Here is a 117,855-nt window from a genome sequence, read left to right as displayed (position 1 = left end):
CACTAGATGGCAGCAGTGTTTGAAAAGTGCTGAGAAAATCAACTTCACTCATGCCATGTTTAGAACAGCTCACTTGTCTACTATTGAGCATACAGTATAAGTAGTACACAGCATGTGTGCTCAGTAGTAGGCGAATTAGCTGTTTGGGACACGGCCTGAGTCTTGCTCTACTGAAATGGGGGTGTAACTATGTAAAAGCTTCTCGCTGAAGGAAATTACAAATGGATCTTTTACTTTTATAAATAAGGTTATTATCATATAATACATAGCAGCGTTCAGGCAATACAATATTGAAAAACAAAAAAAATAGAAATTGAACATGTTTGAAGGTGCGGGGCGAGTGAGTCTAACTCACTTCTTCATATGAGCTAAGCTCATAGACTGTAGAAAACAAGCTGAAGGACTCCAGGGAGAACGGAGTATTTCTTGGAGGAGGACCACCACCGGATGGTGCTATGGCAGCAGAGCAAGGAGAAGACAAGTAGACATTTATTCCCAAAAGACAGCAACCCTGTACATTGTAGTAATGGTCAATTCTAAAAACAAAATAAAGATTGAAAGCAAATATGACCATGCATTAAATTGCTGGGAGAAGTACGGCATCCATTGAAAGTACACCGAGAACAAAAAGAGTTCAAAAGAAAGATTACTTCAAAGCAAATGATGCATCTCTCAGAGTTGGGAAAAGTAATCAAAGTCTTATGGTTTAAATCACTCTTTTTTTCTGACAAGGAGCATAACTCACATCCTCTTCAACTTCAAAAGACTGAAACTAATAACATCAATGAGAAGAAAAACAGATTTGTCATTCAAAGGTTAGTCAAATGCCTGTGAGGAACAAACCACTGTAGCCAAGTATGAATCACAACCTGGAGCAACTACTACCCTGCAGAAGCCTTGGAAAAATCCACAAGCAGACAACAAGGGTAAGTTTATTTAAAGATGTAAATATCCCCTGTTTCACACATACACACACACACAAACTCACTAACATCTGTCTCCAGTTACCAGAAAGCACCGGCCAGTTCTTCAGATTAAATGTTATTAAGGAAAGCCAAGAGATGCAAAGTAGGCATATCTTTTCAAGATGTCTATAGTGAAATTTGTCCATCCGTGAGCCTGTGTCCACATATTTTGATGATGTTCTCAAGCGACATTGGTCCATTCATGGACATCATAAGACCGCCTGTCAAAATGAAGAAGACCCATGGGTCTGGCTCTGGGTTTACTGGAAGAGAACAATGTCTGCTGCACAATTCCCGAAGTTTCACTCTGTTCTTCCAATAAAGCATAGCACTCAATCAACAAAATTGCCTGTATTTCAAACAATGAGGCAATAACCTACTCAAATTTTACACAATGTACCCTTTTTTGAGACTGCAAAAACTGATGTAGATACAAGGGAAATGGTTCTGAGTACAGTCTCAAATCCCATTGTGAAGTCTCACTTCCCCATTGTAAATCATGAGTAGACTCCTGCATCCCATTGTAAATACTGAGCAGTCTCACATCCTGTTGTGACATAAAGGCTGAGTACAGTCTCGCCTCCCAATGTGAAGCCAGAGTGGACTAAACATCTGCTGTAAATTAAAGTCTTAATTACAGTCTCACCTCCAAGACTGAGTTGAATTTGTGACTGGGTTCCTTTTGTTTTACTATATTTGGACTGGGTACTTATTATGGCTTAATTTGTGACTGGGTTCTTTCTGTGACTTAATTTGTGACTGGGTTCTTTTTGTGACTGTTAATTTGAGACTAGGTTCTTTCTGTGACTGATAATTTGAGATTGGGTTTTTTTGTGACTGTTAATTCATGACTGGGTTCTTTTTGTGACTTAATTTGTGACTGGGTTCTTTCTGTGACTGTTAATTTGTGACTGGGTTCTTTCTGTGACTTAATTTGAGACTGGGTTCTTTCTGTGACTGTTAATTTGTGACTGGGTTCTTTCTGTGACTGTTCATTTGTGAATGGGTTGTTTTTGCGACTGTTATTTTGTGACTGGGTTCTTTCTGTAACCCGGTGGCTCTTCCAGTTTCCCATTAGGCCAGTCAAGCTCCTCATGATCCAGCAACACTGGGTCTCCAGATCGGTCTCAAAAAGGGGGTTAAGCAAGTATTACCTGGGCTGATCTGGCAGGGCGACCTGTAAAAACCATTGTGCATGGGACCCTTAATCTGGACCACACTCTCTGGGTGAGTGTTACCAGTCACTGCTGATAGCGGACGTAGGCTAGTGTTGTTGTTAGAGTGAACTGCACTTAAAAGTGGAGTGTGAGGCTGATCACTGTGGTCCCAGAGCCAGCTGAGCTCTCGGACCATCCAGGCCTCCCCTGCTGCGTTTGGGCTGCACCCACGGGGTCATTTCGGGACAGAACTGCCCCGGGCTGAGTCATCGGCCCAAACGCTAACGCAGCGACGGAATGAGTCACATCCACGGAATACAGTGAGCCCCTGCATCTCACACGGGACCGAACAGCAGACCTGCGTCACATGCATATTTCATTTATTTGACATACTTCTGAATGTGGAGTCGCAAAGTATTTGTTGCAAATAGTTTTTGAAAATGCAGAAAAGCATTTTCAAATGTCAGCCAAACATGGAAAGTATTGAAAATATTTCAAATACTTCACATTTTTTAAAGGTAGAAGAAATTCCTATTTTATATGTACTTTGTATGTAATTATTTGAGTAATTTGAGTTTAATTATTAAGTATTTGAAAAGTTCTCATTAAAAAAGAAAGAAAAATGTTTTTAAGTACACTCTTAAAACAAATGAGTCTACTTAGAGCAGAATAAATTTCTGTTTAATTTCATATGTTGCCAGCTGTTCGCCTTGCTTCTTAATCATTATCAGATCTTTTTTTGTAGAACTTCTTTGGAGGTTCCTTAAAATATTAGCAGAACTACAAAGAACCTTAGAACCTATATTATTCTATGAGTACAGTTTAATTTCAAATACCAGAGGTTTCAGGTTTACAAGTTTCTTTTTTTTTTCCTTAAGTAACCCTATTACATTGCACTTTGAAAATAGTATTTGAAGTTTTAAATTGATTTATTATTTCAAAGAGTATTGGAATGTATTCTAAATAATCAAATGCAATGTATTTGATCTTTTCCAAATAGCATTTGGAATTTTTCAAATACAAGCATTTTATTTTATTTTAGATGAAAATATTTAAAAAACACAGATTAGCATTTCCAAATAAAAATATTTAAATACTCATTGTAATTGGCCCAGGTCTGGCAAACATGTAGGACTGTGGTGTTTCATAAACCAATATAAAATATTGCTTTATCATAAAAAATCCAAGAACATACAGACTTCAAATACAGGTGTTACAAGGCAGGTTGATGACTTCATAGCTAGACTGACTACATGTTGTTATACTGTTCTCATTCTAGGAGAGGTTTTATATGTATTACAGCATGTGGCATTAATATTAATACAACAGGGCAAGATCACATCTAGCCAATTTTTCTGATGTATTGACTGTATTAACAGAACACAGACTTGCTTGTAACAACAGATGGTACAATTAATATACAGCGGTCTGACATTTTTTAGGGAGAATTCCTTAGTAGTCTAACGGTAGCCAGACAAGCACTTGATGCAAAAGCACTTTTTGACACACAAAACAGAATAATTTTTGATACATCTATAGTTAGGAGTTTGTTAACCAGCCTACGTCTTGCTACGGTATTGTCTGACTACCCTCAACTTATTTCATCCACTAGGAGGTGATAATGTGCTACACTGCTACTAATGGTTCACATTCATGCTTATACTTCCTCTCGATTAGACTATTGCAGCGCTCTGTAATCTAGTTTAAGCAGACATGCAGTGTGTCAACTCCTGCTAGTTCAGAATTCAGCAGCAAGACAACATAATACACACATTCAAGGACACCCATTATCCAAATCCTGGCTTTATTGCGTAGGCTTCATGTTGCTTTTAGAATGTGAATTAAAAATTTTATGAATCACTTTTAAAAGTCTGCATGGCCATTCTCTGGCCTGTAACTCTGAACTTTTAGGGCTTTCAGCACGGGGACAGAACTCAGGTCCTCACAGAGAGATTTTGCCATCCCGAGCTCCAAGCCAAAAATGAAGTGATAGATGTTTCTCTGAGAGGGCCTCCCAGTTCTGGAATGATTCCTCCTTAAACATTAGAAAAGCACAGTCATTTTTCAGTTTTAAAGCTTTTTTAAACACAATATTTTGTTATCTTTAGGTTTTTATTGAATAATAATCATAATAATAATAATAATAATAAAAATCGTTTAAAAAAAAAAATAGTTTTATCCTTTTAAATGACCACATCCTTCCTTGTCCGTTGCCATGCCAATTTGATCTTCCTGTGTTCTTTTGTTCATTTTATCTCACTTTGAAAATGGAATGTTGTTGTTGTTGTAATTTCACTTTTGTTTTTAGCTGTATTGTGTCTTTGGGTGATCTTTCAAAACTAGCTGCAACACTAAATGTAAGAAAAACATTCTGTTCTGAATAAAAACAACCAAGACAAAAAACATTTTGTGCGCCAACCTTTTGATGATTCATTATTTTTGCTTTTTTTAAATTACATAACCTCATGACTAGCACCTCTAAATCTTGTCAAATGAAAGGCTTAAACAACAGGTGAGTACATGGAATAGGTGGCACATTATCTGTTAGGGACATAAAGATAATTTAGCTGCTAATGCATTTCCTGGGACCGCTTTTCATTATCAAACATTCCAAGCTCCTGAGTTCAACCAAAACTGTGTTTAAGTAAATCTAAATCTATTATTTCCTCCCTGTAGCCTTTTATCAGTGGTTCTCCACCATCATCATGGACAGTCTTGTGGCCTGCTTGTTTTTCGTTTCACCATAGAACAAGCAACCATCATTCACACTTACTAGACTGGTGTAGCCCTTCTTCTGTGGGAACAAAATGTTACTGACAAGCTGCTTCTCCAGAACCAATACCAGGCCTGTACAAAATAAATAAATAAAATTCTCAGTTGCAGAATAATATTCCAGAAAATACTGGAATAAAATCCCCACCTCAAAGTCAAATGTCCAAGACGACAGATCAGCAAGAATGAAGAAAAATGCTTGTCGAAAAAGAACAAGAGGGTCGGCGGAGAACATGCTGCGGCTTATCTGGGAGTGATTAACGGGCCTGGGTTCCGGTATCGGGGGAAACAGATCCCTCCTTTACTTCTGTCCAGCTACCATCACCACTCTAAGCTTTATGAAACTTGAACACCTTACGGCAGTAGATGAAGAAAGTTACCTGTAAAGATAAGAGAACGCTTTGTGTTTAGAATGAACCGGTAGCATTCTGTAAGAAGTGAAATTGCCTTTCAGTCAGTCCTGCACAATGCATTTATCTGTCATAGATAAATGTAAATGTTCATCTTTACGCAAGCATAGTCATGTCTACTGACTGCACTTGACAAAATATCAGATATAATTTAAGCAAAATGTAATAAGAGGATGTATGGATCTAGCATATATAATCATTATGAATTCATCCTTCTACTTGCTAAAAACAAATGACTGCTTCTTTCAGAATCAGATTTTGTCAGCATTAAACACATGATTAGCTTTACTGTAATGATTGACTTCAATAGACCAAAGTGTAAATGTGATATATATTTGGTGATCCAGGATGTACAGCATGATGATCATAACCATAATGTAATCAGATTCCGAGGTTGTAGGTTCAGTTTTTAGGATGGACGCCGACATGGTTTTGACGTCAAAACATTCACTTCAAGTAAATTTCTTGATGTCATTTCCTGTTTGAGCTTAATTTGGCGGTGTACTTTACTGTGTTCTTTGCATAGTTTTTTTGTGAAAAATAACAATTTTCTACAATATTTTTTATTTTCTAAAATATTTTAATCATTTTCTATAATATTTAAATATACAAGCACAGTACATTGACTACTTCAATATTGCAGATATGTTGTACTTCACCAAGTTTAGTGACAACAACATCCAGAACAATGTCAACAAACAATTGTTTGGAATATCCATCCTGTAAGTAATCTGGGTTGGATTGCTGTAATGCCTTATTATCTGATTGCAATAATTCAGCCTTGAAAAGTTGTGAAACTTACAGAATGTGGCAGCGGGGGCACTTGCAAGAACACAGAAATGTGAACAGATTAGTCCGTTGCACACATGCCTGTTAAATTTAGGACTGACAAGATTGTTCTCCTACGTATAAATCTGGTTTGGCTCCAGAGTATCCTGGAGAGTTACTCCAAGATGGACTCATTCACAAGTGCTGGCTAATTGAAAATCCCAAGTATATCTAAAATAATAATGGGAGGCAGAGTCTTCTCTCACAGAGGTCCTGTCTGATGGAACAATCTCCCTATTCATGTTCAGGCTTCAGACGCACTCTATCTTTAAGTGTAGGCTCAAAACCTACCTCTTTAGTCAGTCCCATAGTTAAAGATGTATGGGAAGGGTAAATCAGAACCGTAGAGTTGTTATGTGCCTTGAGCTGTGTGGTTGCTCTGCCCCTGCATGTGAATGCTCAGGCTTTCTGTTCTGTGCCGTGTTGAGGTACTGCCAGTCCAGGATCACTCTCGTGGTCATGTGCACCCCTCTCTTCACATATTTTAGACGTGCTGCCATAGCATAGTGCTCTGGGGCTTTCCATATTACAAATCTGACTCAGCAATTGTTGCTCTCCTAATTTCTACAGTGTCTAAACTTCTACATCTCTGTTTTTTTCCCCTGGGGCTTCGGCCCTCCCCTAGCCACGAGTTTGAGGTCTGCTCCAGCCCTGACCTTCCTCCCTGGCATGATGTTTGCCATCTTTTGACCTTTTGTGTGAACAAAGACCAAATAAAATAAATCAAAATGAAACAATTTTGGTAAGCTTGTTTGTACATTATCCACTCGAATGCCATGCTTTTGGAAAGATGCATGGACCACACATTTTGTTTTGTCAAGGATCTCAGCACAGAAGGTCTCAATCATTTTAGAAGTGGAATGAAAGAGTGAAATGCTCTCATTCTTCATCACCTCTTCTGTTAAAACCCACAAGTGCCTTGAATAAATTTTGGAATCTGGTTACCCATTCCCCGTAAACTGTAATGCCCTCATGCGCTATGGTGCCTGGTGTTTGTGCAGTGCCACTGTGCCCAACCTCATTTCCATTTTCAATTTGGGGCTGAATAATTCTCCTCCAGTGACACTTCCTTTAAATTTAAGGACTTTCGCCGTAAAATCATTTTACGACCATCAATAATCTTTTTTTTTTTTTGTTCTACCCTGAGTTGGCGTATCTCACATTTTTGAAGGGGTTGTTCCTGTTGCTACTATGCGTATGCAGGTGTTTACCCGTTTAATTTATATTGTTTCATCCTCACATATCCGTCCACTGGAATACGTTTCTTGATGAATGCGCTTACGGAGTGTGCACACTGAAATCTATACGAAAGCGAGGACGACTGGGCCAGTTCATACGCAGGCAACCAACGGAGGGAGCTGCATTCTCGCAATATACTGACGATGTCAGTCCACCTTAAAAAGTCCCATTTATGCAAATAGGTTCCTGTAAAAGTTTTGTACCAATAGCGATCGCCAAATCTTACCTGCAGCGAGAGCAGCACTGTTATACTTCCCCGGATTGGTTTGAGCGGAGGGAAACCAGGCCTCAAAGATATCGAGTAGGGTTAGTTTTCAGGCAGTAAGAAAGTGACAGCTAAAAGAAGAAAGGAAGAAGTGAACACAAGTTCTCGTCTGTCCGCTGCTCTGGATTTACGCTTGCAGTGACCAGGGCAATTCTGAGAGTGTGGATATGACAGATCCTCGCTATAAGGGGATCTGCATGTAGCTCACTCACGGTCTTCGTGGATTCTATCATATCTGGGTTTACTGCGTACAGTTTCTCCGAAAGTCGCTTGCCAGGAAGCAAAGGCGAGCTCGGTAGACAGACCTTTTAAGACTTTTAAAAGCGAAGGTCATCATGTCGGGTAACGCTGGGATCTACGCGGTTAAGAAACGGAAGAAGCCCGTTCAGAAAATGTAAGTTTTCAGTCGCGAAGGTGACTGATTTATACCGCCCATATGTCCTGTATGTCCATCTGATGGCTCTCTTTATTGGTCGAACGCAGTGTAAAGAACGTGTATATTGAACAGAACTATTGCAACAATTTGCTTATATTTACAGAATATCATTTGCAGGGCATTTTGAGGTTTTGTGTATATATCTAGTTGAAGACAAGGGCAATATCACTATTTATAAAGCCATTCCAATCCAGTTTATTTTAGTTCTCTAAAGCGTTTTGTTAATTTTGAACTTGCATGCAACATATTTTTCCTAATGAATTTCTGTTCTACGCATAGCTTCTGTGCATTGTAGCTTTTCTAAGCCGGAAACCGGACCAATGATTCTATATTTCTAAAGGCTAGTTAGGCCTACTATAAACCTAAAATTGTTGCAGTCGGACTTATTCAAATCACTGATTTAAAAGTATATATTTAATTGGAAAGACTGGTTTGAGAATATCGTATAATACACAATGTGTCTACACTCGTGGACACACGCACACTGTAAACACACCGACAGTGTAATATGCCGATTTCTTTAATATGGCCTGTATGTGAGTAACTGCAAGAGATGTGCTTTCTCCAGTTTGTCGGGTTACCTTAAGAGGCAACCGTGGTGTGTGGCTTGGGTCTGGGAGTGGAAATAGTAGGCTACTCTTGCATTAATCATAATCAAGTTGAGAGTCGGTGGTGCTCTCACGCGATGCTTACAGGAGGGAGGGGGGAGCGGGGGTACTGGCCAGAAGTATGTTATTGTAATCTGATACACGGTTTCTTCTCATTGTGAGAACACCCTTTTTCCTTCTTTTTTTTTTTAAATTAACTTTTTTTTAGTCACGCAAACAAGTTATGCAATGCTGGCCATAAAATGGCCGTTCTAGTTTTTTTTGTAAGTGCTTTATTTTTGTTGTGTTTTGTCTCGCAGACTTTAGATTAAGCTGTCCATACTGGGAATTTCTGGTATAAAAATGGTAGTTTGGTAGTGCGTTGATTTCATTTCTAATGTGGGGTACCATGATAGGTAATAGTTTTTTAGATATGGTTGCTTGTGTGGTGTTATTAGATGTTACCCTGGTTTGTTTTTGCACACGCACTGAAGTTTAAATTGAAGATTGCCTGGATAATGAAAGTTAAGAACGGACTGTTGTCTGGATGTTTGGGAACGCGTGTCAGGTTAGTCAAGGTTGTAAACACCTGCGCTATCCCGAAACCGGTCCACTATTGTAGTTTTATATCTGGCCTTTGATCTTTATTTATTCAACAGCATTCCACAGAGGTTACAGCATTGCTGTACATATTATAGAGCAATGCAGGAAAAAGTATAACATTTATACACACACACAAATGCACACTCCCTCTCTCTCACTCACACATGTCTCAAACAGACTGTGGTGTGTTATTGTTGTTTTTTGAATCAAGCAGGCTGACAGATTCAACAGACTTCTTGTAAAATGCATTGAGCAGACTTGTTGACAGAAAATATTCCTATTTTTTCTATTCCCCCAAAGAACAAAAGAAAACTGACTTTTAATAGGTTGTCTTTAAGGCGCTGAGTTTGTAAAGATGAATGAATTTCTGCATGCACTTTTGGGCCAAGCTCACTGCTAGCTGAGTGGGGCCTATAGGTTTAGTGACATTCCAACCATTTTTCTTTTTCAAATTGACGGAATGACATTTGATCGCTGGACTGTACAGTAGACAGTAGCTCTTAACAACTACCAAGTTTAAATTGAATCACATTCTGGGCTCCTTGTCCAACTACATGTTTTTTTTTTTGGGGGGGGGGGGGGGTTCCATAATTTACAGTACCCTTTTTAGATTATGTAACCAAAAAATTAAAATGTGGTTAAAGTGCTGATTCTCAGCTTTTATTACTGGGCATTTTATACATTTTCATTTCATCATGCTGAAAGTACAGTATTTTCTATAAATAGCCCCCCCATTTCAGGACACCATAATGTGTGGGACATATGGCTTCACAGGAATTTCTGATTAGTCAGGTGTGTTTATTCGATTCTTCTGTGCAGGTATAAGAGAGTTTTCAGTGTCTAGTCTTGATTCTAGGCTTTTTATTGCCTTTGGAGTCTGCTATTGGTGTTCGTAAACATGAGGACCAGAGCTGTGCCAGTGAAAGTCAAGGCCCCTGCTTGATAATGTGCTGCCACAGTGGTACTCGTGAGGAAGGCTGAGTGTGCCAGCGGGGAGCTGAGATTGCTGGGTCTGGTGTCTGCATGTGGAACACAAAGAGAGCATTCACACTCCCAAGCGGAGTCTGTATAAAGGGATTTGGAAGCAAGCACACTTCCCTGCCCTTCTCTCCCTCTCGCGCACACAGAGAGACATCAGGCTCGCTTAAGACTTAGTGAACGGTTGCTCAGCTGGGTTTCTGTTGGGCCAAAATGTTTTGAGGTATTTTAGAGAAGGTTCGGCTGACGGCATATAGCCTATTGGTTTTTAAGAGAAGTGTGCAATATGTAGGGAAGACAGTGTTGTGTAGAGATTAGAGAAGTGTGTTGTACATAGAGGTGTGTAGCCTGTAGAGAAGTGTTTAGTGTGTGGAGTAGCATGTAGTGCGTAAAGAAGTGTATAACATAGGGAAGTGTGTAGCATGTAGAGAATTGCGTAGCATGTAGAGAAGTGTGCAGCACCTCGCATGGCAGTGAGGACAGTAGAGTTGTTGTCCGTCTTCCAACGCAGACTGAAGACCCCCCTCTTTAGACTGTACCTTGCCCCTCCACCCCAACCCTCTCAAGCACTTTTACCAGCCATAGCGGGTGATTACGTGCAACTTCTCTGTTTTGTTGCATACAGAGCCTGTGATTATTTGCTGCTGTCCACTTACTGCATGCTGATCCTTGATATTTGCACTTATGTTTGTATTGTATGTTGCTCTGAGTAACAGCCTCTGCTAAACAGAATAGAGTATAGCATGTAGAGAGGTGTGTAACATGTAGAGACATGTATAGCGTGTAGTATATGACGTTTGTGGCGAAGTGTGTAACGTATAGAAAAGTGTGTATTGTGTAGAATGTAGAAGTGAGTAGTGTAGAAAGGTGTGTAGTCTGTAGAGAAGTGTGTAGTTTCTTAAAAAAAAAAATCCAACTCTCTGTGGCAAAGCTGAAAAAGTCCAAAGTGTTTCTTTCAGGTTAGCAATACTGAAACATGATACGTCAGGGTATTTAGAAGAAGTTGATTCATTTATTATGCATGGGAAATTAATTCAAGCAAATCATCTGCTCAGCCCTATTCAGTAACTTATTGTTCTCACTTAGTAGTGTGCAACACACAACCGACTAGCTTGTGAGCAAAGCACTGTCTATCAGTATTTTGGTAATATTATTAGGCTTTGCTAAATCCAATTAAAACAGCCGGAGTGTTTGTCAGTTACATGCTCAATATATTGACACATTCTGACCAGAGCAGTGCTTCAGACAGACACAACCACATGATATTAACATGCATAAATTTCAATAATGGAGCCTTCTTATTTCTCTGAGAGACCCATATACGTTTTGTCAGAAAACAGCAATCTACACTACAGCACTGGTTTAAAAATGTGATCCTTTATTAAATATGAAAATGCACCTTGTGGATGCTCACTAAATTGAATAGACTAAATATTGCACATATTCATACCAAGCTGCTTAGCAAGCTCAGTGTTGATGTAACTAAGATATTTGATGTAACGCAACTAGTCTTCATCATGCATTTCCGCTTCTGGTATCACAAGTTGATATTGTATCAACAGTAGCCAACATATGAATTTATAGCCGTGGACTTGCCACTCCTAAATTTAACCTCAACACCCTTTCACCAGCCCGTGCATGGTTTTCTAGAAAGGGCACTGCTCAGAAGGTTAATATCTACAGGTAGTAGCTAACTCCAGACCTGGTGTAGCCTAATTGAAAACAATGGCCTGTCCCAGTAGCAACCTACTCTCCAGTTAAGACTCTCTTGCTCTTTTCTTGAAGTAAATTAAGGCCCCGGCCATTATTGGAGGGTTCACAATAGGTTGACACTTGAGAGCTGATCAAGGAACATATTTTCCATGTCCACATCCAGACCAATTCTGCCCTCGGTATCCTCAATTAAAATATTACTAATGTATTTATACCGGTAAGGTGACTGTGCCTAGCAGTTAAGCTACACTGTAGCTTCGTTCTAATCACACTGGAAAAATTGTCTCAGATACACTGTTTATAAACGTCATCGGTCTCATTTTGATTGTGTCCATATTCTGTGGTGTGACCTCAGCTATTTCCAGTTCAGTCAGGTCGTGCTGTGGGACGGAAAAAAAAGCGTGTGTTTGTGTGCGTGGGGGGAGGGGGGGGGGTGTTTGGAGTTAAATGAGGTTAACAACCTGGAAGGCATCAATTTTTGTCAATAAACACTGACCTGTTATCTGATTCTACAGTATCCCTGCATTTATGTCTGAGTGCAGCATGCAGTATCCTTACCACTGTGTCATCTGGCATCTGGGATCTTCTCAGTGCCACACTGACAGGCCCAAGTCACACACTTAGACACACACATTTGTTCAATACTCTCAGGCTGCATTAGTTCGTATCTTCATAATCCATGCTTCAGAACCTGGCAGTACCTCCATATACTGTCAACCAGTGGTTCTCAAACTCTGTCCTCGGAGACCCCTATGTATGCTGGTTTTCACTCCAACCTCAACAGCAATCCCAGAATTTTAACAAGCTGTTAATTTTTCTTAATTAGGTGCTTTTCATGTTTTAGAGCTGGGGTTCCAGAAAGAGCCAGTGTGGGTGCACACACCTGATTCTACTAATCAATCACTAGAGTCACTGCTAAGCACCTTGATTAGTAGAATCAGGATCAGGTGTGTGCACCCACACTGGCCCTTTCTGGATAAGACGGGGGGCCCCAGCTCTAAAACATAAAAAGCACCTAATTAAGAAAAATTAACAGCTTGTTAAAATTCTGGGATTGCTGTTGAGGTTGGAGTGAAAACCAGCATACACAGGGGTCACCCAGGACCGAGTTTGAGAACCACTGCTGTAAACTCTCCTGGCTTTTTTCATAGTTTTATTTGTGCCCCCCCCCATATGACATCACTTCTCCACACGCAGTAAAGTATATCACATTCATATCTTTCTTCTGTCAGGTTTAGTATTCGTTTTGGATATTAGACAGTACTTGAATAGTCGAGAGGGGTGAATATGTTCTTAGAATAATGCTTATGCACTGCAACATTTCCATGATGAAATTATCCTGTAGCGGGCTGTTGCAGGGAAAATTTTATAAGATGAAGACAAATCCATTTTAAAAAGAGCCTTAAACTGTCCTTGAATCCCAGTTATGGATTGGACAGATCGTGCAGTTGGAAGTGATTACAGTGTACTGAGGATTTATCAGGTACTGTGTGTACTGGTCCCTGGTCTACAGGACATTGACATTTACCAGGTCAGTCATCGTCCCTGGTGTCTGCAAGGCTTTGGCTTATGACCTTGAGACCAGCCAGTGCGGTAACCCCCCTCCCCTTCCTCACCATTTTTAAACAAAGGGGGTGTTCATACCCTCTTTCCCCCCTGCTGTATCATTCTCACCTCTCACGGGAGCCGTTCTCCCCTACTGAGGTAAGATCTTTTAGCAGAAAACCACCAAGCAGTCTTTTGTTTTAAGGTAGTCCGGGGCCAAGTACACACCGCGGTTCAGTACGGTTGTCACTCCTCATTGTTTAATCCACTTAAGGTCACCCACAGTATAGGTATAAAAGGGCGACAACCGTGTTTTACAATCACAGTCGCTACCTGAAATTTTCACCGATTTCTCTTTGGTTGCGGTTGTTCAGTAATGTTGTTAAGTAATGTAGGTGCTCGCTGACGTGATTTATTAGTATTTTTTGCAAACGCTGTCCAAAACACACCCCATATGAATGCATGACACTAGTGTAAACACGACAGTAGCACAGGTTAAGGCATAGGATTGTATATCATCATGTTTCACATGACGGTATCATGATTTATTTTATTTTTTTTAAACATTTTTTAAACATTGCCCAGCGCTAGTTAACTAAGGTAATTCACATTGGTAATCCTGTGTTAGGTATCAGCTAAAATAAACATCAGTGGTCAGCACTGTCCCAGAATGCACTGCCAAAAGCTCACTGTTGCAGAGTGCCCTGTCCCAGAACGCCCTGTCCCTGAAGGCCCCTTGGCATGTAATGAAATGTGTGATGCGTTATCAGGCGAAGTCAGGAAGTCATTCAACTTTTACTGGAAAACTCCGTTTACAAGGAAGCATTAGAAAGGGGGGGGGGAATTCAGTTAGAGAGGGAGAATTCAGAGAGTGAGGAGTTTCCCTGGCTCACCTGAGGACTGGCAATGAAGTGTGGGTGTAGGTAGGGGGGTTTCTGATAAAACACACGTACCGAGACTTAAAGAAAATGTCGTCAGCTTTCTGTAATTTCACTGTCGGGAAATGATGCGCTCCGTTTTATTGCATAAATATGCAGCCGTTCCTGCAATCGGTTGCGTAGCGCACGAGTGCTCTGCTGCAGTCCCCCGAATCTTCGTATTTTTGTGACCGGAGGCGAGAAGCGCGTGGCTCACGGTGCACGGCACTCTGGGAAAATGGGCTGGATTATGCTGAATGTATTATCAGCGGTTTATTGCAGCTGTTGTAGCCAATCAAATTCCGCCTGATTCTAGTAATTGGAAGATCAATGAGATCTCTAGCTGCTGAGTGAGGTGTGCTTTGTTAGGGTTGGAGTGCAAACCTACGGGACAGTAGATCTCTAGCAGGTGAGTGGGGGTGTGCTTTGTTAGGGTTGGAGTGAAAACCTACAGGACAGTAGATCTCTAGCTGCTGAGTGAGGTGTGCTTCGTTAGGGTTGGAGTGAAAACCTGCAGGACGGTAGATCTCTAGCTGCTGAGTGAGGTGTGCTTTGTTAGGGTTGGGGTGAAAACCCGCAGGACGGTAGATCTCCAGGAAGAGGACTCTGCAGCCCTGGCCCACGTTCTACCCGGATACCATGACCCACTCATGAGTTCTATTTTTAGGCTACCTAATGGCAGTTAATGCATGCAGCTTGCATGCAACTGTTATTTTATCTGCAGTCAGATGATTAAAATGAAAAGATCAATTCAAGTTGCGTTTGTTGTCATTCTTCTCGTAACAGACAGGTGCAAGAAACAGAGTGGAGTACAGCACCCCGGGATCACAGTGCAGTATGAGAACAGCCATAAACAATTAAAAACATAAATGAATGCAGAAATTGACATTATAAAAAAAGGAAATTATGCATTTTTCCTGCACGGGGGATTTATATCAAAGTAAAATTGGACTGCATATGATCTGAGAAACTGGTTGAATAGGTTATGATCACACTGCAACGACTGGGAAAGCCCCAAAGTTACCAACCGGGCGGCAACTTGCGCCTCGGCCTGATCTGAGCAGGCAGGCGGCGCAGGCGCGAATCGCAGACTACGCCGACACCAAAACTGAAGTGCGCTGCTTGATCTTCACTGACACGCCCGCGACAGCACCTCTCCTCCCACTTCAGAGCACGGCAAGTCCCCAAGTTACCAAACTGGGCCCTGTGCCGACCGGGACATGGAGCCCTCTGACTGTTCCTGTTTTGTAACATCGGTAGAGTCCAGAGCGCACGCAGTTATTAGGACGCGACTGCACACGGTGCGCAGTAACACTGCGTCATAGGGACCCACTGTCTCTTCTCACTTTACTGTGTGCACAGTAACACTGCGTCTTAGGGACCCACTGTCTCTTCTCACTTTACTGTGTGCACAGTAACACTGCGTCATAGGGACCCACTGTCTCTTCTCACTTCACTGTGTGCACAGTAACACTGCGTCTTAGGGACCCACTGTCTCTTCTCACTTTACTGTGTGCACAGTAACACTGCGTCATAGGGACCCACTGTCTCTTCTCACTTTACTGTGTGCACAGTAACACTGCGTCATAGGGACCCACTGTCTCTTCTCACTTCACTGTGTGCACAGTAACACTGCGTCATAGGGACCCACTGTCTCTTCTCACTTTACTGTGTGCACAGTAACACTGCGTCATAAGGACCCACTGTCTCTTCTCACTTTACTGTGTGCACAGTAACACTGCATCATAGGGACCCACTGTCTCTTCTCACTTCACTGTGTGCACAGTAACACTGCTTCATAGGGACCCACTGTCTCTTCTCACTTTACTGTGTGCACAGTAACACTGTGTCATAGGGACCCACTGTCTCTTCTCACTTTACTGTGTGCACAGTAACACTGCGTCATAGGGACCCACTGTCTCTTCTCACTTTACTGTGTGCACAGTAACACTGCGTCATAGGGACCCACTGTCTCTTCTCACTTTACTGTGTGCACAGTAACACTGCGTCATAGGGACCCACTGTCTCTTCTCACTTTACTGTGTGCACAGTAGCACTGCGTCATAGGGACCCACTGTCTCTTCTCACTTTACTGTGTGCACAGTAACACTGCGTCATAGGGACCCACTGTCTCTTCTCACTTTACTGTGTGCACAGTAACACTGCGTCATAGGGACCCACTGTCTCTTCTCACTTTACTGTGTGCACAGTAACACTGCGTCATAGGGACCCACTGTCTCTTCTCACTTTACTGTGTGCACAGTAGGTGTGTCAGTGCCAACATAAAGTAAAACAGTTTTATCAATAGCCCAAGTTACCGCAGTTGTTTTTGCAAATTGTCATCTATTTTTCAACTACAATAACAACAAATACATAAATAATAACAACCATGACTAATTAACATTTAGTTGTTGGTTATTAATAGTTTATTATTGTAATTAGACTTTATTCATAGAGGACCATCGCTTGGACATTGGTTAACTTTTGGTGCTGCTGTTTAGAGGATTTTTTTCCTTCGTATGTCTGAGTTTGAGCCTCAGAAGCAGGTTATTTCTGCGCTGAGTTGTTTTTTTTTTTTTGTGGGGTTTTTTTTGGCCTCACATCAGTCAGTTGTGTCGTCAGAACGGATCTTGATCTGATGCGTACATATAGGTAGTTTAGTACCACTGGAATTTTGACACTGCAGTATATCAGGCTTTATAATAATGGGGTGAGAAAACGTTCTGTGTTTAATCAGTTTATTTTCAGTAAGTTTAGAGTGATAAGCTGTGTTTGTTTTGGGGGGTGCAATCTTTTCTTTTTCCCCAGCAGTGTTTGGGTTGCAGATGTTGATTGATTGAAATCTCTGCTGAAGGCGTCATTGATGCTTAAAACTTTCATGCAGCCATGTTTATACTTCTTAAACGTGAAAAGTTTGTTAAAGTGAAGATTGCAGATCTCACTGCATGTACAGACCCGCACAGGGAGAGTATTTTACCCTCTGTAGCTGTACCATTTTATTCCCATCACCCTCCTCTGCCCCAAAATTCACATACATAAAGGCATGTATGCACATGCACTCACATAAACAGTTATAACAACCAGCGCCCCTTACCTTCTGGATGACTACTGGGTTATCACTAATGGGGACTTTTAAATATTGCTCTAATAAAATGAATGACTGCATGATAGAACGAATGCAAGATTTAGGGAATGAGCATAAGAATAAATGTAAATTACGGAATGAATGAACAAATATGAATAAAATGAATGAAGGGATGGATGAGGGAATGTGTGTAGAATAAAGAGTTGAACTTGAATCCTTGTTTCAGAAAACATAGACTGGAGATATATATATAGAAAAAAGCAGATATAATTTGGCTCATAAGAGACCTAGGTAATATTATACATAACGAGCTTGTAACTCGCACTCAAAACAGTCAGTGCGAAAGGCAGTAATTAATTACAGGCCGATTCCTGCAAATGCGTTCGAAAGAAACACGAAGAATCAGCATAAACTGCGCACAACAGCAATATAACATATTCTATATGCAGTACCAATGCCGCGTAATGCGTTGGTAAATTCGTGGAGGTGCGCTCATTGTCTAAAACAGTCCATGATTTAGCGCTCCCAGACATCGTAAATGACAAACTCTTTGTTATAGGCCTCAATAATAAAAAATAGAATAAAAATCAGACGCAGCCAAAGCAAAAAAATGATTGCAAGTCCTCCAAAAATAATCCACAGGAAGAGGAAAAAAAGCAATCTACAAAAACAAGGAAATTATTTCTTAATTGTATAGCCTACAACTCACCGCTTTGGAGATATGTAGGCTACGTCTTTTTCAATCCATGCATTCCGTGGGAATCCGTTAATCACCCGAACAAGTGATTCCAGTGTCCAATTCCAAACGAAGATTGTAATGGTTTCTTTAAAGCAATTGTATAAACGCGATGCTCCAGCTATTATTTCTATTTATTTTAACAACAGCACAGAGTACTCTTTCATATCCGGCTTGCCGCCGTATTTCGAAACGGAACAGGTGATCGATCACGGGCCTCTGCACACGCCTCCCGTAAAGATAGGACCATCCCCGACATCACCTCTCGTTTTATGAATCTCTTAAGGGGACAATACATACAGTTGAAACATAATAAAGAGTAAAATAGATATAGATACATGTGAATGAAGTTTTAGTGTACATGAATGATGACCAGTTTACCATTATACATTTCAGATGGCCAATATGGTAACATAGGAACATATTATCAACAGATAAGTGTTACATGTGTTTTGAGCAGATAATATAAAGAAATAATAAAGACAATTTATGTGGTGGTTTCACACTCTATATATAGATGCACCCACACACGCGTGCCATGCTTGTCGTCTTGTGCGGTTTAACTGGTAGCATACGGTGTACAAGCCTACTCCGGTATAGTTATTTCCATATCATCAATACCAGTATTTTGTAATTATAATTTTAAAATATAATTAGTATGAAAAAGAAATTCATTCATGTATACACACACACACACACACACACACACTGTAATTACATTGCAATTCTGTCAGAGAAATAATGGAAATAAGAATGTTTTGGACTTCTCACTGATTGATGTAGAACACAACTAATTTATTTTTATGAGTCATTTTTCCTCGGCTGGTTCATAAATCTTCCGGTCTCTGCGGCAGGTTTTCCTGTAGGATTTTCACAGGCCAGATGGAGCTGAGTTAGACCGTCCCGCACACCCCTCCCTCAAACTAAAGTACACAAACCAGTCCTATACAGCTAACCAGTACCAGTGTTATCTTTGGGAGTTCTTTCAGGTAGGAATGTGCTTTGGAAGGGAACAGCATGTATTGTATAGGACCATACCCTGCCTTTATAAATATAGTTAATGGAGTTGCTGGTGCTGCCAAAACAAAAAGTGGTGGTGGTCAAACTGTTCAAAGGACATGTGCAGTGATCCACCACCCACCTTGAGTAGGCCAAGATAATTCCCAGGGTACCTTTCTGCCGCGTAATTGGAGCTTGGCGATACGGAGTCCAAGAGAAGGGGCGTTTGGTTTTCCTGTTTTGGTGCTGTGAAATAAGAGCGTTTTTAAATTTGTGCGTGATGATGTAAGGGTGCTGCAGTGCCAGTGTTGACAGTATTGGTGTGTGAGAAGCTCACGGCCATAACGTGTCCCTCTGTCCCCTTCGGTCATGGTCTTTTGTTTCAGAGAACGCATAATTCAGGTCTGTTTCTGGGTCCAGTTACAGTTTAACTTGCCTCAGGCCTGTAGGTGGCTTCTACTAAAAGTTCAAGCGGGAAGGTTTGAGCTGGATCAGTTCTGTCAGGCTCTACAGTGGCAAGCAGCAGTTCTGGCACCCCTGGTGACATGGCAAGTGTTGCTGAATGAAATGTTGTTGAAATACTTTAACTTTAACCCTTGTTGCTTACTTACAGCAACCTCTGAGTTGAAAATAAAGATAATTGACTCTTGCATAGCAGGTGAAGGTTTTAAGAAGATATCAACGTGCTTCTAGCTTGGAAATTCCACTGTCGGAAACATAATTCAAATTCAAAGCCAAGGCTAGGTCTGGAAGACCAAGAAAAGTCTCTGATAGCACTGCTCTTGGACTGTTTGGGCATGCAAAGCAAAATCCACATATCACTTCAAAGGGCCTGCAAAAAGGTTTAGAGACACTCAAATAGCGTGCAGTGTTTCTTGCCCAAAACCTATCTGCATGGAAAAGTTGTCAGAAGGAAACTTTCTCTGCAATCTCATTGCAAAAGTCTGTGTCTGAAGTACTGTATGTAACAAAACACTTCAATAAGCCAGAGACATTTGGAACATAGTTTTGCAGACTGATGAAGCCAAAAATGTATTATTTTGGCCACAACCACCAAAGATACATATGGAGAAAAATGGGGAAGCATCTTGCTGGTCGTTAAGCATGTCCTAAGTGGCTCTATTAGTATTCTGGGCTGTGTGGCGGCCAGTGGTACAGTAATTTAACTAAATGTCAACAAATCATAGAAACTAATGTCTCAGAGTCAGTGAAGAAATTGATGCTTAAAAGTGGTTTGGCATTTCAGCAAGACAATGACAAAATATACCGCAAAATACTTCCACTAACTACTTAAAGGAAGAAAAGATTAGGTTTTTAGAATGGCCTTCACAGTCTTCAGACTTATAATAATATTGAAAATCTGTGGGGAGTTCTGAAACATGCAGTGCATGCAAGAAGGCCTAAAACTATTTTTGAACTAGAAGGATTCTGCAAGGAAGGAACATGCAGTTTGACCAGGGGTGCCCAAAAGCTTGCGTACCACTTTATGTGAACAAAGCAGAAAACTTGTGAAGCTTTCGTTTCAGAAATTTCTGGGTATTGACGCCCTAAAAACATATGATACACCTGGTTATATTTGTACAAAAATGGATCTGAATTCGTAACCTGTCATTTTTAGTATCTGTGGATGTATGTGTTTCGTCGTTATGTAGAGTTTTAACAGTCTATGAAGATCCTACACAGAAAACCTACATTCACCTCCTGGATTATTAGACACTGGCTTTGACCGCAGAGTTGGTCCCAGTGTTCATCTCATTGACTCTGGGGTGCTGTGGCCTGTGTTACAGAGAACAGTTAGGAGGAACTGCTTTGTTCCTGAGGAGAATGTTTGGAGGAGGTGCATGCTCTGGAGATGCACTTAGGAGGAGGTGCATGCTCTAGAGGTGCACTTAGGAGGAGGTGCATGTTCTGGAGGTGCACTTAGGAGGAGGTGCATGCTCGAGAGGAGCACGACTCCTCGTGACACCGTCGACAGCAGGATGACGCAGAAGCAGCCGCCTGGTCACCTTGGCAACCGGGACCGTGACATTGCTCTCGGAGTTTGCAGCAGGCTGGAACTTGACAAGCATCTGTGCCTAATTAGAAAATAATGACGTGTCTAGACTGAGATTTATACTCGAAACGTGGGCTTCGCCTGTCTACAGGGATGGCAGTCATCGCACTGCACTACATAATCCAAAAAGGGAACTAACGAAGTGAACTTGGAACAAACAATGGGAATGGCAGTGTTTTCAAAAACTAATGAAGTTTTAATATAGCACATAGGCCCATAACTTGATTTTGATTCAATGCTTTGAAATAAATCTGGAGTGCAGTACTGTATAAGAGGCACAATTGCATGATGACGTGATCTATGAATTCATTTCTTTAGGAGGCATATTGAAAGACGTATACAGGAAAAAAACCTTTGCAAAGCATTCTGGGTACATGCTATCTGAGCTCATCTGAAGGGAAGAAACATCCAAACCCTGCGCAAATGGATAAAAAAAACTTGAGACATATTGTCAATACATGCTGAGCTGAGCTCGTGTGTTTGGCCTGGCTGCGGCGGTGAGAACAGGAAGTGTCTGGCGCGTAGCTCAGCCGCGCTAGCCTCGGGCGCTGGCGGGAGCCGCGCGTGTGCGTACGCTCACCGCTGGAACGGGCTGCCCCGGGCGCTCCGTGAGCGCGCACGAGCAGCGCGTGAGGATCGGCCCTTCGCTCGGCTCGCGCGACTGACGACGGTCGCATTCCTCTCGTCGCATTCACGAGTCTGCGGTTTGCGTCCTCATTCACAAAACAAAGCTGTTCTCTCGCGCAAGCGTGCGAGAGTGCGCTCTTCATTGTTCCGGAGAAACGCAGTTATTGTCTGTGATTCAGCATACAGTTATTGCCTGTGATTGCCTGTCCATATTTGGCCTTGATTTTGTCTTGATAAGTACAGGTCTTCGTTTTTTTGAATTTGGGTTCTTTCCCTGATATGTCGGACCGTCCCCCCCGCCATGTTGTCTGGTTCTGGCATATTCTAAATCTGACAACCCTATGCGACGAACTCACGTGAACGTGTGTCTGCTTTTATCAAACGGCATTTTATTTCTTCTTTTTATATTCTCCATGTAATTGGATCTCAACTTATCACAAGGCCGGGGGAGGGGGGGGGGTAGCAGTGCATCGTGTTCCTCATTCCACATTCTTAAATGCAGAGTACTTTTTAAGGCACCCTTATCTCTCAGTGCTAATTTATGCTGCCACATGAGTCCCTGCTATTCCCTTCTCTATTACGTTTTGTTTGGATTAACATGTAGTTGCCCGTGGTAGAGCGACAGCTTGATTCATGGTGTGACTTGAAGCTAGACGGCAGCTGACTGACAGCTGAGAAGTTGACTAATGCAATATGGAGAAGGCAAATTGATCGTTCCTCAGTTCTCATTGGAGTTTCTGTCCCCGACTTGGCTGCTAGCCATATCTTCATGCATGAAGTTATTATGTACAGGAAGCTATCAAAAAAGTAACTGACAACCAGTCCAAACAGTCGTTCTGCTCTACAATGTTAAATATTTTAAATAGAAAAAAGGAAATGTTGACATTATTAGGGACAGCGATGGATGTCATACATATAAGCAACAAAATATTACTGTTAAACTAATCACTGTCAGGTGGTTTACTGTTGTTTCTTTAATGTATTGACAGTGATGTGTGAAAATCTGTCCATAAGAAGACTGTTTTGTTCCTGCATTTACCGACTGAGGAAGTGACCTCTAACCTTCCGTGTTAAAATGGGAAATATTTTTTTTAGTTCTATCTTGTATCAAAAGACATTTGAGCATTTTTTTTTTTTAAATATGCTTTTTTGTAACTTTCAAGTTGAGATTGACAGGCTTAAAATAGAATCAAGTGGAAGGTTTTCTACAACCAGGCTGCACAATTAAGAGTAAAAAAGTCCTGTCAGCCTTTAGAAGTGAGTGAAATGACTCACTGAACAGTAACGGTTGCATTATTCCACAAAAAGAGACTTTATCAGTTGTGCCTTGATCTGTTAAATGATATTAATATTGTTTTATGGTGGAATTCCCCTTTAAAACATGAATTACCTGGCAGGATTGATGGGAAATACGCTCAAGGGTGATAAATAAGGCTTAGATAAATATTAACCCTTTGCATTCTGTACAAATTCTGTAGTGATTATTTAATGTTTTTTTTTTTTTTTTTCCAAAGACAGTCACTTTGTGTCTCCGTTGGTGTCACTATTTGAATGTACGTGTGAAGCAGAAATGTCCCGGCCGGCTGTTCTGACCTCAGTTTCGGATCGCGGCGTTTCGCCGCTCGTCTCTTTCTCCGCAGGCCCAAGCCCCCGCCCCCCGAGGGCATCAAGTCGAACCCGTCCAAGCGGCACCGGGACCGGCTGAACGGGGAGCTGGACCGGCTGACCGGCCTGCTGCCCTTCTCGCAGGACGTGCGGTCACGGCTGGACAAGCTGTCCGTGCTGCGGCTGAGCGTCGGCTACCTGAAGGTCAAGAGCTTCTTCGGCGGTGAGTTCCGTCCCGTCCGCACGGACGCGCCCCCCCTCGGCGGGAACGCCGGAACCTCAGAGCGCAGACACGTATCTTTCATTTGAAAATGAAAGGGCTTGGGCGCTTGGGCGTCGGACACGCCCGTGTTCATGAGCGTGCTGGCTACGTGTACACGGGCCTAACGTGAGGCGGATGTTAGCCTAACGAGACGTGGACGTGCTGTCCGTCGCCGAAACGCTAGCTCCACCCGTCCTTCGCACCACAAGCCGCCCCACACGCCCCCCCGCTTGCGCTCGCGCCTGATTGGAGAGGTTTTCGTTTTGCGAGCCGCACGGAGGGGAGTTTTCCCCAGTTTCCTGTCTTTGTTTGAAATGAGTGGGATGTGGAATGTCTGCTCTACCTTACTGCAGGTGAACCCCCAACCCCGAGGTCTGTGTTTCTGGGGTGTCTGAGGGTGTAGCTGACTAGGTTGTGTTTAGTTTGTAGTTTGTGAATACCCACCAAACCTTGCCCATTAGTCGATCTGTCTGTTATTAATTCCATAAATGTTTAGTACAGTCAGAGCTTTTATGTTAGTAATTTTGCTGAACTATGATTCAGACCTTTTGGGTTGTTTGGTATTATAAAATTAAGCATTGTTCTCTGATACAATAATATTTTTCTTCATTGTTGAGTCCTAGCCCAAACAGCTGTTCACCCCCTGGTGTTTTTGGACCCAACGTATTTATGCAGTTTTCTCCTGTGCACTGTGATTGGCCAAACCCGAAAGAAGAGAGACCTTGACTGGAAAAAACGCCATTTTCTCAACAGTGGTCACATCTGATTCAGAACAACCACAGTCATCCAGAAATACACACACACATTTATCTGCTCAACCCCAAAGGGGAGTCTGTAAGTTGTTTGTACTCTTGTGTGAACGGGGGGGGGGGAAGAAAACCATTGTGTGGCTTACGCCAGGAATCTAACGTTGCGCAAGTGGTTCACCTTCAATTACATTACATTACAGGCATTTAGCAGACGCTCTTATCCAGAGCGACTTACACAACTTTTACATAGCATTTTACATTGTATCCATTTATACAGCTGGATATATACTGAAGCAATTCTGGTTAAGTACCTTGCTCAAGGGTACAACGGCAGTGTCCTTACCCGGGAATCGAACCTGCAACCTTTCGGTTACAAGCCCAGTTCCTTACCCACTGTGCTACACTCCAATCAGAGAAGCCACGCCGCATCTGAAACATATCTACAGAAAGGCCGCAAACTGAAGCCAGCAGGTGTTGCGTTGAGTGCATATCGCATTTTGTTGACCATGATCCTTTTGCCTGGGATTGGCAGACTCTGCCCCTCTCTACACCCCTGTCTTCAGGAAATGGGCCGTTCCAGACAAGAGAAGGTGAATGGAAGTGTGGGTGTTGAGAAGAGGAAGGAGACAGTCAAGCGGGGTTGGGGGGGGGGGGGAGTTTAGTGCCTGGTGCCCTGACCTGGTGTGGTCACACGGTCCGAATGAAACTTCCCTTTCCTCGCAGGAAGTTGGCACGCATTGTCCGGGCCTCTATTAAACCCCTCCGTTTGATGTTGTGGTCGTCTGAACCCCCCCAACGGTTAAAAATGGGGCCCCCCGTCCCACCGGGCCCCAGCCATAATTAGCCCGGCCGTGTGAGTTTGTCCGGGGGTCAGCCGTGCCAGCCGCTCTGCCCTCGAACCGGTTTCCTGATATTGTTCTCCGCGCGACCAAAATAGCAGCAATTACGAGCAGAAAGCTGATTTTGCCTCTGGCTGGGGCAAGCCGGCAGACCGTGACCAAAAAAAGAAGGCTGCTCTGAGATTCCAGAGGTCTCTGATGCAGTCCAAACTTGTTGTTTGTAGGAGGAGCATTCTCGCGACTGTGGGCCTAAGTGTTTTCCACCTGTTAGCCAGAAGTAGGAAGGTGCGCTAGTGGATATGGTAGGTAAGTCTGCTGTGTTGACGTTACCAGGGAAACACACACACAGAGTTTTATTTATGAGCTCCGTACTTTCAGCTGGGCAGGCATCATTGATTGCATTGCTGGTGCTTTGATGCCAAGCCCACGCTGAGCTAGATGTTAGGAGACCAGTCTCATGGAAGGTTCACGTTATGAGAGGTATGATTTGAGAATGAGCGCATGTCAGCAAAACCAAAAATGTGCGTAATTCCTGAAAAAAATGATAATAGGTGAATGACCTGTTAGGCTGGTGCATTCCTCTGGCCACTCCAAGTTCAGCCATTTTCAGGGAAGAGCCTTAGCATATCCTTTTGCAAGATGGATGCAAGTGAATAAGGCTGGAGCTTCAAAAGCCAGCAGAATACCTTTAGCGGGTCTTCATTTTCAGACACACACAGCCTTGTGACAGCCAGGGTACCTCCCTTTTTTCTGATGTTGCCACAGATGGTGAAATTCATCACCGCTGTTTCCTCTTTTAACCCTCCTGCCTCTTCCTGTCTCTGCCCCCCCCCCCTCCCCACTCCCCCCCCCCTCACCTCCCCCTTTCCGGTGTCAATGAAGGCCACGTTGACAATGAAAGTGCAGACTGGGGAGAGTCCCACTTTCACTGACGAGCCCGGCAGGATGTTGGTCGCTGTGGCTTCAGGGCGCCATCTTTGTTCTTTCCACAGGCCTCTGTTCGAGCCCGTAGCCTCGTATTCAGTTACTCGTGCAAGCCTCCCTGCTTGTGTAGACGCTGTGTGTACATACCACGTAAAAGCTGTGTGAGTTGCTCTGGATTAGCACGTCTTCTACATGCCTGTGATGTAATGTAATGTGTAGAATAATGTGAAGAGTTCACAAACTCCCCCTTTTGTGTATGAGGACATGAAAATGATGAACGGTGACATCCTGATAACATTCTGGTGCCAGAAATGGTGTCTTCGCAGACCTGGGTCAAAGACGTATTTGTTTAGGATTCAAATGCTTTTCTATCTTGTCTGGTGTATTGGAACCAATGAAATACTCTCAATAAGTGCAAACCCCGCCTTCTGGTCATATTGGCAGGCTCAGTTACACCAGGCAAGATCAACAGAGCACAGAAAAGTGTTGGAATCCAAAACAAATACGTGTTTGACCCAGGTCTGATTCTTCGTGAGCCGCTTGTCATTGCTCAGTATGTGATTGGAGCAGAGCTGGAGTGTGAGCGACTGTGATTGGCCTGGAGCGAGGGGCGAGGGGTGGAGCGTCGGCATGAGCGGCCTCACGATACTGCTCCAGACCGCTCGAGCGACGCGGTCCGCTCTGGCATGATGGGACACGATGCGAAAGTTCAAACACAGATAATTAGCCGGTGATGGGAGAAGGCTTGAACAGTGCATGATAGGAGTGGTGTCATTGTGAGAGAGTGAAGCATCTTGTCACCTGGTGAAATCTTTGGTTGTAAGAAAAGAGGACGTGGGACGGTGGAGGGGAGCGCTTTGTGACCTCAGCTCTCGGCGATGAGTCTGACCTCAGCTCGCGGTGTGGTCTCGCTCTGTGGTGCCTTCGTTTAAACGGGGAGGCTAACGGGGGCGGAGCGTGAGACCGCCCTCTCCTGGTGGAGCTGAGCGCTGCGTAACATGGTTCTGAACCGGAGTAAATAGGTTCCTTTAGCTGGAATCAGTTAAAAAGTTGTTTACCTACAGCAGGTTTGCGAGCATTTGTAGTGAATGGCACTGGCTGTTTTCAGATACACTTGAGGTTCCTTCCAACTGGTTGACTGACATTGGCGATCCCTTGTTTAAATTTGTCTTTTCTTGAAGCTTTTTTTGAATGAATGGCATTTAACATAAATACCTTTTCATAAAAATCACCAGAATGCAGGAAGTCCCTGAAAATAAGTTTTTTTTCCTGCGGGGCAAGACCTCCAGACCCCCCCAGCCTTTCTTTGGAGAACCTCCCTATTTCTGAGGTCCCCTGGTCGCCGAGTATGGAAATGGTTGTGCCTCTTGCTTCGCTAAAAGCTGTCCTGGTAGGGTGGCATGCGCTGGAGCATAAGCAGATGCTACCAGATACGCTTTCAAAAGGAAAACGCTGATCCCGGTCTCCTTATCCTCCTGATCCCAGTGTCTGCTCCAAATCTGCCCCTTTTTTCCCAGGGACAAGCTGTTTCAGATCTGCCCCCTTTTCCTGGGGACAAGCTGTTTCAAATCTGCTCCCTTTCTCCGTATCACCAGCTCTACTCCAAGATCTGCCTAACAGAAACAGACAGAGACTAATGCTTCTCGGAGGGGTAGATGCTTATCGCATGCGTGGAGGCAATAAACCGAGTTCGGCGGCCAAATCCGGGCCTAGACGCGGTATTTACGGCGCTTTAAAAATGCTTTTACTCTGTTTATCTGCGAAGACGGATACACTTCGCTGAAGACGCTCGTCATTCGCCCTGAGATTACCGCGAGGCTGAGAGTGCCCCGGGTGAGGTCACAGCCGCGAGAAGGCCGTGAGCGCGGACGGTCCGCGCGGCCCGCTCCGCGCCGGACGGGCGTTCGGCGAATCGCCGCGCCGAGAGGACGCGAGCTTTGACAAGCCCCTCCCCTCCGGCGGTCGGAGCGACCCGGGCGGCGTGCGCGGCGGCTGCAGGTAGCGTCTGGGCGTGCGCGGCGGCTGCAGGTAGCGCCTGGGCGTGCGCGGCGGCTGCAGGTAGCGCCTGAGCTAGCGCGGCGGAGGATCAGTCACTCTCCCCTGACAGCCGAGCGCTGACCCCGTCAAAGCAGAGCGCTTGCTGGGTAGCGGCCCGAGGGCAGAGCCGGGTTCTCCTTCGGTGTACTGTGATCGCCGCGGCACGTGTGTGGCTGGAATCCTGTGCTGCGAAGACAGACTGGAAGAAGCTCAGCATTATGAAACCAAGTCAGTGGGCGGGTAGTGACTGTGACGCATGGATCAAAAGGCCATTCAAGTACAATAACAGGTCAAGAATTGTTTAGTGTGTGAAAGTGTAGTACGTCCATTTTCTACAAAGCTTAACCAAGTGCAACAGGGTCTTGAGTCGAATCAAAAGAAAATCACATCCCTGGCTGTCTGCTAAGTGTTGCTTTTCACTGAATGGAACCTCTTCAGCACTGGCTCCATTGGAACTCCATATTGTATATTGCCAGCCTGATATATTGGATGTATGTACTGTATGTATGTAGGCTATTGCAATCAGCCAGTCAGCAGCAAGGCCTTGCAGGTTCCGTCTGATTGAACAAACGCGTCACATGATTTCATGGAAACTGTTGCTGCTGATTGGCAGCCAGATATCAGTGATGATTTGTTTTCTTGGAAGCTTTTCGCATAGCCTCTGACATTTGGGTGTTTACTCCCATCAGTTATGATTGGAGAAAAAAAGATGAGAGATTGCTGATACACCACGTGACAGCGATTTATTCTTATTGTGCTTTGAAGACCACAATTAGATTTCACTATGTAGAAATTACAGCACTTTATGTATATGAAAAGGGTCTTTGCTGCTCCCCATCATTGTGCCAGGGTTAGTTTAGCTTAGTGTGTGTGTGTTTGGTGTGTGTGTGTGTGTGTGTGTGTGTGAGTGACTGAGTGTGAGTGTGTGTGTGTATGTGTGAGTGACTGAGTGTGTGTGTGTGTGTTTGTGTGTGTGAATGTGTTAGTGAACAGGAATGCTTGGCATGTGTAGACTCTGGCCCTGGCATTTGGTCTTGCAGGACTGGAGGGCTCCAGAACTTAAGAGGGATTGACACGTCCACTTGATGCCCGTCACTGTGGCAGCAGGTGGCAGGGCTGGCAGGCCGGTTAGCTGGCCAAGAGGAGCCGTTATGCCCAGGACATTCCACACCAGCCCGGTCTCACACTTCACTCCGGAGTGTCTGCCATGCTGTGGGAAGTGCCCGGTTGCCAGGTCTGCCTGGTCGCCAGCTGTGGCAGATCAGTGACAGGGTCTACGGCAGACACGACAAACGCTGAGAAAATGTGCAGAGATCATTAAACTTGAGTGAAATTCAAGAAAATGTGTCACCCTAAAAGCTTTGTTCCAGGACTCACTGGTGCGAAGAGTGAGTTGTTTGGTTTCCTGTCAGGCTGTCCATTGCAGTCATGCAGCATGGAGTGGAGGTGTTCGCTGTATCTCAGGGTATCTGCTGGAACAGGTCATGTGCAGATAGAGCTGCGCGATGCGGCCCAAACACCGTCTCTGTGGTGAGGGGACACGGAACAGTGGCCTGCTGGCTAATTTAGTCAACAAAACTCACTGTGCCCTTATGTGACTTATGGCCTGTAGGGACACACAGTAACATTACATTACATTACAGGCATTTAGCAGACGCTCTTATACACAACTTTTTTACATAGCATTTTACATTGTATCCATTTATACAGCTGGATAATATGAGCAATTCGGGTATGTACCTTGCTCAAGGGTACAACGGCAGTGTCCTACCCGGGAATCGAACCTGCGACCTTTCGGTTACAAGTCCAGTTCCTTACCCACTGTGCTACACTCCTTCCTGATCATCATTGAGGACCACGACCCTTTGATGAGGAGAACAGACTTACTATCTTTGCTTGTCATGTTTTCTTCCAGTTTGCTGTGTGTACAAATTGAACTCCTTTTGTTTACTTATTTTTTTCTTTACCTTGTGTAACGGAGACTGACATTTACAGAATAATTATGAGGGGAACTGGGCTACGATGAATGAATGAATTAATCATCGCATTTATACACCGCACGCTCAAAGTGCTTTACAGTGACGAGTGGGGAACTCACCTAAGACGGCAGGCTTGTCGTGAGCCTCACCCTGCGCTCGGGGGGATCACAGGAGCCGAGCGCGGCTTTGCAGGACCCGCGAGGCCGCGGCCGACGGCCTCAATCAACCTCAGCTTCCCAGAACCCTCGGGTCGCAGTACGCGGAGCGCCCGTCTGTGTGAGGACGAGCCGGGCCGCCCGGTGAACGCAGAACGCACAGGAAACGACCGACGAGAGCGGCCGGCGGTAAAAAAATAGTGACGAAGGCTGAGCGAGAGCGGTTGGACGGATGTGGGAAAAAAAGTGCTTTAAAGGTGCAGCCGCTTTTTACGCGTCTTGACAGGAAGCGCGCAGAGGTGACTCAGAGCCGCCGTCCGTGCCAAAGAGCTTAGAGTACCGAGTATGTGACATCGCAAGGCAGAGCCTTGCTATTTTACTACGCTCTGGTCAGACGTGAGAGAGAGCGAAAAAAAAGGATTGACAACATCCCGCTCGTCTGTTGGCGGTTGTGGCTGATTTTGCGCGTGTCAGGTCGTAGCTCTCTGAGCACAAACCGCGGAAGGCTATAATTAATCATGCTGTGTGATACGTGCTGCGCACTCAACGGCATGCTGGATTTCTGTGCGTCTCTGTCACACCCCCCAACGCCTCCACCCCCCCCCCCCAACCCGACACACACAAGCGCACGCACACATGCATCACTTGGCAGATACGTTAAGTATTTTGTTTATTTCCATCGGTATTGTATTTTGATATGCAGTACAATGGGAATTTGGACAGTGACACAGTTTTTGTTTTAGCTCTATACTCCAGCACATTGGATTTGAAATTTTAAAAATGAATATGAGTTTAAAGTGCATACAGTCAACTTTAATTGGAGGGTATTTGCATCCATATTGGGTGATCAGTGTAGGAACTCCATTTTATACTAATTTTAGGGGAACGAAGGTAATTGGACGCAGTCTTAAATGTCGTCATATTTAGTACTTGGTTGGAAAGAAAGGAAAAGAGACTTGAGTGAAAGGGTAACTACTGGAACTGGCAGGTTGGAGATGTCCTCTTCACGGCTACGATTCGCAACATTTCACTTACTAAAACATGCGGTCACGTGACAAATCCTGGCCAACCACAGCCAGAGAGGACCTGCAGCCAGGTTAGGAGTTAGGAATGCCTGCAGTGCTTTCGTACATTTGATACAAGCGTGTGAGGTAGGAGCTGTAATGTGGTTACAGCTGAACCAGAAACTCTCTCTTAAACGCTTCTTCAAGCCACAACCTCAGCTAACCTCTCTAACATTAGCTAGCACCTCACTGGAACACAAAGCTTATGAATTTGAGAGACTTCATTATTATTTTCACTGTTGCTGGCGCAGGCTTGCTGGAGGTGGTGGGCCTCTGAGCTCGTGGTAGGAAAGGGGCCTCAGTGATGATGTTTCGTGCCTTCAGACCCTGGCCTTCATGTGACCAGGCTGTCCCTCTCTCTCCCTCCATAAAGAGGAACCCGAAAAACGCGAAGCTCGGCCCGCTTCTTGCGCAACAGGAAGACGTCTTTGTTCCGACAGAAGGGGTCTCATGATGTGAAGCTGCATGTAAATGCCTGTGGCGAGTCACCCCGCTGTCCCGAGGTCAGGGAGGGGGAAGTGGGGTGCCGGGGGGCCGGGGGGGGGGGGCGGTCCTGCGTGGGGGAGGGGGCGCTCCACGGCGAGCTGAGAGGGCGGGGCGATCCTTCGGTTTCGGTCAGAGGGGCGACCAAGTGGGGAACAGCCTTTAGTGTCTGGGCGGGGGGGGGGGGGGGGTGCTCAAAGACACCAGTAAACCAAGCGACCGAAGAAAGGAAAACAAAAAACAGGCGGCCGGTTGTGTGTCCGAGCCTTTCATCCGAAGCTTTAACGACGACTGGAAGCTTGAAAGAATTGCATGTGCTATTTTATACCCTTTCATGAGAGACATTTGGGTTCTTCTCTTTTATTTAGTCTTTCGTGCAATATCGCTGGCTCCAGATGAAATGCTGTCCTTTTTTGCAACAGCTATTTCCCCTGGATTCACTTAACGTTTGCCTTTAATAGTAAAACCACAAGCAAACCGAAGTGTTCACAAATGTCACGCTTGCGAACCTGTGTTGGTGAGTCAGAAATCGGGCTTGTTTGTGTTCAATTACGAGACAAAGTTCAGGAAAAACTGTCCGACGTCTGTTGGAAGCCCAAAAGCGAGGGGTTGGGCCGGACTGGGCTAACGGGTCCCAAAGCCCAAAGGCCACACCGTTAATTAACCACAGCGTGGAGAGCTGCAGATAGGGCCAGTGGGATTCTGGGTAATCTGTGGCTTTTCTGGCGGTTCTGTAGAGTCTTCTCTTTGGCACACGGCCGCACCGGGAGAAATACAGACCGGCAACGAAGCCGGAAAAAGGACAGTCCGCCACATCCTGGCCTGCTCCGATTTGAACACTTTTACACGAAAAACAAATCTTTCAGTGGCCTGCGGTCAGGCCTGATGTCACTTCTGTGCAAGCCTTCAGAAGTCACACGCTGACATCCACCTTCTCTGGCATGACAAGCCGCCTCTTTTATTCTCATTTCTGTCTCTTCCGCTCTCATTCTCACTCTTTTTAACCTTCTCTACACTTCCTTTCACCTCTTCTATTTACAGATTCCTTGATGCATTTCTTTAAATGACGAACTTAACAAGCGAAACAATTTTGTGTGTGTGTGCGTGTGTGTGTGTACTGTGAATATGTGTGGAGCACTGTATATGCACAAGTGCACAGGCAGGCGTACGTGCATGTGTGTAACTGCAAAGCACGCTTCCTCTTTGAGGAACCGTCGCACGTTGTCGGGTGTCGTGGTGACGCTGGAGGGCTGATGTCATCAGCTCGGTGACTGAGGGGGGAGCACCTGAGGCAGGTGTGTTTGCTTTTCCCTCTTTTCACTCAGCCTGAGGAGAAAGACTACAACAGCCAACTGAGATCTGACTGCATCTGTGCAGAAGTGTTGAAGTGTGTCGTGGTGTATAATGATGGGTGCGTTCTGGGTAGCATGGACGTGTCGGTTATTTTGAAGTTGTGCGGTTAACAATGCCGAGCTGATATGTAAAGCTTACCAGGTTAATAATGGCGAACCGTTGCGTGGAACTTATCGGGTTAATAATGGTGACCAACGCCAGTATCTCCATAGCGCACCAAGCGATTGGCGGTTGCGTCGCCTAGGTTACGGGAGCGAATCTGCATGACCGCTGGTCGACTGGGTGCTTGTGGTCTGCACGCCACAGCCGCATACAGTATTGCCCGGTCTTCATTCGACCCTATCTAGAAGAAGAGGCCAGAGAAGTCATTTTTTTAAGGACTGTATTTCCCTCAGAAACGGACGTTTCCCGCTTCACGGCCCGGGGACGTGCGGAAACGTAAACTTGAGGCGAAGACAAAAGGGAGGAATTCCAGGGGAGGAGGGTGTGAACCGAGCTCGAGGGGGGGGGACAAAAAAAAAAACAACAAAAAAAACAACACGACAAGAACAATATCTGCATTGTAAAGGAGAAAGCAGATAGGGCCCCGGAATGTTCTTTAGCGCTGGCTGGGAAGGACAGTTTGCTTTGGCCCCCGCGAGCTTTTCCTCTGCGGCCGAAATGGACACCCAGCGCCGCACGCTCTTCCTGTCTCCGCCCCCCCCCCCGCCCCCCCACTTCTCCTTTTCTCTCTCTCCGCCGTGTTTTCTCCCGTTCGGGGGGCTGCTTTTATCCGCGCTGCGAGGCACACAGGAAGAGATACGCTCTCCTTCCTCTCTGGCAGGGCCCGCTCCCCCGGGACGCCGGCCTCGCGTGAGAGCCGAGCGGCGGGGCCGTCGGCGAAGCGTGGCCGCTCCAGGGCCCCGGCGTCGGCGTGCCGATTCGCCCCCCCCGCTGCTCGCCGCGCCGCGTTTGGGCCGTCAGCGCGGCTTCTGGGTGTCGGAGTCCAGGGGCCTGTCGGCTGGCTCGTGAGCATGTCTGTGTTCCACAGACCCACGCTCACTTACAGTACAGCACAGACCGCACTCTCAGCGCCTCACTTACAGTACGCAGCTACGGCACGACCCAGCTCACTTACAGTACAGCTACGTCCAGCAGACGCCAGCTCACTTACAGTACAGCACAGACCCAGCTCACTTACAGTACAGCACGACCCAGCTCACTTACAGTACGCCCCATCAGACAGCACTAGACCCAGCTCACTTACAGTACAGCACAGACCCAGCTCACTTACAGTACAGCACTGACCCAGCTCACTTACAGTACACAGACTACTCAGAAGCCTGCAGGCTCACTTACAGTACAGCACAGACCCAGCTCACTTACAGTACAGCACAGACCCAGCTCACTTACAGTACAGCACAGACCCAGCTCACTTACAGTACAGCACTGACCCAGCTCACTTACAGTACAGCACTGCAGACCCAGCTCACTTACAGTACAGCACAGACCCAGCACAGACCCAGCTTACTTACAGTACAGCACAGACCAAGCTCACTTACAGTACAGCACAGACCCAGCTCACTTACAGTACAGCACTGACCCAGCTCACTTACAGTACAGCACAGACCCAACTTACTGCTACAGTACAGCACACGACCCACACTCACCAACCTTACAGTACAGCACAGACCCAGCTCACTTACAGTACAGCACTGACCCAGCTCACTTACAGTACAGCACTGACCCAGCTCACTTACAGTACAGCACAGACCCAGCTCACTTACAGTACAGCACAGACCCAGCTCACTTACAGTACAGCACAGACCCAGCTCACTTACAGTACAGCACAGACCCAGCTCACTTACAGTACAGCACAGACCCAGCTCACTTACAGTACAGCACTGACCCAGCTCACTTACAGTACAGCACTGCAGCGTGTTGTATTTCTACAATGTAGGTGCAATGTATATTTTAAAAAATGTAGGCTCTTAATGTGTACACACATCATGTTACACATCACTTGTCATGTTTTACTCTTCAGCTAATATGCAGTACTACTGTTTCAAGATGAAGTCACTGTTTCTTTCCTCATCATAGATCAACTCTCTCTTCCTTTACTCAGATATGTTACTGTCCATCTTTCCCGGTCCATTGTTCTTTAGTTGCTCTTCAGCATAACTACTTTTTCCAGCAGTTCAGCTGTGAGCGGCCTTCTCTTAAAAGGCCAGATCAAACCTCGCTTTCTTGGCCTCTCTGTGCAGTTTTTAGTGGATAATGTTTGTACATGCATTTTTACTGACCTTAAGCACAGTGGTGGGACCTCTGAAACACAGGACTTGGAGTGTGGCTGGCTGGGCAGAGGGGTTGAACCACATCAGTCAAGTCACATGACGTGGGCCAGAGTCAATCGCTGTTGAAACTGCATGCCAGATACAGAGTCTGAAGTCCAATACTGCCTGAAACCTTAAAGAATTTTGATTTTGAATATAAAAATGGTGATACCACAGAGTGCAACGTCAAAGTAGCAGAGATAGAGATTGCATAGTTTTTAGAAGCTGAGGACTCTGACAGGATGAGGTGGAGGTGGTTGCCTTGAAGGGACGTGGTGTGCGTGAGGTTTTTACTAGTGTATGTGAGGTTTTCAGTAGTATTTGAGTTTTTTTTCATGTATATGAGGTTTTCACTAGTGTGTGTGTGTGTGTATGAGGTTTTCAGTAGTGTATATGAGGTTTTCACTAGTGTGTGTGTGTGTGATGAGGTTTTCAGTAGTGTATATGAGGTTTTCACTAGTGTGTGTGTGTGTGTGTGTGAGAGAGAGGTTTTAAGTAGTGTATATGAGGTTTTCACTAGTGTGTGTGTGTATGTGAGAGAGAGGATTTAAGCAGTGTATATGAGGTTTTCACTAGTGTGTGTGAGGTTATCACTAGCATGTCTGTGAGTTTTTCAGTAGTATGTCTGAAAATTAAAGTGTGAAAATGTAGTACTCCGTACGGCACCACACACTGAAAGGGTTAAGAGTCTCTCCATTGTGCATGGGGATTACACAACAGCGCCATTGTTTTGCTGTGTTTGGGCGGAGGGCCTGTAGTTCGAGCGCGCTCCTCCGCAGCCTATCCTAGCACTGGTCTGGCGCACTCGCTCTCGCCTGGGGACCCTGAATCCAGCGCAGGCCTGGGGATCTAAAGAGGACACTCAGCTCCGTGCTGGGGACCCTGAATGCAGCTCAGGCCTGGGGATCTAAAGAGGTCAATCAGCTCCGTGCTGGGGACCCTGAATCCAGCGCAGGCCTGGGGATCTACAGGGGACTCTCAGCTCCATGCTGGGTACCCTGAATCCAGCTCAGGCCCGGGGATCTAAAGAGGTCACTCAGCTCTGCGCTGGGGACCCTGAATCCAGCTCAGGCCTGGGCATCTAAAGAGGACACTCAGCTCCAGCGGGACCTGAGTCCAACAGTATACAAAAGGCACCATGGTGGCCCGATATTAGCCAAACAGTGCTCTTCTCCCCGTGGTGCAGATCGAGAGACCACAATGAATGGCCTTGACATCTCGCACAGTGATCACCCACGTGATTGCACAGTTAAATTAATAAATGAATAAATGTGTGCATGTGTGTGTTAACAAGAGCAACAATTTTATGTGTATGGTTTGTGTGTGAGTGTGTGTGTGTGTGTTTATGTTTTGGAATGTTTATATAAAGCTTTGGCAGTATGTTGCGTGTCATGTGACTAAAGCATTCTTTAATTGAATTGAAAAGCCGCCATGGAGGTGCCAGGACCTCACAGATCTAAAGATATGAATCAGACTTTACAATGGGAGTCCCACACCCACCCCCATACACTCACCCACCCCCATACACTCACCACTACACCCACACTCACCCATACACCCACCCCATACACTCATACACCACACCACCCACCCACACCCACACTCATACACCACACTCACCCACCCCCATACACTCATACACCCACACTCCACCCCCCCATACACTACACTCTACACCACACTCACCCACCCCATACACTCACACTCATACACCCACACTCACCACCCCACACTCACACTCATACACCCACACCCACACTCACACACTCATACCCACATCACCCACCCTACTCACACACTCATACACCCACACTCACCCACCCCATACACTCAACACTCATACACCCACACTACCCACCCCATACACTCACCTCATACACCCACACTCACCCACCCCCCATACACCACACACTCATACACCCACACTCACCCACCCCCATACACTCATACACCCACACTCACCCACCCCCATACACTCATACACTCATACACCCACTACCCACCCATCCCACATCACTACCCACACCATCCACTCACCCACCCCCATACACTCACACACTCATACACCCACACTCACCCACCCCCACACACTCATACACTCATACACCCACACTCACCCACCCCCATACACTCACACACTCATACACTCATACACCCACACTCACCCACCCCCATACACTCATACACTCATACACCCACACTCACGCAAGCACATACACACACCTACACACACACAAACACACTCTCTCTCACACATACACACACACACTCATACACCCACACTCACCCACCCCCATACACTCACACACTCATACACCCACACTCACGCAAGCGCATACACACGCCTACACACACAAACACACTCTCTCTCACACATACACACACGCACACACACACACGCAGACACACACACACGCGCGCACGCACGCGCACGTACACTCATACACCCACACTCACCCACCCCCATACACTCATACACTCATACACCCACACTCACGCAAGCACATACACACACAAACACACTGTCTCTCACACATACACACACACACGCACACACACACACACGCAGACACACGCACACACACGTACGCACACTCACACTCTCTCATTGCTCATTGGCTGCCTTTATCTTCCATGGCGCACTGGGCTGGGCCTACTGGAACTAAATGTTTTCAGATTACGATAATATTCCTCTTGCATAGCTTGCATGTCTAAATTCTCTCTCAATCATTCATTCTCTTGCTCTTTTTCTCTTGTTCTTGTTAGGGGGCTTACCAGTCGATCATAGTCTATGTATATCTGGAATGTTTTAGACTGGAATCTGCTCAATGGATTTCTACAGATATGTATAATTAGGAAAGCTTCAAAATACTTCCTATTTGTATCTCATTACTTTATGGAAATTATGTAGTTTTGTAAACTCTATTCAGTGACATACCTTTTTTTCTTTTGGTGACAAAAGGTATTTTGTCTGCTTGACTGACAAATTAGGTTGTTTTCTCAGAAACTCATGTTTAGCCAATATTAATGGTTTATATCTGCTTTGTCTGAGTTATTTTTTTTGGCGTGGCCTCTTCAACACATACATCCTTTAAATGTTTTCTCTTTAGGTTATTTCAACCAGTGGAAGCCATCCTGGTATGCAATGAAAAAAAAAACACGCCACATAATACAGTCATTTGTTGTGGTTACCATGCACTGTGGTTAATTTTCAATGGTTACCATGAATGGAAATGATGGTATTCAATGGAGCACACACACACACGCACACACACACACACACACACACACACACACACACACACACACACATTACAGCACTTGGCAACTATTTCAGGGCTGTGTTTATGATTTATATTGGCATCCATTATTCTGTTTGTTGTAGCTGTTGTGGCTGTCCAAAAAGGGTCAATGGTTACCTGCGTGGGAGTGGTCAGAGAGAGGTCACTGATGGTTACCTGTGTGGGAGTGGTCAGAGAGAGGTCACTGATGGTTACCCTGTGTGGGAGTGGTCAGAGAGAGGTCACTGATGGTTACCTGCGTGGGAGTGGTCAGAGAGAGGTCACTGATGGTTACCTGTGTGGGAGTGGTCAGAGAGGTCACTGATGGTTACCTGCGTGGGAGTGGTCAGAGAGAGGTCGCTGATGGTTACCTGCGTGGGAGTGGTCAGAGAGAGGTCACTGATGGTTACCTGTGTGGGAGTGGTCAGAGAGAGGTCGCTGATGGTTACCTGTGTGGGAGTGGTCAGAGAGAGGTCACTGATGGTTACCTGTGTGGGAGTGGTCAGAGAGAGGTCACTGATGGTTACCTGTGTGGGAGTGGTCAGAGAGAGGTCACTGATGGTTAGCTGTGTGGGTGTGGTCAGAGAGAGGTCGCTGATGGTTACCTGTGTGGGAGTGGTCAGAGAGAGGTCACTGATGGTTACCTGTGTGGGAGTGGTCAGAGAGAGGTCACTGATGGTTACCTGTGTGGGAGTGGTCAGAGAGAGGTCACTGATGGTTACCTGTGTGGGAGTGGTCAGAGAGAGGTCACTGATGGTTACCTGTGTGGGAGTGGTCAGAGAGAGGTCACTGATGGTTACCTGCGTGGGAGTGGTCAGAGAGAGGTCACTGATGGTTACCTGTGTGGGAGTGGTCAGAGAGAGGTCACTGATGGTTACCTGTGTGGGAGTGGTCAGAGAGGTCACTGATGGTTACCTGTGTGGGAGTGGTCAGAGAGGTCACTGATGGTTACCTGTGTGGGAGTGGTCAGAGAGAGGTCACTGATGGTTACCTGCATGGGAGTGGTCAGAGAGGTCACTGATGGTTACCTGTGTGGGAGTGGTCAGAGAGAGGTGACTGATGGTTACCTGTGTGGGAGTGGTCAGAGAGAGGTCACTGATGGTTACCTGTGTGGGAGTGGTCAGAGAGAGGTCACTGATGGTTACCTGTGTGGGAGTGGTCAGAGAGAGAGGTCACTGATGGTTACCTGTGTGGGAGTGGTCAGAGAGAGGTCACTGATGGTTACCTGCATGGGAGTGGTCAGAGAGAGGTCACTGATGATTACCTTTGTGGTAGTGGTCAGAGTGAGGTCAATGATGGTTACCTTTGTGGGAGTGGTCAGAGAGAGGTCACTGATGGTTACCTGCATGGGAGTGGTCAGAGAGAGGTCACTGATGATTACCTTTGTGGTAGTGGTCAGAGTGAGGTCACTGATGGTTACCTGTGTGGGAGTGGTCAGAGAGAGGTCACTGATGGATACTTGTGGGTGTGGTCAGAGATGGCGACATAGGGGCGACATAGCTCAGGAGGTAAGAGCGGTTGTCTGGCAGTCGGAGGGTTGCCGGTTCAATCCCCCGCCCTGGGCATGTTGAAGTGTCCCTGAGCAAGACACCTATCCCCTAATTGCTCCCAACGAGTTGACTGGTACCTTGCACGGCCGCCTTTCACCGTTGGTGTGTGAATGTGTGCGTGAATGGGTGAATGAGAGGCATCAACTGTAAAGCGCTTTGGATAAAAGTGCTATATAAATGCAGTCCATTTACCATTTACCATGGCAGTATACTGCTACGTACGCTGCTACATCTGTGACAGTAGCTGCGTGTGCAGTATGGGGGTAGAGCAGGCGTGTGAGGCGCGATCCCACGCACCTCTGGCCCGCGTTGTTTTTCCGCCGCCGCCGCCGCTGCCGGCCTGTAATTAGCGGCTGTTGCGACAGCGTTTCGGGGAGAGTACAGAGAGACGCCCGCGTGACGGCTGTCTCCCTCAGCGCCGCCGCGGGCGGCTGCAGTCACCCGTAATTACACCCCACGCTCCGCTCTCGACAGGGCTCGCCGGCTCGGCCTATCGGCTCGCTGTGTCTCCGCGGGGTTCCTCTGTGGCTCCACTGCTGCGGTCAGCTCTGCTACAGCTACTCTGCGCCGTAGTTCCGCGAGTGCGGCCAGAACGCAGTAGTTTTTTTATTCTGCGCTACATCGAAAACAAACTCTACGAGACACATCTAGGTGCGAAATGTTTCTGGGCCTCGAAGGAAGGAAGTTGGTGTCGGGTCGCATTGTGATATTTTGAGTCCTGTCGTGGACCAGGATGAAGCTGTCCAAACGCAAACGGTTGTATCTGCGCTTCTCTCATCAAACGCATATGTATCGTGTTTATTGTGGTAGTCGTACGTACGTGTGATACACCCAGATCTGTTTTCCCAAGCACAAACTGAACCATTTTCATAATTCTGACCTGCTCTGCAAAACACCAACCCTTCTGAGCTAGCGCTGCCATACAGTTCCCGTCCAGCAAATCTCAGGCTCATTCGGAAATTCACCAATTCTCATAAACATCGTACGCAGATACTTTGCGATGAGCTGTGGGAGCTTGAGGCTAGAAAGCAGAAATGGCTGCACGCACAGCCTTTCGAGATGAAGCTTCAGTGATAAGAAGGCACCGACATACTCCAGTGACACGGGACAAGTGCCTGCACATGTACGTAAGATTGACGGTGAAACTGCGGAGATAATGGCTGAGAGCCGGGGGTGAGAACGCTAAACAGGAGTGGGGTGGTGTGGACATCATCATCATCATCATCATCATCATCATCATCTCTGTTCAATTGTCTTGCAATGTGTGACATTGCATGTACAGTATTCTCCCTTCTTGTATTCTCATTTGCAATAACGAAAAATACATTTTTGGATTTTTTTTTTCCTTCTTCAATTTTGTGAGGGACTTTAATAGGCTCTCCTGTTCCTGTGGATAAACTCTTTAAGGCCAGCTTCACAGGCACTGTTTGGTTCCTAAGAAGGAACCTACTGGTTGAGAAGATCAGTGAACGTGCACTTTGCAGAGAATTCACTGGTTGACGAAGATCATGAACGTGCTACTTGTAAAGCAGCAGAATTCAAAGACTGTCCAGCCTCTAGCTTGCTGTTCGAATGCTTCATGGACAGCAGCACCCGTCACTGACTCTACCCCGTGGAACTGTGCAGGGGTTGCGTAAATGCCTTCCCATGGAACCACAGTCACCCGTAACACACTGCCTGCGATCAGGAAGCTCAGCTACTGAAGAGAATGTCACTCGGGTTAGCGGGTTAGGGAGTTGGTGGACTACCTCGATTGCCTGCGATTGTCTTAGCCACCACCCCCCCCTCCATATGCACAGAGGCTTACGCAACAGGCCTTAGGGTCAGCGATGGTCAGTCACACCCCTAAAGGGCGGGGCTTTGCCCTCCGGAGCTTCTGCCCATCCTCCTGAGCGGGTTTATCAGCGTGCGGAAAAGCCGCGGCCCGGGCGGCACGCGGTCACCTCTGACCTCGCTCACCGTGGAAACGCCTCAGCGCAGGCTTTCCTGTGCTTGCGCTGCAGTCCTGATTTACTGAAATAAGGTTTACTGAAATAAGGTTTACTGAAATAAGGTTTACTGAAATGAGGTTTACTGAAATAAGGTTTACTGAAATAAGGTTTACTGAAATGAGGTTTACTGAAATGAGGTTTACTGAAATAAGGTTTACTGAAATAAGGTTTACTGAAATGAGGTTTACTGAAATGAGGTTTACTGAAATAAGGTTTACTGAAATGAGGTTTACTGAAATGAGGTTTACTGAAATAAGGTTTACTGAAATGAGGTTTACTGAAATAAGGTTTACTGAAATAAGGTTTACTGAAATGAGGTTTACTGAAATGAGGTTTACTGAAATAAGGTTTCTGAAATAAGGTTTACTGAAATGAGGTTTACTGAAATGAGGTTTACTGAAATAAGGTTTACTGAAATTAGGTACTTCGCCAACACAGGAAGGAAATTATGACAGCTATCCCAAATCGCAACACCTATGTTTTTTGTGGAATTGTAATTTAGACGTGACGATGATGGTGATGTTAATGATAAAAGAGATGATGGTGATGATGAAGAAGATGGTGATGATAACTTATGGTGATGATGAAGATTATGATGGTGATGATAGCGGTGCTAGTGATGATGATGATGATGAGGATGATGAGGATGATGATGAAGGTGTGCGTTGTGTCCATGCGGCGTGAATGACACGCAGGGGTTTTGCGTGTACCTCCAACACCATGAAGCCTGGGGTCATCAGAGTCATCCTGTCTGTGGTCATCATGCCATTGGTGCATATTGAGACCGTGACACAAGCCATTCTGCCTGAGAGCATCTGGAGAGTCCATGCTGATCTTAAACATGGCTGTGCATAACCATGGAGACCTGCTGCACGTGGCTGCTGCAGTATTCTGAAAAACAAGCACACAACAAGACAGCCTTAGTCGTGTACTCCAGTCACATAAAACAGGAAGGGGGCCTGTGATAAATGATCTCGTTGGGTAAACAAAAAACGGCAGCTGGCTTTACGAACGCGGAGAGCGTCCTCTCTACACCCCACCCCCTGTTTCTGCTGTGCCATTCTAAGCTTGCGGTTCCAAACCGTGTTTTGGTGGTTTGGCCAATCGCTGCTCAGTGCCAGCCTGCCGCCCCATTTACATGATGGCATCAGTGTTTTTCAGATCTGGAGTGGATGTGCCAATGTGTGAAGCTGTCTGCGGCTGATTCTGTCTTACACCCCTCTTTCCTTTTAATAGGGATGGCAAAAGTGAACTTTAGAATGTAGACAGCAGTATGTGCACATGAGCTAGACAGTACAATTCTCACAGAAATGTAGTTTTGTATATATATATATACATAAATATATATATATATATATATATAATCATCGTCTTTTTGTAGCAAGAAGTGCCACCCAATGAGTTTGGAGGCATCTGCTTCAACCTGAGCAGATACGATGCTTCTGTACACTTAAGAATTCTTTGTGCTCCTGCTATCAGTAGTTCCATCATCAATGAAGTCCAATGAGCCAGAATCTTTGGCAGCCATGAATGCCCAAACATATCACCCCCACCTCCATGTTTCACAGATGAGGGGGAATGCGTTGGATCTTGGGCAGTTCCTGCTGGTGCTTTTAGGTACTTTTTTACTTTTTAGCAAACTGTAAACTGGCTGTGTGATTTATTATTCTGATTCTGAATTATCATTCAATATGTTAGCTACAAGTTCACAGGGCTCTGTACTTACTGTAGTATGCTGAGGAGGAAGTATTGCTAGCTAGCTAGTGAACTAAGCTCTTGTCATTCCCGGTTATGGTTAGCTACATGCATTGGTTAGCTAGCTAGCCGAATACGGTAGTTGGGTGTTTGTTGAGTGTAAATGACCATAATTTGACTCTGCTGTTGCTGTGAAATGTATTTATCATTACATTTCCTGAAAAATCCACACACATAATATACATTGAAGTTCCTGTTCCATAAGGAGTCCAGCCTGTGTGTGCGTACGTGCGTGTGCGCGCGTGTGTACGTGTGTGTGTGTGTGTGCGTATGTGTGCCTGCGCGCATGTGGGTGTTTGAGTGACTGCTTCCTTTTGTTTGCTTCTTGGCCTGTGTCATTTGCCTGTTTGATATCATGCAGGACTAATGATTTTACATCTCCACGTGCCTGTGTTTCAGTACTGCGGCTGACTGATTCAAATGAGCCTCACCACAGAACTGGTTCAGAATGACTATGCTTTTATAAACTGTACTCTTACTGGCAGACCGACAGCCTTTGAGCGTAAAAGCACATTTTATTTGCAAATGGTGCGAAATGGCTGGCTGTGGTTTTAGGAGTCATTCCATTCAAAATATTATCTTTCAAATGTCTTTCAAATTTCTGTGGAAATGAGGGAGGAGGACCCAGCCATCCAGACACGGGCACACCCCAAAACCTCTGCCTCATGACACCTGAAATCTCTCTCTCTCTCTCTCTCTCGCTCTCTCATTCTCTCAAATTCAAACTCAAACTCAAATTCAAATATATATATATATATATATATACATATTGCCAAAGCATGAGTACAACAAACATAGAATAAATATATAAACAGAATACAACTGTGTGTGTGTGTGTGTGCTTGTATGTGTGGTATTTGTGTATGTTAGCTTGTGTAATCTCTCTCTCTCTCTCTCTCTCTCTCTCTCTTGCTGTCTCTCTCTGTCTGTCTCTCTGTCTGTCTCACTTTGGTAAAGCTTACAGTATAAGTGTAGCCAACTCTGCTGCTTTTTGCGCTGCCCGTTACTCCATGGCCAACGGTTCGGGGGGGGAGGGCCGGGGAGTTTGGGTGGGGGGTGGCGGGGGGGAGCCAGCCGTGGAGGGGCAAGAGGGGAGTCTGAGCGTGTGCAAAGCCAGGCCTGCCCCGCCCTCTCCTTGCGTGAGGAGAAAGCATGTGAACTTTCAACCCTGGCAGCTGACACAGGCCTTTGAGAAGTGGAGGGGGGTAAAGGGGGGTTCAGTCTGAAGTGTTTTGTTACACAAGGATGTGGAGTTTGTTAATTAAGATCAGCAGGGAACCCAGCTGAGCTGCAAAGGCCAGTTTATAGTCCAGCGACAGAGCGGAGATTTGGTTTATACCTCGGGCAGCTGTCACCCTGTGGTCGCCGCGATGGTCTCTTAGGATGTCGCTCAGACATTGCATAAGTTGAACTTTGACCCTGTCGCTGCATAACGTCAAAGAGGCGAATGGCCCTCGGTTGTGATAGTAACGTTTGTCTTGGATAGCGGAGACTTTGGCTCGAGCTGTCGATTTTCTAGCTAGCACATTAGCTAATGCTGGGCTACAATGGACACCGACAAACCTTTTGTTGACAAACCGTTAATCTTTATGTCCTTGACCGCACTGATTATGAGGATTATCCAAAGAAGGAGAATGCCTGGTCCCAAATTGCTGCCAATTTAAACACTTTCCACAAACACACACACACACACACACACACACACACACACAGACTCAATAGATCTACCTTAACAGCCTACTCTCTATAATGAAATAAAAAAGCAATGGTAGTGGCACTGAGCAATAACAGTACAGTAGCCTGTATGACGTTAATGATTCAAATTTTCATGAACATGTAATGACTGATTATATGCGCTTATCAAGCGCTACATTTGATGCCTTATTGAACAGTTAGGTAGTTCTGCAACTTGACTCCGGCGGTTTAACCAACTGACTGCAGACAATTCTTACTGAGCTAGTCACCATCACGTTAATTGATTTTTTAAAATGTATTCTAGCAAAAGAATTAATGAAACAGTTGAAGTGCCTTAGGGACGTGTAGAGCAGAATTAAAAGCAAGTGCGCCAGGTGGAGTGGATCAGCAGCTACTGCTCAAACAGACACATGGCCATACTACTTAGGACCTTCATGGACCCTACAAGAATAGCAGCCAGTTAGCAGCCTACAGTACAAATAAACAGATGCCAGAATTACACAGTCTACTTAGCCCATCGTGGTTTATTCCCTACATATTAGTATTTTTTGGACTGCATTGTTATTGGTATGAATGCCACTGAGCCATCATTGAAAAAAGTATATTTTTGGTTTTGGCACAAAGTGTCATATGTCCCCGCTCCAAACCCTCCCTGCCTCTCTGGAAGAGATTACAATAGAGAGCACCCCCCCCCCCCCCCCCTGCCCCAGACCAGTCTGCACCTCACCCTGCTGGGGAGAGGAGGATGAGAGGGTCAGAGGGTGATTGGGAGCGGTTGCAGTTAGTCCAGCATTCGGCCGCACCCCTACGCAGCATTAAAAAAAGACTGGCGTCCGAGACTGATTTGGGCACAGTCCACGGCAGCCAGACCGGGGAACCTGCCACCCTTCCAACGGGCCCGGGCGCGGGTTCCTTTAGAGCAAGCACTGCTGGAAGCCGAATTTCCAGGCGGGAGACCCCACGAGATGAGGGAAAAGTGAGGGTCAAATTTAAAAAAACTTGGAAATGGTAAATAAATGTTGCTCAAACCGTTCTTCCTGGTTTTTGTCTCCATTTCCTTCCACGTTGGCCTGAAATGTCTAATACTTTGTAATCACTTTGGTATAACATAAGTAATTTTTTGGAGCCTACCCTATTGTATTTGCATTGTATTCTGGCAACGTGAGCCGTCCCTGTCGACTTTTAACAGTGTTTCTCCTGGTTGTCAGGCTCCCACCCCGTTCATTTTTGGGACCACGCCAAAATTAACACAGCTTTAAAGCGCAAACTAACTACGGTGGATAATAGATCGACAACAGAGAGCTGTGACATCAAAGAGCGTGTGTTTGTTTTGATAGCTGATGCATATTCAATGTTTCATTGCCTTATGAAAGAAAAAGCGTATCTGGCAAAAAAGTTTTGTTATTTTAACTAAGCGATGGAGGGAGGGAGGGAGGGAGGGAAAGAGTTGACTGTATGCTCTGTCGTGCCATGAAGTGATTGCGAGTGGGAAATGACTCAGCAGGAGCCGGGAAGGTAGCATTTCAACAGTTGAAAAAAAAAGCAGCTTGAGCTAATGAAAGCTGTTTAAAGTAAACACTGGGTATTAATAGCCGTTTGAGGATAAAAATAAGGATTAAAACGACTGGAAACGTGTGCTCCGGAGGGTGAGAGAGCGGATCCTCTGCGTGTGTTTTTTTTTTTCTTCCCTGTTGATGGACGTGCAGGTAGCGTCCTGAGCAGCGACAGGTATGAGGGACAGGTGTGCCAGGAAAAGAGCAGTCGTTGGGGGGTGCGGAGTTCACTGGAGGAATTTTGAGAGGGATATGAATGCCAGGAGTCCCCTCCACCTCCCCATCCCCCCCTTCTGAAATGTGAAGTGGTACATTCCCCACTATCTCTCCACCTCTCCTATCTCTGCTCCCAGCGGCTCCGGCTCTGCTGCGCTGTGTCATTCACACCAGATACGCTCCTTCCCCTTTCGCCAGCCCTTCTGCCCGCCGCCGCCGGCTCTGTAGGCTAATTGTGGCCATTAACTAACTGTCCGACGGTAAATTTTAGCCATTTAGCAGACAGACAGTCTTATCAAGGAAAAGTGACGCAGACTACACTACTTTTGTTTGCGTATAATCCCTTTACACGGTTGGATGTTTTACTGAAGCAATTCCGTTTATGTGCTTTGCTCAAGAGTACGACGTCACAGGGAATCTAATACTCAATCCCCTTACCATTATACTACACTGCTGAACGTTGTCCTGCTGTGCTGACCAGTTTTCTGTCTGTTATGCTTTATGTTTTGGGGAAAACAGCCCTCGGGCAATGCCGGTCTAGTTGCTTCCATAGTTTATCTTTTTGAGGATGCGTCAGGAGCCTTCTTGAGTTTTGTTTCTTTTCTTAATCTCCTGTTGCCGGATAGCGCACCAGCCATGTTCTTTAGCATGTTTACAGCGCCGATAAGGATCTAGCCGAAACAGGAGTCTGCAACCCTGGTCCTGGAGAGCTATAGGCTCTGCAGGTTTTTGTTGTTACTCTGCACTTAATGAATCAATTAGAGCAGCTAATTACACAGAGAACTCACTTCCCCTGGATGCTCGGGTCTGAACTGGGTGCTTTTAAGGTGAAAACACAAGAGTGTGCGGCCCTCCAGGATCGGTGTTGCAGATCCCTGGCCTAGAAGAAAGGGATTGTGAACATTCGCCGCACCAGAGTTTACTATAGCATTTTGGATAAAGGCAGGATGTTCTCAGGTTACATCTGCGAACGGATCAGCAAACTATGACCGTAATCTCCAAACATGGTCTTCTAGATTGCTGAGTGAGATAACGTCTGTAAATTACTGCATGTTATGCGCATTAGCTTCAGCTTGCAGTCGAAGGTCAAACCGTTTGTGTGTTTCCTCCAAACCTGTGTAAAGAATTGGTTGCCTGGGTCTCTTGGACGTGGACTCTTGCGGGTCCTCTGTGGCCGTTATCGTTCTGTTGAAATGCAGTTGGTACGGAGAGGACGGGGCAGGAGTCGCGCCGGGGGAAATAGGAGCAGGGAGGGAACGGGCGGTCTCGCGGACGGCCTGTAATCAGCGCCTGGCGGGAAAGCCCCCGTGTGCTTTCCCAGCCATGCAGCTCCGACGAAAACAACGGCGACAATCGGCCGCCGATGATACCGCCGTTTCTAAGGAAGGCCTATGCAAAACGAGGGGGGGGGGGGGGATAACACACCTGGGAATTAACCCTGGCCCCCGTGGAGAGGGGATTAGCCTGGGCGTGAAACCTCGGCCCCTTGTCAACGGTGCTGTCAGCGGTGTCTGGGACAGGCCTTGGCCTCCTTGTGTCCACAAGGCTCGGTGTGGGACCTATCCCTGTATCCTGGCTGTGGGTAGGCCCGTCAGGACCGTCAGGCCAATAGCTGAATGCCTTAGGGTTGAGTTATGATGTCACATCTTTAGGAGTTCTTTAGGAGTGGGTTATAATGGGGATTTGGGGGGTTTTCATGCTAGCTGATCGAGCGTGTGTCTCTAGCAGAATTCTTTGACTCGGAGTTATTAGGCTACTGAAGTGCTTCAGGATTAGCCTGATTTATGAAGTCCGCTCCTGGATTTTTCCCCTTGTTCATGCTTGTACTCTTCGGTTTCGGTGTGTGTAGGCCCTGAAAAGCTCTGTTTTGTTGTTGTGCTCTCTCAGGAGTGATTCTCACATTGTTTTTTTTTTTACATTATTCCTTAATGTATTTTAAGTGCTGTCACTATGCTGAACGAATAACCTATTACACCCTGACCCTAGATCAGGAGACCCACTAATCGTGGATTGTGTTTCCCTGATCATGTCCTAACCAAAACTGATCCTAGATCAGCACTTCTCGTTGAGACATTACACAAGTTTGAGTCATGAGCAGCTTTTGCCTGCACTTTTTTTAAAAGGATAGAACCCGTTTGATTATTTCTTATGTTTTGTATTCTAGTTTATTTTTACATTTATAAAGCTATAAAAGCAAAGCTACTTATAAAGCTTTGCAAAGTCATCTCTGGAATTATGAGTTGGTAGCAGCTTTTTGACCCTTTTTTCAGTAAAAGAAGCCTCGTCTACAGCAGTGGTTCTCAAACTCGGTCCTGGGGGACCACAGTGTATGCTGGTTTTCACTCCAACCTCAACTGCAACCACTGGAGTCTTTGCTAAGCACCTCGATTAGTAGAATCAGGTGTGTGCACCCACACTGGCCCTTTCTGGATAAGACTAGGGATCTCAGCTCTAAAACATGAAGAGCACCTAATTAAGAAAATCTTAATTTTTTCAGAAACAATTCTGGGACTGCAGTTGAGGTCGGAATGAAAAACCAGCACACACACACGGTGGTCCCCCAGGGCCGAGTTTGAGAACCACCGGTCTTTACAGGCACGCCACTGAAAGCTCATTCTCGGTGAGGAAAGAGGAAGAGAAACAGCGCTGCGTTTCTGCAGATCCTCTCCAGGGCGGTGTTCAGCCGCCCGCCAGTCAACGCCGATCGAGAAGCGTTTATCGTTTCGGCGGGACGGCGGGGGGGGGGAAATGTACTGAACAAACACGGGCCCCTATGTGACACTGAGCTGAGACAGGAGAATGTAAACACTGCGATGGCTCTTCCAGGCACTGCTCTGAAAGGCTCGACGCACGAGGAGGCCCGGATGAAGGATGTTTTTCCTTTCGGTTTGGGGGATCGGGGGTTTTAAGGGGTCAGCCGTGCCCTCTGATCGAACAAGAGACCGAGCTGTGGCTGCAGAGTGCGGAGTTATTTCTTTAGCCACATTTTCTCCAGCCAAATTCTGAATTGTTTCTTCAGTCAGGCTTCCCAAAAAAAAAGCCCATTCTGTTTTTCAGCTAGACCCCCCCCCCCCGAACATAGTTCAACATAAACGCACACACTTAAACATGCGCATGCACATACTTGCACATACACACAAACACTTACACAAATACAGTTAAACATACACACACACACTCACACACGCTCAGCATCTCCAGATACACATTTCCTCTTGCAGGAAGCCTTCCATGTAAACAGTGCCAGACTCCCACAGCAAGCTCCACTCTGGCTGTTATTTCTAACAGAAATGTAGTAATATACTGCATGATATTGTAAATGTGTTTCTTTTTTTTAATTTCATGATATACATTTCACAGCAGTGTATTTACAAAATATATTGCACACATTTGCCCATACACCTAATTGTTGCAATAACATGATTATATAATATATACAGTATATATACACACATATATATATCTATACACTTGTGCTTTAACGCAAATAGCCTACTCATCATGTGGCTGCAACTCAATATATAAAGCAAGCAGACAATGATGTGTCAACAATGCTGGCTGGTGGTAGTGGTGTAATGGTCTGGGGACAGAGCAGGGTACAGTGGGAAGTGGAGTCCCACAAGGATCGGTGCTGGGACCACTGCTCTTTCTTATTTGCATAAACAACCTTGACAGGAATTATTGAAAGTACATTAGTTAAATTTGCAGATGATATAAAACTGGGAGGTTTAGCTAACGCTAAAGTAATTTAAGAATATTAAATCAGAATCCAGAAGTTGGCAGAAACCTGACAAATGAAATTCAGTATAGCTAAATGGAAAGTTCTACGTCTGGGAAAATAAAAACATGAGGCAGGACCAGTTTATGGGCGTTACAAAACTGAAATGTGTTCAATTTGAAAAAGACTTGGGAGTAATAGTTGATCACAGCCTTTCATGTTCTAGGCATTGTGCCGTAGCAGTAAAAAAGGCCAGCAAGTTGCTGGGATATATATAACCAAAAGTATTGAGTATAAATCCAAGAAAGCTATACTTACGTTATTTAATACCTTTGTCAGACCATACTTAAAGTATTGAGTGCAGTTCTGGGAGACTGTACTACAAGAAAGATATAGAGGCTCATGAAAAGGTTCAAAGAAGGGAAACTAAATTAGTTCCTGGTATGAAAGATAAAATGTATGAGGAAAGACTTAAGATGCATAATCTCTGCAGGCTTTGTACAAGGACACTGGGGCAATTTTATTGAGGGTTTTAATTCATAAAGGGTATTAACAAAGTAAACTGCAAGAGTTTGTTCAGGTTGAGATCAGTTAGTAGGACAAGTTAAGGGGCATAAATGAAAATGAGCAAAAGGTAAATTCCGCACAGACATTAGGAAGTATTTTTTCAGACAGAGAGTAGTCACTGTGTGAAATAGCCTGCCAGGTCATCTAGTAGAGGCAGAAACTCTAGGGGTTTTCCAGACCAGGCTTGACAGGGTGCTAGATACTACCTAGTTTTTAGGTAAATGGTGAGCACTAGTAGGTACCCTTTGTCGGTATGAAAGTTGTAAACGTTGCTGGGCTGAACGGCCTGTTCTCATTACTTGACTCATATTCACAGCTTACCTGGAGTTCTTTCCCTGAAGGAGCATGACTGGGGAGACCAGGAGACCATGCACACGGGGCCAGATAGCAAAGCCTGTGTCCTCAACAGCTGTCCAAAAAGTCTCGACCTGTGGTGTAATGAGAGCGAAGAAACATGAAGCTTTGTAGCTCTCTCCTGATTGTGGCTGTAGTTGTTTTCTCAGCAACCAACGCTCTCTGCTTCAGGGTAAAGCATTAAATAGAGATTTAACTTCAAACATCCCGGCTGAGAAAAGCCTGGCTGTTTTCACTGGGGCATGCACTCGTACACATGCAGTTGTTTCAGCTTAGTCTCTCTTAATCCGGTTCTGGTTCCCCTCAGGGGAGGAAATAAATGAACAATGTAAAAAATATAAAAAGAAGAAAGATGATCTCTAAACGTTTATGCTTGCTTTTGTGTTTAAATCTCCAGAAGTGTTTCAGTAGTTCAGGGTGAAGGTGCAAAGTGGCTGGGGAAGAGTTTTATGGTGGAGAAGTTGGTTTGTGGTTTGAGGGAAGAAAAAAAAAAAAAGTTGGCTGTGGGATGGTATATAGACATTGTGCTCCAGTGCAGCCTCTGTAGATAACCTTGCATGATACTTTCAGCTGTATGTGCAGGTGTGAACCGCGCGTCTTTCCTCTGTTGCAGCGACCATGAAGAAGGGTGGTGCGGGCTGGCCAGAGGATCGGACGGCCATATTTGGGGGGAACGGGCACAGCGTGACCACGCTTGACGGCGTCTCCTTCTCTGAGGGAGACCTTCTGCTACAGGTAGGTGATGGGAGATGAGAGATGGGATTCATTTGTTGGTTCGGTAGCACTTCGTTTGAACTCTTCAACATAAGGCTGAAATAACACGGTCATAACGTAAGGCTGACATAACACTGTCATACACATGACATAGCAGCTGTCACCAGATGGGATGACAGATCATGTCATTTTATGTCAAATGACAAAACTTCATGCTCATTTCAATGTTTTACTGTTTTTGACATAAACATATTTTTAATTAATTAATATTGGTATTTCAGTAAGAAACTGAGTGTTCATTTACTCAATATTTTTATAAATGTGTTAATTTCTTCTCAATAACAGTTCTAATCAACTGTTAAACTGGTAGTCAAATTTGTATGGCCTGACTGCACACCTTTTCACGAGACTACTAAAAAGGTGAAAAAAATTTAATTAGAAGTAGAATTCTGATCATATTCTGTTTACCACCACTCTCGCATGAAACGTTTTTAAGTGTGTATTTCCTGATACACTCTGCACATTCACCCCACCAATATTTTGTGCTGCAGGCATTTTGTTGTTGCACTGGAAAATGAGGTTAGAGCATACTTTCAAATGCTGGGAAACAGATTCCGATAAAACAGACTCGAATAAAGCCGGCTATTGTGTTAAGATATTAAATGCTGTCTGTTTCCACTGACATTCCAGAAGAAACAAGGAAAACAAAGAAGAATCAAGTAGTTTTATTTATATAATTTATACAGTGATATAAACTGCATAAATATATATTTATACACTATATAAATAAATATTTATTTATATATATATATATATATATATATATATATATAGTATATTTATAGTAAAATATTGTGTATATACACTATTTTTTTAATGCAAGTATATATATTTTATTTTTAAGTATCTGTCACAATATTCATCACCCCAGTCTAAACTCCCTCAAAGCAAGCCACAGGCAGCACTGGCATGGGAAAGCTCCCTGACTCCAGACTCTAGAGGTGGAGCCCATCTTCCTCTGGCTGGCTCTGGGTGTGGGTTTCATGGATGCTGAACAAAGATACAGAATGGAGAGGGAAACGGGTGGTCCTGCCCAGAGTTTCCTATGGTAGCGTAACTGGGATGGAGACAGAGAGGACCCGCACGGGCATAGGAGTCAGGAAACATAGCCACCTCCCAAGAGCCAGCTTGAGAAAATGGGGTTACAGCAGGTTGATGGGTGGTTGTCCCATAATACACTATACCTGCACATACTTATCCAGCGCTGTGTCTGAACTGGAACTGATTATAGGCTTCACTGTAAATGCATGTTTTTTCTAATCTAAACCTAAATATTGAGCCTATCCGATTCCCTCTCATGACTGGAAAGCAGAGAAACTCTCCTGCTATTTCTTGTGGAGTAACTTTCTAGGCTTGTGAGGCAGAAGCTTGCCTGACAGATAACGCTTAAGCTTGTATGTAACGCTTTGAAAGATGGAAGCAAAACCCTAAAATTATTTCCCAAACATGCAAACTGCAAGCAAAAATAAACGGTTTTATTTGGATATTTTGACAGCAGTTTTTTTTTTCCTGGTGTTTTGTGCCAGGGTTAAACGTCACAGTGTGTGATACGGAACAAAGTGGCTGCTATTCGTGCGCTCGAGCAATGTTTACTTAGCAATGCAAACAATATTGATATCCTGAACTTTTTAATGCCTAGTGACAGTTGGTATGGTGGATGACCTTTTGAAAGAGACAGTGTATACATTTGGCAGGTTGGTTTCCTGTTTCCCTGTATGTAGGTGTAATGGAAGTCTATAATACGCTTCTTCCTGTGAAAACAAGCGTAAAAATGAAAACATTTCTGCTTGTATACCCTGGCAACACAAACCACAAAATTCTTTCAACATGTATTTTTTCCTTTATTAAAAAAACATTGTAATTGTTTTTGTCATGCCTTTTGTAAAATCCACTGTACTTGCTTCTCATGTTTTACTTGATTTAGCATGAATTTTCTTCCTTCTTTCTCCCTTTCTGTCTCTCTCACTTTTTATCTTTCTCTCTCTCTCTCTGTCATTCTAACTCAGCTACTGTACTAGCAGGTGTTCCACAAAGCACAGTCTAGTACAGTGGTAACCAACCCTGTTCCTGGAGGGCTACCATCCTGTAGATTTTCATTCCAACCCTAATTTGGCACAGATGACTCTACTAACTATCCGCTTAACAAGATCTCTAGCTCTGTGAGGTGATGAGTTGTGCTTTGTTAAGGTTGGAATGAAAACATACCGGACGGTAGATATCCAGAAACAGGGTTGGTTATCACTAGTCTAGTAGATATGTTACAGGAAAGGAGTCCTTCTGTGGATCGAGAGCCATTTTGGGGAATTTACAAGGAAACTGTTTCCGAGAAGGCAGTAGGATTTGAATGACCTGAAGACAAACACAGTCTCCTACAGCCCTGTATTCTCGTAACTGCTTCGAGCCGTTCATATTTGTTCCAGAGAGAATACTGCCCTCTGCTGCCCACAGTTGTGGTGTACAACAGAATGAAAATCAATAGGGATTTTAGGGATATCAAATTTTTTTTAGGACACCAATGATTGGACTACATGACAGTGTAGCAGTTGATGGAACCTGATTGTGAGTTGAAATACTGATGGAAATGGAACAGGGTCCGTCTGTGTGTGCATGACACGCTTTCTGTGTGTGTGTCCTAAGGCTCTGAACGGCTTTGTCCTGGTGGTCACTGCTGAGGGATACATCTTCTACGCCTCTGCAACCATACAGGACTACTTGGGCTTCCATCAGGTGAGCCATAAAGCGTGTTTAAACTCACTGTGTCTGCATCTCTAACTGCTGAATGAATCGGTCCAGGGTGTATATCAGGCAAGAACACGATGTTTCTTCGGTTAAAACATGTCCAACCTCATTATTGTTTAAAAAAGGAACAGTTAAAAAGACTGGGTTGAAGCCTGGGTCAAATGGTTTGATTATCTCATAAAAAGGTTTAGACGTTGAGGTCATGATGAGAGGGTCATAGGGGGAGCCTGAATATATATGTATTAGTCACTACACATCTCACTCTTTGTGTATTACATTTGAGAGATTATACCGCATATTTTACCTTTGCGCTCTAGTTAGTTACTATGCAATTACTATGATGATGTTTTGTTGGTCAAAGTTCTGTTGGTCAAATGATATCCATTGTACTTGTTGAAGAAAATTTAACTTGTTACTCTGAACTGTGTTTGCAGAAAGTCATTCAGCAGTAAGTAATTGTTCAGCTTTTAATAAAATGTCTGTGTAATAGTGCAATTTAATTTTAATTTCATATAATGAGCTAAAAACTTGTGGCTAGCGAAAATAGTTTAATTAATTTCTTCCATGTGTTGAGATGCTATAATAAACTCTGGCAGTAGACAGCGATAGACAGCTGTTGAACTTCAGCATTCGTACCTCACCTGTGATCTCAGCTCATTACTGACACAGTGACTGGTGCAAGCACCATGCCAACCTGATGTCGGAAGAGAATGGGATTCTTTCAGGGATTGTATTTGGAGATTTAAACCCAGATGTAGATCTGAACAGACCTCAGATCTGTTAAAAATCTACTAACGGACGTGTAGTCTGTTAATAACTACACCCCGGGCTTAAATCTCCAAATACAATCCCTGAAAGAATGACATACTGGGAGCCAGTGTAGGTATACGAGTACTGGGGTAACATTTTATATTTATTTATTTCTTGCTCTCTTCAGTCTGACGTGGTCCACCAGAGCGTGTTCGAGCTCATCCACACAGACGACCGCGCCATGTTCAGACGCCAGCTTCACTTTGCGTTCAACCCGAATCAGTCCAGCTCGGAGCAGGACGGCGATGAAGAGAGCGGTGAGCGGCAGACACCCGAGCACTGCGAGCTATAAGAACCCAGTGCTTACGCTAGCGCAATACAGACGTAGTGTAAGCTTTAATGTTGAAACAACTGGGTTGGAAGCATACAGAGGTGTAAACACGTCGCTCAATTCGGCTAACAGTAAGTGCTTGTCTTTTATTGTTATCGCGGGTTTGAACTTACTGAATTGCTATTTGGGTTGGTTTCCAGGTATGCAAAGTAGCAGTGACATCACCAGCAACATCGTGAACTACGACCCGCAGCACATCCCACCGGAAAACTCCTCCTTCCTGGAGAGGAGCTTCTGCTGCCGGTTCCGCTGCCTGCTGGACAACTCCTCTGGCTTCCTGGTAAAAACCATAGAGTTCAAAAGCACAGTGTTCTACCCATCGCATCTTAGTCTGACAAGTGCCGCTCACATGCAACAGTAACAGGAGTGTACCAAATCCGAGAACAATTAATGCGGTCTTAATTTTGCAGTAGAGACGGGTTAAAGTAAAATTTCTGTCAGTGCAGGGATCAGGTGCTCTGCGATGCTTCAGCACTGGAAATTGAACATACCGAATGAATGTTTTCCGGCTGAACTCAAATTAGCACTCTGTCTAAACTAAGGCAATCCCTTTTCCCGAGTCCTGCGCTGAGAACTGTGTCTTTCTGCCGCGTTCAGGCCCTGAACTTCCAGGGGCGGCTGAAGTACCTCCACGGACTGAACAAGGTCTCTGAAGACGGGAACGTGGCTCACCCACAGCTGGCCCTGTTCGTCATTGCCATGCCTGTCCAGCCTCCCTCCATCCTGGAGATCAGGGCCAAGACTCTCATCTTCCAGACCAAGCACAAGCTGGACTTCTCTCCCATGGGCATCGACACCAGGTAGCCAAGCTTTCCCACCTCTGCAAAGGGTCAAAATGTGCTGGCATGGGGCTGAGCAGTTCAGAAGCTCGTAAAGGCAGAGTCCTGTATGCTGTCAGCCTGACCCCTGTAGTGATACAGTCAAAACGGAATATTGGTTGTTGTCCCAGTGCGGCCATTTTGGATTCTGGATTAATGTATTTCAATGCTGTCATTGCCTGCAGAGGAAAAGTGGTTCTGGGGTACACTGAACTGGAACTGTGCACCAGAGGCTCTGGATACCAGTTCATTCATGCGGCCGACATGATGTATTGTGCAGAAAACCACATCAAGAGTGAGTTTCTGTTTCAATTATTTATGTCCCGTTGCTAATTTGATTAATATAATTAATTTTGTTAACATATCGCATCACATTTAATCGTTTTTCAAAGTCTGTGATGTTTTCTTCCTTAGTTCTCTTTATTTTCCTTGTAGTTAACTTGGCAGAACTTCATTGACACACTTTTGTTCTTTTGCTTTCTCCAGTGATAAAAACAGGTGAGAGCGGTTTCACAGTCTTTAGGTTGCTGACCAAGCCTGGGGTTTGGGTCTGGGTCCAAGCGAATGCCAGGCTTGTGTTCAAAGGAGGAAGGCCTGATTTCATCATCGCACGCCAGAGGCCCTTGACGTGAGTATCAGCTGCGCAAAACCACTGGCAGTCCCATCCCTGCTGTTTACGCTGTCTGCTAACAATCACGTTCCCCGATAACCGTGACTCTGTTTCCCCAGAAATGAAGAGGGTGAGGAGCACTTACGACAGAGGAGAATGCAACTTCCCTTCAACTTTGCCACCGGAGAAGCCGTCCTGTACGAAAACAGCCCCACTCTGGATTTGCCCAACATGTCGGCCAACGGCAAAGCCTCTAATGTGAAGAACATTCCGGGTCAGAAGGGCCTGGATCCTAATTCGATCCTGGGCTGCATGCTGCAGCAGGACAAGTCGGTCTATGCCCAGCTCCCGGAGCCGGATCCCCAGGCCACCCTGGACAGCGCCTTCTTGGACAGCCGCGCCCTCGTCAACATCCCTGGCGACCCCTGGCAGCAGGAGGCCCCGAAGCCCAGCTGCGCGATTAAAGAGGAGGCCTCCGTCATGGCCATGATGGACACCCTGCAGGAGATCATGAGCGGCGGCTCCCTGCAGGACCTGGAAGTGGATCCCGCGGAGCTGGAGCAGTGGGAGGACGCCCTGCTGAGGATGAACCTCGGTGACGGCAACGCCTCGGAAGAGTTCGCCGACATCCTCAACAACGAGGTCTTCTCCTACGTGGAGGGCATTCTGTTCAAGGAGAATGGCGTGGGCGGCTCCCTCGGTCCGGTCCCCGCCAACGGTTTCCCTGCCAACCCCCGCGGCAACCAGGACTCCTTCGTCGGGATGCCGGAGAGCCTGCCCGTGAACGCGTTGCAGAACCCCATACTGCCTGCCAGCCAGAGCTTCACCCACCCAAATGCGCTGCTCGCTAGTTCCCAAAACCAGCCGATTGCTGCCAATCTCCAGGCCGACTACCTTGGTATGGGTGGCCTAAGCCATCAAGTAGCAGGAGATGCAGCCAGAGGCTTCCAGCAACTCCCATCTATGAATGACCCAATGCAGGACTCCATGGGGCTGAGCGCTGGGTCAGATAGCATGCCTGTACCGCCCCCATTCCAGCATGCGCAGCTGGGGGGCATGTTTACCCAGTCTACAGGGCTCCCAGTCCCCACTTCCAAAACCTTTTTGAGTGAGAACAACCAGAGTCCCCATAACACTACCTTGCCAGGGCCTCGTGCTCAGATGCACAACCAGGTCAGCCAGCGCCTGCCTGGGTCAAAGACTCTTTTCAGTCCCAGCAGGCTGAATGGTTTTGGCCATTTGCCCCAGACACAGATACAGATGCCTGCTCAGGGCACGGCAGGGCAGGTCCAGCCCAATCCAATGGCCTCATTGAAGGCCAGGCTTACTGCCCATCAATCAACCGTTCAGCTGCAAAATTCTGTCAGCCAATCAAACCACATGGCTTCAGCACAGGAGAATGGGTGGGTCCCCTCTATTCCCAATGCTAACTTTGCAGACAACCTGCTGGAAGCCTTTACCCCAAACAGTTTAGCTCCGCAAGACTTCCTCTTGGAACCTGATCCCGGTGCTTGCCTTCAAAGACATTTGTCGCTTCAGACTCAAAATAATCAAAGACTACAGTCATGGCAGCACCAACAGCAACTTCCTGCTACATTGCCAAATGGCCATCAACATCCATCCAGCTGCTTCAGCCAGACGCCAGAATTCCCAAGGAACCCGCTAACGGCCATTTTGGCTCAGAACTCTGAAAACTACAGTGCTGGCTATGGACCTCAGAACGGTGGTGTGTATCCTCCCCAGGCAGCGGTGGCAGATAACACACCTCTGTCAGGCAACAGCTGCATGTTCGAGAGCAGCTCGTCCCCGGGGATGCAGTTCGGCGGGGTGGGGCTGGCTGGCTCTCTCTCTTCATGCCAGAACAGAAACCTGACCCACGGCCAGAGCTACCCGCAGGCATCCTGCTACTTCCCGAGGAACCCCGGCGAGCCCGTCATGGGAAGCTCGGCCGGCCCCGCCTATGCCTCCCTGTCCAGCAAGACGGCTCCAGGGTTCTCCCCGGAGAACCTGCTGGCTTCACAGCAGTACCTTTCCTACAGCGGACAGGCACAGGTAATAACACGCTTTTCATGTAGGTGAGGCCACTCCAGTTGCCATTGAAAAGGACTTCTGTGCCTACTGCAGGTCTTTTGTATCTAATGAATAGGTTATGAGGCGTCATAATCATATAGAATTCGGTAATATTCTCTCTGAACAGACTTCTGCCTTATGTGAATGATATACACTAATATTCTTTCCCAAAACCATTATACTACTAGTATATGCTGATAAGTGGCTGTTTGATTTCCTCTCCAGATGCCAAGTTGTCTGTTGGAAGAAAATGGATCTCCGTCCATCCCTCTCTCTGTTCCTCCACTCACCAACGGGACCGCGTTTTACACAGAGAACAACCAGAGCAGGTGCTGTGAATTCTAGAGGGGAGTGCTGTCTATGATGGAAAGGGACATTGAGAGCCCGGAGGGGCAGCGTAGCACTTGAAAAGGAATGTCGCGAGCCGCACGCGTGACATCACAACCGCCTACGCAGGAAGCGCCTCTCCTCCTGCGACCGAGGCTCGACGTGCACATGGGCCCTCAGTGCTCCTCGAACGCGGGACTACGCAGGGTCCTGCTTCGGAAACAGATGCTCAGCCAGGGTGCTTTACATAGGATTCACCAATGTGTCTTGTCTTTGAGCCAAGCTGCTGAGGAATATATTTATGGGGTTTTTTTTTTTTTTTTTGTCTTTTGTCTTTTTTTTTTGCAGTAATTACTGTTGGTCTACATCTCGATTTGAGTCACACAATTGATTTGGTCATCACCAATGAGACTGTACAATGAAGCAAAGGGGGAGATGCACAGTAATGCCATCCTTTAGAGTTGCAATTCCTCGGAATATGAGTGAAGCAGACTGAAAATGTCACTGACGGGCTGTGGGAACAGCACAGACTTCACAGTAGAATGACATGTCTATTAAAGTCAGTGGACTGAGGCCACTGTAGCGTAAGCACTTAAGAGGAAGGAGGTGGAGAAAAATTACACCTGGAAAAAACATGAATGAAAACACATGACAGAACACTTGGGGGGGGGGGGGGGGTTGGGGGTGGAGCTAGCAGTATCTGAGGCTCTTCCCAGGGACTGTCTGTAATTTAAAGGCAAGAAGACTCTGCTACTGCCACTCTTAAAAGTTTAGCATGAGTTTCACTTTTACTTGTGAAATATAACGACATATGTTAATCCGAATGCTATAACGGTTTTATAAAGAATGTTTATTGACAAAAAATATGTATCGTTTATTCATCCACCTTTGTATTAATTTAAACATGCATCTGCATATACTGTAATTGCAATAATGATTGTGTCATTGAGCCATTCATTGTCCTTGCTGTCTGTTGTACATAGGATTGGGGTTCTTGCATTCGTGTTTGGCTTGTGCTTCTATCGGTAAAACACTCAAGAAGGAAGCGGCTTAGGTTGAAAATGTAGCCCCCATTTGTAGTATAAAAGGGCGTGATCCCTGCCTCACACGAAAATGAATGTTGGACAGAGGCGCACAAATGGCTGAACCTCATGTGTGATTGACAGACCTTTTCTTCTGAAGTTTATTACCGTTAATTATGCCATTAACTATGCAGAATTATCTATGTGGAATATCTGTGCATAATTAACTCTTTGGAATAACTGTGCAAAGGACCTCGTTCACAAGCTTCCTGCAAAATAATGACCAACCAGTGCCTTATTGATATCATTAAGATGGAGGTTTATACTTTGCACGTGTTTGTGTGTGCGTGTGTGTGTGTGTGTGTGTTTGAACGCATCTATTTTGTGAGAACTGTGTGTATAGTGCTTTATGTACGAGTGAATTATTAACTCTCTGTACAATAAATGTGTCAGGATTTTTTTTTTATTAACTAGAGACAAACTGTGCAAGCACATTCAAGTATTAAAATGGCCACCAGCTTGTAAACAGAATAAGAAGTTTCCAAAATATTCCCAAAATATTTTTGTAACTTGTAAAATATATAATTATTTTCTTTTTTTCTCACAGAAATGTCAATGTTGATAAAGCTGATATGCTTTAGCTGATGCAGTTTATGCTTCAACATTAGTATGTTGAAGCATAGTGCTATATGCTGATATTCACCCCAAAAGCATATTTTATAAATATGCTGAAGTTGAATATGCTAAAATTCTCCATAAATTGAGAGTGAAATCCACCACGAACTACATCTTTCTCTGGAAATCATTAATTTTTCCTTGGCATATAAAGTGTATTTTTTAGTAACCATTGATTCACCAAAATGCATGAAGCATGTATTAGAAATGCAGAAAGATTAGCTGTTCAAAACAAAGATAGTGGTGTTGTAACAGAAGACTCAGCATGGGAACTGCATTTTCAATACCTGCTCTCTCCTTCACCTCCTATACCAAAGCAGGACTATCCTTTCTCTATTCTTTACAATTCATGGTTAATTTATAAAAATAAAAAAAATTCAGAAGGGACAACCATTGTACCTTGTAGTGAAGACAAGGAAGTCAAGGCAGCTATGTCTTAAAAGTGCATCACTGAAAACACACTAGAGCAAAACATATCGCTCATTTATGTTTCACAAGCCCGACACAAAGAAAGGAAATTTCTGTAACTTTACAATAGTGGCATTATTTTAATTTTTTTTTTTCTGGAGGGGGGGGGGGTAACAAATTTGCACCAAGTGCCTTAAGTAATTTGTTGATAACATAAAGAGATTTAAAAAGCTTTTGGTTTCTTTTCCTTTTCTGAAGGTTTTAAAGGGTGACCAGATTGGAAAGGGCTATGCAGTCTGTTCCAAATACAAGTTAAGAGATTATAACTCACAGTGAGTTGCGTTTATGTTGAACTAGCAGCTGTGTCTCTTATTTTGTGTGAAGAAATTCTGTTATAATGGGATGTTTATTCATCTTTAAGCATTGTACACATCGTGTTACGTGTTGGAGTGGCTATCTACGATTAGGATTGGACCATATGAAATAATTAATGGGTGAACAACGTTACCTGACAGACATTGTTAGTTTTGCCAAGGATCTGTTTAGGGGTGCATTTGAAGAAATGGTGATGGAAAGTGTTAAAATGACGGAATTTGTAGGACTGCACACAAGACTGCCAAACAAGTCATTTGCTGTTTTACTTCACTTCTGAAGCAGCTGGCTTGCATTAACTTCTTTAGCTTTTAATATTTAAACAGTGAAGCTGGACAAGTCATTCCAAGAGAAGTGTCTTTGTGTTTGTTGTGTCAATCTGCATAGTATTTTGAGCGTTGTCATCCACTACACTGGGCTCAAGCTGCAGTCAGTCTTCTAGCTCTGAGGTGTTTTCTGTGAGATTTGTATGAATAGAAACACCAGCCTTTTCCCTGCTCATATAATGGATTCTAAGTGATGCTGCTACATTTTTATTTGAAAGGCAGTATCAGTGTATTGCATCTAATTGCATCTAGTGTCTTGCTTTGTGCCACATGTCCTTATAAAGTCCTCACTGGCCATGTATTGCTTTTGTACATTTCCCACAACTATTTGTAAGCTTTTGTTGACAATAAAAAAAATGCAGTATATATCATGTAGCTTTTAAAGTGCTTCTTACAGTGTATCAACAACAATCCATCATGCTGCTCCCCAATGTTATATTTCATCTTTATTATTAAAGAGGTTTTAAATGACTTCATCATATTGTGTGTGTGTATCTGTGTCCTTCCATAAAATATTATACAGTATGAAACACGCTGGATTGTTTTTTTTCTTTTTTTTTTACAATGAATTTATCACTGACATATGTCAAGCTTATGCTCAATAATTTATCTTAAATGAAACACAATTCCAAGCCTAATAAAGCGATGTAATTTGTATTTTGACAAGAAGAGGGTGCAGATCTTCACTGTGAAATGCAGAAACGCTTATAGCCTCCATAAAATAGCTTGATTTGTACTTTCTTCAAATACATCATATTTGTATGTCATCTTTAATTTAATTAATGTCATTTTTAACTATGTCATTCGGTGCGCTGTAGAAACGGATTGGTCTCGGCTGCAACGAATGGTGCTGCTGACACATAAACAATTTTCACAGCTATCCCAGATGTTATATTGACGTTGCTAAAAGACATCTCCCTCCCAGAAGAGCCCCATCCACTCCATGAAATATACATGAGATAAAGCATTTAATAACACTTTTAGAAAAAGTGTTTTGTAAAGAAATTGAGCATTTTCACAATGAAACAAACATTAGAATATTCATTCTGTGAATGTCATAACAAAAAGCTTGGTTTGGAACTCATTGGACGGTTACTTGGAACGAAAACTTAAAACTGAGTTTAAAACTAAGTTTTTAAAACGGAACCAGGTTTTTTTTCCATATGCCAAGGCTACACAAATTCGCTAGTGTCTTTAACCCATAAAAAAGACACCAATGCGTTTCAATCCTGTCTGCATATGAGTTACTTGAATAATCCTTAATTTTATGTACCATTGTCCCTACGTCTTTTTAAATTTTACTTTCTGAAACAGTAACTTGTCTCGTGTTGAATTTTCTTGTTATTTGATGTTTCTGTTCATCGTTATCTCGTAAGACTGCGAACAGTCCTCCTGAACATGCATAACCCCCGTCACGTGTAACGTTATGCTGTTGCCGAGCAACTGGTATAAACCAAGAAAAATGGCCAAGTTTGTACTTGCAGGTAGGATACGGAGACATCAAACACAACATCAAATATGACGTTTATATACAGTTAAAATGCACGCAACTTGCACATTTTTAGAAAACATATTGTATTCAGTATTCGAATTTTAATTGCAAAACACGTTATATTAGAGAAGATTCACGTAACATTAATGTTAACTTAGCTAGTCTAGCTTCGCTAGTAGGAAATGAAAACCAAATTTGCAACACAGTTAGCTAACGTTGACATTAACCATCATGAAACGTTTGTGACTAACGTTTTATGCCATAGCCATGATTGATAAAACACGAGGATTTAAATGTACAAATCTAACGTTAAACTATAAACGTGCCATCTTAGCCCGGAGATGAGAGCTGCAGTTAAATATACACGCCCTTCATACTAACAGTGGCGTATACGTTTCTTGCAATACAGCGCATTTCAGTGCTGCAATATCTACTACATATCTAAAGTAATGTAAACGACTCACTTCAACCTTTTTTTCCATAGGGAAGGCAGATTGCCCATATTTTGCTAAAGCCGAAATTCTTGCAGATTTCCTGCAAAGAAACCTGCCAAACTTTAGCGTCCATAAAATCCGCAAACACCCCAAGGACTGGCAGGTAATTATTTAAGATTAGCTGGAAATGAGAGGAACTAGCAGGTCATGGTATTTATTTTATACTTACGTTTGGTCTTAATATTTTTCTATTAAACACTATCATCAGATTGAAACTGTCATTTTGTTGTATTGCCAAATTGGGCCAGGTCATCAAATAACATAATTTTGACGTTTAGATTAGTATTTTTATTAGTGTTAGCAAGAGGAGGTAAACACCTGTAAATTCTACTCTGATTTTGTTTATGGATCTTGATACAGCAGAATGCTAATTCTCTGTTGCTGGAATAGAGACTCCCAAAAAAGTGCTTTTTTCCCCTTCATCTGCTTTGTCGTTTTTAGCACATTGGGCCTCATTCACAAAACATGCCTACGGTCATATTTGATCTTAAATTGTATGTAAGAACGTTTCCATGAACATTTTGACATTCATCATTTATTTCATATGTGTATTTGTCTTGTCATGCCTGCTTCTTTATGCATAAAATGTATTTATAAATTTTACTCTTTTGTGCATAAAATTAGCAAACAGTCAGCATTCATCATCTCATACACCTCTGGGATATGCACAAAAACAAAGGTCACACATGTTTCATGAATCCAAAATTGGTTTTTCGGAGGAACATTTCTAAGAACAAAAGTAAGAATAATTTAAGAAAAGTTTTGTGACTGAGTCTATTCTCTGCAGTAGCTCTATTGCTCAAATCGCATTTTCCTGTAACTTTGTTCTTCACATTAACGGCTGACAGGCTCATCCCTCCCTCCCTGTCCCCGCTGTTCCCAGTGCTGGCTGGAGAATACCTGTGAGCAGAACGGCTGGAGGCATGAGGCCTCCCCCGTCGTGTGGCGGGAGCTGGTCGACCGGGGGGGCAGGGGCCTGCTCCTGGGGGGCTTCAGCGATTTCTTGGAGCATGTGCAGGTGTCCAACCTTCCAGTACCAGCCTGGGGGGGGGGGAGATTTCATTATTCAAATATCCAGTATTGGAAACCAAATAGCCATCAATTTTATCTCACATTCCTATTGTTCATACATCCATCATCCTGTATACCTGGCTGAATTATCAAATGACAGGTTCATTTTCAGATTCATATTTAGGCGTAAATACACCGACAGCAGTGAGCCTGAGTGGGGACGGGTGATGACAGAGTGTCTGGGGTCATTCAGGGCTACTATGACATCACCTCAGACATGAGCACAGCGCTGATGCTGGATATTGCTGCAGAGAACCAGCAGGCAGTGGAGCAGTGCATGAGGGAAGAGGAGGACCGGCGCAGCCTCGTCCAGCCAAAGCACATCTGGATCAGCAGGTAGCATTGCAGGTTCAGCCTGGGAACAGGGAGCAAGCGAATGGGTGAAGTCATTCTGAAGGGGCAAAGTGATGAGTGCTGTTGTAGCATAGCAGGGTGGGTAAGAATGTGTGAGTGGAGTTCATTTGGATCCTCATTAGCTGTTTCACAGAACATGTGAAAGATACTCTTCCTGGGGTCCACACAACACAAGAACGCGATCTAGCATAGAACGGTAATAGACAAAAAGGAAAAGTAATAGACAAGAAAACACAAAGACAGAAATACATTGAATAAAAATTTGAAATGTGCTGACAAAGCACTGAAGAAAACCAACAAATTACCAAAAGCCTCTGGGCTAGAAGAGAATAACTACAATATTTAATTGCTGCTTACAGTCTGTCCATATGCATGCATATTAATTAGACATTCAGGTAGAGCAGAAGCATATAAGATTTCTGGAACTGTTTACTTCAGTGATTTGTGATGGTAGGGAATTCCATGTAATTCATAGAAATCATTGGGAGTTGATTAAAAAAAGGGAAAAATGTATCCTCATGTTACATGTTAAATCCCATTATTCAACTTCTGAATAAAAATACACTTTAAAAAAGCGAGTACAAAGGCCACGGTTCATCATAATGATGGATTATGCTGACCAAAGCAGCAGTATGTCACTTTTACTTGTTTTAATAGTTTTTGGACAGCAAGTTCTATGACTACCAGGATATTGGCAATATTTGGCGGTGGCTAGATGGACGATACTTGTTGTTAGGATAAATTCATTGGAAGTTTTGGTCTTTTCATAGGAAATGTTGGCCATAAGAAAAATATTAAATTACGCCAGTCTTATCCTTTAATAAAATGTGCTATATCATATGCGTAGCAGCAGGATTACATTACATTACATGTATTTGGCAGACCCTAACCCTACTAAACACAGGTTCAATAAGATACAGTACTTATTTTGTACAGCTATTTCTAGCCAAGAACACAGTTTAGTTCACACAGTGAACACTCTTCTGACCTAACCTCTGCAAAGCCAATTAGGCAGAAGAATAAGCTACAGTATTAGGACAAATACAAATTACCAAAAAGTGCTGGGATGGGGCACCATGTAACAAGTGTCATAAAGGGGGGGGCAGTGGATTTGGAGTGAAATGTACAGCGTGGTGGTAGTTAGTCTAGGTATAGTCTGAAGAGATGAGTCTTCAGGCCACGGCGGAAGATGGGTAGTGAGGGGGAGGTTCGGAGAGAGACGGGGTGTTCGTTCCACCACTGGGGAGCTAGGGTGGAGAAGCTCTGTGATCCCTTTCGTCGGGTGAGAGGGGTTACAAGGCGCCCTGCTGCCACAGAGCAGAGTGGTCGAGCAGGCACATAGGATCGAATCATGTCCTGCAAGTAGATGGGGGCTGTCCTGTTGGCTGCAGTGTAGGCAAGGGTCAGGGCTTTGAACCAGATCCTCGCAGCGACCGGTAGCCAGTGGAGTGATCGCAGCAGAGGAGTGACGTGGGAATGGATGGAGCTAGATGAGGAACCACCATATCTGCTTTAGAACAGGACCACATCACAGTATTAAACATAGGCAAGGGAGATACCATTAGCTCAGAATGAACTTTGCCCTTTGATCTGCAGTTCCTTGAACCTGACGAGCTACCACTTGATCCCTCTGCTGTGTGACCCGGGAGTTCTGGGCGACAGCCCTGTCCTCTGGCTCCACCTGCTGGACGTGGACGGGATCGCAGAGGCACTGGAAGGGCTTGTCATGGAGGCGGAGGACCTGGCTTGCTCGCGAATCCACCGGGTGAGCGTTCACACCCGCCTCGACCACGCCTTCCTCCACGCCCACGTTGTCGTCCTCCTGGACGAGCCGATGCCCGATCAGGAGGAGGAAGACGAACGGGCTCTGCTGAGGAAGACCGCAGAGCGTTTTCAGCGTTACGGGCAGCTCCTGGAGGCGGGAGCGAGCAAGGACATGAGAGTCATCGTGGCGGGAAACTCCTTCGTCAACCTGAAGGTCTCCGTGCTGCTGGAGAACGCACCCTCCCTCGACAGCAGCCGCTGCGTTGGCATAGCAACGCAGCTGGAGAACGAGGCTCGGGCCCAGATTGCACGAAAGCTGCAAGTGAAATCTGCAGGTAACAGGTTTCCTTTGTTGATTCTATTCATAACAACTGTGGCAAGCTGAGATTAAATTTGTGGTTCTGCCATTTGCCCTGTCCTCACAGTAAAAGAGGCTTTCTCTCCAGGCAATTTCAGTGGACGATGTTCATTCTACATGTGTGTATAATTAATATTTGAGCATTACAGTAAATCCCCAAATAGCCATTCTCTACACCAAAAATGTGTACAGGTGTAGGATGTGAGAGAGTGGCCACATAAAAAAAATGTTTGACTTGGTGTGGTAGAGCTGCACTGTAAGACGCAAGTCATATTTTCAGCGATTGAATTGAGAAAATGTTATTATACTGTTTAAAGTAAGCTTGTGTATTGAATAATCTGAGGTAGTTGTATTTCCCGTCAGATGTGAGGGATGTGATTGTCTGGGGTAACGTCAGTGGAAGCTTCCATATTGACCTGCAGCGGTCGAAGGTGTTCAGATGTGAAAGTGCCATCTGGGGACCTCCCGGATTCTCCCTGCCCGTCTCAGAGATGATATATGACCGGTGAGTTACTGATGCTACTCCCAAAACAAAACTGATGTTACAGCCAAAACAACGTCACGGCCTAGTCTAACTAATCCTCCTGCACTCTGAGTCTAATTCCTCCAAGAAAACCTTTAAAATTTTGTAGTAAATTGTATTATTTATGTTATTACATACCTTCATCGTCACTGATTCACTTAAGAATAAAACATACAATTATCTAAAATCAGTACAACTAATGTATCAGGACAATTATGATACAAAACTTCAGATTTTGCCACTGCCCAGAACGAGATAATATAGCAGTTACAGAGCTGTACTATGTTACTATATTACATTGGGGTTGTAACTCACCATTTGAAAAACTCTCAAGAACATTTATACCCGTTGTTAAAAAAAACAGGAAATGGCTGGAGTCTGACTTCCTGAACTTCGTTGGTTCGCAGCGAACAACTGTGACAGGCAAGACACAGAGGACTGCTGCAATGTCCGCAGCCAATGGAATCGTTGCTGTTCTGAAAGCATGGGACTCTGACTCCGCCCCTGGGGAGGTGCACTCCCTGTGTGTGCTAAGTACAGGTGAACTACAAATACAAACACTTCCAGTTATCACACTCACTTTGATATGCTAGAAAGTGCAGGTTCTTAGTACATGTTAGTACTAGTCACAATTAGTTACACTTACGGTGTACTGGTGACTGTAGACTCAGAAGGTTACAGTGAGTCCAGCCAGAGAGAAACTTTATTATACATTATGTAATATATTTTTATATTTATCTGATAAATTTAAAAAATCTAGTTTAGCCAGTAAATGAGGCTGAGAGTGAAGTAACATGCCCTCTTTCTTTGCTCTGGTTAAAAGTCTGGTTAACAGAAGTATGTTGCACCTGCTGCAGGTGAGAATGCATGGCTATTTAGCTAGGCATGAATAAGGATTAAGATTAAGATTAGTATGTTCTTGAAGAGATTAATGTGTGAATAACATAATTGGAGCTAAATGACAAGAACTAAAATTTAGAAATGTACTGCAATCTTTTTAAGATAATTTTTCAAGGCCAAATTTATATTATATTATATTAATATATAAAATAGCATTAAAGTTTTTACAACAGATGTAATATGCCCTGACATGTATTGTGCACAACAGGCTTTCTAGCAAGGCTATAAAATGGTCAAAAAACAGCTCCATACCCAAAGACAGGGAATAAAATCAGACTCACCAACCCTCATCGTACAGCCAGTCCTTTCTTCAGGCCAGTGCAAATTGTCAGTGTCCTCCAATCGGTGATGAGCATTTGTTTGGTTATTATTTAGAGATCGACTCCAACAAAAAACTTGCACAGATCTGAAGCTTTCAAAATGGCGGCCTTTCTACTCCCTGATAAGGAGATTCCAAAGGGATAGAACGATCTGCTCCACCTGTGAGAAGGGAGAGGAGGCCACAAAGCCATCACCCATGCAGCGATGTGTGGCGGCAAAAGCCGTGTCCTTCCTGTCAAGCTCAAAGCAGTCTGACATAACTGTATGCTGTATGCAGGATATTCTGAAATAAAAGTTTCTCTCTGTATGGTTGCAGGATTGTCCTGAAGCTGGTTTCCTCTCTGTATGTTCAGGAGTATTACTGAAATCACTCATCTGTAGGTTGCAGAGCACCTGCAGGCTGGCCAACCAGCCTGTGAGCTCCAGAAGGGCTACCAGCAGTGCATGCCAACCACCTCAGTGAGGACTCAAGCAACCACAGTGACACCAACCAGCTCTTAGCAGTGAGTCCTCATAAGGCTACACACAGTGACATGCCAACCAGCTGTTAGTACTAAGTCCTCATAAGGCTACACACAGTGACATGCCAACCAGCTCTTAGTACTAAGTCCTCATAAGACTATACACAGTGACATGCCAACCAGCTCTTAGTAGTAAGTCCTCATAAGGCTACACACAGTGACACACTCACAGCACTACACAAACACACAGGCCAAATTGAAAATGCACGGTCACACTGCTGCATACAATGACATATATTAGCATGCAGTTACATACTGGTTTTTCACCAAATTGCAGGGACAAGGAAACACCCAGATTACATGAACAGTTATACACACAGTTATCTACTTAAGTTTACTCCTGCATTTTAACCCGCAGTTGTACTAAGATTCTCACACACGCACACTTAAAGGGTTACATGGGGAAAAAGACAGGTGTAAGGTAGTCATCTAAATCAAGGTCATGGTGCAAACAGGGGACCTACACTGTATTCTTTAACAGTGCCAAGTTTGAGTACATTACCAAGCTTTGTTTCAATGCTCCAAAAAAGCTCAATCAAGTCCTGTAACATCCAATCAGATCCAGTCACATCACATCATATTAAACCAAATCTGATGTGTTTTTCCTGCACATGAATGTCATGCGTTGTTGTTGGAAAACTATACCTCATATAAATTCATATTGCACATCACACACAATACATACAGAGTGATGTGACCTCACAAAGAGCTACAATGTGTTCTTCGGGTAGCAATGGCTTACTTATTGAATCAAACATTGTGTTGCCATGGAAAGAACTGTTTTTTAATTGATTCATACAGTACCCACAAGTGATTGATACAAACAGTAGCTTGTCCAAATAGCCTCTGAGTCTCATTAACGCATACGAGTACAAAAATACATACACGGTACAGTACTGTTTCTATTTCTCTGTTGCATGTTTAAAGAGAGTACGTATCAATGATGGTTTCCTGTTACATGATTTCCCCCCTTTCTTTTCCCCAGGAAAAAAGCCTGGCATCAGAACTTTTATCAGGACAGAGTTAGTGCTCACCATATCTCCCTGCTTTGTCAAGCCCTATCATTATGACCAGTATACACGCACAAATGGGCTTCAAATATCGGGGTGATATTTTACATTACTGTGCCTGTGTAATAAATTCCTTTTTTTTCTGATTGCCACGATCTTGTATGTCCAGCAGTGCGCATTGTTTTTCATGAATACAAAAGGGCTTCGGCAGTGGAACATGGTCTTTATACTTTTGCAGTGAAAAGTTTGTCCTTGATCATGCGCACATAGACATTGCCATTAAGAAAAAATAAAAAGATCAAATTCAGACAAAAATGTATAATGTGTGAAAAACATGAAAAAATAAAATACTTTTGTGCATGTTGGCCATTCTTCTGGAGTATTCTTTCTTCTGCACCCTAATAACATTTTTAAATTAACGAATCATTACATTACATCCAATTCAACACGACATATACTGAAGCAACGGGGTTAAGTAAGGTTCCGTACCCATTACAATACACTGCCACACCGATCAGTGTCAGAACCAGTGGATCTTCCAATATATTCCATGATTTGAATATATAAGATATACCGGATTCTTTGTTGTCCTTCTAGAGGAAATCTGTTACCACAGTCTAGGCACATGCCTCAATACAACACATTTAAACATAAATAAATACAAGTATACATCTGCAATTCACACATTGTTCAATAGGTTCACACACGAACACCCAGTACACACAAAATAAAAATGAATAATAATACAAATGTGTAAATGTGCTGTAAAATGAACTGTAGCATTGTTTTTTGTGCTTCCTCTCTGGAAACACAGAACCGGAAGCGACGCATTCGGGAACCGAGCAATGTTTTGCTTCCGCTTTGCTTCTCTGCGAGCTAGCCACCTTGCCCGTTTTTAAAATGCTTAGGGTTTGTTAGTTACATTCATATACAATTCCACGCCAATTGTGTGGCTATTGTAAGACGTACTGAATCCGTTCGTTGTGCAAAACCCTGCTACAACTATCAAGTTAGATAGTTCGCAAAATTCTGGTAACCACAGTTCTTCCCCTTTCAGTGACACTAGCGAGCAAGTATTCTTAAATGTACTGTAACATTCTATTACAAGAGTCGTCCAGTTACATGATTATACATCTGTAGACCAATTGTTCGAAAATGGATGTTCGTATATCACTATCGGTCTCTTTGCTGAGAGACCAACTGGGAGCCGTAATCGAGCATGCGGTGACCAACGCGGTGGAAACGGTGCTGGAGGAGATGTTTAAAGTTGTGGGCTGTAAATTCGAGGAGTTCGGCAAGGAAATGACGGCGAAAGAAAGGGAGAATGAGAGCATCAGAAAAATGCTGGAAGTATCACGGTGCCAGATGAAAACCATGCGAAAATATCTGAGTGCCGTTAACGCCAAGGACGAGCGACAAGTTCCAGTAAACCACAAGTTCGGCAAACAGAGCGAGCCGAACAGGACTGTGTGTCCACATGGAGGAAAAAAGAGCATTAAAGAGCATTTAACTCACGTAAAAGGTATGCCAGACGGAAGAAATACTTATAAGCTATCACTAAGGGGTGTTTCAATAATTATTGTAATTCTGCACTGGCATTCGTCTGATATTTTAAAATAATGTTTATATCTAAATGACCTACTATTTGAGTGCAATGTCATAATTGTCTCTGTAAACTTCACCAAAGGGAACGTTGAATTGAATGAGTGATGTGAATAGCTCTGATGCTGTAAACTAAGCTCGTTCCCTCCCTCCCAGAGGAGCACAGGGACCCCCCGGAGGGGTCTGGCGGGTGCCACGGTAGAGAGGAAACCTGCGAGACTGAGTTTTCCCAGGGAGGGTCCGCAGACATCCTCGATTTCGACATCCCCTCCCTTCAAGAGCTAGACGGCATTGCCACGGCAACCACCGGGGTGTTCCCACAGGTGAAAGAGGAGGAGCCAGAGATGCAGCTGACCTGCATAAAGGAGGAGCCCCTGGAGCTGGAGATGCACACACTGAGCCCCCACCCCCCTGACCATCTCAGCGACCCATGCCGCGAGCGGGGGAGCGGCTGGGACAGGGCGGGGCCGGCGGCGGGTGCAGCCCTTACCGCCATGAGCTCCTCCACATGTGAGTATCGACAACCTCCCGTGCCACCTAGTGCTCATGCTGTCTGTGACAGTGTTGGTGTGGGCCATGTTCCCTCAGTGTCAGCTGTTGGTTAGTATCAGTGCACGTGTAACTGCAGTGCTGTGTTAGTACCGTCGGTTGCAGCGTTCGTGGTGACTTACGGCAGGGTTTGGCGTTCCTAGGCTGGGCCGGCCGGCAGCACAGGACGGGGCTACATCAGCAGAGGGCGGAGCTACACCAGCAGAGGGTGGAGCTACACCAGCAGAGGGCGGAGCTGCAGCAGCAGAGGGCGGAGCTGAAGCGGCGCGGCCAGCTGATGGCGGCGCTGGAGCAGGAGCGCAGGGCGAAGACGCGCATCCGCGTAGCGCGCTGGCGCGCCAAGCGCAAGACGCAGGCGGCGGGCCTCCCGGCGCCGCAGCCTGGGCGGCAAGCCGAGGGCGGCGTGCCGCGGCGGCGCCAGCAGTACTCCAGCCTGCTGTACGGCGGCCCCCGCCGCCGCAGCAACCGCGTCCTCTACCCTCCGCTGCGCGTAGGACAGGAGCTGGCGGACGCGCTCGCGGAGCCCGAAGCAGTGGCGGTGCAGCAGGGCATTCTGGGAACAGACTCGGAGCTCTTCCTGTAGAGCTGGTTCGAGGGCTGAGAATTTCAGGTTTTTACTGCTGTGATAGTCCACCAGCGGCAGTTCATTAATGAGAGGGCTTGGAGGAAGGACTTGGACAGAGGGGAACAAGAGCTCAGCTCCTGGAAGAGTTCCTGCTTCCCGACTATTTTCCACTCTACAGAATTAACGGTCTAGAGCTGTGCCCGTCTGATAAATCAGCGATGTCTACACTAAACCTGCTTAACAAATTACCCCTTTAAATCAACTCCCATAAAAGGCACAATCAAGCCCTTTTAAATAATGAAGATACTTCCAAAGAAGGAAAAACAGGGCTTTTCCCATCTACTGGCTTCACCTGCTGTTTCAAGACACAAACCGCTTCAACTTTTAAATACAGTCTAAATGCTCATAGCGTTATTAAAAGCAAGTGCACTTCAACGAGCATTCAGTACTCAGGAATGAGAAATGGTTTATTAAAATTCTGCGGTTATAGAATAAACAAGTTCCTGTCAAAAGTCAAAATGTTATTTTGCGAAAATAATGACAATGAATTACTCAATGGCAAGGGTGAATTAACTTAATGAACGGTTTAAAAAAAAAAAACTTAAAAAATGTCATGTCTACAGGTTTTTGCGAAGAATAGTTCAGGCTGGAAATTTTCAGTCTGAACTGAATAACAGTTATTCTGACTACGCAGGTATTTTCCCTTTTAACTTTCGCACTGTGCTCTGGTTATGATCATTTCAATAAAACCAACGTCTGAACTGTCACTCCTTTCCGTTACCCTTTGGTAAATAACGGAAATATGACATGAGCGTTGCGGGAGAGGAACCTTTCAAGATCGTGACAATTCTACTTTCGTCCATAAAATAAGGCTGTCCTTCAAAATAGGATTCATAAAATGGAATCGAGCAATTGATCTAATTAAAATGGACACTGACCCTAGAAGCACTGCAATTACGTAGGGAGATAGGGTCGCATAATGGTTCAGGATATGTGACTTCAAGGCTGTATGTCTGATTACTAGGTGGGGTACTGCTGCTATACCCTTGAGCAAGGTACAATGGCAGTACTTGCTTCAATACATTTTAAAAAGTTGCTCAGGATAACAGTGCCAGCTAAAATGTAAAATGCTTAATTGTCATGCAAAAATACGAAGTAAAACCTACCTGGTACGGTTATGCTCCAATAAACCAGTGGCTATGGTTTGTCTTCGCCTGTTGCAGGCTATTTTCCTCCAAGCTTCTGAAAGTATAAGAATTTAATAGCTATTTTTGCAAGGTATTGATCGAGGCTGATCTTCCATACGGCCCAAAATCAATTCGCACTGATGGCATTAATAAATAGGACTTTGATGTTAAGCCATAGAAATGAGGGCAAAATATCAGCTGTGTGCTCCAGGAAGAGCATTCTGTGGCTTTATTCTCTGCACACTAGTGAGAATACGCTGTAACTGTGCTCTGTGCACCAGTGATAAGCTGTAACTGTGCTCTATACACAGTGAGAATAAGCTGAAACTGTGCTCTGTACCAGTGAGAATAAACTGAAACTGTGTTCTGTACCAGTGAGAATAAACTGAAACTGTGTTCTGTACCAGTGAGAATAAGCTGTAACTGCTCTGTACACCAGTGAGAATATGCTGAAACTGTGCTCTGTGCACCAGATGGTATAAGATAGTAAACTATGTATTACAGTTAAATATTTTGAGGAAAAGTGCATTTTACGTTTCAGAAAAAGCAGATTTTCCTCTGTGCCTGGCCTCGTCTGATGTTTTCTGTTGAAGACTGTGAAGATGAAGGCCTCTTCACTAGAAATTTGGTTAAAATGTTTTAATATTATATAGAAACATGTTACAATCAAGCCCAAAAGTTACATTTATTTTGTACTGAGAGAGACAATGCATGGATTATCAGACAAATTAAAGGTTTCCAGGTTTCATGATGTTCAAAACACTAAATGTGAGGTCTTTATTTTCATTACCAATTTACTGCATTTTTAGTTATTTCTATAATGCTTTTGATAATGGATGTTGAAGCCCATCTGTATCTGAAGCGGATTAATTAGTAACTCTTTTGTGAACCGCTGTTTCAGCTGATTTGGGAGAACAATTACTAATTCAGCAATTAACACATTACTTCAGTCTACCTTAAACTGCTGCTCGTCTAAATGTGTGACTGATTGGGGCTAGTTGCACACCTGCTGGTGATTGTAATTGGCATGTCTTTAAAGCAGGTGTGTGATGAGCAGAAGGGGGCCATTTTGTAGGGTTGAGGTCTCTTCTATGGAAAACAAGCAAGTCCCTTGTAATTCTTTTTGAATAAATGCTTTTTTTATTTAAAAAAAAAAAAGATACTCTTTCTCTCAGATGGCTTTAAATTATTCAGCATGACAAAGTAGTGACCTGCTTTGTCACGAAGACCCAAAGCTTGTTCCAACATCACCCCATGCAGAAACTTCCCTATAAAAAAATGGATACGTCAACTCACTAAAACGGGAGTTCAAATGATAAAAAATCAGCTTTTACACATTGAAAAGCCAGAAAACATGGTATATAGACTGACACTGATGTGAAATCCTCTTAAATACACGGAATAATCTCATGCTACCTCTATGATTCTGGCAATGCAGCAAAAGAGAATCTCGCACAGTAGTCCCACACCCTCAGCATCATATGTTTTTGATGAAGGCTCTGCCCTGTTGGTTGCCGTTGCCCCTACAGTGGACATAACATGTGTCAACGTTCCACAACTTTAACACGTTTAGATGCTCTACATAATTTTCACAACGTAATTTGACATTGTTTACTTACTAAATACCTCATTGCTTACAAGTCTTACACATTCTTCACTCAAAACAGCTTGCAGAAGCTAGAGCCTCATCTGAGACTTGAGCCAGCAACCTTTAAAGCTCAATTTTCAAACGGACACTGCGCTGTCAAGCCTTGACGGGTTCAACATGTGGAATGAGCAGGCATCTTACAGCATGAATGAACGAATCATTGCATTTATATAGCGTTATTTTGAATGCTCAAAGTTCTTTACAGTGATGAGTGGGAACTCACCTCACCCACCAGCAATCTGTAGCACCCACCTGGGTGATGCACGGCAGCCATTTTGCGCCAGAACGCTCACCACACATTAGCGAAGGTGGAGAGGGAGAGAACATTTTAGCCAATTAAATCAGGGGATGATTATGTGGTAAGTTTGAGAACCAGGTTGAGAATTTAGCCAGGACGCCGGGGAACCCCCTACTCTTTGTGACAAGTGTTATGGGGTAACATCTCATCCGAAAGACAGCATCTCCTGGTTGGTGGTTCTCAAACTCTGTCCTGTGTGACCCCTGTGTATGCTGGTTTTCATTCCAACCTCAACAGAAATCCCAGAATTTTAACAAGCTGTTAATTTTTCTTAATTAGGTGCTTTTCATGTTTAAATTTAATTAGGTGCTTTTCACTGTACCTACAGTACAGTGTCCCTGTCACTGCACTGGGGCATTGGGGTTTACCAGAGGGAAGATTACCCCCCTGCTAGCCCACCAACACCACTTCCAGCAGCACCTTAGTTTTCCCAGGTGGTCTCCCATCCAAGTACTAACCAAGCCCACGCTGGCTTTTCGTTTTCTCTTTCAACAAACACCATATAATTCATTACAGACCAGCTTGTTAGCAACTATGCTAAACATTGGATTCCAAGTCACTGCACCCTTTGTGACTGGCACATTAGGTTTAACAGCACTGGCGTTTCTGGGGCCAAATACGTTTCATACACGGCTTACTGAGTATTACATACCACCAACCAACCTGGCCAATCATGTTGAATTTTAAACCGCTGTTCTCTTGGGAAAGCCTCACTTGGAAGAGATTTCTTTTTAAATTCAATGTCCCTCATCTGATTAAATAAAGGACAAATAAAAATAAAATCACTACCCGAGATAACACTTTCACAGGGGCAAGTTTGAAATTTGCACGGACTTTTACAAAGCACTTGTAAGCATTCGCCATATAGCATGCACATGGATTTAGATGGCATAATCATAATTGGGAAGCCGGTGAGGGTATGAATCCTGATCGTTGCATTAGCGACTCCTACTGGTTGGTCGGGGCGCCTGTTCAGCAGGGAGGGGATCTGGGGAAGACAGCATGAGCCTCCAGGGGTGTTACGCTCTCCCAGTGAAACTCCTCGCTGTCAGGTGAAAAGAAGCGGCTGGCGACTCCACATGTATCGGAGGAGGCATGTGGTAGTCTACACCCTCCCCAGACCGACAGAGGATAGCGCATCGACCAGGACTGTGATACACACAGGGAATTGGTATAACGACTTAATTGGGGAGAAAATGGCAAAAAAAGAGCCACTAAATAAACTGGTGAATAACAGTTTTCCAGCTCCATAGTCCAGAGAGACTGTATTTCTTCAGTCTACAGCACTTGTTTTTTGTTTTTTCTGTAATAGCTATGTGGAACTGCAGGGTTAAAAAAAGACTTAAGACAATCTATGACCCCTGATGGTGTACAGTTTTAATAAAATATAAAAAAAGGGCAGTGTTAAACTTTTTGTAGTGGTAGGGTCATTCCAGGAAAAGTAATCAAATTTCATGGTGAAAAGTTTTCATTTAGGGGGTTTTCACTGCTGTTAAAACTCGGCATAGGGCAATTTTTCACCGGAGGACAACCGTTTTAACAGTGTTAATAGCTGCCCAATAATAACTTCAGTTCTCTAGTTCTTAAATCACAAATTAGAGGATTACATTATGTTGAAGTAATGCAAAAAATCTTTTTTTAAAATAAGTTATATTTATTATTGCCCAAATTTGTAAAGGATCTTGGTTCAATGGACACGAATGAAACCCACGAGAACACTGAATTCCTAAACCAATTTCAAAACCAATCAATAATTAATCACCGTAAAAGCAAACCTGCTCCGTTTCTCATCAATGTGCTTATGAATGCTTTATGTCCACAGTATCTAACTCAGCATGCTGGAGCTTGGGTGCCAACAAATTTGTATAAATAATTTAATTTGTTTTTGAAACATTTTCCAGGGTTTTCATCAAACTATCAATATGTTCAAATAATATATATATTATAATGAATATATAAAAATTATATATATATATATATATATATATACACACACACACTCACCAGCCACTTTATTAGGTACACCTGTTCAACTGTTCGCTAACGCTAATATCTAATTAGCCAATCACGTGGCAGCAACTCAATGCATTTAGGCATGTAGATATGGTAAAGACGATCTGCTGAATTTCAAACAGCATGGGGAAGAAAGGTGATTTAAGTGACTTTGAACGTGGCGTGGCTGTTGGTGCCAGATGGGCTGGTTTGAGTATTTCGGAAACTGCTGATCTGCTGGGATTTTCACGCACAACCATATCTCTAGGGTTTACAGAGAATGGTCCAAAAAAGAGAAAATATCCAGTGAGCAGCAGTTCTCTGGGCGAAAAAGCCTTGTTGATGGCAGAGGTCAGAGGAGAATGGCCAGACTGGTTCGAGCTGATAGAAAGGCAACGGTAACTCGAATAACCACTCGTTACAACCGAGGTATGCAGAAGAGCATCTCTAAATGCACAACACGTCAAACTTTGAAGCAGATGGGCTACAGCAACAGAAGCCAACCCGGTACTAGCAAGGTATACCTAATAAAGTGGCCTGTGAGTGTATATATATATATATATATATTCATCAACAATTATGGTCAGTTAACACTAACAACAGATTTAAACCCAGACCAAAAAACTATCCAAACCAGTTTAACTGAAATGAATCCACTGCTTGAAAACGAAAACGTCCCGCTTGTCAGCCAGCAGCAGCGAGATCCAGTTACACATTAACCGTCAGTGATATTTACACCCGATCACAACAGACAAATGAACGGCGATCGACCGCAACTGGTCAAGATGCCCTGATGTTTATGACGGGATGTTGTCTCGATGCTGTGCGTCTAATTCGAACCCAAACAGTTTACGCGGAGTGGCGAGGAAGCTAGGACTCCTTGCACTGCTGACTGGGCAGGTCCGTGGACGTGGGCGTGGCCTCGTCCCGTCTCCGCCCCTCAGACTCCAGACGAAGCTCCTCCTCCATCTGTTCCAGTTCACTTTGGTCCAGCAGCTCAAACTCCTCTTCCTCCTCCTCCTCCTCCTCCACCGCAGAGTGGGCTGCACAGGTGGCTGGGTCCACAGAGTCCGTTTCGACTGGCGTGGCAGCGTCCTCGCTCTCTGGCTCCGCCCCTTGCGGGGAAGGCGGGTCGCCGAGGCGGGAGAGGGCGGACAGCGTGTTCTGCACCACGGTGGAGATGGCCGAGCTCACGATCTCCTGGCTCAGGGCCTCCAGCGATAGGCTCCCGCCCCGAGGCCCCGCCCCCTGCCCCGCCCCCGCCCCCGCCGAGCCCCGCCTGTTCCCATTGAAGTGCGAGTTGACAAAGTGCAGGGGGGAGGGCAGGTGGAGGGAGTGGGGGCCCTGACGCTCCTCCGCCATGACCGCTGCCCCCGGTGGCCGCGCGGGGCAGTGCGGCGGGTGGCGCTCGGTCGAGGGCAACTCCGGCTGGTCTCTGGGGAAACCCTCCTCCGGGTCGCTGGTCTGACTCTGCTGGTCCAGATCTGTACAGCCCAGGGAACAGAAAGGAGACTTACTGGCTAACTGTGCTACACAAGCCCCTCTCACAAGGGCCTCTCACATGAGAGAATACAGCGTTTAACTGTCTCGCACTGTAACCCACGCTGTGAGGGGCTTTACCGAGTACAGCTGTCCCAGAGACGGGCGTTACAAATTTACCGGTCCTGTCAGACTGAAGTGTTGTTATTCCTCTGTTCGGGTACGGGTTTAAAGTGTGCCGGTGTGCTAGCGCTCCTGCAGTACCTTCAGAGACGTCGGTCAGTTGTGGGGTGGTGGCCCGGGACACGGAGAAACCGCCGCTCTCCAGGATGGAGGCCTCCTCGTCGGAGAGCTCCGAGTCCGTGATGGCCATGGCCAGAGCCGTGGTCCTCACGTCCACCTGAGACACAGTGAAGGGAGGGCCAATGAGCCGGGCCACACCTGTACGGGCGACCGCGCCACACCTCCCAACCCACACGCCTAAACCTCGACCCGAGACTGAACCCCAACCAATCACAGAGCCTCTTTATCACTGACAATCCTAAACGGTCACAGCCGTACGCGCAGCCGTACCAGAGTAGCCGCCGAGCCGACACAAAACATTCTCGAAACGTTGCTGCAATGTGGCGGCAACGTTATAGCACTGACAAAACATTTCAGTAACGTTGAGAGAACATTTTGCGTTGGCCGGGAGGAACCTCTCGGCTCCGACGCACAGCCGCGCAGAAACGCGTCCTCGCAGACGCACGGCGGCGCGCCCCAGTGCATGCTGGGAAGGGTGCTCACAGTGGTGGCGAAGCAGGACAGCTCCTCTTCACTCTCGCTCTCGGTCTCCGCCCTTGGCTCGTCACTTCCCTCCGACTCCTTCTTCACTTCTGCGAACATCCACAAGACAGAAGAATATAAACACAGCTGCGTATGGGTCTTCTAATGCTGCAGTTTTAATATACACAGCTCTACTGACCATTAACGATGCAACAAATTCCCACTGAATTTGCAATATGCAAAGTCTGTAATATGAAATATGTAAATATGGGTTTTGTAACCTGGCAGAGGAGGTTATTTTAAATAATAACAGTGCCTCGTCATCAAAACTGAACCAGGATTTAGGCATTTTAGGGCTTCTGTTTCCAATTTTCCTCATACTTCCTTCAGTCAGTCTTGGTGCATTAAAATTAATAAAACAGAACTTTAGACATGGTATCACGCATAGTGTAACAGATACAGCTCTGCTCATAAGAAGAGTTCCTGATTCACTATGCTACACTGCAGCGCCCCATTGAGTTTACATATTTTTCTGTATTCATATATTTTCTTTTATGTCTGCCAATTCTAGTATTCTACCCCATTCCTGTACCTGTTATTAATGAAATAAAAAAGTGGTTGAAAAAAAATCATAAAACATGCCACAGTGAGGTGTACTCCACAAGGACCTTATCACCTTACCACACCGAAGCTCAGCCTCAGCACTGTAAAACGCTAAGGCTAAATTACTGTGCTACACTGAGTCTTAGCCTTATCACTGCGATAAGCTAAGGCTTAATTGCCGTGCTACACTGAGGCTAACCACATCACTGTGCTAAGCTAAGGCTTAATTGCCGTGCTACACTGCGGCTAACCACATCACTGTGGTAAGCTAAGGCTTAATTGCCGTGCTACACATCACAGCACCCCGATCATGGCAGGAAGGGTGACTCACTCTTCTTGTCGTGCTTGTGGTGCTCGGTGTCTCCCTTCATGCTGTAGTCCAGCTTCATCAGGATGGGCTCCAGTCCGGTGTACATCTTCTGGATCAGCTCATGGTACACCACCAGGGGCCACACCAGCACACTCAGCACTGCGTACAGGACAGGGAGTCCCCACCAATCAGCACCGCACACGTGACTGAAAACTCACACCAAGCAGCCCTTCAACACCAATCAGCAATAGACACAGGACAGGGAGACCCCACCAATCAGCACTGCAAACAGGCAGGGAATAAATCCACCAATCGGCACAGCACATAAGACACAGAAAATCCACAAGTCAGCACAATATACAAGACAGAGAATCCCCACCAATCAGCGGCACATGAGACAGGGAATACCCACCAATCAGCAGTGCACACAGCAGGTCATTAACATAAAATCGGGTCATTCTCCTCTGAAGAGTACCGACATAAAACCACAGGGAGGGAAATTAGCTCAAAGTACTGAGCAAAGAGAGAGGGAAAGGACGGCAGATGCTCCCACCTAATTAAATGTTATATATATATATATATATATATATATATATGCATGCATACATATACATACATACATAAATTATAGGTGGTTTACTGCTAAATACAAACACAAGGCAAGACTGTTATCAGGCACTCTTGACCCACAGCACTAGGCTAATAAAATTGGCTACTGAGTGGGGCTTGGGGCTGTTGAATTCTGTTGCACTCACATATTATGTAGGAGATCATGACTCCTGGCACATAGTGTCCCACCACAGCCAGGAGCAGGCACCCTGCACACATGAGCCCACAGAACTGGGAACAGACAGGAGGCACAGACATGTCCTTACATGACAGTACACCACAGGATCTCATATACACCATTACAGCGACAAAGTCATTTCTCCTTTTTTGACATTGAAATACTTGAACGGTGACAGTACAGGATTTGAATAGTGACAGTAGAACTAGACCCTCCCCCCCCACTCTCTGCCCAGCAGGGGGTTTACCATAGTTCACACCAGGGCAGCCCAATCCTGCTTCTGAGAGCGCCCGTCCTGTAGTTTTTAATTACAACCCTAATGTGGCACACCTGATTTTACTAATTACCAGCTCAACCGGATCTCTAGCTGTTGAATGAGGATGTGCTTTGTTAGGGTCGGTGTGCAGGTCGGTAGATCTCCAGGAACAGACTTGGGCAGCACTGGTTTACACCGTTATTTACCACATACAGGTGGGCTAGTGTGGACGTGCCCAGGTGCACGCGAGTTGCCCCTCACCTTTCCGTGGTTCTGCCGTTTGTACAGGAGCATCTCCTGCAGGTGGAGGTAGCAGGTGTGGTAGCTCTCCGCCAGATGGTGGCTGAGTTCGGCGACGCTGAGTAGCCGCGGGCGAATGCCTCTGCCTTCCCTGCACGCAAGATGCAGCTCTTCAGACAAGCGATACTACAACCAACACTCCGCGCGTTCGTAAAATAAACATGCCAAACGGCTCTCACAACCAACACTCCACACATTCAGAAAATAAACGCTCTAATAAACAGGCCAAACGGCTACCGCAACCAACACTCCACGCGCTCAAATCACCGCCAAACATGCCAAAGAACCACCATAACCAATGATGAACACATTAAAACAATGGCAACCACGCCAAACACCCTTTGCAACCAACACTTTTCATGTTAACAACACACATAACACGCCAAACCATTACGGTAACCTATGCGGAAAATTGCTGAACATATTACCACATATGTCAAACAAATTAGCATGTATATTGAAAATAAATTATAGCAAAAACATCGACAGTAGAGGCGCAGAGCTGTTGCCAACAAAGCGAACCGAAGATTATACCTTTCAGCTGTGGACACTTCAGGACGTGGGACTGCATTCACAGGCCGCGGTCCGAGTGAAGAGAGACAGAACATGTATTACAGAAAGGTATGACAGAAAGTCAATGCATCAAGACCTTGTGCCAAAACTCAATGTCCAGCGTTAACGTTGCATTATTTCATAAAGACAGTAAATTCTAATCATTGTAATAATTTTGGCAAGATAGAGAAACAATCCAGACAAACACATAATGACCCCTCTCTGAAATGTATTAAACGAAACAAGCGACCAAATAGCTGTGCCTGCATGACTGGACAAAAGTTTTCTCAAGAGTCGTGACGCGCAGTTGGCTACTAAACATCGGTGCCTGATACCTGTTGCTCTTAAAGCGACTGTACGAGTGTTTACTAGGGTTGGAGAGGATGTAGGAATTGGGTACACTTACCCGAAATAAGGGGTAATTTGTGCTTCCACTTTTCCAACAGCACCAGCCCGAGGAGAGACACGCTCAGAAGAAACAGCGGCCGCATGGTCGTGGACGACAACAGCCTGAAATGCAAAAAGCAAACTCTAAGATTTAACATCGCACTAACTAGCTATTGGCTAGCTAGATACCCGAGAATATAGCTTTTGTTGTTCATGACAGTTATACCAAGGTGTGCAGCTCGACAGTCAAGATGGCCAACTAGTTTGAAATCAACATGAATCTATGAAGCACAACGCTAGCTAGCTAGCGAACCGAAAGAAAATGGTTACAGACAACCAACTAGCCTTTGGCTCTTTTAAGCACCGTGCTACGTCGCTGCCTGACAAACTAGTCCCGAAAAAACTGGGATATGTACCGAGGTGAAGCTACCAACCGAGCCAATACAGTACATAACCTTACTTAACGCCAGCTAATTTGGTTGTAACGTTCACACGTTACGTAAGAACCTAGCTGGCTAGTAACTGTTGTCTATGTCTATGGCATGTTGTCATTGTAATCTATAGTCTAACAGAAGGGTAACGTCAGTCATATTATAAAGGCAATTTTACCAGAACGCGGTATTCAGCATGAATGCAACGAAGATGCTGTGAAGCGGCCTCTCCCACACCAGCAGCCTCTGTACCCACAGGATCACGGGCTCATACTGCGACAGCCATCCCTGAAGATAGTCTCGCAGGCGTATTAGCTCGGGGTTCCCATCTCCGCCCGCATGCTCGGTTTCTTCGGGTGAGAAGAGAGCTTCTAGACGCAGAACAGAGGAGGAAGCACAGGTCTGTTCTGTCCCCTCCTCACTCGCCATCTTCTCCCCACTTTGTTGTTGTATTTTGAGGATCACGGGGTTCAGCAAGGAGGGTACACCGAGTATGTAACTGACTTTAAAAAAACCCCGTAGGAGTCCCACATCATTGGATCCCGCTGTCACGTGAGCACATATTGTTTACGACGAAAGAGCTGTGTGTGAATTGCATCAGTTAATCTACTACTGACTTCTGCTGGACCGGTGTGTGCATTACAAGCGAGTCGTTTTTCAGTTAAATTTTTGTATCAGTATGTTGTAAATACGTATTTACATTAAATAATGAAACCAGTCAATCGATAAGCTCTATGATTACAACTTCCAGGGCTGTGTTATTGTGTGAAAGTGGCTTTACTTAAAGCTGTTGTCATACATCAGTGTCATACATAATTAGATTTACACTGTGGTATGAAGAACATGTTCTGGATTTAAAGGACTTTTACCCATATTAGATTTTTCAGTATGTTGTCATGTCTTTATTGTAGTATGAATACAATATTGTATACACACACATTTTTACAGGTATATAGTGGTTGATGAACTAATCTGAAAATGTGATTATTCTATATGAATCTTTTTTGGTGGAAAATATTTTTCAGCTCATGCTACAGGACCTAAATGTTGACAATCAAAAAAAAAAAAAAGAATTGTAAAATAGAATACTAAAATTTTGGTGCAATCTTCAATATCGTGCAAAAGGACATTCTCCACACCCTTTTCTTTCTAATCAAACTGAGATGGCAGAGTAATTATTTATAAATAATTGACATATGTTTCTCAAATGGTTGTAAAACTTTCAAAAACTTATGGCCTAACAGATGATAATGTTGATTTTTAAAATTACTTTCACATTACTTATACACTACAGTAGCTATGTCAGTTTATGAGCTAATTAAATTGATTGGCATTTAGGTGAATGAGAAACACAAAACTAAATAATTAATTAATACATAGACTTGGCTCATCACTGTAATATAAATCGCCATGCTCTCAATAGTGGAAAATTTAATAATTTAGAAAAGATTATTTTTTTAAATGTGCATGTGAGCACAGGAAAAAACTGTTATTCCATGGTCATTCAACATACCAGAACCAAGCCATTGGGATGGCACCACAGATCGACACAACACTTCAAATAGGTGGACTGATGGGGCTGATCTTCCAGAAACAAACACAGCTGCACCACTTAATACAAAACATTATATACAATTTACAACATTAAAAAAATAAATACACAACCAAACGTCAGTCACTTGATGACAATATAAAAAATAAAACATGACAAACTGTCCTCTAGTTCACTGTGGGGCAGTCTAATTGTCTGTCCATTTGAGAGTCACTGTACATATGGACAAATACACGTATGTACAAAGCCTATCTTTGTCTTTGTCTTCCTGTTCTTTCAGCCATCTGTGTGTCATCAGCTTCAAATCTCTGTAAATGAAAACATTTTCAAAAATGTATCATTTTGTAGATAAAATTAGAGTAACACTGACTTGAGAATTTCTTTTACAAAGAACAATCTTTGTATGGTATATGTAAACCTTTTCTAAAAGCAAATATCCATTTGTATCTCAATTAGTCTTGCGTCAGGTCCATAATTTGTATCTCTTTTGTATTAAGTTTAAAACCATCATTATACAAATTCAAATTTACACTGTAACTGGAATACAAACGCATAAATACTTTCAGGTAACAAAAACAAATAACAAATATCTATGGTTTTGTGCAGTACCAGCCGACAGGGCTCAGGGAATCTTCTAGACTAACTGAGACCTGTTATACACATTCAGTCTCCAGGTAGTGAAACATTTTTATTGCTGTCTGATTATGATTCAACTACTGAAAAGTGGGTACATGGTACTTCTAAGAAATGGGGGAGCATAATTAATTATTGTCAGGTAATGTTAGGTAGTGTCAAAACTACCTGGTAACAGATAGTAAGAAACCTTAGAAGGAACCAGACTCAAGGGGGGAAGCTATCCCCCTCTGGTTGGTTCAGGGTGTAGTATCAGTGGCTACATTGGATAGCATCGTATGGAAGGCGAATCAAGGAATTCTGTGCAAAGAACAGATGGGCCGACAAAGCAGTGTGAAAATTAGTCAGTTATGTTTACAACACAACCTAGCATCCCCGTTGGTCAGTCATCCTTAACAACCACCATCATTTTTAACAGCCAAGAAAACACTGTCACGATTGCACAGTTATATTTTATATTCAGGTCTTGCAGTATCCTCATTGGTCACTTTGAGAGAAACCCACTGCTCAAAGGGACACAGAGCAGCATACTGCTCTGTATAGAACTTCTTAATCAGCACTTGGTTTTGCCAGCACAGACTCTAGCCAGCCACAAGTAAAAAGACAAGCAACCTGATGACAGTCTGGAAATCCTTAAGAAACCATCTCCATGGAGATTCCTGGTGTGGTAAAGGACTTGCAGGGGAATGGTGCCAGAGAAAAGGAAGAGGTGAATGTGAGAGAGTGAGAGAGAGAGGGCAGAAGCATACCCGAGCAGGATAAGCCTGTGAAGCATTGAAGGCGGGCACACCACCCAGGTGCTAAGGGAAAAGGGCATCGATGCCCGCCGGGGTCAAAACCAGGGCCTGCAGCAAGTCAGAGAGCGAGACAATGCCCTTCACCACGTTCTCCTTATCCACCAACACCAGGCGGTGAACCTGCCAGACAGGGAACCATGGCAACAACCTTAATAAGAATGACAGGCGGCACACCGAACCAATCAGAATTCAGTTCTACATATACGGCCGGTGAATGCGACACTAGGCTGGACTGGAGCATTGGTAGCGCCAGCAGGGACTGAGGGCCGGTTTCCCGGCTGGCCTGAGGCCCCCCGGCGGCAGTCTGACCTCGGCCTTGGCGATGCGGTCGATGATGGCCTCCAGCGTCTCGTGGGGGTAGCATTTGAGCACGCCCTCCACGCAGCAGGCCCGCCCCTGCACTGCCTCCCGCATCGTCATGTTCAGGTTGTTGTAGTTCTTCTGAGCCGCCAGATTCTACCAAACGTGAAGGGGGGGGGGGGGGGGACAGAAATGATTCCTCACTGGGAAATCCAGAGTTTATTCCAGTTTCAGAAAACAGTTGCAGAACTGTTGCATCAATACCCCCAGATGTATTTATGTGTAAATACCACATGTGTATTTATGTGTAAGTACACCTGGTGAACTTATGTGTAGCTGTAGCGTCCTGACTGTTTCAGTTAGAAATCAGCTCTTGGAGCTCTTCTGTGGCACGTTCCATCACGGCAGCTGCTGGAGTTCATAATAGTAACTTTGTACTAAAATGGATAGTGGCCCTTTAAAAAATTTTTTTCTTTAAACCACAAACCAGTGATTACCCATAGACCAACTGGGCAAAAACAATTAGTAAAAACTATATTAAAATGAAATCATATCAAAAACTGCAGAAACTGAATGATACTTTTAAGAATCCTTTTGGTGTCTCTGTAGAACACATTGGAAAAAACAGCTGCACAGAAGGTGAAAAACCTCATGATTTAATACCATTGCTGTTACTTTGACAACAGTGCACAAAGTCTGATGCAGCCATGTGAGCTCTGTCCAGTTTCTGTGTATTTCTGTCCCACCCCATGACCCAGGAGAGTTCACTAATTCAAACACGAGATTGAACAGCATTTAAAGGAATCCTTTTGGGTGCGTTTGCTTATTAAGCTGAGCCGCTGAAACTGATTACCGCCATGAGCACGCCCAGGGGAAATAATCATACCAGAGGAGGAGGGAGAGCGTAGCGTCAGCTAGCTGTTTTCCAGTACTTACGATCACGTCAAATCGGGAATACAAGGCCACCACTTTTCCTGCAGAGAGAACACAGCAGATGACTGAACCTTTTAGCCAGGAGCGGAGGCACCTGTGCTTATTTCACTCATGAAACGATTCCTCGCTGCTTACAGCAGCATGTAATAGATGTAGGAATTAGCGCTATTCTGCAGGGCAGGATTTTAAATAGTACGATGCCAGCGGAATTCCCCTGTCTAGGCGGGTGTTATTGGCACACCGCCGTAGGAACGCACCTTCTTTGGTTACCACGGGCAACGCCGACACCCGCCTCTCCACGAACACGGTCAGGGCATCGTACACCGTGGCGCTCTCCTGGACCGTGGCGATTTGCTTGAACGTCCCGATTTCCAGCTCCTCGATGCGCTTCTGGAGGAAGCGTGGCTTTGGGATCATCGACCCCTGTGGGGGGTGGGGGAGAAGGCCTCGTACTCAACAGAAATCACCAGCGCGTCGGTCCGTGATTAACGTTAAATTCAATGTTTATTTGATAGGGACAGATACATTTAAACATAGCGTATTGATAAACAATAACCAATGCAATGCATTTATAGCATATGCTAATTTCCGATGCTTGTCCCTAGCTGGGCTTTTTTTTAATTATTTTTTTTAAAGGAAAGAGCGAGCCTCGGAGGCGGGCGAGGAGGGGGCGGCGGGCTCACAAAGATGTGCAGGAACTTGAGGATGCGCTTGTGCGTCAGTATGTGCAGGACGTTTCCCGTCTCCGGGTCAATGACAGGCAACCGGTGGATCTTGTTCTTCAGTAAAGAGTAGATGGCGTCAAACAGGCTGAGGGAGGGGAGGGAAGGCTGCCGTTAACTCCACCGTCCCCCCAGAGGAAAACCAAAGCAAACAACCGTCCGTGAACCGAAAGGGAGAGGGATTGACAGGCAGAGTTTACCTGGACTCGGGGGTGATGCTGACGAGCGAGTTTAAAGAGTACTGCAGGTAAACTTCTGGACCCGGGAAAAGAAAAAAACGAGAATGAGAACAGTGAAGATCTATCAGTCTGAACTGAGCTTGTATTTTCAATTGTGAATGATATCACCTCTCCACGTCTCAATCTTGTGTTCTTCCAGCTCATAAATCTGTACCTGCGAGAAAAGCGTATGCTTGATTTCAGTATTAATCACTAAAGCACTAAAGTTTTACCTGGCTGTGCTACTGCCGTTATAGTGGTTTATGTCAGAGTTTTGTTTTATTTAACCAGGAATTCCAACTGAGATTTAAAATCTCTATCAGGGAGTGGTCATATTGAATGTCTTGGAAGAGTACTTACAGAGTGTATACTTACCATGGGAGATTTGTAGTACCGATGTAGAATGTTAATAAAATCTGTGATGGTCAGCATTCCTGTGGGAAAAAGAGGAGCCATGAGACAAATATCAGAATGGGTCCATGTCATGTGACCTGCACCATAAACCAGGGCCATATCAGAATCAGCACACTTGCCTACTATTCAGTATACAAGTTGCATATAAATCGTATACAACTTGTATACTCAATAGTAGGCAAGTGAGCTGATTTGAATATGGCCCAGGACACACCGCAAAACGCAGCTATCAACTAGACTCCTGGTCATGTGACCTACACCATGACACAGCTTTCAGAGAAACTGCATCATGTGGCCGGTTTGAACTACCTTCAGCCTATTTCCCAGGGTGCCCCGGGGGAAGGGCTCGGGAGAGCTATATTTAACCGCGGAGAGGGAGATCAGCGCACCGTCCTCTCCGCAGGGCAGCTGGGACTATACTTAGCGCTTTGGCTGCCAATGGGGCAGAGGGAACGGATCTGACCGGGCCTGTATTTACCTGCTCGTCTCATTACAGCTTCAGTAAACCTGCAATGAGGAACATTCATCAAGTGTATAGAATATACGTCCAGTACCTCTCGCTTTACACTCAGTTGAGCTGAGTTGGGAGATCGGAGTTCACTGTGACATTAGACACAACTTGGATCGAATCAGTCTGCTTGTAAATTATACAGGCAGTACAAAAAAACACAGAAAGAGTAACCAAAGAGAGTGAACAGAAACATACACACATAAATAACGGACATGCATTCGTTGACCCCCCTGCTAATTCCAGCAGTTTTGTGTGAAATCCTTTTTTCGTGGCTTCTAAACATGAGGCAGAGACCTCTAAACTTCCCAGTGCATACTGAAACCATACAGCTTGAGCAGAGCTTTTGCTGCAGACTTCGGTGGTGATAACAGCGACAAGAGTTTTTTTCAGGATCTTCTAGAGCTACGGCTGAAGCGGATTCTGCAGGAGTCTCTGTTCATATGGCTGCATGGCTGTGACCTGATTCTGTCACATAGCAACCCCTCCAGTACCATAAATGTTAAATGACACTAGGGGTTCAGCTCAGGTTGCCTTACCTACAAAGCACTGCAGCTTGCTGTCCCACAGAGGAGCCGCCCGGACACCGTTAGCCACCAGCGCAAAAAAGGCCTTCTTCACCTGCACAGGTGTGACAGCACACACACACACATACAAGCACGCACGCACACACGTGCGCACGCAAGAACACACACACACCTCAGGCTCCAGATGGACAGACACTGGAATATGTGCTGCAATGAGCACTGAACTATGGCTCACTGCAAGAATAATAAAACAGTCCTCAGCACAGTTTATTATAATAATAATAATAATAATAATAATACAATAACTGCCATAAATACGATATGAAATAATAATAATGTTATTATTATTTTATTATTATTATTATTATTGATGTTGTTGTTGTTGTTTATTTCATATCAAATTCATGGAAGTTCTGCTGACTGGTGATTCCTGGGGTTATTTTGGGGGCCTTACCTGCAGCGTGGTGTCGAATATGACGAGCTTGGAGCTGGTTGGCATGGCGTCGTAGCAGCAGTGATTCATCATGAACTTCATGTAGACCCTGGTATCGAGGTCCAGGGCTGCAGGAAGGAACAGAACACCAGAACTGCTGCAGGTCGGTCAGTCTGTATCTAATCTATCAATATCCACACCATACATCTATCCATACTAGACCTGGTTTAAATACAGTCTGTATCTAATTTATCAATATCTACACCATACATTTATCCATGCCAGACCTGGTTAAAATACAGTCTGCATCTAATCTACCCATATTCATGCCATACCTCTATCCATACCAGTCCTATATTTGACACTTTGAAAAATTTTAAATCTTGTAGCCCTTTAAAAAAAAAAAAAAAAAAAAAAACCCTCGGTAAAATTAATACATGTCACTGACAATTCAGACTTTTTAAAATGCTTTTCCCGCCAGTTTGAAATGCCCAATTTTATTTCCCAGTCCTCATTGCTGCAAACTCTACTATTAATTCAGGAGAGTACAGACGAGCATGCGCTCTTCTCCAAAACAGCTGCTGTCAGAGCCTCCGCATCGCACCGGGCTCACAAGTCGTGCTCGCACAGACGTCACTCAAAGGAAGACTTTACAGGCGCCCGATCAATCATCTGAAAGAAGCTGTGCTGCACTAGAGCCAATCATCCGTCACCTCAACGGGCTGCCGGACAGGCGGCACTGACACTGCCCAGATAGGAGACTGTGGGGGCCATCTACGCACTGCAACAGTGCCTTTCTACAGGCCGAGCCACCAAAGGAGCCGCACTAAGTATAGGTGTCTATTTTTTACCAGTATTAATTATTTTTCAAACGATAGTACATTTTAGTGATTTTAGTGAGAAAAAAAAGCATTAATGGTGAATATGAAAAACCGAGGCATGAAGATTTTGTGCCTGTCTGATATGTTGTATGGGGACACACCTGAAACATCTGTAAATATAAAGTTTTTTAACAAAGTTTTAACTTCAACTTTATTAAAATTAGATTTAACATTAGATTTTACCCAATTTTGAAAATTGGTAAAATCTAGTTTTCACACATCTATTCAGTATGTGTGCATGTATCTGAAGGACTGGAATGATAAACAAGAAGTTAAATGGCTGGTAAAATATGTGTTATGGATTTGTGATATATGTTGTTTAAGAAGCCAATATTGCAAAGCCAAACACACAGGTGTTACCTGTCTCCTTCACTGTTCGTCCCCTGTCCTCGATGGAGAGCTGTGCAGTGGAAGACAAAACTGTGACAAATCTGAACTGTACACTTAGGCAACCTTTATTTCCACACAACACCATACCAAGGCCAAGAAAATGGTTCAATGGAGAGCGTATTCGATAGTAATGTACAATGTACTGTTTTAACTATCTCAGACTTTTGAAAATGATTTTGACTGCAGACACCTGGCACACTAGATGAGTCCAAGGAAAGGAAAAGACCGGGGCAGTGAAACAGTACAGAGCAATACTGCACCAAAAATGACATCTGGAAGGCAATTTGATATCATATATTTGGAGGAATTCACTTGGAGGAATTTACACTGCAGTTGTGTGGCTGCTACATTCAAATTACATTTAAATTACAAATTACAATGTGTACATCTTCTCAACACGGTTTTGGTAATGTATCTGGTTCAATCTGCGTTAAAAATAAGTTCCCTTTTGTTTCCCACAATCTCCTTGGTTCACACATTCCTGTGATGTCATTGGGCTGTAGTTTGTGCAGGTGAAGAGAGCAGTGCCAGGTGATTTCACAGTTTAGCATAGCATAGCACGCACGCACGCACGCACCTATCTAGTACCAGGCAGGACTCTCTCTTTCCTCCAGAACAGCCTGAATTCTAGGCAGCATGTATTCAGCAAGGTGCTGGAAACATTCCTTTGGGATTTCAGTCCATGCTGACTCGAAGGCATCACACGGTTCCCTCTTTTCGAACACACGTTCATGCTGCGAACGTCCCGTTCCACATCATCTCAAAGGTGCTCGATTGGATTCAGATGTGGGGACTGTGCAGGCCATAGGAGTAAACTGAAGTCACTGTCCAATGTTCATGGAACCAGCTTGAGATGATGTGTGCTTTGTGACATGGTACATTATCCTGCTGGAAGCGTCCATTTTAAGAAGGGTAGAGACTATGGTCATAAAGGGATGCACACAGTCAACAACAATGCTTAGATATGTTCTGGCATTCAATTGATGCTCAATTGGGGCTAGTGTGTGCCAAGAAAACATTCCCCACACCATCACACAACCACTGCCAGCCTGCACCATTGACACAAGGCAGGATGCATCTATAGATTCATGTTGTTTACGGCAAATTCTGACCCTACCGTCTGCCTGTCGCAGCAGAAATCGAGATTTGTCTAACCAGGTTTGTAAAACCAACGTTTTTCCCCACTCTCAATCATCCAGTTTTGGTGATCGTGAGCCCGCTGTAGCCTCGTCTTCCTGTTCTTAGCTGACAGGAGTGGAACCCGGCGTGGTCTTCTGCTGCCGTAGCCCAGTCGCTTCAAGGTTCGACACGTTGTGCGTTCAGAGATGCCCTTCCACACACAGCTGTTATTTGAGCATTGTGGCCTTTATGTAAGCTTGAGCACGTCTGCCCGTTCTCCTCCGACCTCTCTCATTAACTCGGTGTTTCTCAGGCCACAGAACTGCTGCTCACTGCATGTCTTAGCTTATTGAAACATGAACAACAACAATCATACCACAGTCAAAGTGGCTTAGATGCATCTTGCCCATTCTAATGTTTGTCAAACAAAAAAATTAAACCTCATATACACACACACACACACACACACACACACACGTATGCTTGCTGTGTATGCTGAGTTGCAGCCGCATGATTCACTGTTTGGAGGAGCAGGCTATTTGTGTTAACAAGCAGGTGTACCTAATGAAGTGCCAGTAAATGTATACACACACACACACACACGCACACGCACAAGGACTGTTAACTTGATTACTGTGATGACTGATGATGACTGTGAACTGTGTAAGAATTACAGCCTATTTTATAGTTCCCCCATTAGGGGACCAGTAGACATATTAATAATAATAGTCATATTATTTTGCTCTTGGAAAATCCTTTGCAGTCAATGACTGCCTGAAGTCTCTGACCTGTAGACATTACCATGCACTGGGTATCTTCCCTGGTGATGCTCTGCCAGGCCTGTAATGTACCCGTCTTCAGTTCCTGTTTGTTACTGGGGCATTTGGCCTTCAGTTTTGTCTTCAGAAAGTGAAATGCTGTTCAGTTGGATTCAGGACAGGCGACTGACATGGCCAGTCAAGACCATTCTTGACCCTGGAAAAACTCCTGGGTTGCTTTAGCAGTATATTGGGAGTCATAGTACTGCTGTGAGGTGAAGCGCGATCCATTGAGTTTTGAGGCATTTGATCGAGAACGAGCAGACATTTCTGTACACTTCAGAATTCATCCTGCTGCTGCCGTCAGCAGTCACATCATCAACACAGACAAGCGAGCCAGTTCCAGTGGCAGCCTTATATGCCACAACACTACTGCCACCGTGTTTCACAGATGAGGTGGTATACTTTCAACAATGAGCAGTTTCTTTCTCCACACTTTCCTCTTTACATCACTGTGGTTAATATTACATCACAAGTTAATATTCATCTCATTCACCTCAGACTTTCCAGAATGTAATTTATGTAATAAAAAATTTTATGTACTGTCATTTTAAGCCTCTTTTCTTGAGGCTTACCAGTGGTTTGCATCTTGTGGTGAACCCTCTGAGGTTAGGCTGGTTTAGTCTTTTATAGATGTCTTTGACTCACATATGCCAACATCCTGGAGAGTGTTCTTTATTTGTTAGACAGTTGAAAAGGGGTTTTTCTGAAAGTATTTGTCAGTCATTTACCAGCAGTCTTCCGTGGTCTACCAGGTCGTTTGCTACTGCTGAGCTCAACAGTGCATTTTAGCTTCTGAACAATGTACCAAACTGTTAATTCTGAAAGACCTATGTTTGGCAGTCTCGGATTGATTCATTCTGATTTCTTAGCCTTGTGATAGCCTGTTTCACTGGCACCAAATGAAAACACCACACCAGGAATCAACTCAACGCCTTTTGTTAGCTTTCTTGTGCATGAACTAACGATGCAACAACACAAGGCTGGCCAAAAAACAGCTGAGCAGCCAACTGTACAATTACTTTGGGCCACCCAAAATGAAGAAACTATTTATAAAAACAACTATAATTCCTACAGTTCAGTTTATCCTGGCTTTCATTTCAAATCCAATGTGCTGGAGTAAAACAACAAAAATTGTCACTGTCCAAACACTGGACTGTACTGTGTGTATATATAAACATATATACATACACACACACATACATATATAGCTACATGCTAACAGCACTCGTCTCCTCTAGCAGCCACCGTAGACACATCAGCCGACTCCAAATCAGTCTGCATTAATGCTAGAAGCGGCACACACCGTACGCACACACCAACACGCGCGCAGGTGTGACTCGGGCCTACCTGTGCGAGACGGTCCATGACCGCAGTCCAGTGTTAAAGGTGCAGCAGACTTACAGACAGCGCCTTCCTGTCCTCGGCATTCTCCAACTGGCCCTGTCCTGGAGTCGCTAGGTCTATATCGGGAGCGTGTGAGGGGGCAGGCGGGGCGCTGGTAGTTTTGGAGGTGGTGGGATGGTCGGGGGGGTTGACCAGTGAGGGGCCTCCGTACTCCATGTGGAGGAAAAGGGCACTGCAGACTACGGAGCTCAAATTAGCCCCAGCCCGGTCCACTGCGACAACATACATTATCCAATCGCACGCAGACACAACACTGGCATTATCCAATCACATGCATTCACAACACTAACATCATCCAATTGCACACATGCAGAACACCGACATCATCCAATCACACGCACACAGAACTTTTAATACTATCCAATCAAGCCTTGTTGTACTGTAAACTAACGTCTGGTTTCCTTGAAGCTTCAGAGCCAAGTAACCATCTTTTTGGTGTTTGTGCTTGTCAGCATTTACACCCAATGCCTCTATTTGGAGGTTACTTTAAACTAACTAAGCACCAGAACGGATCGGCCCCATGTTTTCAAACAAGACGTATTCATATCGGATATCAATTTATAGCTCCTCAAGTTCAAATAAAAGCTATAAATACAAACTTCAGACGATCCAAGTGAACAACTGCCAAAGACACCAACCTGTTTTTATTTTTAAGATGGCTTACTCTTGACACTTGCAGCAGGACTGGGTGTCAGAATTTGGATGCGCCTTCATAAACGTGGCTATTCTTAGCTCCCGGGTGCCGGCCATCGTGTTGTTCTAGGCAGCTGGCGGATCGCTGCCTGAAGACGGAAAAGTGAGGGGGGGGGGGGGGGGCGGGGCGGGCTTTAGACCCCACATCCAGTCTCAAAAAAGGAGGAGCGCGGAGCAGGAGCTGCACCGAGCAAGGAGCGTGAACTGCGTAAAGTCTGTGCACCTGATGAGACCGAGACAGTGAGTAAGGGGTGCGTACTAAGCAGACCTGCGTCAAATACGTATTTGTTTCGGATTCAAATACTGTTCTGTGCTGTGTTGATCTCGCCTAGTGTAATTGGGCCTGCCAATATGACCAGAGGGCGGGGTTTGCACTTTCTTGAGAGTATTTCATTGTTCCAATACACCAGACAAGATCAGTAGAACGTAGAAAAGCACTTCAATCCAAAACAAATACATATTTGACCCAGGTCTGGTACTAAGTAATGTGTGTGATTAAAAATAAGAAAGGCTTTCACACTTGAGCAAAGACACTGTCAGTGAGTTAAAGGACGTGGATGAAAAAAAAAAAAAAGTAAACCAACCCGAGCTTTAGGGCTGTGTGCATATTCACAAGTGTCCTTGTGGAAGGAAGATGCCGTAAGGTGAACTGGCTATTTATTTATTATTTAAATTAATTAATTAATAGCCCCCAAGGATCATCCTTTGCTTACGTACCAACAGTCGATTAAAACTTCCAATGACTATTAAACACTTTTCCTTTTCTTTGACCTCATTTGGGAAACGTGGCGTGATGAGCGCATTTTGGCGATCATTTCTGAACAACTAGAACAAGAGTTCATTCCTCAACAGCACTGTGACCACAGGCAGCAGGCAGAAAGAAAAACAGGGAAAGCGGCTTCACTTCAAATCTTTAATGTCAAAACCTGACCCTGAGCTGAAGTTTCCCTTCAACAGGAACTACATTATTCAAATGATAAAAAGTTCTATTGACAACAATTATCACTGTTTTATTTTAATTAAAAATACACATATCTAGCATTTTTCTGACATGACCGGCCCAAAGGATTTGCTGGTTACATCCCTGAGTCCCAGAGTTCAAATGTAAACGTGTTTTTCAGAAGGGACATCGTGAGATGGTGTAAACAGACCCCCTAGCAGAACACAGTGGAGGCTAGCGTAACACGCAGACCACCGCTAGAACACAACTGAGGCTAGCATAATCCACAGGCCCCTCCAAGAACACAGCTGAAGCAATCATACCCCACAGGATCCTTTCAGAACACAGCTGAGGTCAGTGCAACCCCCAGACTCCTGAGAGAACAAAGCTGAGACTAGCGTAACCCATGGAACTACAAGAGCACGCCTGAGGTCGGCCATTTCCAAACTTCTTTCACAGGAGGCATCCTCTCCCCCCTCCCCTCTCCAGACATCCTCCGTGGGATGATGGGAGCAAGACTGTGCAGGTCTGTGTGCGCTTGCTGGAGCCCAGAGCGTGCACAGTGAGGGAGAGGGGGGGGAGTTGAGTTTGAGGGTAGAGGGGGGCATCAGCAGTAGGTCGCTGTCACACACAGTGTTTTGGGGGCGGGTTGTGGTTGGCCCGGGCTGGGAGTGGCTGGTCCCAGCAGGTGCGTGTCAGAGAGGCTGGGGGGGGGTCCCAGATCACAGATCCCTCTGGAGCACCTCCTGGTCCCCGGACCCCACACTAACAGGGACAACACACACCTTTCAGAAACGCTGTGATACACACACAAATGCAGTGATAACAAATATCTGTATTTTAAACACACACAACTCTAATCTAGTACTTATCAATATCATCAAAAAAACTGTGGCAGTCAGTATGCCTGTGCTCACCCAGATGTGACAGCATCCTGTGTGGGGGAGAGGGTCATGCTGGGTTCACACTTCTGGCCAGCAGTGGATTTGAGTGACCACCGTGGAGAGGGAGATTTAGGGAGGGGGGGGGGGGGGGAGAAAATGTAATACAGGCACAGTATCTGCATGGAATAGGCGTGTGTATGTAAGTTTTGCTTGCTTGTTAATAGCAGTCTGTAGCAGTGGCTAATAGTAATCTGTAGCTGTACTTAAAGCAGTCTGTAGCAGTAATTAATAGTGGTCTGTAGCTGTAGTTAACAGCAGTCTGTAGTGCTGGTTAATAGCAATCTGTAGCTGTGGATAGTATTAATCTGTAGCTGTGCTTAATATCAGTCTATAATGGTGGTTCTGTTTGAATATGTAATGACTGTCCGCACATGGTTGCCACAGCTGTACTTGTGCTTGTGTTGGATATAACCTCCGGTGTATGGTGATAGTCTTACGAGTGAAAGCAACCTCATGAAAAGAAGGATGAAAGAGATGGAGAGGAGGTGAGAACTCACAGCACATGCGGAGTCAGAGGCGCTGTCCAATTGCACACCCTTCTGACAGAGAACCCTCAGCAGGCTGACACCTGAAACGCACAAACCGTCACAAAGCATGCCTAGCGCCCCCTTCAGGCTGCCGAGGGAAACGCAGCTGGGACTATCAGAGTCTGACTACCCTCGTACTGTATTGACGGTACACTCAAAACTTTCAGTCACAAGCACAACACACACGTTCTTACAAACACACCCAAATATAAACACGAACGCGCACGCACGTATGCACGCATGCGCACACCACACCTCGGCTCCTGTCGGCCCCGTGCTGCTGCTCCCATTGGCTGAGCAGGACGTTGAGGTAGCGCGGCTTGGTGAAGAAGCGCATGTAGCCCGAGGAGACGGGGCAGGGGAAGACCCGCTCGAACTCCCCCCGCCGGCTCAGCTCGTCCTCCGCCTCCACCAGCGCCCGCACGTCGCCGGGGGTCAGGGCGTCCAGCACGGAGGACAGGAACTCCTGCGGGGCGGGGCGGCGGGGGGGGCAGAGAGTTACCCGTTTCCTCTTAACAGCTGCGGGACGTACACGCCGTGCGGCCCCGGGGGGCCTCGGCCCAGGTCGGGAGAGGCCGTGGACGGTACGGTGTAAAACGGCGCAGTGCGTTGCCTACAGTGCACAGCTGAGAGTGCGGCGCGCTGAACAGCACAGCTGGAAAGGGCTGCGTTTAAAGACCGTCTGTATCACGGGGTCGGGGATGTGCGGGTGCGTCTACACGCGCATCTACGCGCGCGGGTGTGTGAGCACTGCGGTGCTTGAGGGCCTGTGCACGCCGTGTGTATGCGTGCCTGTGTATACGTGCTAAGTGGGTGTGGGTGTGTGTCTGTATCTGTGTGTGTGTGTGTGTATCTGTGTGTGTGTGTGTGTGTGTGTGTATGTGTGTGTATCTGTGTGTGTGTGTGTGTAGGTGTGTATGTGTGTGTATCTGTGTGTGCGTGCGTGCGTACCTGGTCTGCAAAGCGCCGGCATTCATAGAGCACCCTCTTTGCCTTCTCCTCCGCAGCCAGCTGTGACCGGACTCCTGCAGTCTCCTTCCCCTCAGCACACGCACTGCAGCAAGCAGAACACACACACGCACCACACACACACACACACGCATCACACACACACACACACACACGCACACGTCATTAACTCACATTAACGCAAAACAGCGACAGCGCAAATCACAGCAGGCCAACACAGAGATGGCAGACTTCTCTTCCCCACTGTCCGAGACATACAGCACATATAATACTAATATAAATGCGTGCACTTACACCAATTCACCGGCACCAGCACCAAGAGCAGCACACAGACGCTAACGTTTACATTAAAACGAACGCCGAATCCAGCATAGCAGAGAATGATGTGGACCGGACCGAACCTGCTGCTGCTGCCGCCTCCGGCCGCACGGACCGCCTCCTGTCGGGGAAGGACGAAGCCGGCCAGGTTGAGCACGTCCCGCACCATCTGGCCCTTGACGCTCAAATCCAGCGCCGAGTGGGAGTGCAGGCTTCAAAGAGGGGGGAGAGAGGGGAAGAGTTCGAGCGGGAGGTGGAAAGACTCGATGGTGTACTGCTGAACATGCTAATGCACGCCGCCAAGCATACTGGCCAACGCCGTGTAGCGCCTAGCGTTTAAATGTTCACTACCAGCAAAACCTGACTTGCCTTCGCACATCCTGTCACGTCACTGCCGTGCCATGAACTTTGCATGAGACATAGGTACACGGAGTGCATTTATCAAGATTCTGTTGTGACTAATATATTTTCGACAAATAACTATGTGGTGAGTCCATAATAACTGCTTCCTATATTGTTATACAGGAAATACATCTAGCAACAACATATAAAGGTGTGGGAGGTGCTCCAGCCAGGTATGGGCAGGGCATTCAGCAGGTATGGGCGGGGCATTCAGTAGGTATGGGCGGGGCATTCAGCAGGTATGGGCGGGGCTTTCAGCAGGTATGGGCGGGGCTTTCAGTAGGTATGGGCGGGGCATTCAGCAGGTATGGGCGGGGCATTCAGCAGGTATGGGCGGGCATTCAGCAGGTATGGGCGGGGCATTCAGTAGGTATGGGTAGGGCTTTCAGCAGGTATGGGTGGGGCTTTCAGTAGGTATGGGCGGGGCATTCAGCAGGTATGGGTGGGGCTTTCAGTAGGTATGGGCGGGGCTTTCAGTAGGTATGGGTGGGGCTTTCAGTAGGTATGGGCGGGGCTTTCAGTAGGTATGGGCGGGGCTTTCAGTAGGTATGGGCAGGGCTTTCAGTAGGTATGGGTGGGGCTTTCAGTAGGTATGGGCGGGGCTTTCAGTAGGTATGGGCGGGGCTTTCAGTAGGTATGGGCGGGGCTTTCAGTAGGTATGGGCGGGGCTTTCAGCAGGTATGGGCGGGGCTTTCAGCAGGTATGGGCGGAGCTTTCAGTAGGTATGAGCAGGGCTTTCAGTAGGTATGGGTGGGGCTTTCAGTAGGTATGGGTAGGGCTTTCAGTAGGTATGGGCGGGGCTTTCAGTAGGTATGGGCGGGGCTTTCAGTAGGTATGAGTGGGGCTTTCAGTAGGTATGGGTGGGGCTTTCAGCAGGTGTGGGCGGGGCTCTAAGCAGGTGTGGGCGGGGCTCTAAGCAGGTGTGGGCGGGGCTCTAAGCAGGTGTGGGTGGGGCTCTAAGCAGGTGTGGGCAGGGCTCTAAGCAGGTGTGGGTGGGGCTCTAAGCAGGTATGGGCGGGGCTCTAAGCCGGTATGGGTGGGGCTCTAAGCAGGTGTGGGCGGGGCTCTAAGCAGGTGTGGGCGGGGCTCTAAGCAGGTGTGGGTGGGGCTCTAAGCAGGTGTGGGCGGGGCTCTAAGCAGGTGTGGCGTTACCTAGGGGAGATGTTGACCTCCAGCAGCCAGGGCTTCAGGTTCTCGTCCAGCATGATGTCAAAGCCAAAGAGCTCGTGGCAGCTGTAGGCCGAGCGCACGTGCGTCTGAATCAGCGCGTTCACGTACGGGTCCACCCTGCGGAGAGACACGCCTTAACCAGCGCGTTCGATTTACGCAGCACGCTCACCTGACTGCGCATTCAGCACAGCAGTATGGCATCACGCTACAAAGACACATTTGTGTTCTGTTAACCTCTTAGCGCACAACCCCTAGTGGTGGGCACGCCGGCGTGCCTAGATTACTAAACTCAAACATTCGGTGCTACTGCAACCAAAGTGTGAGATGAAAACAGAAACGCGTTGTTTCAGTTTCATTAGTAGACGATACATGACAACTATGCCGAAAACGGAGTTTCGCAGCCCCACCATTGTCGCTTCGGTCGTTCATTTAACACGCACCCCCTCCCTGCAGTCTCATCTAAAAATCACCCCCCACCCTTGACATAATGGACAATATTGTCTATCTTGGCATTCATAAAAATATTCTTTCACCACTAAAAAATCGTATTCCGTCATAGCAACAAGATAAACCCGACAATAGCCCTAAGGTATGCCTATACAGCAGTGAAAACGCTGCTCACTGAATAATGAAATAAATGAGAGAATTTTTTTAAATTACACCATCTCATTCTACAGTCAATATCTGGGACTAAACATTGAATAAATGTACAATCTTACCATTGTTTTACGTGCAGAGATGTCGCTTTTGAGACTGAGTGGTCATATATTGTCTTGGACAATCCGTTTGTGAAATATACGCGCATTTGTGATGCCTGGGTAGGCTACCTTCAAAAATAGCTGTGCGTAATACCACACCTGTTGCTTACGGCGTTGTCGCCCTTTTTAGTACAATTTATTTATTCAGTAGGTGAGAGTATAAGCTTTCTAACGATGTATTACATGTCTGATTTTGCTTCTGGAATAGCGTTTTATAGGTCAGCGTAACCGAAAAATTTCTTATCTGCCAATGTCTGACCGCAGCACGCCGGTCGCGAATTGATATTTCGCCTTTTGTTTCGTTTTTTCTCAATGTCGTATTTATTATTTGAAATGTGTATTTATGTGTTATTATTCTATCTGTCTCTGAGGTGCTCTGAAATGTGCATTCTCTGCTAAGATGCCTATTTTAGTTGCGGTGCGGAAGCGCTGCAGCTCTACATACACGCCGGACCATCTAAATGCTGTTTTTTACTTTTGCGTAGTCTGGATAGTTGTGTCCGTTGTGTGCGGCACTCGCGAAAGGACCAATTCATTTGTGCGGCATATTGCACAGGTTCCGCAGGCCATATAATTAGATTTTGTTACTGACCGTTATAGTTCAAAAGACAACACCTTCATTCATATTTCCAAACCTACTAAATACTGCACCAATGACCACAAAAATGCTCAGCTAGATGTAACTTGTTGCAATGAAGACATTTAATATTTAACGTTGTTTTGAGAATCAACTGTTATAACCTGTTAGTCAGAGCCGTATGCCAGTGACTTCATGTCAGCAGTCAACCAATCATCTTCTTTACAGCGTATGCGGGCACTGGTTACCAACTACGCGCTTTTAATTTCTTAATGAGGTCTGCGTCTTCAACGCGGCTGTGGTCTGCAACCGTCGCACATGCCGCACATTGCCCACAACCCCTACACAGACCCATTTTTACGTGTACTATGCAGAAGTATAAAACAGCCTTTAGTGTTACGACATAGTAAAGGCCTTTACACCTAGCGGCTAGGAGACATCCATGGCGATGCAGTAGATGTGTTGGGTGAAGGTATATGATTATGAGGACAAAACCATTTAAAAATCACTCCATAGGGGGCGCACTTGTGCCAATGCTTGGGCCCCTCCCAACGCCGCTTGCAGCTTTAATTGCGATTAAAATCTGTGGTAGTAAGTTATCTTGATCTGCACACGACGGACAGGATTCTTTCCACACAGATGGATGAAAACAAGAACCTACGCAATGATGGTTTTTATCACGATGTCTTTGATCTTCTCCCAGATCTGCGTGGTATTCACTCCTTTCCTGCCCAGATACTGCCAGAGCGCTTTCAAAGCCCTGCGACCCAAACCAAACACACGCCAGCGTTACACACCAAACCAAACACACGAGCATTACACAGAAAAACATCAACGTTTCACCAAACCAAACACACACCAGCATTATACAGAAAAACCAAACACACCAGCATTACAGAGAAAAGCAACAACGTTTCACCAGTATTACACAGAAAAACGCCAACGTTTCACCAAACCAAACACGCACCAGCATTACTCAGAAAAACGTCAACGCTTCAACATCAACGTGAGAGTGAAAGTGCGCGAGGGCGTGGGCATTTGAATCCGTTTGCAGCCATAAATCTGCTCTAGCGTCTACACGCTTCCTCCCTTACCACTTGTGACCCTGGCAGGACTGGTCGTCATTATTGCGCTGGTACTCGGAGTTCTCCTTGTTCACGCTGTAGTTTGTTAAGTGCATGAACTTATTGCTCAGGCTTTTCATCGAAGAGGAATACCTGAAAGACAGCACATAAAATAAAAATACCACACGAAGAAAGGGATATTCAAACCACCGTGAGCACTGAAACATCCACGTATAATTTCACGATGCGAACACGGTTTCAAAACTCATTTTTGTGTCCCTCGCTATTACTTTCTCTAGTTTGGGAATGCACAGTCCAGCCATGACGGTGCGGACAGTGAAACAGTCCGGACAGTATTCAGACTAGTTGACTGAGTCAATGCACCAAGCATAAGTACTTTAACTGCAAATGCTGCCCATCCTTATGATATATAATAATAATAATAATAATAATAATAATGTTTTGCATTTATCATTATTATAGTTTCTCACATTCAAACTTTTACAGTGATGAGCAGCAAACACAACCACCACCAATGTGTAGCACGCATCTGAGCGATGCGCGGCCGCCATTTTGTGGCAGAACATTCACCGACATCAACACGTGCACATTCTTCAGGGAAAAGGACACATTCACCTTTGCCCCAAACCCCCGCAGACAGCACCACATTCTTTAGCCAATCAGCAGTCAGAGAGAAGTAAACATAGCCCACAGCCAGGCACATACGAATGTGATGGAATGACACCCACGCTAACGTAGTGCTACAGTTTGACAGAAAGTAACTGAGACAGTTTGATTGGCGCACAGTTTGATTCACGTTTATTTGTAGCGTGGAAGAAGTTTACGCACTTGCAGCTGGCGAAGCGGACGAGGCCGTCGGTGAAGATGTAGATGCGCAGGGGGTTGTAGGACGAGACGTACACGTAGATCCGCAGGTCGAACTTGCTCCCGTCAATCAGGAAGGGCTTGTGAAGGTATCTGCAGCACAAACGCAAAGTTGCTCCAACAGGCACTGGAAGAAAAAACACTGCCTATCCACCAATAGGCTCTCAGATCCCAGATCTGTGCTTAGCCAATCACAGGCCGTTTTCTTACTTCTGCACCAGTAGAGGCCTCCTGCGGGGCAGCTGGCCCCACCGGTGAATCACCTGGATCCCGTTTCCCCGCGCCGACGCTGGCTGCACACATAAAGGGGGGGGGGGGGGATAGCTGGGGTCATTTACCATCAATTCATTCAATTCAAAATAGAGGCACATGGGACATGTAGGAGCAAAGACCTGCAGCAGCACAGGCTCATGGGAACAGAGGCTCATGGGAGCAGAGACCCGCAGCAGCAGAGGCTCATGGGAGCAGAGACCAGCAGCAGCAGAGGCTCATGGGAGCAGAGACCCGCAGCAGCAGAGGCTCATGGGAGCAGAGACCCGCAGCAGCAGAGGCTCATGGGAGCAGAGACCCGCAGCAGCAGAGGCTCATGGGAGCAGAGACCCGCAGCAGCAGAGGCTCATGGGAGCAGAGACCTGCAGCAGCAGAGGCTCATGGGAGCAGAGACACGCAGCAGCAGAGGTTCATGGGAGCAGAGACCAGCAGCAGCAGAGGCTCATGGGAGCAGAGACCAGCAGCAGCAGAGGCTCATGGGAGCAGAGACCAGCAGCAGCAGAGGCTCATGGGAGCAGAGACCCGCAAGAGCAGAGGCTCATGGGAGCAGAGACCCGCAGCAGCAGAGGCTCATGGGAGCAGAGGCTCATGGGAGCAGAGACCCGCAGCAGCAGAGGCTCATGGGAGCAGAGACCTGCAAGAGCAGAGGCTCATGGGAGCAGAGACCTGCAGCAGCAGAGGCTCATGGGAGCAGAGACCCGCAGCAGCAGAGGCTCATGGGAGCAGAGACCCGCAGCAGCAGAGGCTCATGGGAGCAGGGGTTTGCTAAAACACACCGGCTTGATGATCCACTTTCGCCGGCCGCTCGCCTCCCAGGCCTTCTTCAGCAGCTTCCTGTCCTGCGGAAGCACAAAGGATTGTGGGAGGAAGCTGAACTCCCGTCGGCCGAAGAGAATCTGCATCTTGGACAGGTTCCGCCACAGCCGGTCCTTCCGCCCGATCTGAAAGGACCCGGGGAAGTGGTTCAGCTGAGGAGGAGGAAGGAGAAAGAGGAAGAGAAAGAGCTGCGTGAACAGGTGTGCAAAGAATTCTATGGAAACCATGCGTTAATGAGTTATGGAAGACACGGGTGCCTTCTCCACAAATACTCTTCTCCGCCATTACCTTCTGGTGCTCATGAAGGGCCCTGAATCCTATTGACTTCATGTGGTGACCCCAACAGCCAAGCCAGTCATGGCCTTCTGCAAAACAAAACAGAAAACACCCAAAGTCACTCCACCATGTTTTACGTGTTTAAAGGGAGACAAAGGGTTCACTTTATCCAATGTAAATTACCACAATGTAAAGTAGCTCCAAAGCAGCTTGCATACATTTACCATTACAAACATACATTTTAATAATATTATTATATTTTATATCATCCAGGTATTTCTTTAATTGAGCACAGTGGTCTAAGGTTGCATACACCACAGGAAATACTTCCAGTTTGAGGAATAATAAGGTCATATTCATAAGTATAATTTCTATAGGCATAAAAGTAACTGTACAAGCTACTCTGAGGTTACTCTCTGAATTTTCTTGTTTTAGACCACAAACCCCAAATGCCCCTCGACCAGTCATTGCTAAACCTGCAGCTTGTAGTAAACTTGTAAAAGTTTATCTAAAATGCACTTTGACACACAAAAACCGTTGTGACCAATTGAAAAGATATACTAAAAATACTAACCCAATAAAAGTACTCTGAAGTACTGAGTATAAAAGCAGTGGTTCCCTATCCTGTTCCTGGAGATCAACCATCTTGTACCTTTTCACTCCAGGTTTTCACAAAGCGTACCTCATTCAACAGCGAGAGATCTCGTTAAGCTGCTCATTAAGAGAATCAGGTGTGCCAAATTATGGTTGAAATGAAAACCTACAGGATGGCAGATCTCCAGGAACAGGGCTGGGAACCACTGGTATGAAGTACATCGAGAGGGTTTGCGTGCGAGGGCTTGTGGGGTAGTCTCTCTGGGTGGTTCTAAATTCTGAGCGCAAGAGGTTGTGTTGATGAATGTGCAAGGGCAAATGCGTGAGTGTGCAAGAGCACGGGGAACTCACTCTTGGTGGGTTTAAATTGTGAGCGTGCGAGATCATGTGGGTAAGCGTGCAACGGTGTGCTGAATTCACCCTTGCTGGGTGTAAGCGTGTGAGAGTGCGTGTGGGTGAGCGTGCGAGGGTGTGTGTGTGTGTGAGCAGGCAAGGGTGTGTGGAACTCACCCTTGCTGTGTTTAAAGTGAGAGCGTGTGAGGTTGACTCACCGTGTGTTTAAGTGAGAGCGTGTGAGGGTGTTGTGAGCGTGGAGGGTGTGTGGAACTCACCCTTGGTGTGTTTAAATGAGAGCGTGTGAGGGTGTATGTGAGTGTGCGAGGGTGTGTGGAACTCACCCTTGCTGTGTTTAAAGTGAGAGCGTGTGAGGGTGTGTGGAACTCACCCTTGGTGTGTTTAAAATGAGAGCGTGTGAGGGTGTATGTGAGCGTGCGAGGGTGTGTGGAACTCACCCTTGGTGTGTTTAAAGTGAGAGCGTGTGAGGGTGTATGTGAGCGTGCGAGTGGTGAAACTACCCTTGGTGTGTTTAAAGGAAGCGTTATGGTGATGTGAGCGTCGCAAGGTGTGTGGAACTCACCCTTGGTGTGTTTAAAGTGAGACGCTGTGTGGTGTGTGGAACTCACCCTTGGTGTGTTTAAAATGAGAGCGTGTGAGGGTGTATGAGCGTGTGAGGGTGTGTGGAACTCACCCTTGGTGTGTTTAAAATGAGAGCGTGTGAGGGTGTATGTGAGCGTGTGAGGGTGTGTGGAACTCACCCTTGGTGTGTTTAAAATGAGAGCGTGTGAGGGTGTATGTGAGCGTGCGAGGGTGTGTGGAACTCACCCTTGGTGTGTTTAAAGTGAGAGCGTGTGAGGGTGTATGTGAGCGTGCGAGGGTGTGTGGAACTCACCCTTGGTGTGTTTAAAGTGAGAGCGTGTGAGGGTGTTCTTCACCACATTCGGCGTGACAGAGCTTATTTTCCACTTCAGCAGGCTGCTCTGCTCTGGAGGCAACATCTCCACTGTGACACACAAACACAGTTACCACTCACCGCAAAGCACACGCTACCACTAGAGAAACGCACACCGGGCCTCATTTACAAAACCTCTCTTAAATTATTCTTACTTTCGTTCTTAAAAAAGTTCCCATGAAAAAACGATATGAGATTCATGATACGTGTGCAGGCCTTGTTTTCTGTGCATATCCCAGGTGTATGAGATGATGAACGCTGGCTGTTTGCAAATTATATGCGCAATCCTGTTCATGTGACTTGCATAAGGAAACAGCCAAGAACAAATACAGATGAGAAACAAAATGATGAATGCCGAAATGTTCCTGCACGCACTTTACGTTCAAATGTGATCGGACGAATGTTTCGTGAATGAGGCCCATTCACTATAAATCCCTACTACTATCACACAGTCACCGTAAAAACGCAATTATCCCAGGCAAACACACTCAATGTCAATTACTGACTGTTACACAGACATGCTGCAAAGTGCCCACTACTTTTACAAAAACAAAAGGAAGCTGGTAAGCCTCATGGTGAAGGATCCATTACCATCACTACAGAGAGATTTTGAGGTACAGCACTGTGCAAAAGTCTTAGGCACCCCAGATTTTTAAATATAATATATAGTATATATTTGGTCTTAGATGTTTACTTTTTGTTTTCTGCAGTGTGTCAGTAGAAAAGAGCAAATTTGATATTTCCAAACATGAATTTTCCAATTTTTCTCAATTTTACAGATACATTTTTGTATTTTGTTAAAGTAATATTTTAAGTAACAGACTACTTTTCAGATAAAGACTTGATCAAGGGTCTCTGGGATTACCTGGAGAGCCAGAACCAAGCGAAACAGCCAAAAGTCTGCAGAAGAACTGTGGCAAGTTCTCCAAAATGCTTGGAACAACCTACCAGCCGATTTTCTTATAAAACTGCCGGACAGTGTACCTAAGAGAATTGATGTAGTTTTAAAGGCGAAGGGTGGTCACACCAAACATTGATTTTATTTAGTTTTGAACTACTTACTGCTCTTTATATTATTTTTTCGATATTTATAACCTTTCATTTCATTATTTCTGAAAGCATCTTAGCTGTACAGCATTTTTTTTTTTTTACAGGTGTCTAAGACTTTTGCACAGTACTGTATATTTTATGTCAAGAAAGGCATAATATAATTATCAGTCCCAGCTGTACTGTCACAAAAGCACACACTTACACTGTTATTCTCTTCAAAAACACCATCCGAGGCAAAAAAAGATATTAAAGAATCATAAGATAAAATGCAATAACTGTGACTCTGTACAGTCATGGTATAACTACTGTTATCATTACTAATGCAGTTAATAAAGCTATTGCGATGTAGGCAAAGTGTAAAGACAAGGTGCAGGCAAACACATTATTGTAAGACAAGTTTACTGAGAGACACAAGGCCATTCAGATTAAGGCAGTAAGCACAGAGTGCACGAGGACTGAGATAATGACATCACACAGAGCAGTGCAGTGAGATAATGACATCACACAGAGCAGAGAGATAATGACATCACACTGAGCAATGCAGTGAGATAATGACATTACACAGAGCAGTGCAGTAAAATAATGACATCACACAAAGCAGAGCAGTGAGATAATGACATCACACAGTGCAGCGCAGTGAGATAATGACATCACAGAGCACAGTAGTGAGATAATGCAGTGAGTGTAGGGCCGAACCTCTCTCATTGGCAGTGCTGAAGTACAATGTCGGGGGAGTAGAGGGAAACAGGCTTGGCACCAGGGCTGGCTTTTCTGTTCTGCAGTCCTCACAGGTCATCAGCTCCTCCACACTAACAATCATGACACACAATTAAAATTACCCACAACAACATATCAATAACATGAATAACTATGACATTATCAACAGCATGAATACATGAGCTACCCTATTACTGCATGTACACTGAGCCCTGCCACCGAGTACAGACTGAGCCCTGTCACAGAGCGGGAAATCTCTTACTTTGATAAAGCTAAGGGGTGAGAGGGGGAAATGAGCGGGAAATCTCTTACTTTGATAAAGTTGAGTGGTGAGAGGGGGAAATGAGCGGGAAATCTCTTACTTTGATAAAGCTGAGGGGTAAGAGGGGGAAATGAGCGGGAAATCTCTTTGATAAAGCTGAGGGGTGAGAGGGGGAAATGAGTGGGAAATCTCTTACTTTGATAAAGCTGAGGGGTGAGAGGGGGAAATGAGTGGGAAATCTCTTTGATAAAGCTGAGGGGTAAGAGGGGGAAATGAGCAGGAAATCTCTTACTTTGATAAAGATGAGGGGTGAGAGGGGGAAATAAGCGGGAAATCTCTTACTTTGATAAAGCTGAGGGGTAAGAGGGGGGAAACAAGTGGGAAATCTCTTACTTTGATAAAGGCAGCGTGACTGCGGAGGCCTCACTCAAAGTGGAGGCTTCGGACCCATCTGAGGAGAAACACAAAGCACAGTGACACAGGTTAGCCCAGCCGCCGACCGAATACATGGCGATGGAAACAGGATGAGGCACGCGGATGTGTGCGCGATGTCACTTCCTGAGTGAAAACGCGCTCACTGTCATCATCGCCGCTGCACTGGTTCCCCAGCTTGCCAGTCAGCTCCTCTTCCTCACCGCAGCCCAGCAATGCAGCGATGGTCTCCTGACTGGGCACAGACACAAACACTCAGCACAGACACACCTCACACTGCACACTGCACAGCAAAACAGCAGCTGACTGGGCACAGACCCAAACACTCAGCACAGACACACCTCACACTGCACACGGCACAGCAAAACAGCAGCTGACTGGGCACAGACACAAACACTCAGCACAGACACACCTCACACTGCACAGCAAAACAGCAGCTGACTGGGCACAGACCCAAACACTCAGCACAGACACACCTCACACTGCACACGGCACAGCAAAACAGCAGCTGACTGGGCACAGACACAAACACTCAGCACAGACACACCTCACACTGCACAGCAAAACAGCAGCTGACTGGGCACAGACCACAACACAGCAGCTGACTGGGCACAGACACAAACACTCAGCACAGACACACCTCACACTGCACAGCAAAACAGCAGCTGACTGGGCACAGACAAACACTCAGCACAGACACACCTCGCACTGCACAGCAAAACAGCAGCTGACTGGACAGACAAACACTCAGACAGACACACTCAGCACTGCACAGCAAAACAGCAGCTGACTGGGCACAGACACAAAATCAGCCGACTCCCGCACAGCATAAAGCAGTCTGGACAGTGTGTTGGTTTGAAACTGAAAGGTGTTAAATGTGTTGTCTGTGCCCAGTCAGCTGTTGTTATTGACAAAAATTTTACTATTAGACAAATAATCTATCACAAATAAGCAAGCTTTTACTTGCAAAAGCATATATTTAAATAATATGGTCAATACGTGGCCACAAAAACTGCATGCAAATAAATAAGAATATAGCTTAACAGGCGGGTCTGTCCCGTTTCTGGTGCTTTAAAGCAGAACGTTTCCCTCAAAATAAGCGAGGTATGAGGAAGTAAGCACTCAGGCTAAGTCTCTACCTCCAAGGTACAATGACAAGTGGACAAAATCAAACCTGTCACCTGGGAGATAAAAGCCTACTTTCCCTAACCACTGCACTACACTGCTGCCCCATTCTGTCCCAGGTGAAGGCAGGGTACATGTGCTTACCTGACAGTGCCGTGCTCCAGGAGGGGAGGTTTGGGAGAGCAGGGGTCCCCATCTTGCGGATGGCTCTCCTTGGTCAGGTGTATGGAGGATATTTGGGTGGTCACAGAGCACACGGAGTGGCGTTCAGGAGACGCGCGGTTACTTTGGGCGCGGTCGCCGGCGCCGCCACGACTGACCGCGGCAGAACACGGCACGTCACAAACGCAGCTGCCGGCGTCGAGGCAGGGGGCGCTGGAGGCGTCCGCGGGAAGGGAGCAGGGCTCCTCGATCCCATCGGAAAGGTATGGAGCTAGAGGCGGGGAAGGGGGCAGGGACGGAGGTGGGGCTAAAGAAAGGGGGCTGACAGGGCAGGGGGGGGCCTGCGCTACCTCCGTCCAGGAGGAACGTGAGTCCACCCCTGAGGCGGGCCCGGGGCCCAGGCGAGACTCAGCCGCCCCGTACGTGTCCACCGCCTCGCGCTGAGGCCAGGCCGCCTCCAGGATGAGGGAGGCATCGGGGAGGCGCGTAGTTCCGTCGCGGCTACCCCTCAGCTGGTGGCTGTCCCAGGGGGAAGACTGGTTGGTGGGCATGGTGGGCGGGGCCTTTGGCAGGGAGGGGCAAGTCGGGTAGGCGGAGCCGGGCTGCGGGGAAAAGGCCCTCTTGCCGAGCAGGGTTGAGCGGAGCCGGGCGGGTTCGGAGGGCCAGGAGGGCCCAGAGCCGGGGGTGCCGGGCTCCAGCGAGATGGGGCTGGCGACCGGGGGAACGCTGGAAGGTCGGGGGGTGGCAGGCACTACAGCGAAGGCTCCACCTCCGTCCCTTTTAGCATTAGCGCTGCTGGTGCACGCATCCCAAACGCCCCCAGCCCTGGTTGCTGTGGAGGTGGCTGGAAGCACACAGAGGTAGGCATGGGGTGGAGGGTGAGCCCCCGAGACACAGTGCAGCTGGTCCTCAGCCGCTCTCGCAGTGGGCAGGGCCACTGCGCTCATCGGCAACTTCTTGTCCTCAGAGCAGGCAGCTTCCTGGCTGCAGGGCACAAGTACACACTCAGAGCTTTACACTCCTCACTCCCACACACATCCCATCTCACACACGTCCAATATCCACTTCACCACACACACATCAATCCACCTTGAGCTTCTGGAAGGCCCATGCCGATCAACCCGCAAACCCAACTGTAATAAGCAACTGGACAAAAGGAAACAGGTCGCTGGATGCAAAAAAACAAACAAAAAAAACGTACGTGGATTACCATGTACTGAATACCTTAAAACGATTTCGCTAGGCACACTTTCAAAACTTTGTCACTTTACGTTTAACGTTATAGTTGCTTGATGAATTATTACTTCACTACTTAGCTAGCTATTTACATGGTGACGTTAGGAATTACTGAGCATCCACATCTAAAGCTGCTAGCTATCGTAACTTTTACTAGAAACAACCACAAATTTCAACATTTGTGGGATTAACAGTCTAGCCAGCCAGCCCATGCCATTACTGCCATTTCTCATAGTAAGAGTAATGCCAACTAGCTAGCTACATATCTTGAGCGATGATGCTAGCACAGCTGACTAGAGACATCACTGCTGGTTACAAACTTCAAATTAATTTTGTTAAACAGGTGCTGACACAGCCATGTTACTATTTTTGTTAACTAAAAGTACGATTTTCTAACCGCTAACGAAGCGTTAATCAAGTTTAATCTATTTGATCTTAGACTAGTCAGCTAACTTTCAATACAGAAGTTACCGGTATCTAGCTATGATAGCTCAATCAGCTAACATTAACTACGACAGACGCTAGCTAGCTAACCAATGATAACACAGAACTAGTTAGCTAATGTTACGAGAATATCTAACGTTAGTCTGCTTGCTAGCTAACATTACGCCCACTTGCTTGGTTGGCTCGATAAAAGTTGCCAGCTGACTAAACCTACAGCGTGCTAATGGAAACATTATTGGTAAATTAGCGTTAGCCAACCTGCTAGCAAGTACACTGTAAAGTATCTAGCCGGCATCCACGCTACTGAAAAGCTAACGTTAGCTAGCCAACAGTCAAACAACCCAGTAAGCTGTATTAATATATCGACCAAACAAGACAGATGTAATAGCAAGGTAGTAACACAAATAGGTAGCAAACTAACAAAAGTTAACGTTATTAACTTCTCATCAAATTAGCATGGTACGTAATGCAATGCAAGTTGGCAAAGTAGCTATAGCAAGCTATCGACATCAGGCCTGAATACCTGCTCTTCACACATGCTCTTGAGCCCGAACGTGAGCCTCATTTGTGTGAGCAGTTGCCCTCAATTCAGATTGAAAGCGCGCATAACAGTTTTACTACGCCCAACGTTTGGAGTGTTAGCTCTACTGTCTGTTCAACAACGCACCCACTTCACCTGTGTCAAATCCGAGACAAAAGCATTCGTTTTTTGTTCCAGTCACCCGGTACGTCCCGAAAACGGCGCTTTCGCTACCCGAAGCCCCCTCGTCTCGTCGCCGCCTCCTAGCAACCACGCTGCCCCCACGTCTCCGTACGGCGAGCCGGACGCACAAGCGCAATCTTCTTTAAATACCACTCATTTAACATGATATTACTGATGATGACTAGCTTCTTTTCTTTCTTTTCATAAGGTTTTTTTTTTTTCATGAAACAAATACTGGTTAGTTTGCAAGTCCCACATTTATAAATCAAGCAACTGCAATTGTATTAATGTAGCTGGTGTAATATTTCTAGATAATCTCATCTTTATCATTCTTCCATCTACAAGTAAATATTTATTGTTACTATGGTAAACTGCTCATCCTGGTAATTACATTATAGTTTCAAAGAGGAAATTGGTTGCCATTTGGCATGTTCTCATTTGGCATGATGCGTGACTGTAGTTACGCATCGAGCCATTACAAAGTAGTGATGTTACATGGACATAAAATGTGCACAACATTTGTTTTCAATTCTGGAAAATGATATGTCAAAAAAGAAAAGATTTTCATTTACCACCACGGCTCAAAAGCAAGATACCTTCTGTTTGTCAGTGTTAATGTGGTACCCTGTGTTTTGATTGCTCCCCTGTCAGGTGAACAGTGTTTCAGGCAAGAGTTTTGTAACATGAATCAGGTGTTGGGTTTATGGACACTATCCTCAGTCCCTGAGATAATGTACATTATCCAGTGTGCTTCCACGCTCAGTTTTTTAGATCACTCTGGGGCCAGTAAAGGTACAGAAGCATCAATTATTGGCTTGCCTCACAGTAAAAAATAAATAAATTCCATTGTAATAAACATATTTTAAGACCATCATAATTGTATATATTGTAAGAAATATTTCTGAAACTAAGCCTTCATATTTTAGAATATTACAATTTAGAAAAGTGTATTTTAGCAGTTTTGTTATCTTTAGGTTTTAGGTATTAGAAGTTCCGGGTGTCTAATAAAACAGGAAGCTAGCTAGCAAGGTATATGGCTTAAGTGTTAACAATCAAAGTGATTGCTTTACAAATAAATAAATCCTAAGAAGTGCTCTACTTGTGGTCTTCTATTTTCAATTATCACAAAATATGTGACATAAATTGATGAGTCATAAAAAGTAGGGTTAGGGTTGGGGTTTGCCAAACACACCAGGCATGTTCTTAGTCTGCTCTAGATCAATACAAGAGAGATGAAAAAACAAAGAAAGACAGACAGGATGGAGAGCCACAGTGACACAAAGGTGATAGACTAAACATAGACTTTTGTTTTAGCATCTAATGCCTTTTTCTCTACCTTGTTTGTGCCCCACCCCTACCACCCTGAGACAATGTACATTATCCAGTGTGCTTCCACGCTCAGTTTTTTAGATCACTCTGGGGC

The 117,855-nt window shown here is 45.3% G+C and overlaps 6 protein-coding genes and 3 long non-coding RNA genes across 16 annotated transcripts; 3 read left to right on the top strand and 6 right to left on the bottom strand.

The window, feature by feature from the left end:
* Positions 1 to 2,926: 2,926 nt before the first annotated feature.
* Positions 2,927 to 18,644, bottom strand: LOC135241328 (uncharacterized). 3 transcript variants are annotated; one of them, XR_010325973.1, is made up of 3 exons: positions 18,210 to 18,644; positions 4,896 to 5,274; positions 2,927 to 4,157 (listed from the first exon to the last, which is right to left on the bottom strand). It is a non-coding gene; the product is annotated as an uncharacterized LOC135241328 (long non-coding RNA). The 3 variants fall into 3 exon arrangements; XR_010325971.1 differs by having other exon boundaries at positions 4,896 to 5,293; positions 18,233 to 18,642; XR_010325972.1 differs by lacking the exon at positions 18,210 to 18,644 and adding an exon at positions 7,598 to 7,708.
* LOC135241327 (aryl hydrocarbon receptor-like) lies at positions 7,693 to 64,115 on the top strand. Its single transcript, XM_064311588.1, has 11 exons — positions 7,693 to 8,030; positions 23,556 to 23,743; positions 52,971 to 53,092; positions 55,769 to 55,858; positions 56,808 to 56,937; positions 57,152 to 57,291; positions 57,609 to 57,811; positions 58,015 to 58,124; positions 58,316 to 58,457; positions 58,559 to 60,491; positions 60,735 to 64,115. The coding sequence occupies exons 1-11, from the start codon at positions 7,972 to 7,974 to the stop codon at positions 60,852 to 60,854; spliced, it is 3,237 nt and encodes a 1,078-aa protein (XP_064167658.1). The 5' UTR covers positions 7,693 to 7,971; the 3' UTR covers positions 60,855 to 64,115.
* A 954-nt stretch (positions 64,116 to 65,069) lies between these two features.
* mdh1b (malate dehydrogenase 1B, NAD (soluble)) lies at positions 65,070 to 70,931 on the top strand. 2 transcript variants are annotated; one of them, XM_064311292.1, is made up of 7 exons: positions 65,070 to 65,123; positions 65,616 to 65,728; positions 66,509 to 66,643; positions 66,890 to 67,032; positions 68,647 to 69,149; positions 69,536 to 69,677; positions 70,060 to 70,931. In XM_064311292.1, the coding sequence occupies exons 1-7, from the start codon at positions 65,102 to 65,104 to the stop codon at positions 70,286 to 70,288; spliced, it is 1,287 nt and encodes a 428-aa protein (XP_064167362.1). In that variant the 5' UTR covers positions 65,070 to 65,101; the 3' UTR covers positions 70,289 to 70,931. The 2 variants fall into 2 exon arrangements, with proteins under 2 accessions (XP_064167362.1, XP_064167363.1); XM_064311293.1 differs by having other exon boundaries at positions 70,103 to 70,230.
* A 2,335-nt stretch (positions 70,932 to 73,266) lies between these two features.
* si:ch211-67e16.4 (uncharacterized) lies at positions 73,267 to 75,930 on the top strand. Its single transcript, XM_064311285.1, has 3 exons — positions 73,267 to 73,969; positions 74,206 to 74,559; positions 74,742 to 75,930. Exons 1-3 carry the CDS (start codon positions 73,603 to 73,605, stop codon positions 75,179 to 75,181), a joined length of 1,161 nt encoding a protein of 386 aa, XP_064167355.1. The 5' UTR covers positions 73,267 to 73,602; the 3' UTR covers positions 75,182 to 75,930.
* A 460-nt stretch (positions 75,931 to 76,390) lies between these two features.
* On the bottom strand, positions 76,391 to 76,740 carry LOC135241137 (uncharacterized). Its single transcript, XR_010325903.1, has 2 exons — positions 76,658 to 76,740; positions 76,391 to 76,593 (listed from the first exon to the last, which is right to left on the bottom strand). It is a non-coding gene; the product is annotated as an uncharacterized LOC135241137 (long non-coding RNA).
* Positions 76,741 to 77,502: 762 nt separating this feature from the next.
* LOC135241136 (uncharacterized) lies at positions 77,503 to 78,765 on the bottom strand. Its single transcript, XR_010325902.1, has 2 exons — positions 77,767 to 78,765; positions 77,503 to 77,618 (listed from the first exon to the last, which is right to left on the bottom strand). It is a non-coding gene; the product is annotated as an uncharacterized LOC135241136 (long non-coding RNA).
* An 886-nt stretch (positions 78,766 to 79,651) lies between these two features.
* Positions 79,652 to 86,587, bottom strand: LOC135241133 (reticulophagy regulator 2-like). The gene is made up of 9 exons (XM_064311284.1): positions 86,337 to 86,587; positions 85,747 to 85,850; positions 85,323 to 85,353; positions 84,750 to 84,879; positions 84,201 to 84,285; positions 83,467 to 83,604; positions 82,554 to 82,642; positions 82,032 to 82,167; positions 79,652 to 81,772 (listed from the first exon to the last, which is right to left on the bottom strand). Exons 1-9 carry the CDS (start codon positions 86,585 to 86,587, stop codon positions 81,159 to 81,161), a joined length of 1,578 nt encoding a protein of 525 aa, XP_064167354.1. The 3' UTR covers positions 79,652 to 81,158.
* LOC135241135 (5'-AMP-activated protein kinase subunit gamma-1-like) lies at positions 86,506 to 98,096 on the bottom strand. The gene is made up of 13 exons (XM_064311286.1): positions 97,754 to 98,096; positions 94,437 to 94,476; positions 93,217 to 93,323; positions 92,775 to 92,856; positions 91,689 to 91,747; positions 91,443 to 91,488; positions 91,296 to 91,350; positions 91,057 to 91,183; positions 90,631 to 90,796; positions 90,377 to 90,414; positions 89,450 to 89,596; positions 89,093 to 89,260; positions 86,506 to 88,018 (listed from the first exon to the last, which is right to left on the bottom strand). Exons 1-12 carry the CDS (start codon positions 97,769 to 97,771, stop codon positions 89,144 to 89,146), a joined length of 1,002 nt encoding a protein of 333 aa, XP_064167356.1. The 5' UTR covers positions 97,772 to 98,096; the 3' UTR covers positions 86,506 to 88,018; positions 89,093 to 89,143.
* Positions 98,097 to 99,402: 1,306 nt separating this feature from the next.
* On the bottom strand, positions 99,403 to 116,564 carry LOC135241132 (tubulin monoglutamylase TTLL4-like). 5 transcript variants are annotated; one of them, XM_064311278.1, is made up of 19 exons: positions 116,406 to 116,564; positions 114,032 to 115,033; positions 112,909 to 112,997; positions 112,724 to 112,781; positions 112,048 to 112,160; positions 110,242 to 110,352; positions 108,432 to 108,508; positions 108,104 to 108,295; positions 107,268 to 107,350; positions 107,022 to 107,150; positions 106,203 to 106,325; positions 105,770 to 105,868; positions 103,756 to 103,890; positions 102,285 to 102,413; positions 101,866 to 101,968; positions 101,170 to 101,380; positions 100,885 to 100,955; positions 100,361 to 100,413; positions 99,403 to 100,208 (listed from the first exon to the last, which is right to left on the bottom strand). In XM_064311278.1, exons 2-19 carry the CDS (start codon positions 114,994 to 114,996, stop codon positions 100,166 to 100,168), a joined length of 2,784 nt encoding a protein of 927 aa, XP_064167348.1. In that variant the 5' UTR covers positions 114,997 to 115,033; positions 116,406 to 116,564; the 3' UTR covers positions 99,403 to 100,165. The 5 variants fall into 5 exon arrangements, with proteins under 5 accessions (XP_064167348.1, XP_064167352.1, XP_064167353.1 ...); XM_064311282.1 differs by having other exon boundaries at positions 100,361 to 100,410; XM_064311283.1 differs by having other exon boundaries at positions 100,361 to 100,377.
* Positions 116,565 to 117,855: the final 1,291 nt, after the last annotated feature.

This window comes from Anguilla rostrata, chromosome 15, assembly GCF_018555375.3.
Source record: "Anguilla rostrata isolate EN2019 chromosome 15, ASM1855537v3, whole genome shotgun sequence".
In the NCBI taxonomy this organism is placed as follows: Eukaryota; Metazoa; Chordata; class Actinopteri; order Anguilliformes; family Anguillidae; genus Anguilla; species Anguilla rostrata.
The sequence above is the reverse complement of the archived record's forward strand: the minus strand, read 5'-3'. Positions and strand labels throughout refer to the sequence as shown.

Bases quoted from the DNA above. Each gene is read 5' to 3' on its own strand.
- LOC135241327 (XM_064311588.1), top strand. From the start codon at position 7,972: ATGTCGGGTAACGCTGGGATCTACGCGGTTAAGAAACGGAAGAAGCCC. The intron at 57,812-58,014 runs GTAGCCAAGCTT...CATTGCCTGCAG, and splicing joins CCCATGGGCATCGACACCAG to AGGAAAAGTGGTTCTGGGGT. The intron at 58,458-58,558 runs GTGAGTATCAGC...CTGTTTCCCCAG, and splicing joins GCACGCCAGAGGCCCTTGAC to AAATGAAGAGGGTGAGGAGC.
- mdh1b (XM_064311292.1), top strand. From the start codon at position 65,102: ATGGCCAAGTTTGTACTTGCAG. The intron at 67,033-68,646 runs GTAGCATTGCAG...TTTGATCTGCAG, and splicing joins AAGCACATCTGGATCAGCAG to TTCCTTGAACCTGACGAGCT. The intron at 69,150-69,535 runs GTAACAGGTTTC...ATTTCCCGTCAG, and splicing joins GCTGCAAGTGAAATCTGCAG to ATGTGAGGGATGTGATTGTC.
- si:ch211-67e16.4 (XM_064311285.1), top strand. From the start codon at position 73,603: ATGGATGTTCGTATATCACTATCGGTCTCTTTGCTGAGAGACCAACTG. The intron at 73,970-74,205 runs GTATGCCAGACG...CCTCCCTCCCAG, and splicing joins GCATTTAACTCACGTAAAAG to AGGAGCACAGGGACCCCCCG. The intron at 74,560-74,741 runs GTGAGTATCGAC...TGGCGTTCCTAG, and splicing joins CGCCATGAGCTCCTCCACAT to GCTGGGCCGGCCGGCAGCAC.
- LOC135241133 (XM_064311284.1), bottom strand. From the start codon at position 86,587: ATGGCGAGTGAGGAGGGGACAGAACAGACCTGTGCTTCCTCCTCTGTT. The intron at 85,354-85,746 runs GTAAGTGTACCC...CTGTGAATGCAG, and splicing joins CAAATTACCCCTTATTTCGG to TCCCACGTCCTGAAGTGTCC. The intron at 82,168-82,553 runs GTGAGCACCCTT...ACTGTGTCTCAG, and splicing joins TGTCCTGCTTCGCCACCACT to GTGGACGTGAGGACCACGGC.
- LOC135241135 (XM_064311286.1), bottom strand. The intron at 90,797-91,056 runs GTGAGCCCGCCG...CACCCCCCACAG, and splicing joins TCAAGTTCCTGCACATCTTT to GGGTCGATGATCCCAAAGCC. The intron at 89,261-89,449 runs GTCAGACTGCCG...CCTGTCTGGCAG, and splicing joins ACCGCATCGCCAAGGCCGAG to GTTCACCGCCTGGTGTTGGT.
- LOC135241132 (XM_064311278.1), bottom strand. From the start codon at position 114,996: ATGAGCGCAGTGGCCCTGCCCACTGCGAGAGCGGCTGAGGACCAGCTG. The intron at 112,998-114,031 runs GTAAGCACATGT...GTCTGTGCCCAG, and splicing joins CTGGAGCACGGCACTGTCAG to TCAGGAGACCATCGCTGCAT. The intron at 108,296-108,431 runs GTAATGGCGGAG...CCTCCTCCTCAG, and splicing joins CCCTTCATGAGCACCAGAAG to CTGAACCACTTCCCCGGGTC.